This window comes from Myotis myotis, unplaced genomic scaffold (assembly GCF_014108235.1).
Source record: "Myotis myotis isolate mMyoMyo1 unplaced genomic scaffold, mMyoMyo1.p scaffold_m19_p_2, whole genome shotgun sequence".
Classification (NCBI taxonomy): Eukaryota; Metazoa; Chordata; class Mammalia; order Chiroptera; family Vespertilionidae; genus Myotis; species Myotis myotis.
This window is the reverse complement of record NW_023416324.1, coordinates 2,694,367-2,834,981: the sequence shown is the minus strand read 5'-3', so window position 1 is coordinate 2,834,981 and position 140,615 is coordinate 2,694,367. Positions and strand designations below refer to the sequence as shown.

The window sequence follows — 140,615 nt, the reverse complement described above, 5'->3', positions numbered from 1 at the left end:
ACCTCCCAGCGGCTCCCGGGGGCCGTCCCATCGCCCTCAGCCGCTCCCCCGCCCCCCCCCCCTCCCGCCTGCTCAGCACCAAGAGGTGACCTTCCCACAGGGCAAGGCAGAGCCTCGCCAGCTCCCTCCCTCGAGAGCCTTCGCCAACGCCCGCCAGCACCCGAGGAGGACAGAACCGCTCTCGGGGCGCAAGGCCTCGCTGGGCCTGGCCTCGCGGACGGAGCTGGAGGAACCAGAGGGACAGGAAAGAACCCGCCGCCCAGGTGGGGAGCGGGCCACGAAGAGGAAATGAAGGTCTGAGGTTCGCTTAGCGATAAAACGTCAGAACCTAGTGAAGAACGGGACAGAGAGGCATCAAAGACGGCGCCGGCTGTCTGTCCCGGGCAACGGGGTGGGTGGCGGTGGCCCCAGCGACGAGGGACACGAGTGACAGACGGAGGGAGGGCTGTGCTGCGAGGGGCCCCTCTGAGCTCCGGCCGCATCCTGCCTCTGCGGCTGGAGCAGGCCCAGCACACACCCTTCTGCCCCCCCCGCCCCGCCCCCCCAGCCCTGGCCCAGAGCAGGAGGCGGCCCAGGAAAAGCCTGTTCAGTGACTCGCACAGCAGCCACCTAATGCCCCGAACGCAGAAGCACGCAGCTGTCATCACGACGGGCTTCAGAAGCCACGCACTGCGGCTCCTGTCCTTCCAACGTGGGTCACACCACCTGTGGCAACTTCGCGTCATTTCCTCAGGACATGGCTCAGCTGGTTGGAGCGTCACCTGGACACCAAAAGGTTACAGGTTCGATCCCCAGTCAGCACATACAAGAGGCAACCAATCGGTGTTGCTCTCTCTAAAAATTAATAAAAACATATCCTCAGGTGAGGATTTAAAAAAAATAGCCCAACCAGCATGGCTCAGTGGTTGAAGGTCAACCTATGAACCAGGAGGTCACAATTCAATTCCCAGTCAGGGCACATGCCCAGGTTGTGGGCTCCATCCCCATTGGGAGGCGTGCAGGAGGCATCCAAACAATGATTCTCTCTCATCATTGATGTTTCTATTTTCCTCTCCCTCTCCCTTCCTCTCTGAAATCAATTAAAAATATATATATTTTAAAATCTAGAGACCTACTGAAATGACTGAACACCGTACATCAAAAACCCTCCTAGTGACACGACTGCAGCGTCAGAGGCCTCTGGTGTGAGGGGTTCTGTAGCCCAGCCTCCTGTACTGATGCCTACGCAGGCCGAGAGCATTTCCAACGCTGACCCAGAAAACCGGCTGAGCCGGGTCTCCCACAGCCGCCGGGACTGGGCAGCGGGAGGCACAGTCCTAATTGGGTCACTTAACACTCTCTTTACAAGTGAAATATAACGAACACCCCTAACTGGTTAAAGATGTTTAAACATGTTCCACGGAGCTTCTCAAAATTCAACCAGGAAGAGCCGACGGCCCGCCCTGATCCACTCCCGCCCCCTAGTGGCGTCGAGGGGGACAACAGCGCACACCCGCTCACTAGCAAGGGATGCCCGCGGAGAGCCAGTCAGCTGACCCCGACGTGGTGCTTGTCAAACCCACACCTCACTATCCATCTGGCACAGGCCTCCTTTCCTTTGCTTTCAGCAAACGCCCTAAAGCCAGAAGCCTTGTCAGAGAAAAAGCACCTGGGGAGGCCACTAACACGGCGCCCACGCACCCCCAAGTCGCGGAAAGCCTGAAACATTTCCAGTTTGACCTTCAAGGAAAAGTCGCCGACCCCTGCGCGCTAGGGATCGGGGATCACATCTAGTGTGGGAACACAATGGGGCCGATCCCCAGTACAGAGGGGGGCCCTATTACTAGACAGTGGCGGGGAGGGGCCTGCCCCAGCTCACCCTCCTCCACACGGGGCAGCCGGGCAGTGTTCCTAGCGTGTTAAACACGTTAACTCGCTGAACCATCAACAACCCTGAGGCAGGTGCCACTGTTACCCTCAGGTGACAAGAGGAGGAAACGCTCAGAGAGGTTAGACCAGGGGTGGGCAAACTTTTTGACTCGAGGGCCACAATGGGTCCTTAAACTGGACCGGAGGGCAGAACAAAAGCATGGATGGAGTGTTTGTGTGAACTAATATAAATTCAAAGTAAACAGCATTACATAAAAGGGTACGGTCTTTTTTTTTTTTTTTTTTAGTTTTATTCATTTCAAACGGGTGGATCAGGCCCGCGGGCCGTAGTTTGCCCACGGCTGGGTTAGAGCCTGCCCAGTCGCAGGGAGTGGTCGCCTGGCTGAGACCTGCTCCTCACCAGTGACCAGCATTCGGATGCTTCTAAAGTAATGGACAAGTGAGAACTGAAAAGAATCCAAGCCACACATTTTAAAAAGTGAGAAATGGAACCGCTTTGCCCCTCGGATGGGATTGCTTATTTGAATAAAAAACCTTGCACTGATCTAGTAAGTTCCCGGTGATGCCCAGCAGGAGGGCCTCGCCCAGGGGGACCCCAGGAAGTAATCCAGCTCCCCGCCTCAGAACGCTCTGACCCCAAACGCTGTTCCTACACCAGGGCTCACCCACTAGTCGCAGGCCTGCCGAGCTCGGGCCTGGCCTCTCTGAGCCCATCTCATCGGGAAAGAGATGGCGACGCCCGCCTGCTGGGCACCGGGGACGGTGAGGCTCCGAGATGATACCAGTGGCCGGGCCTTGTGAAGGCCTGAGTTTCCCATCTCGCTTCTCCTGCCCCCACCACTCTTCATGCTCTGGTGGCTTCACCAAAGCAGAAACAACAGACACGCCTTCAGGCCACGTGCTGTGTGGACATCTTCTTTCTAGTAAATCCTAACTACTCCAGGAAGCCCGATTCGGCTCTTCAACCCTCCCAAACCTCCTCATTGCCGCAAAGGAAATTAAATTCCTACAGTGCCGACAGCGTGTGGATGGCAGTTCATCGACTGTGACAAGTGTCCCACCTGGTGCAGGAAAGGAAGCTGGTGGTGAGGGAGACTGCGTGTGGGGGCAGCAAGTCCACGGGAAAGGAAGCTGGTGGTGAGGGAGACTGCGTGTGGGGGCAGCAAGTCCACGGAAACTCTACTTTCTGCTTGATTTTGCTGTGAACCTGAAAGTGCTCTCAAAAATAAGCCTATTTATTCTAAAAAACAGCAATATAATGAGAAATGCTTACTTTGCTGTAAGGGATGTTCGCTGTTGTCCTTTGTTTTAGTTCAGAATATAAGCCCAGAGCAGGCCGAGAGGGGCGACAATGTGTGGGAAGCCGCCCATTGTCTTCACTGGCCCAGAGGTGTGGACAAGGAGCCCGGAGGCTGGTGACCCCTGAGCCCTGGCAAAGGTCAGGGCTGCGCACCCACTGTTTAGTGGAGACAATGGCAGCTGAAGCAACTTCCCCACCAGAGAGTCATGTCAGTCCTTACCGATAAGATTGTCTGCCTGTTACTGGGACCTGCCTGCCTAAGGGCTATGGGTGGATCCCAAACTGAACAAAAGGATGGCGAGGCCTGAGCACCAGCGGAGTCCTTCCTCTTGGGATGGGCTCTCGCCTGGCCCCCAATTTCCAATTTATTACTTGTCTCGTCTCTTTCATTTGTGCGCGGCCCCTCTTCCAGATCCCAAACCCTGAACCACGCGGGACATGGGGAACACACACATTTACACAACAATGGATCAGCTGCACAGTCACCTTCAAATCAGCTTTTGATCCTATTTTGTTTTGTCTGTTTATTCACTGATGTTTGCTGGTTGGGGTTTTAAACTCAGCTGCCACACTAGGTGAATGCCAGGTGAACCGCATTTGGTTAGGGCTGGAAACTTCTGATTCTCTTGCAATGACCCACACAGATGTGACTTTTCTTTCTCTTTGCAAGTTCAGGGTCTCTGCGTCTGTCACATGCACGCCAGGCACAGACGGCAGAGGAGACACCACCTGTCTACGAAAGACACTCCGGGCTGCTGCTCTGAATGCACCGTGAGAGGCAGCCCCTGGCACCAAGGAAGCACCGATCAGGATGTGGTTGGCCATTCAGGGCCTGGTCGCACGGTGTTGCTGTTAATGGTACACCTTGTGCTTTAAATCTGATGGAGGTGTCTCTGCGAGCAGGTAACTCCTGGAGGACAGGCAATGCCATGCTCCTTCTGCAGCCTCCAAATAAGAAGCCACTCAAGAGAATTAAAGAAATTTTTGATAAATAACAAAAAAATATGTAAGACGATGTTAGTCTTAAAAAGCCAGCTGCAGGACAACAGACACAGTAGCTCTCATTTGAGTAAAAATATTAAACTACAAAGGATAATGAGCATTTGGAGAGAATGTTCTAGAGGCACACACGAAACTCTGAGCAGTTAGAGGAGAAACAGGCATTCACTTCACCCTCCCGTCCTGTGTGCTTTCTCACCATGAAAAGAAATTCCTCTCGTGAACATAAACGAATAAAGGTGACATGTTCAGCTGATACTACAAAAGAAACGGGTCACCCCAGGACACGGCCTGCCACCAGGCCTCGCTGACGGAGGAGGCTGACGGAGGAGGCAACGTTCGCTTTACTCTGGACCTTGGGCAAAAGGGCACTTTCTGAAACTGCTGCCCGGGTTTAAGATTCACCCTCAGGCCACTGGCAAAGTATTTGGTAAAAACACTAGTTGACCTGGCTTGTCACCGCAGGAGCCGCCCCGCCCAGGCCGCTGCCCCGTCAGCACCATCTCTCTGATGAAAACACCTGCAGGGAAAGCGAGGAGCACAGCACCCTCGACCCACAGGCAGCCGCTACAGACAGATCACACCGGTGGGAAATGATGCTAAACTGCAGCTTTTTGAGGTCTGTTTGTACCTTAAAATATAAGCATATACTTACTCCCATTCATCATTTTGTCTTTAGCCAGTGGGTGTGTTGTAACTTTGCTTCCAAAACCTATTTCATGAGCCAACAGAGCTGTAGGACCTAAAAAGATTAATAAAAAAGATTTAAGTGTATTGAAAAAAACATGTCTTAAAAATTGCAGCAGCAAAAATATTCTTCAAAAGCAGGAGGCTCTTACCTAAAATATACTTATGATTCTGAAGTTATACACTTGTTAGTACGAGAGGTAAAGTATCTTCCTATATAATAAAAGCCTAATAAGCAAATCTACTGAACGGCAGAATGACCGGTCACTATGACACACACTGACCACTAGGGGCAGATGCTCAACACAGGAGCTGCCCCCAGCCCGCAGGCCCAGGCCAGCCAAGGCAGGTCCCAGCAGGGGGCCCCCCCTGATTGCCCTGCCGGTTGCCACGCAGAGGGAGGCGACTGGCTGCAGGGCTAGCCAGCGAGTGGGCAACAGCAGGGGGCGGGCCCGCTGGCAAGAGGGCCGGTGCCACGCCCCCCCATCACCTCCTGCAGAAGGAGGTGGACCTGCAGCAGCAATGGGGCAATGGGGGGAGTGAAGAGGGGGCAGGGCCAGCTGATGAGCAGGCCAGCGCTGCCTCCCGATTGCCCGCCAGTTGGCGGGCCAGGCTGGCCAAGGCAGGTGCCAGCAGGGGCCCCCGATTGCCCACAGATAGGCCCTGATCGCTGGCCAGGCCTAGGGACCCTACCTGTGCACGAATGTTGTGCACTGGGCCTCTAGTGTTTATAATAAACCATCTACTGAGCACTTCTGGCAAGTGCACAAATTCAAAAAATGTCAAAAACCACTTCATCAAAGACTCACCTTGACACCCAAAGAACACAAAGGTAAACAGACTGTGGCCCCACCTCAAGGAACAGGCGGTGGGCATGTCAGGGGTACAAGAGTGGGGAGACCCTTGTCGTCCGAAAAAGCAAGTTCATCCTCTTGACAAATGAAAACTTTAGTTACACAGTAAAGGCAACTGGTACTCTGCGAGCTTCCGGGCCTCACTGCTGTTTTACAGAGCACTTTTATTTTTTCACTTGAATCTAAAAAAATCTGCACTCATCCATCTCTCCATCCCAACAGACCAGGTGTACTAGTAAGGTTATTAAAATGAATGGAACACCATCCGGCCCTGGAGGAGATTCCTGTGAAATGTCTGCGAGTCTGAGATATGAAGGCACTAATGCTTATTACAGCTACTTAAGAGAAGAACCACAAACAAATGTCGATTTGTGATCTATATCAGTGGTTCTCAACCTTCTGGCCCTTTAAATACAGTTCCTCATGTTGTGACCCAACCATAAAATTATTTTCGTTGCTACTTCATTACTGTAATGTTGCTACTGTTATGAATCGTCATGTAAATATCTCATATGCAGGATGGTCTTAGGCGACCCCTGTGAAAGGGTCGTTCAACTGCCAAAGGGGTCACGACCCACAGGTTGAGAACCACTGCTCTATCTCTTCCCTCTTAAAATGAAATTCATCAAAATGTGTTCACTGATATGTCAACTTCACTGATATGGACAATCCCAAGCAGATTTTGTATCAGGTTCCTCAAATAAGGACTAAAACCAAAAAGATTTTAAACCACGTTGTATGATCTTAAAAACTCTTTAAAGTTAGTTATCCTACCTTTTTTCTCTAAGACACACACACACAAAAAACTTCCTAAGCCCTCTCGTCACACCGAGAACAACATGCTTCAGGCCCAGGACATGTGGCTCAGGCCCAGGACAGTCCACACGCTCGAGTCGCAGCAGCCCGAGCCCCCGCTCTTACTGCCCTTTCCTTTTGCAACATGAATCCCAGCAGAAAGCAGTTACATAACCAACCAGCAGGCTCCTCGACCACAGCTGCTCCGAAGGAAGATCAAACAAACACGGAATTACCAAGCTTCTGCCAACGCCAGGTGTCAGCGTCAGACCCAGTCCCGACTTCACCTCTGCAATCAAAAGCCTCAAACAGCCCTGACCGGTTTGGCTCAGTGGCTAGAGCGTCGGCCTGAGGACTGAAAGGTCCCAGGTTCGATGCCGGTCAAGGGCATGTACCTTGGTTGTGGGCACATCCCCAGTTGGGAGTGTGCAGGAGGCAGCTGATCGATGCTTCTAACTCTCTATCCCTCTCCCTTCCTCTCTGTAAAAACTCAATCATATATATATATATATATATATATATATATATATATGTATATATATATATATATATTTTTTTAAAGCCTCAAATGTATTTGATGTCTCTCTCCACCTTACTTTTATCCTCAGTGTGAGACAGCTATGTATGGCAGCATGTTTTAAAAGTCTATAAAAACTGCATAATTGTCACTCATTTTTTTATTTTGATGAACTCACGAATGACCCTTTATCTTATTTTGTAATACTTTAAGAAAATAAGGAGTCATGACCCACATTATCTTAGGTTAAGCAATCCCCAGGAGAGGCCGTGCAGTGAGGGGTGATCACACAGGAATTCAGGCTGCTCCTTCCACATGATACCATTGCTGCCTAGTGATGTGTCAATACGTTTATGTGACAGCTGAGTGTAGAAATCTGCTGCTGCCTTACTCATTATGGTAAGCTCATCATTACTGCTGTCTGGGCTTCCAGATCCCATTTGGAAAATGAGCTACTACTACCCACTAACTACATACTATGCCTTCAAACTGCGGAGACCAGCTCTGAGCAGGAGGCAGGGTGGACAGACAGAATCCGCTGGGGCAGCCGAGGAAGCCTGCAGTGCCACCGTGTGGTGATTTACGGAAGAACACCCGGGCCACCCCAGTCCCTCCAGGGGACCCGGAGATTGTACCCAGACGCAGGCATGGACCACTGCTGGCTCCCTCGGGTCCAGGCTTCCTTTCCCTTCCCCCGCCCTGAGCGAATCTCTCTTATTCTCTTTTCACAATAGTCTCCCTTCCAATTTGTCTCACTCACTCAGTGTTAGGGACTAAGCTCCTGCCCCTTCTCCCCATCTGTAACTGCAACACTAAAGCACCTCATTTCTCGTCACACTTCTCGGTGTTTGCAGCGCCCAGAGGAGTGGGGCAGGACCCTGAACACAAGCCCTCGGTTAGAGCGCTGTCACTTTTTAATGTCGGTTTCAATGACTCTGAGGCCTAAGCACTCAGGCCTGCCCGAGTGGAAACAGTGAACCAGATGTGGTTGATCACCCTGCTATCCCGAGACACAGGACAACCGACATGTGGTTCACTTCCGCAGCGTCTGCAGGAACAGCCCCAGCCCAAGGTTTCCTCTCCTCCTCTGGCGAGAGCACTAAGGCCGAGGCTGGGGCACCGGGACCAAGTCCTTACACAGCTAAGCGGGCCTCCGCCTTGCTCCCCAACCGGGCGCAGCTGCGGGGCTGCCAGACGGGAGGCCTCCAGCAGGGAAGTCCCTGTGCCCAAGGGCAGGTCAAGAGGCTGGTGCTGAGCAGGAGCCAAGGACAGCGCCTGCGGGGCGGTCCCCGCCGCTCCCGGTCCGGTCTCTCACACAGCGGTTCTCAAACATTTAGGCCTTAGGAACCCGCTAGCTTTCATGTGGGTTCTCTCAATAACTGCCCCGTTAGAAATGAAAGCTGGGAAACTCTGCAACACAATCCTCGCACACACACCAAGCCCGAATAACAACGTCGACACACTCTGCTATCATCCTGCGAGAACAAGAAGGAAAAGGCAAATGATGTCCTCAGAGTATCTGCGGACCTTCCGAACCCTCTGAAGGAACGCTGGCCACCGCGGCTCTAACACAGAGTCCAAGGATCGCTAGCCTACGATTGTGAAAAGTCCACCGTAACGAAGAAAACATCACTGCACCATTTCATCCAGTCCATCCATTCGTTCACTCACTTCACTCTTGACAAGCATTGAATGAAGACCTATGACAAGGGAGGCGCCTATGACAAAATTACACGATGGAGGTCACGGCTCGATTCTCAGTCAGGCTCGATCCCCACAGGGGGTGTGCGGGAGGCAGCCAAGCAATGTTTCTCTCTCATCCATGTTTTTCTCTCTCTCTCTCTCCCTTCCTCTCCCTCTTAAAAAAATGTTATTGAAGAAAAATATTTCTAAGTTTCTAAGCTGTGGGGCATCTATGAAGCACAATGACCTTCCTCTGAACTAGGTGGCAGGGAGCTGTGCTAGATCGCACCAGCACCGAGGGCCAGGCAGGGAGTGCCGAGGCCGCGGAGCCACGGGGCAGGCGCAGGGCAGGGCTGCTGTTTGTGGCTGGCGGTTCCTGCTGACGGTGCTGGCCGAGGTCCTTCCTGGCGTGGAGACAGATCTGCCGTAACAAGCTGTTTGCTGAGTTCCAGAGGGCCTCGTCTTCCTCCGAGGTCAACCACACACAGAAAACACCACGTTTCACGGAACACAGACCAAAGCACGAGGAGGCAGAAAGGAACAACTGTACTCATCTCTGAAATGACCACCTTCACGCCACCCTAACCCGGAGCGCCGATCCAGACGCTCCCACGCTCTGTGAAGGGGACGAGGCGAGGTCCCGGCACGTGGCTCAGGGGCCAGTCCGACACGCCGGCGGAGGGAGGGCCCGCACTCACCTGCGCAGATGGCGGCGATGAGGCCCTTGCGGCCCTGCTGTTCCTTCAGGACCTCCTTCACGGCAGCAGACTGTCCGAAAGCAAACACATGAGTTCTCGTTAAGCCACGGCCAGCATGTGGCTAGGAACTTCAGCGGAATCTGATCTTAGCTTAATCCACAAGATCTTAAACCTACTAGTAACTACTTTTAAACAGTATTTCTAGATGATTAATAAAAAATTATCAAATTCATAATGCTTCTACATTCCTCCCTAAACCCAATCGAGGCACTTATTGTAAGAGAAAGGCATCCTTTTCTTAAAGATGTTGGAGTTGCCCAGCTGGCGTGGCTCAGGGGTTGAGTGTTGACCTTTGAACCAGTCATGGCTCAATCTCGATCGGGGTGCACGCCTGAGCTGCAGGCTCATCCCCAGTAGGGGGCGTGCAGGAGCAGCCGACCAGTGATTCTCTCTCATCACTGATGTTTCAGTCTCTCTCCCCCTCTCCCTTCGTCTCTGAAATCAATAAAAAATACATTTATATATATATATATATTTTAAAAACCTGTTTGAAGTGGAGATGAGGCAAACAGCTTTCCCCGGGCACAGCGACCCCTCTTCTCCCCCCCACACACCCATGTACTCCAAGGAGAAAAGAACTGGGCGTGAGGGAGTGTGGCGTTGGGTGTCCAGATGCGAAGTCAGGAACAGGCCCACGGCCCCGCTGTCTGATCCCGCCTGCTCCCCGAGCCTGGCTGCGCCTCCCCTCTCCCTGCAGGCGGACTCCTCACCTGCGCCTGGCTGCCCCTGTTCATTCAGGCTGCAGCCCCAGCCCCTGCCGCCCTCCCCCGGCTCCCCGATTGGTGAGGAGACAGCTAAGCTCTTATCCTTCTATGCCTAACCTGAATAGAACATAAATTTTTGTTTTGCTGCTTAGAGGGGAAAATGTGCTCTAACATCTGGGCTATGCTCACCAAATGTGTTCATAAACTACTGTCCACCAGCTCAGCTGACTTCTGTAGCATATGTCCTTAGAAATGGTTTTTTAACATGAAGATAGAATTGTTCCTTTCACCTGTTCCTATTCTAGTCACAGCCCCTTTCCCGAAATACTTTAGTAACAGCAAAATCAACAGAACACAGCACACGTGAAACACTTTCTTGACGCAGTTCTTACCTCACATAAATTCTGTGCGCCCAGATTACCTCCCGGCAGAACCACTACATCATAAGGTCCCTGTAACAGTTTAAAAAATAACATTTCATTTGAAATGTGCATGGACGCAACAGTCAATAACACTTTCCTATTTTAAATATGGGTCACGGCAAAAAACTGTTCACTGAAAAGTTAAATAAATTAAGGTGTATCTCTATGATGACATGTTGTAACCAGCAACACATGCAGAAAATCTGTGCATGAAAGGACATCCATGTTGCAGAACTGCAGGTGTAGCATGACCTCCCTCTTGTAAAAACTGCATGTATGTGTGTATGCACCCCCACATACATGTGTATAGTATACAGACACTCACTGACCAAGGAGATACCAACTGCTAATGGGGAGCAGTGTGGGAGGGGGGGAGGGAGAGAATGGGGGGAGGGAGACATTTTAACTTTCTGTATGTCTATACTGTAAGAGCTCTTTTTCAACAAGAATGTAGTACACAGTAATGAAGTGTAGTCAAAAGAAAAACAAATTTTAAGTAACAGGCAAAGAAAAATATTTTTAGCCTTATGAGAAATGAAACTTGGGGGAGAAATACAATGTAATATTTTAGTATCCCAAACACCAAAACACCCTAGAAATCTAATGATTTCAAATTTGCTAAAATTACAAACTGGAAATTTTTTTAACAATGCTTTCAGATGTTTAAAAAAAAGTTTTAAAAATTTAGTCATTAAGCAAATTACAAAATGACAATGTAGTCCATATTCAGAGCAACATCTGTTATTTAGAATTACTTTTAGATACTATTAACATCCCACTGTTGTTTTAAAACCAAGTAAAATTAAACACTAAAAAGAAAATATGTGAAGTATAGATTCTCTTTTACTCCTTTTAGATATTGAACTGGCCCACACATGGACACAAAAGGTAACAACTGTTCTAAAACACAACAGGCTGAAAAAAGAGAAGGAATATGTACTTCAACTCTCACTTGTAAGATGCTACTTAGAAAGTTTCAACATACGTATGTAAACTAGAGGCCCGGTGCATGAAAATTCATGCACTGGAGGGGGTGGTTCCTCAGTCAGGCCTGCCCGCTCTCACAGCCCAGGAGCCCCCAGGGGCAGGAGGCAACCCGGTGATCAGGGAAAGGCCATGCCCCATCATACCTCTGCTGCTGCCACTGCCGGCAGTGCAAGTCTTGGCTGGCCCTGGTTACCTGAGCCTTGGGCGGCCCTGGGCGGCTGGGGGGCTAAGGGGTCTCCGGCTGGCACACGGGCCGGGCAAGCCTGCAGCCAGGAAAGGGTGTGCAAAGGTATCTGCACACGTGCATGCACACTCCTGAGAGACCTCAGCTCTGACAGAGCCCAGTAGTGCGGGTCACGCCTAAGATTACGAACCACATTTCTAAAGACACTGAAAAAGTGACACAACTGAAGGGGAACTCCTCGTCCTCCCTTAAGCCAACCACTGACCAGGGATGAATTGTCCACGCAAAATGAATCACACAACTACTTCTGTTTCACTGCACAAGGAAAGGTAGAGTGGCTTTCGAATAAAGGCTCGGAAGTGAATGGGAACATGGCAGCTGATTCTCTTTTATCAAGTGACAAAGTTGTATCAGGAGGCAGGGCTGCCCGTGGAAGCCAGGACACTGCTGCCTGCAAGTGTCCCCTCCATCCACCTGCCCACCCAGCCACCTACTGGGTACAGGAAGGACCAGGAACTGCCAGCAACACGATGGAAAAAGGCAAAGTCCTCCCCCTACAGAGCAGATGGGGGGAAGATATTCAAGCAAAGTAACTTTCCTAAAACAAGTCTGTGCTAACAGCAGCCTTAGACGGACTCAAGAAACCGATCAAGAAGCCAGAGGGAGGAGGAGTTTCAAGGACGGAGAACGAACCTCTTTTCTGGCGTCTTCCAGGCTGGCATCAGGACAGATAACAACATCTCGGCTGCACTGTACCGGGTCCTTTCCAGCCAAACCCGCAACGGTGACCTTAATCTACGAGAAAGAGGTCATCGTGATAGTTAACACTGAAACGGAGTCACAACTGCATAGCTGCCCTGGGTTTTAAAATAATTGACAGGAAAATGGGCAACAAAACCACGCTGGCTTCAAGCTAATACATCGGCGAAATGCGATGAATAACGAGGTCCGTCCTGTCTGCCTGGGACGGGGCTGGTCCAGATGCGCCCAGTGCCGTCCGGTCAGCGCCCTTTCTCCCGCCGGCGTTCTGGTTCGGGAGGTAAATCCTATGGTCGTTCTATCACTAACCCACCGTGCGAGTCACTGTTGCCATGAAAACGAGGAAAGGCCGCTTAATCTTGCAAAGATTTACCAAGTTGACAATACCAAGAGCTGGGTCGGGGAAAATGGGGATTTTCCTACACGGCTGGTGGGCTGGAACTTGGAGTCATTTAACAAAATCTAGGAACACCAACGAGGGGCGGGTCCTTCCGCCCACCAAGTTCACTTTCAGGCACCCAGCCTGGGAAACCTTCCACACGTTTGCGCCAGGAGGCCTGTGGGAGAACATGGCAATATTGTGATGCCGTGAGACAACCCTCTAGAGCAGCGGTTCTCAACCTGTGGGTCGCGGCCCCTTTGGGGGTCCAACGACCCTTTCACAGGGGTCGCCTAAGACCACCGGAAAACACATGTATAATTACATATTGTTTTGGTGATTAATCACTATGCTTTAATTGTGTTCAATTTGTAACAATGAAACTGGGGGTCACCACAACATGAGGAACTGTATTAAGGGGTCTCGGCATTTGGAAGGTTGAGAACCACTGGCTTAGAATGATACCTAGCACTGAGTAAATGCTATTTACGGATTCACAATGGTCACAGACCACATACATAGGTACGTAACACAGAGAAGCAAGGTGAGAACTACAGTCTAAGGCTACGTTATCTCTGGGTTGCAAGGGGAATAGCGTTGGGGAAATTCACAGAGTGCTTTGCAATGTTCTCTCTCTTTATTAAAGCATTGGTTCTTCAAGAAATGCTCTGACGGAAACAGGGCAAACTGTTAACAAGTATTAAGTGTAGATATTGGATAAACAGGTAATTACTCTGCAGTCTGTTATGTCTGAAATATTTCACACAGTTGAATACTGTTTTATTCGGAATGACTTTTAAACGTCAAACCAGGATTTTAAAAGGGGGAGGGACTTACGCCAGCTCGCCGCATGACATCCACGGGGATGACCGTCTCCATCTCCTCTGCTCCTTTGGCCAGGATGACCAGCGCCCTTTTTGAAGCCATTTTTACGCTGTATTTTTAAAGACTTGATTTAAAGAATAAAAGGAAAGGTATTTAACAATCTTTTACCGCGATCCTGGAAGAGCCACCATTTTAAAGTTTCGGAACATTTTTAGGCGAGCCTCTCGGGGAAACAGTTCTGACAGGCGAACACAACGGAATATGAAAAGAAGCATTTTTGATTAATATTGGTTTGCCCAGGATTTCAACTGCTGTGTTTTCTGAGATGAAAACACAGTACGGTTGCTCACCCAGGTTCGTATTTCGTTTCTCTGACCATGTTTTTAAAAACCCAACTTCTAGTAACATATTGCAAATGGAGTTTTCCGAAACACAAGGGCATGGGCCTTGCATTTCACACAACGCAGAGTTTTCTCTCTTTGCAGCACGTTTCTTTTACACAGAAATGACTAAAGCCACGGCCTGGGCAAGACACTAAATCCACAGTCTTTAGCAACTGACCTATGAAATTTTCGGAGGGGATTTTTTTTCTTTAGTTCCAGTAACTGTACTAAAAATTCGGGGCGGGGGCGGGGGTGCGGGGGTTAACAGTTTAAATATTTGAACACAGGTTTTTTACGACGGCGAAGGATGGGAATCCCCTCACTACACGCAACCCGACTAGATCATTCATTGACAGCGGCTCCCCCAGGGTCTGGATAGGTTTTAGCCCCTTCTTTTGCCGGAAAGTTTGTTGTCCGTGCAAAACAGACTATTTTATAACGATTGCAACAAACACAGCATTAACTACTCCCAAACTGGGGGATGCTATGCACACAATTTTGGAAGTTTTAGCGCTGCTGCCGCGCTGGCAGCGGAAAGTCTATCTCCTTATCCTAGAGGGCCGCGCGGTGCTCAGGCGGCGAAATCCGAGGCCCGTCTGGGGGTGCTTCCTCCCGAGGCCCCGCCCCGGCGGCGCGGGACGGTCCAGCCCGGGGGGGGGGGGGGGGGGGGCAGGCGCCCTCTCGCCACCCGCAGCGCCACGGCCTGCGCAAGCGCCAAGCGCCCCAGGCCCCGACCCGCACCTCGCCTCTCCTCCCGCAGCCACGAGCCCGTCTCCCGTTCCGCAGCACTTCTGCACCGGAACCACAGGACCGGAACCGGACTAAACGGGACGCACGGGAGCACGCACGCACGCCGCCCTATGAGGGCCCTCAGCTCCGCACTGCGCAGACGCACGCCGCCGGGCCTCCTATCACTGCGCAGACGCACGCCTCTCGCATCGCGTTACGTCACATCCGGCCGGCCGATCTCACCTTAAAGAGCCACAGGAATGGGCTGCCTGTCTGCGTCCTGATAGGGTTCCAATTGGAAGCGCCATCACCGCGAGAATCCCGTGGACTCACGTGTCCTCACGAAATCCCGCCCCGAGTGGCCGGTCCGATCCACCCACAGCACCCGCAGGATGTGACCCGCTGTGTTGGTGCAGCCGGTGGGTGCATTGCCCGTTTGCAGAGCGTGGCGTCTCGCTCTAAACTCAGGTTTAACTAAAATAGAGTTGTTGCTTGTACACAGCAGGAGCTCGCTGATGCAGCATTAAAAGGCTCACAGTGGAAACAACAGCCTTCTCAGCCCTTCGTAGCCCTCGGCCCTGCTCTTCAGAGGCAAATAGTTCCCACGCTTTAAATTATTTCATCTGATAATTATCTCGGTATTTTAAGACAATGTATTAATACTGCTACTTCTCAGTTATTGGTTTTAAACATTACATGTTGGCATCTTGGCAGGTTTTATCATAGTTTTCATTTCACAGATGTAAAGGTTGAGGTCCAGAGGCGTGAAATGACTGTGTAAGGTCCTGCTGTCCTGCAGGGTTTTAGTCACATTCAGATATTCTGATGCCAAATTCCACACTCCCCACAGCAGACTACCAGCATTACTTAGTCAGCGACGCTCATGCCACTCTCTTAACTTTGTAGTGCATACCCATTTCTCACCCCACGTTTACAAAGTCAAAAAATTAAACCACTTACCAAAAACCATTGCTCTGGGACTGGCCATGGCGACACCTCCTAGTCAAGTCTCTTATTTCCAGGTAGAACAACTCCGTCCCATCCAACCACATTTTTTATTCAACAAGTGAACACTTCACACAAGTGTTTATGCGTCATGGGAAGCACAACCTAGAAGCCTCATCGGTTTCTTGCAGCACTTCAACAGTCAAGAAATATTAAGAAACTAGAGGCCTGAAGTTCAGCCTGGTCTGTGAACTCTTGAAATCTGTGACCCCTCAGGGGATGTCTGACTGCCAGGGATCAAGCCTAAACCAGCAGTCGGACATCCCTCTCACAATCCAGGACCGCTGGCTCCTAACCACTCTGCCTGCCTGCCTGCCTGATCACCCCTAACTGCTCTGCCTGCCTGCCTGATCACCCCTAACTGCTCTGCCTGCCTGATTGCCCCTAACCACTCGCCTGCCTGCCTGCTCAGTGCCCATCATAGCAACAGGTCGCTAATGTCGTTCCACCACAATGGTCGCTTAGCCTCTCGTTATATAGGATATTGTTCTGCCCTGTGGAGCTCACATTCCAAGGGCAAACAGTGCTGACAATGTCAGTGAAGGCTTTTAGGACGCATGGCCTGCAAACATGCAGCCTTCACCTATTGATCATGTTGAGTTAAAGACATCTGGAAAACAGCAGGTGCAAAAAAAAAAAAAAAAAAAGGTGAAGGCAGAAGATGAAGCTCTCATCTTCTGTGAGAACAGCCCTCCCTCTGCCCGGGGGAAAAGAAACATTTTTACCCCCAGAGACGCAGTTGAGTCTAACAGAATGTGTACAAAGGGACCTTGTAAAATAACTTACCCTCCTGTAGTCTCCCCATTTTATTGTAGTTATTTTTCCAGAATTCTCTCTCTCTGTGTAACCCAGTATATAAGCATTCAAGTTTTGCCACTTCTCTGGGTCATTTCCTCATGAAGGCTCTCAGGTCGCTGTAAAACTTGTATTGACTAAATGTGTACACTTTTCTCTTGTTATCTTTTCAGGTAAATTTGATTCTCAGGCCCAACCAGAGCCCCTAAGGAGGCAGACGTAAAGTTTTTGCGGCCCCAGCATTAGCAAGTCACCCAGGGCCTTTGGGATCCTGGTCCCTATACTAGTAATTATCCTGATCACAATAAATAACAAAGACATGGCTGCCAGGTTATTGTTTTCACGGGTCACTTACATCTTGCATCTCATCCAAGTAATACACTTATTCCCTATGAATGCATCCCTTTATTTCTTCACAGCACTTACTCCAGCATTTTCTTGTCTTTTTACTTTATGCCTGTGTGTCTAACCCTGTGGGCTCCATGGAGGGACCTTCGGGTGGTGGTCACTGCTGCATCCCCAGCGTCTGCTGCAGACCCCGGCGCATCGCAGGGGCTCAGTAAATGCTGAGTGTCCTGCTGATTTCACCCTATAAGGTGTCCCTTCCTTTCTTTGACTGTGGCTATGGATTAATTTCAACCAATTTCTTACTCCTGTTTTCATCTTATTTCCCAAATTCCTTTTGCCAGACGGCGAATGGGAAGTGTTACCTGCAGTTACCATTTTCACCCGTTTTCTATTCATTAAAGGAGTGCGGGGTTAACCCGAAGTTATTGGGCAGAAGGGGGCCATTTGGGCCATTAAATAAACGTATTTTTCAACATCGACGCAAGGCTGGGTGCAGGGCCTCTCAAGGGGTCCGGCAAAAACGGCGAATTTCCCCATCGGAGCCCGAAAGGTTAGGTCGCCGACACCGGGGAGGAGTGGGCGAGCCCTGACCTTTGAGGCGGCGCCGGGGGGAAATTCTGACGCCGAGGCCTGAGGGGGGGCGCGGGGTACAGCTTCGCCTCTGCGCCCACCGCGTGTGAAATGCCCCCCGAGCGTGGGCCACCGCGCGCCACCCCCACGGCCGCCGGAAGTGGGCGGGGCCCGCAGTGACGTAGGCCCATTCCGTCGGCCGCGCGCACGGCGCCCGGGATTGGCCCAGCCGGGCCGCAGGGGGCGGGGCGTGAGGGGGCGGGGCGGGGCGCGTTTCCAGACGCGGAGCCTTCGGCCGCGGTCTGAGGTCACGGTCACCGCCGGGCCCAGCGGCCTGCGCTCCTTTGTGGGCTGCGAGGAGTGTGTGAACCGCCCGGCCCGGCCCGTCACGCTGGGGTTTCCGTCGCACCTCGACCACCCCGCGGGCCGCCGGGGGAGGCGGTGCCTGGGAGCGAGAGGCAGGGAACCGACCTTCGCCACCGCCTCCTCCCGGGGTGGTGCTGCGATACCACGCATGCGCGAGGGGACGCGGGGCTGAACCCGTTCCGCCCGGAGCCTTGGTGTTCTGAATCGTCTCATCCAGGCTCCGCTGCATGCAGTGTATCCATCACCTCCTCGAGGATGGAGGCACGTCTTCTGTTTCTCAGCTCTCGGAGAACACTTTACTGCCAGCCTCCGCCCTTGCTGGCATCTTCTTTCTGGAAGGAAAGGTTCAGATCTGGTTAGGCTTCCAGTAATGCAGTGGTTCTCAACCTTCTGGCCCATTATTAAATACGGTTCCTCCTATTGTGACCCAACCATAAAATTATTTTCGTTGCTACTTCATAGCTGTAATGTTGCTACTGTTATGAATCGTCATGTATATATCTGATATGCAGGATAGTCTTAGGCGACCCCTGTGAAAGGGTCGTTCGACCGCCAAAGGGGTCGCGACCCACAGGTTGAGAACCGCTGCAATAATGGGTTATCAAAGCTGTAAAAACAGCTTTCCCGCCTGGCCGGTCTGGCTCAGAGGCTGAGCATCACCTGTGAACCAGGAGGTCACGGTTCCATTCCCAGGCTGTGGGCTCGATCCCCGGTGCGAGGCGTGCAGGAGGCAGCCAATCAATGCTTCTCTTTCATTGATGTTTCTATCTCTCCCTCTCCCTTCCTCTCTGAAATCAATAAAAATACATGTTTCAACACAAAACACCTTTCCTTTGTAAACTGTGAATAGTAGCGCCTGCCCAGAACTCGGCGAGGACCTGCTGAGATCTCAGAACAACCCAAAGGAATTGAAATGTTGAGTCCCTTCTCCTTCCTTCTAGTTGAGCTTTATTCTCATGCTGCTCCTGTGACCTGACGTGACGTCTTCGGATTCCCGTAATCTCAGAAACACACAGTGGCCCTGCAGCCACGCCAGCGTTTCTCTCAGCGGCCAGAGAAGCCCGTATCCCGTCCAGCAGGGCACGTTTGCACCCGGCAGCAGGGCCCTTGTCCTCTGCGCCGTTTCCCTCTTTTCTCGAGGCTCACTTACTCTGCAGATGGTGAAGCCATGCCTGCTCCCAGGCTGAGAACAAAAGATTTGGGCGACTTTCTGCGTGTCTGCGAGGTCCTGTGGAGCTGCTGACCTTGGCAGTGCGCTCCTATGTAGGGGATTCAGATCAAATCCTTCTGCACCGTGTTCAGATCTTTTCTACCTTATCTTCCTTCCATTCGTACCTCTCCCTCACCCATGTCCTCTCTTCCTTGCACATACCCTGGACTTTGCCTCCTTCATGCTTCGGCACAGCCGTTTCCTCTCCCTGGGATGCCCCCTGCTCCCAGGCCAGCTTGTCAATGTTTTATCCATTCTGAAAAACCCAGTCCCAGTGCCAGTCCCTCCAGGAAACTTTTTCTATAGATTCTATTAAGGGCAGCTCTCTGTCCTCAATAGAACCGATAAGACCGTACGCCCATATCTTAGTTCTATCTGTGTAAACTTCTTCATTCCTCTCTAGGCTGTGAAGGCTGTTGGGATGGTGCCTTACCTATATAGTAGAGGCCCGGTGCACGGAATTCATGCAAGAGTAGGCCTTCCTTCCCTCCGGCCGCCGGCAGGCACCCGGGATCCGGGCTTCCCTCGCAGCCCCAGCTTTGCCCGGAAGGTCGTCTGGAAGGACGTCTGGTCTAATTAGCATATTATGCTTTTATTATTATAGATACCTCACAAGACAAGAAAACTCAGCATTTACTGAGCACCTGTCAGATGCCGGGCCCTGCTTAGAAGGCCCCGTCTCATGGAGCTTATGTTCTTGCGGGGAGGAGGCAAACAGTTGGCAGTGAAAACGGTACCAGGTTTTAGGCTGGTGGCGTCAGACCGGACCTGGGTTCAGCAACCCCAGTACTTGAGTTCCAGCTAAGAGAGAACTCAGAGCCAAGATTCAAGCTCTAGGAGAAAGGTTATTGAGAAGGTCACAGAGGTAGAGGTGAGCTGTAGGAGAAATGGGCTCAGGAAACAAGTGACAGAGGAAAGCAGGGCCCTTGGAGACAGAGAGACAGGAAACCTGCTTGGGGGGGAGGGGTGGGTGAAGGGCAGGTGTGCTCCTAAGGAGCTGAGGGTATTGATCTGAGGCTCAGGGAGGACCCCAATAGGCTGCTCCTGGCTTTCCCGCTGTGTCCTTTCGGGGTCCTTTCACTGCTGATCGGTGGGTGCCAGGGGGTCATTACTCAGTGCAGCTGGGCCTGAGGCAGCCTTGGCATTGCTTGTCTGGTTTTGCTGCTTGTCTGGGCCTGGAGCTGAAACACAATTTGAGGCATCGCTGTCCTGGGGCCGAATGCTGAAGGGCTATCCTCCGGCCCCTCATGTGTTCCCCTCTACGGGGTCTCACCCTCAGGACCAGCAGCTCGAGGAAAGGGGAGGCCAGGGAGGGTCTGAGCCACGTGACCAGTGATACGAAAGGTCACGGGTCTGAGCTGCATGGCCAGCGACAGGCTACGGGAGGAAAGCTCGCCCCGGGCGTGTGGCCCTTGTGTTCCCAGTCTCGCCCGTTGCTAGGCACCCGGGGCTTTCCGCCCTGGTGACCTTCTGCCCATCCTCCTCGCTCGGCTCATGTCTGTCTAACTTCTCACCACAGAACAGTAAACCAGCACTAAAACCTGTTGTGCCGGTGGAAACACACTCGCTGAAGGAGAGGAAAGGACGGAAAGGGGATGGGGAGTGAGGAAGGGCAGTTCTCGCAGGGCGTGTGGTCCAGGAAGGCTTTCTCTGGGGAGGACACCGGAGGAAGATGAGGGAACAGGTCATATGGAAAGTGGGGGGAAGAGCATGTTAGCGAGGGGGCAGCAAAGGGAAGGCCTGAAGCAGGAGCGCCTGTGGTGCCTTAAAGAACAGCAATCAAGGGCCCAGACGGGGTGGCTCAGTGACTGAGCATTGACCTCTTAACCAGGAGGTCACGGTTCAATTCCTGGGCAGGGCACATGCCCAGGTTGCGGGCTTGATCCCCAGCTGGGGGTGTGCAGGAGGCAGCCGATCAATAATTCTCTCTCATCATGGATATTTGTATCTCTCTCTCCCTCCCTCCCTTCCTCTCTCTATAAAATCAATAAGATATATATTTTTTTAAAAAAGAACAGCAAGCAAGGGAGTCAGCCTGGAGGTGGTGGCAGGACTCAGAGCAGAAGTAGCCGGGTCAGATCACGTACACTGGCATTAGATCTCAGTAAATGTGTGTTAAATTGAATTTGTTAACTTGATGAGGGCTGGAGAATGAAGATAGCAACCATGAAACTTGGAAATTAAATAGACCCAGGAGGCATATATAAAACATTCAGAACCACACACAGATGCATTGGAAGTCTGTTGAGTGTGGCAACATTTAACTGAAAAAAATCTTATTGAAAACCGGTGGTTCACGTGGCGGTTTCCCATCGGCATGTAAACCCAGAAGAGGAGGCAGATTTCGTGGAGGAAGAGGTGGGTTGACACAGGAGTGGAATGATCTGGTAGGTAATGCTGATGACTATGGAAAAGTTCACAAGGAAACAAAATGCATGTCCTGATGTGGTCTTGCCTCTTTGGGGGGAGTGGGGGGAGAATTGCACTTGACTATTAGCTGACAGGAGCAGAGTTTATGAAACAATTGGAGAGATTCGTATATTTATAATTTCCTTCCGGAAGGCTACGGTGGCTGCTGGGGGCAGGCAGGGCCTGGCTGTCAGCGCAGCCGCCAGATGAGGTGACGGCTTCATTCGAGAGGTACTGCTCTGCTCAGTGTCACTTGTGGCCCGAAGAACGTGTTCCCCTCCGTGGACGTGGCCACTCTCTCTCCAGCAGGATTAAGACTGCAGCCCTGGCCGGTGTGGCTCAGTAGATGGGAGCATCCTCCCACGCACATAGGTGGCGGGCTTGATTCCCCGTCAGGGAGCACACCCAGGTTGTGGGTTCGATCCTTGATTGGGGGGAGTGTGGGAGACAATGATCAATGTTTCTCTCTCCCTCTCTTCCTCTCTCTCCCTTTCTCTCTAAAATCAATAATATACAATTTAAAAATACAGAACACTGGTTTACTTCCATGCCCTGATTTTTTAACGTTTTTTGTTCCGTGAGTCTGGCTCCCTCCGAAAGCGGCTTCTAAGGACTATTGATTCTGCTCTTCATGAAGACTCTTGGAGTTGATTAACTATCAGTTTCTGCGCAATCATTCACGTCGGTGAGATCGAATGTGGTTTCCGAGGCAGCACTCAAACCACGGAGCTGGCAGCCTCAGTGGTGCTGAGTCAACACATCTTTTGATTCATTCACAGGAACGAGCCAGCATACGCGTAGCTCCTGAGTCACTCAGAACTCCTGGCCCGGGGGTGGGGGGGGGCGGGCGTGGAGAGGACAAGACTGGGTCGCATCCCTGGCTTCTCCTTTCCTGAAACGTGGAGGGTGCGTGTGGGTGCCCTCTGAGGCTGGCCTGTCTGGGCTCAGGCCCCCTCTGGCCCGGGCTGCCCGGGGATCCTGGACAACTACCTGGCTTCCTCCACGGCCGTGGAAACAGGGCTCAGCAGCGGGTCCCGTGAGGTGAGCGGGGCTCCTGGAGATGAAGCCAGAACACGGCCCGGGAGCAGCTCAGTGACTCCAACTCTCTCAGTCTCTGTTTCTTTAACGTGAGAAGAGTCACAGTCGCTCTTTTTAAAATTATTATTATTTTAATTCTCATCTGAGGATATTTTTCCATTGATTTTTAGAGAGAGTGGGAAGGAGAGAGAGGGAAACATCGATGTGAGAAAGACACATCAACTGGCTGCCTTCGCACACGCCCTGACCAGGGCCGGGGACCGAGCCCACAACCAAGGCGCATGCCCTTGACCGGAACCGGACCCGGGATCCTTCAGTCCGCGGGCTGGTGCTCTTTCCACTGAGCCACACCAGCTAGGGTGTAACAGTAGTTCTTTATTTCTTGGGTGAATCCTCACCTGAGGATATTTTCCCATTGACTTTTAGGGAGAGGGAAAGACAGTGACAAACATGGATGTGAGAGAAACAAAGCAATTGGTTGCCTCCGGCACGAGCCCCAACCAGGCCCCGGGACAGGGAGCAGTCTGCAGCCAAGGTACTACATGCCCTTGACCGGAATCAAACCCCAGACCCTTCAGTCCGCAGGCCAATGCTCTAACCACTGAGCAACAGGCCAGGGCAACAAGAGTTCTTAAACGCAGAACTGATGAGGCTAAATAAAATCATTCCCGCACTGCAGTCCATCTGCAATGCAGGGCGCAACCCACGCATCAGCTGTTAATGTTAGAAAACACTTATTAGGAGTCATAGACTATTACACAAATCATATATTTTAAAAGAGAAGTGAAATGTATTATTTTGGCCTTTATTTTCCTTGTTAAAATGGAGAATGACACATCATTTGTGTTCTGTGGACAGTACTGACTTAAAAGATTAAAAAATAGAACTGTATACTCAACGTGTACAGAATTTACATGTAGGTAATGTAAAATGTAAGTGTAACTCTGTACAATTTTTAAATTAAATTATTTTTCATGTTTGTTTTAAAAAAGTCACTTTTCTTTGAAATGTTTCAAAAGTACCTATTAAAATTAAAAAATGACCAATGATCAAAATAAAATATCTAAACTTGTTTAAATATATCTGAGGCTTTGCATGTTCAAAGATTTCATGAAATTTTATTAAATAATTCTATAATAGAAACTGCAATTCTGGGTTTATTCTAGTAAAGAACCCGTAGGACAGTTCTTATGCTGCTTACCATGCGTACGGGGTGGGCAAGGTGGGTTGACAGGCGTGACACGAATAGACGCCACAACAACGAATAATGCCACGGGATACACTGCTCCGCCCACCCCGCGTGCAGGTGTTGGAGTGGGACCTGGCTGCAGTAGGGGCTTCCGGAATCACAGACAGGGACGTAGGATGCAGAAAACGGACACCGGGGCTTTTGGAAATGACACTTTCCATCATCTTCTTACACAACAATGGGTGATGCAAGGAGCTATCGCCTCCTGGGTGTCCGAGGACCGGACAGCTGCTGCGCCTCTGCCTCTGCCAGCCCCAGGGCTGCTGTGACCCTCCCCCTGCCCCAGGGCCACTGTGACCCTCCCCTGCCCCAGGGCCGCTGTGACCCCCTTCCCCCTGCCCCAGGGCCGCTGTGACCCCCTTCCCCCTGCCCCAGGGCCGCTGTGACTCCCTTCCCCCCTGCCCCAAGGCCGCTGTGACCCTCCTCCTGCCCCAGGGCCGCTGTGACCCTCCTCCTGCCCCAGGGCCGCTGTGACCCTCCTCCTGCCCCAGGGCCCCTGTGACCCTCCCCTGCCCCAGGGCCGCTGTGACCCTCCCCCTGCACTCAGAGGCTCTGTGCTCAGGGGCTCAGCACTGAGATGCAGTCACCTGGTCTCCAAGACCCAGAACAAGAACTGCGGCTGTTTCCGCGGCGACAGTGCTGTCCCCGAGGGCGGTGGAGCCCGTGGCAGGTCCGTGTCCCCACGCCAGCATGAGCGCCAGGTCCCAGCCCCAGAGGCGCCCTCGTCACTGTGTGTGTGCCTGTGACCGGGGACCCCGCCGGGGAGAACAGTTTCGGGCGCAGTGGACTGAGCTGGACACCCACAGGCCGGGCACACGGCCGGGGCCTCCGGGCACCTCTGCCGGGCGGCACAGCGGCAGGTGCATCCGAAGTTCTACGTGTGAGTCATGAACGGTCAGGGGTGGCACCTGGGGAAGCGTGAACATGGAGGAAAGGGAGCAAATGTCATAGCTGCTCGCACCCCTGGCCTTACAGATGTGCTTCCTTCTCCCCCTGCTCTCCGCGCCCCCCCCGCCCCTCTCATTCCACTCATTTTCTTTCTTCTGATCCCTTTCGAATCTCCTCCTTCCAATCCTGCGACTGGCACCTCTCCAGCTACCCCTGCCCGGACGGGGCGGGTGCCTGGGGTCGGGGTGGGGACATTTTCCTTTGGGAAATGCCAGGTAGAAGCAGTGACACGTCCATCGGTGACACGGCCCCAGGCTGGGCCTGGGACCACAGAGCCCATCGCAGACGAGGCTCATGCCGAAGGGCTGTGTGTCTTTCCGTTTCTAAAGATCGTCTTATCTTGGTTAGAGCTGAACCTTCACGCTCTTCAGCCTCAAAGCACACCCGCTTGAGATATTCAACATTAGACCCGTCGTCAATAAAAACAAAACGAAATCTATTCCGTGGCGAAGGACTGAGGAGGTGATGAAACCTGTTATCGCTAAGCTTGCGAAATTGCTGATGTTTGCCGGGGTCATCGCTGGTGCGGTCCGGGAGCTGCACGGACAAGGTGACGTTTCTGCTGCATTTGACAGATTAGAACCCTCCCGTGAATAAAGCAAAGCGATGCATGTTCTAAAGCAAACGAAACGCGTACGAAGAGGACCCTGTGGCTGGTCAGAGAGCAGGTGCACCTGCCTTCGCCCCTGTGACGATTCATCCAACAAGAACCCAGCATGGAGATTGTGTAAACACCGGGCCACGCTGGCGGCCTTCGCAGCGGCACCCTGAGCGGAGACGGTGGCTGTGGGCCGGCACACGCGGTGACTGTGGGCCGGCACACGCGGGGACTGTGGGCCGGCACACGCGGGGACTGTAGGCCGGCACACGCGGGGACTGTGGGCCGGCACACGCGGGGACTGTGGGCCGGCACACGCGGGGACTGTGGGCCGGCACACGCGGGGACTGTGGGCCGGCACACGCGGGGACTGTGGGCCGGCACACGCGGGGACTGTGGGCCGGCACACGCGGGGACTGTGGGCCGGCACACGCGGGGACTGGGGGCCGGCACACGCGGGGACTGTGGGCCGGCACACGCGGGGACTGTGGGCCGGCACACGCGGGGACTGTGGGCCGGCACACGCGGGGACTGTGGGCCGGCACACGGGGTGACTGTGGGCCGGCACACGCGGTGACTGTGGGACGGCACACGCGGTGGCTGGGGGACGGCACACGCGGTGGCTGTAGGCTGGCACACGCCGACTTGGGGACCTTGCAGCTCAGCGAAGGCTTGTAGGTCACTGTCTCACCTCAAAAAAGGAGCTGGTGACTGTGCTGGGAAACGCTGACGTCATTTCCAGGGGCGGTGACACCTCAGCCCACAGAGCAGCCAGAATTCGGTTGGTGCGTAGCACTCAGCTCAGTGAGGAGGCAGCCCAGTTAAATGTCACCCTGGGCGTCCCCCGCAGTGCGCCCCATGCAAATGGGGAGGCATTGCTGGGAGCGTGGCTGGCAGCATGAGACCAGCGGGGTGCCCTGTGGGTGCAGGACTGGGGAACACACTCTGGAGAAGGCCCGGCATTGCTCCCTCCTCTTGCTCCTGGCTCAGGGCGGTTGTACCGATTCCGTGTGAGCGGCAGGAAAGGGACATTTCAGACTCAAGCTCAGTAGCGATGACCGTTTCCCGGAGAGCGAGGGGCCAGGCATGGCGCTCAGCACTTCGTGTTCACTGTTGCACCCACTCCTCGCTCAGGGAGGAGGGAGTGTTGCTGCCTCTGGAAGGTATGGTTCCAAAAACTGAGATAGGGAGGTTGAGAAATCTGTGCACGGTCACGTGACCATCAGGGGTCACGAGCCTCGATTCCATGTCAGCTGACAGCTGAGCGTGGGCCCTTACCCACTCGTGGAGACGGGAGGTAAAGTCAGGGAAAGACAGCAAGTCAAACCCACAGAGACAGCACTTTCCATCTGCTAGGATGGTTTAATCAATTTCTTTTTTCTTTAAATATATTTTTATTGATCCAAGAGGGGAAGGGAGAGGGAGAGAGAGAGAGAAACATCAGTGATGAGAGAGAATCACGGATCGGCTGCCACCTGCACACCCCACACTGGGGATCGAGCCTGGGGCCTGTGCCCTGACTGGGAATCGAACCGTGACCTCCTGCTTCATAGGTCGACGCTCAACCACTGAGCCACGCCGGCCGGGTAATAAATGTCTTTGAATTAAAATAAATAACAAGCGATAGCAAGGATATGAAGACTTTAAACCAGGGGTCCTCAAACTACGGCCCGCAGGCCACATGCAAATACAAATATTGTATTTGTTCCCGTTTTGTTTTTTTACTTCAAAATAAGCTATGTGCAGTGTGCACAGGAATTTGTTCATAGTTCTTTTTTAAACTATAGTCCCGCCCTCCAACGGTCTGAGGGACAGTGAACTGGCCCCCTGTTTAAAAAGTTTGAGGACCCCTGCTTTAAAATGGGGCAGCTACTGTGGGAAAGAGTCTGGCAATTTCTCCGAAAGCGCAGCAGGAGTCCCCTGCCGCAGCACCTCCGCGCCCAGACGCGCGCTCAGGAGAGCTGGGGCTCACCGGCCGGGCTCGGCGCACAGGGAACTGGCCCGTGGACCAAGGGTCCTGGGTTTGGTTCCGGTCAAGGGCAGGGGCTTGGTGACAGGAGATGTTTCTCTCTGTCTCTCCCTCCCTCCCACCCCCCCTAAACATCAATGGGAAAATATCCTCGGGGGAGGATTCACAACAACAACACGTTTTTGTTTTTGTTTTTAAAAAAGAGAGAGCTGGAAACACATGTCCATACGGACACCTGCTCACAGACGCTCCCAGCAACATCGTTAACCGGAGCCAAGCAGTGGCAACGGCTCCAACGTCCCCCAGCCGCTGAGAGACGGAACCCGATACCAGAACCGCAGACCGCGTGACGGCCTTTATGTGAAATGGCCAGAACAGGACCATGTCTAGCGATGGACAGGAGAGGAGTGGCTACCGGGACGAGGGGGAGGGGCCCTGGGAGGGGAGGGGCCCTGGGAAGTGACCGCTGATGGGCACAGGGTTCCTTTTGGACCAAGAACATGTTCTGGAATTCCGTGCTGGGGGTGGCCGCACCGCCCGGTGGATATACTGAAACCCATCGAAACGGGCACTTTAAAGTTTGTTAGGTGAACTGTATCTTAGTTTTCCAAAAAGGCAACTTCAGGTCAGGCTCAGGAGGTTCCTGAGTACGGAGACAGCAGGAGCCGCTGGAAGTTTCTAAGAAGGACAGTGCCTGATGGGGGGCATGGACACATACAGTGCTCAGCACACAGCAAATGCCTAGTAAATGTTAGCGCCTATCCTCTCCCTTCATCCCCCAGTCAACACCAAGCCTGCTTGTCTCCCTGGGCATGGGGTACAGGGTGGGGGTTGGGGGGGGAAGCGGCTTTCTGTTTAGATCCCAAGGGAAAGCCCATCTGTTTCCGTCAAAACCCCTCTTGCTGTTAGTTCAGGTTGTCTTCCTGAGATAGGAGACAGGATGCTGGACAGTTCATCTTAGCGTCTCTAAGGCAACCTCCTCCCCTCCCCTCCTGCCCTCCTCCCCTTTCTCTTCCTGACCTCTTTTCCTCCTCTTCCTCCTCCTCCCCCTTCCCCTCCTCTTCTCCCTTCATAGATCTCACTTTGCCCCATAACGTAGCCTGGCATTTCAGTTCTATGGCTCCTCCTGTCTCCTTTCCCTCTGCCTCTCCCTCCTTCTTCCCATCGCCCCCCCCCCCCCCCCCAGCAAGGAGCACAGTGAAAGGGAGTCCGGTGGTCCTGGGTTCTAATCCGGGCTCTCCCTCCTGCTGATTGTCTGGCAGAGCCTCCATGCCCTCATTTGCGTAATGTTGTCCCAATAAATAGGGAGTCCTGTTGACTCCCAGGGTCCTTGTGAAGACAGCACTCACTCACGCGCTTACCGGGCCTGGATGCACTGTAGCTACCGCAGCGACTAGCCCAGTGGTTCTCAACCTTCCTAGTGCCGCGACCCTTTCATACAGTTCCCCAGGTTGTGGCGACCCCCAACCATAACATTATTTTCGTTGCTACTTCATAACTGTAATGTTGCTACTGTGATAAATCGTCACGTAAATATCTGATATGCAGGATGTATTTTCATTGGTACAAATTGAACATTATTAAAGCATCCTGATCAATCACAAAAACAATATGTGATTATGTATGTGTTTTCCGATGGTCTTAGGCGACCCCTGTGAAAGGGTCGTTGGACCCCAAAGGGGTCGCGACCCACAGGTTGAGAACCGCTGGACGAGAGCGAGGGGGCAGCGCGTTGCACAAGGGCTGGTCCTTATTCTGAGGCCGGTTTCGTCCCTCTCATTTCGAAGAATTACAGAAAGTGACAAAATCTCTTCACCAAAGTCACCTTGCAAATACCTCCAGCAGAGAGCTGCTTCCAAGAAGTGCTCGAAATGCCTTCGTTTGAGGGGTTTGGGGTCAGCTCATACCCAGCCTGCTCCCCGCAGAGCTGGGCGGGGATTTCCCGAGAGGCCCCGCCCCGGCTGAGTCACTCCAGCGCCTGGTGTGTGTCTAACTCTAACCTGTCAGCCTCCCTCCTCCTCACAACTCGCTGCTCCCAAGACCGAGTCCCGGAAAGTTCCTCACCTGCCGGCGGGCGAGCTCAAGGTTGGTCCGAGCGGGGCAGACAGGGGGGGCTCTGGCGGAGGGCGGGGGGGAGGACAGAGGCTCCGTTTACTTGGTACCATTCCTAGACTGTCCCCCCTTCTAACGGCTCACATCCTCTCTGCATAGCTCATAAAACAAAGGTCAAATACAAATCTCTAAGGAGATGTCCTCTGGACTCCCTATTCTGTTCCGATATGAGCTTCAAATCTCAAAACGAGCAGCTGCGTCTACTAAGAAGATGCGCGCAGCAGAGCAAAGATAGTCCGCCGTCTGGTGACACCTGTAAGATGCTGGGTGGGTGCGACCCACTTACGGGGGGATCGCTCTGTGCGTTGTACGAATGCCCACCCACTGTGTCGCACGCCTGAAACTAACAGAACATTGAATGTCAAGTGCAACGGAGAAATTTAAAAGTTTTCATGCGATGGGGCGTTGAGCAGGGAGGTATGGCAACTTTTCAGCAACTGGTGGTTGAAATGTCCACATGCTGTTCATACAAACGGTGATAACGGAAAATCTTCTCGTCCAGTGGAACGGTTAGATGTCCCGGCAGATTCTCAGAGTCCAGGGGCAGCAGGCGACTGGCATTGCTGAAATCTGGGTGCTAAGTAGCCAAGAAAGTCCCCAAAAGTTCCTGCTGTGATGACTTCTGTGTTTTGGGGGAACTGGCCGGGCAGTGCCCCCCAGGCCGAGGCAGGCGTGCACAGAGCTATGCGTGTAGTCACCTGGTCCCCGCAGAGACGCTCCTGTGAACGTCCTCCCTTTCCTGTCCTGATTTCCCTGGAAACTCCGTGTTCCGGCGGGACTGGATGGCGGTGGCGGGAACGCTCGCGCCGGACAGGAGAACTCTCCCCATCCCTGCGCCCGCCCCCTTTCGCAGGGCGCACTCGGAAAGGGCGACTTGGATGCCCAGGCTCCGGGAGTCTGCTTTACTCATCATCTCCGTGCAAGACCCAGACCTCATCATGGGACGCGGGCGCTACAGGCTCCTGGCGGCGGTGCTGCTGGTCGTGAGTGTGGAGCGGGTGCGACCAGGGCAGGGCTCCTGCAGGGACTGCCCAGCAGGTGAGGACCCAGGGACCCCTGTGCTTGTGGTGCTGAAACAGGGCGCGGGTGGTCGCAGGGTCAGGGCCCAGGAGCGCTGCCTGAATGGCCTGTTACACGGTCACCGACAAGTACTTCTCGGAGGCGGCATCTTAGCCGTGTGCACAAAGCCATGCCACCTGCCCCGCCGCATCCTCCAGGGGTAACGAGAGAACCTGGTTCATAGAGTGGCTGGGAGGACCCAGGAGGGTTACAAGAGGGCAGGCACCCGTCCAGCCTCAGGGAATGGCAGCTGTGGGGAGGCCCTGGGCTCCACCTGGGGCACAGCAGGGAGCAAGGAGGAGAGGGGTAGAGGGTGTGTGTGTGTGTGTGTCTGTGTGTGTCTGTGTGTGTGTCTGTGTCTGTGTGTGTCTGTGTGTGTGTCTGTGTGTCTGTGTGTGTGTCTCTGTGTGTGTGTCTGTGTCTGTGTGTGTCTCTCTCTGTGCGTGTCTGTGTGTGTCTCTGTGTGTGTCTGTGTGTGTGTCTCTGTGTGTGTCTGTGTCTCTGTGTGTGTCTCTGTGTGTGTCTGTGTGTGTCTATGTGTGTCTGTGTGTGTCTCTGTGTGTGTGTGTGTCTGTGTGTGTCTCTCTGTGTGTGTGTCTGTCTCTGTGTGTGTCTGTGTGTGTGTCTCTGTGTGTGTCTGTGTCTGTGTGTGTCTCTCTGTGTGTGTGTCTGTGTGTGTCTGTGTGTGTGTCTGTGTGTCTCTGTGTGTGTGTCTGTGTGTCTCTGTGTGTGTCTGTGTCTGTGTGTGTCTCTGTGTGTGTGTCTGTGTGTGTCTGTGTGTGTCTGTGTCTGTGTGTGTCTATGTGTGTCTGTGTGTGTCTGTGTGTGTGTCTGTGTGTGTGTCTGTGTGTGTGTCTGTGTGTGGGGGGAGCGCAGAGTGGGGGAAGGCAGGCACAGGTATCAATGAAGGACACTGATCTCCCCCTGAATCCTATCATACTGATCTCCTGGATCAATCCAGAGAAATCATTCTGTTTTATTCAATAGACAAAGGGAACTATTTTCTTTCTGTTGACTTATTTGTTGCAATACCTACACTTTGTTATTCTTATTTCTGTGATTATGTTGAGGGCAATCTTGCAAATTTATACTTAAAAATGTTTTTTTTAATCCTCACTCGAGGATATGTTTTTATTGATTTTAGAGAGAATGGAAGTGGGGGGAGAGGAAACATCTGTGGAACCCGCAACCTTTCGGGGTATGAGCTGATACTCCAGCCAACTGAGCCACTGGGCCAGGGCCCACATGCAGACTTTTTAAAAAATATATATTTTTATTGATTTCAGAGAGGAAGGGAGAGGGAGAGAGAAATAAAAACAACAAAGATGAGAGAGAATCATTGATTGGCTGCCTCCCCCCCTACTGGGGATCGAGCCCACAACCCTGGCATGTGCCCTTGACTGGAATCGAACCCGGGACCCTTCAGTCCACAGGCCGATGCTCTATCCACTGAGCCACACCAGCTAGGGCCCCCCACATGTATACTTTTAAGAAGCCCATCAGCAAAATAAAGCCTATCACTGTGGCACCTGGAAAACGAATTAGTGTTTCGGATTCTAGTTTTCTGGTGAACATCACAATGCGTCCGGCGACGGTAACCATTGTCAAACACAGACAGCTGTGCTCTGCCCGCTCAGGTACCTTCTGTGGGAAAACCAAGACTCCGACTTGCATCCCCTGTCCCTCCAATAGCTTCTCCCGCAGCCCTGGACAGGAGGCCTGCAACCTGTGCCGGCGCTGCGAAGGTAGGACCTCGGGGGCGGCTTCACTCGGAGACGGGCGGGGGGCACCGCCCCCCAGATGTATTCCCTAGGGGGCTGGCCTCCCAAAGGTCAGGGGTCCGAGGGGCGGGGTCCCCTGTCCATAGGCAGGCCCAGGAAAATAATTCACTGCCACAGCAATGACGTGTGGACTGAGCTTTTTAAATGTCAGAGGAAACATGCATTTGACCAGAGAGAAAATTTTCATCAGCAAAATGTAAAAATGTCTTCTATTGGGATTCAAAGGTGCACTTTATCCTTTAAGATCATTGGGAACATTTTAAAAAGATTATATATATATATTAGTGTATATATATATATATATATATATATATATGTATATATATATATATAATTTCAGAGAGGAAAGGAGAGAGAAAGAGAGAGAAACATCAATGATGAAAGAAAATCGTTGATCGGCTGCCTCCTGCACGCTTCCCATCGGGGACCGAGCCCCAAACTCGGGCATGTGCTCTTGACCGGAATCAAACCCGGGACCCTTCAGTCTGCAGGCTGATGCTCTATCCACTGAGCCACACCTGCCAGGGCATTTGGGAACATTTTAAGTAGAGTGAGCCTGGGTCTTATTGCAGAACGTAAATGTGCTTCCTGGTCTTGGGCGTCCAGTGTGATGTAACACGGGGGGCCTTGCAGGTGTTTTCAGGACGAAGAAGGGGTGCTCCCCCACCAGCGACGCCGAATGCGAGTGCATCCCGGGGTTCCACTGCCGAGGGGCCGGGTGCGCCATGTGTGAGCAGGACTGCGGGCGAGGTCAAGAAGTAACGGACGACGGTGGGTGTGCTGATCAGCCATCTAGTGCAAGTGTGTCGTCAAACTTGGGTCTTGGTCTTTTCTTGTGTGTGTGTGTGTCCTTTAAAAATGTACTTAGCACAGATTCACTGTGGCGATTTCGCAAGCGAATAGCATACAGGATGATGTCTCTCAATAAGGGAGGGGAGGAGGGGCTGGGTGAACAAGGTGGAGGGATTAAGCAAAACAAAACAAACCTCCTACTCAGACAACGGTATGGTGATGACCGGAGGGACAGGGGGCGGGGAGGGAGAATTCATGCACTAGTGGGTCCCTCGGCCTGGCCTGCAGGATCGGGCCAAAACCGGCCAAAACCGGCTCTCCGACATCCCCCAAGGGGTCCCAGATTGCGAGAGGGCGCAGGCCAGGCCGAAGGACCCCAGTGGTGCACCATCGGGGCTGGGGAGGGACGTGGGAGTTTGGCCAGCCCGGGAGGGACCGTGGGAGGGCTCCAGGGTGTGTCCGGCCTGTCTCGCTCAGTCCTGATCGGCTGGACCCCAGCAGCAAGCTTACCTACCGGTCGGAGCATCTGCCCCCTGGTGGTCAGTGCACGTCAGAGCGACTGGTTGACCGGTCGACTGTCTGCCCCCTGGTGGTCAGTGCACGTTATAGCAAGCAGTTGAATGGCCTTAGATTATCATTAGTATATTACACTTTGATTGGTTGAACGGCCGACTGACTGACCGGACACTTAGCACATTAGGCTTTTATTATATAGGATTATACAGTTGAAACCTATACAATTTTATTAACCAAGCTCACTCCAATAAATTCAATTAAATTGAAAAAAAAAAATCCCACACTCTTAATAAGCCAAAATAAAGATAACATACAGCAGGCTCAGGCTGGATCTTTGGATTGTAAAATCAAGTGTACATTTGTAGACCCTTAAAGCTACAAGCAGTGAACCACTGTGTCAAATATAGGATATTTACCAACTATTTGAAAGCCCATTTGTTATTCACCAGGACCGGGAGCTTCATACGTTGATTCATCTCAGGGTTTGGTCTCAAGAATCCTTGAACAATCTGTTTAGATTGACTTATGGAGTATGGCCATTGCAGGGAAAGTTATGAAACGATGGAGATCCTTCCTTTCTGATTTTTGCTTTTTATAATTTCTATGCCAGGCTGCAAAGACTGTGACCCCGGGACATTTAACGATCAGAAGCTCGGCACCTGCCGGCCCTGGACCGAGTACGTATAACTTCCCTTTGCTCACGCAGTGAGGAGCCTGGGCTAATTTTCTTAAAGACAAAGAATGTTATCATGGAAGCTTTAAAAAAGGAAGTTTTTATTTACTTTAGAGAGAGAGGGAGGGAGCCAGAGATAGAAACATCCATGAGAAAGAAACATCAACATCAATCGGCTGCCTCCCGCACGCCCCCTGCTGGGGATGGAGCCCGTAACCGGGAATGTGCCCTGACTGGGAATCGAACCCTGACCTCCTGGCTCCCAGGCTGACACTCCACCACTGAGCCACGCCGGCCAGACTCACTGAGCTTTTTGAAATCGACCGAGTGTAGGCACGGAACACCGTCCCACCAGGCAGGGCGGGGATGGCACGGGGAGGAGCGCCCGGCTCTGCAAAGCGGGCGTTTTCCCGGGAAATGAAGCCAGGCCTCCAGGTCAGAGCTGCCCGCCAGCCCCTGCCGGCCCCGTCCCTTCTGGGTCCTTCCCGTCTCTCGCTGCCTCGTACCCTCCCTCGCAAATCGGCACGTCTTCCCGTGGGCAGTGCCCAGCACGGAGCGTGATGTGCACGCGTGAGTGCTCCCCTCCAACACCTGGCACGGCCCTGGTCTGTCGCCCTCGCGTCCATGTGACTGGATGGTGGCCCTTCCCATGGCCCTGGCCAGTGTGGCTCAGTTGGTTGGGCAGCGTCGTATGTGCGGAAAGGCCACAGGTTCGATTCCCGGTCCGGGCACAGGCCTGGGTTGTGGGCTCAATGTCCCGTAGGAGGCAGCCATGGATGTTTCACTCTCACATTTATGTCTCTCTCTCTCTCTCTTCCTCTCTCTCTCTCTCTGATCAATACAAACATATTTTTAAAAATCCCCATGAACCCAGACTCACACATCTTTGCGAGAGGCTGCTTGATGGGGAGGGGAGGGCGGCGTGTCTCACTGGCACGATCTGGACCTGAGTACTGATCGGGACTCTCTCCATTGGCCTCAGCTGCGCCCGGGCCGGGAAGGCCGTGCTGGTGAACGGGACGAAGGAGAGAGACGTGGTGTGCGGGCCCCGCTCGGCCGACCCCTCCCCAGCCGCGCCCTCCGCCTCCGCGCCCTCCCCCGCGCCCACCCCTGCGCCCGCGCCGGAGCCAGGTATGTAGCTGGTCTGTCACCCTCGCGTCCATGTGACTGGATGGTGGCCCTTCCCACGGGGATCCGACCCTCCGCGGGTCCTAGCTCTGCCCACAACGGGCGCCAGCACACTCCCCTCAGCTGCCTCAGTCTGAGACACACACGGGTAAGCAGAGAGAGAGAGAGAGAGAGAGAGAGAGAGAGAGAGAGAGAGAGAGAGAGAGAGAAACATCAGTGATGAGAGAGAATCATGGATCGGCTGCCTCCTGCAGGCCCCACACTGGGGATCGAGCCCACAACCTGGGCCTGTGCCCAGGCCGGGAATTGAACCCTGACCTCCTGGTTCATAGGTCGACGCTCAACCCCTGAGCCCACCGACCGGGCAAGTTGTTTAAAAAGAAATTTTTTTTTTCGTAACGCGCGGGAAGTTTACCAAGTTAGCTGGCTGGATGCCGAGGACCCGCTTCCCACGATGAGGGGTTTGCCGCCGTGAACATAAACGTGAGTAAACTCAGAGATGACACGCGCCTGCTCTCTCCTCGGCCCTGCCCGCAGGTCCCCGGCCCCCCATCAGCCTCTTCCTCCTGGCGCTGGCGTCGGCCGCGGCCCTGGCCCTGCTGCTCCTGCTGGCGCTGCGGTTCTCGGCGGCGGAGCAGGGCCGGCGGAAACTCCTGGCCGTCCTCAAGCAGCGTAAGCGAACCCCCGTGGGTCAGATCGGAGCCCGAGGGAGGCTTTTCCCGGGAGGAAGGGAGGAGGGGACCAAGTTCTAGAAGCGGGTTAGAACAGCCCGTGGCGAACAGCGCGGGCAGTGTGGCCCCCGAGGGGACAGCGGGCAACACCCGGAGGCAGTCTGGGCTTCACCTCCTGGGGGTAGGGGTGGGGGGATGTGCTGGCATCTAGTGGGTGGTCAGTGAGGGCACAGGCGGGCCCCACAGCTCAGAGCTCCCCGGGCCCAGATGCCCACAGCGCGGAGGGGAGGAGTGGGCAGGGGCAGAACGTCATCCCAGGGCCCTGGCGGAGCGACAGGGGAAGCTTGTGCAGTCCCGGGTGACTGTGAGCGCGTGTGTGTGCACAGCTGTGACACAGGGCACCTGCCAGGAGGAATCAGAAAGTAACCTTTGCCCCCTCAGCCCTGCCCCTCGGGCTGGCAATGACCTTAACCTGAGGCAGCCCTGCCAGGTCAGGAGGCACAGAGCCCCTGGAGGGTCCGAGCGCGTTGAATGACAAGGACTCTGACGTCAGCAGTACGGATGACGTGAGAAACTTTCCTGCACTGAACTAAGGGAGTATTTCTATACGGAACTTGGCAAGAGTCAGCACTCACTGAATGGAACCTCTTAGTATTTACTAAAAAAAAGGGATAGCGTGGCCGGTGTGGCTCAGTGGATTGAGCATCGCCCCATGCACCACGAGGTCTCTGATTCGGTTCCTGGTCAGCGCACACGCCCAGGTTGCAGGCTCAGTCCCCAGTAGGGGGCGTGCAGGAGGCAGCCAATCGATGTTTCTCATTCGTGTTTCTCTCTCCCTCTCCCTTCCTCTCTCTCTCAAATCAATTAGAAAATATTCATAATTTTTTTTAAAGCTTAGAGATGGGGCCTGGAGTTTGTCTTCAGAGAGGACAGAGCCAGAGATGCAGGCTAGGGGGGCAGGAGGGATTCGGCGGAGCGGGCAGTGGCCCGAGCGGACGGCGGGCGCTGTAGCCCAGAATGTTCCAGGTTTGGGAAGGACGGTGTCAGCAAAGTCTTCTCTAAAGATGCACGACACCAATTTGTCTAAAGGGCATTTGGAAAACAATACAGAACTGTTTTTACATCGTGCAATAGAGCACACGGGGGAAATACAGCTTAACGGATTGTTGTAGCGTGAACGCCCGCGTCACCCCGCCGGCGGGGAAGCAGGGTCACTACCCCCCCCCCCCCCCAGGCCCTGCCTGTCCTTGCCGACGAAGCCCTCCCTCCCCCCAGTGCCAGCCTCGGCTGCAAGTCACGGCAGTCGCTTCCTTGCTCGTCTTTATAGCTTTGCTCGGAGCAGCAGTTCTGTCGGGCCGTCTGTGAACTTGTCACCCGAGGAAAGTGGCCGGGGTCCGCTCCGTATTCCCGTATCTATTCCGTACCCGCCTTCTTCCAGGCAGCGTTGCATCGTTGCGGTCCATCCAGGCTGCATGTACCTGCGATGGCTTCTATTGCCGGGTGCTCTTCTATTGAGTGGCTACCTCACCGTCCGTCTGATCCCTTCAGACACGGATGGGCACCCGGGTCATTTCCAGTTTGGGGCTATTTCAGACAATCGGGTTCCAACGTTTCTGTCTATTACGGGTTTCTGTGTTGCTGTTGTTTTCATCTAGAGCAGCGGTTCTCAGCCTGTGGGTCGCGACCCCTTTGGCGGTCGAACGACCCTTTCACAGGGGTCGCCGAAGACCATCCTGCATATCAGATATTTACATGACGATTCATCACAGTAGCAACATGACAGTGATGAAGTAGCAACGAAAATAATGTTATGGCTGGGTCACCACATGAGGAGCTGTATTTAAAGGGCCGGAAGGCTGAGAACCGCTGGCATAGGGAGATCATTGCTGGCTCCTTGTGCTTTCCAGACGGCAGGGGCCGGTCACACGCGCCCAGCAGCGACGACAGCGCCTGCTGCCCCATCCTGGCTAACCTTGGCGTTCTTTTCCTCTCTCTGGTAGGCGGGTAGATTTCACTGTGGTTTTAATTTGCATTTCCCTGATTTCTAGTGAGATGGGACTTTTTTCATGTGATGTTGGCCATTGGGATTTCCTCCTCTGCGAAGAGCCCCACCAAGTCCTTTGAGCACCTTTCTGTCGGGGGGGGGGAGGGGCGTCCTTGTCTCATGACCGTGCGGAGGCCTCCGTGGGCCGCGCGTGGGCTGCCGGCACCCGCCCCCCCACCCCGCGGTCTGCTCCGGCTTCTCTTTCTGAGGTCCGCACCTTTGATTTCAAACTCTCAGCTCTCACCGAAACCTCTCACAGAAAGAACGAATCTTTCCATCCTGGCCCACCCAGCAACACAGTCCTGTATTCAATGGTTTTCAAAAGTGCTTATGAGTAATGAGTGAGTTGCAATGGAACCGTATTCCATTTTTTGAAAGCTTTCGGTTATTTTTAGAAATGTTCTATTTTGAAACAACTGCAGGTTCACAGGAAGTTGTGAGCAGGAAAGTCATGGGTCGCGTTCGATGTAACCACAGCACGAGGTCAGGCCGGGCAAGGGGCCGTGGTGCCTTGTGTGTGGATACTTTTGTGTTTTAAATCCTCACCTCTGTGTTTTTATTGGTTCTCATCTATGTTTTTATTGATTTTTTAGAGAGAGAGAAAGGGGGGGGGAACATTAACATGAGAGAGAAACATCAATCGGCTGGCTCCCCTACGTGTCCCGGCCACAGAGGGGACCCGCAGCCTAGTTAGGTGCCCCGACCGGGAATGGAACCCACGGCCTGTTGGTGGACAGGATGATGCTCCAACCAAGCGAGCCACCCCGCCTGGCTGCGTGTATGTACTTGGGTGTCATTTGATCACTTGTGTAGACTGGTATAGCCACCAGTGCAATCGAAACACAGAACTAGCCCAGCCGGCGTGACTCAGTGGCTGAGGGTTGACCTCTGATCCATAGTGCGGGGCATGCAGGAGGCAGCCAATCCATGATTCTCTCTCATCATTGATGTTTCTCTCTCTCTCTCCCTCTCCCTTCCTCTCTGAAATCAATAAGCATATATTTTTTTAAAAACATAAAAAACCACAGAACTATTCCCTGAGCACAAAGATCTCCCTCTGCTCGGCCTTCACAGCCACCCCACCCCCTCGCCCCTACCCTCTAACCCCGGCAACCTCGAACCCGTGTTCTATCTTTACAATTTGTCTCTTCGAGAATGTTATGCACAGGGAATCACACAACATAGAAATGGGTCGGGAATATACAGCCTTTTGCGATGGGCTTTTTTCACTCAACTTAACGCCCCTGAGATCCAGCCGCGTGTGTTCCCGTCACTCCCTTTGATGGCTGCCTGGTGCCCCGCGGCCTGCGTGGACCAGTCTGCTTCACCACTCGCCCCGGAGAGGCGCCCTGGCCGTCCCAGCTTTTGGCTATTGCATGGAAAGCTGCTTTGAAGTGCTGTACGGGTTTTGCGTGGACACACGTTTTCACTCTCTGAGACAGACGCCCGGGGGTGCAATCGCTGGTCGTACAGTAAGTGGACGTTTAGTTTCATAGAAACCAGCAAGCTGTTTCCCAGGGAGCGGAGCCGCGGGACCCCCAGCAGCGAGGACGCCCGTTTCTCTGTCCCTGGCCGACTCCTGCCCGGCAGGGTTTCTCCTGTCAGCTCTCCGATCGGTGGTACTGACCGCTCCCTGCAGTCTGTTATTTATTTTTTACCACCTCTTCTCTCTCTCTCTCTCTTTTTTTAATATATATATTTTTTAATTTCAGAGAGGAAGGGAGAGGGAGAGAGAGAAAGAAACATAAATGATGAGCGAGAATCATTGATCGTCTGCCTCCTCCAGGCCCCACACTGGGGATGGAGCCCGCCACCCGGGCATGCGCCCTTGACCGGGCATCAAACCCGGGACCCTTCAGTTTGCAGGCCGACGCCCTGTCCACTGAGCCAAACAGCCAGGGCCCTGTGGTCTTCCCTGGCCTTTCCCTGCGGCTGGAGCATCTTCCCACGCCCATCTTCGGTGACGTGTTCCTTCGTGGGGTTTGCCGTCTCCAATGGACGTGTTTGCTTGTCCGACTATAGACAGTGGAGAGTTCCTCATCCCCCGATCCGAGGCCCCTGTCACTTACGTGTCTGCAGCCGCTCTGCCTCCCCCAGGGGCTTTTGCGGAGAGAGTCTGTTAATGTGATGAAGTCCACGTCTCTCTTCCATCGTGGAATCGGTCTAGGAACGCGGCACCCAGATGCTTACCGTTAACTGCAGGGCTCACCTTCCGTTACGCGCTGTACAGGCGTGAGAGGCTTAGACCAGATGCGCGTGTCTTTGCTGCTTTGGCCCGTGGGTGTCCCGCGGCCCCCGCACTGGGTGAAAACACTATCGATCCCCGTTGACTTGTTCTGTGCTGCGTCCGAAGCCGTCGGCGGGGCCTGGGCGGGGCTGTCCCAGCGCCTCCCTCCTGTTCCCTGGTCCCCAGGCTTACTCTCCGCCAACACTGCCGTCTTGGCGGCCAGAGCTACACGATGTCTACGCTTGGGTAGGGGTTAGCGTGGTTCTTCCCGCGTTATTCTTCTTTTTCAAAATCGTCTTAGCGATTCCAGTTCCTCTGCGTTTCCATGTACAGTTTTTGGATCACCGTAGGTGCTCCCACAGAAGTCAGCTGGGCCCTGAGAGGAGCTGTGCTAAACCTGTGCGCCCATGTGGGGAGAATTTACAACGTGAAGCATTTCGATCCATGAACACAGTCTGTCTTGCAATTATTCTGTTTCCTTCGATCCGTTTCATCGCCATTTTGTAGTTTTCAGCATGCAGTCCTGCACATGTTTTGCTGCATTTAGGTCTTTGAGTTTTTTTAAACTGCAAATGGCATTGGTGCTGAAGGCTGGTCTCCGCCTGCTCGTTGCTGGCACATAGGAGCGTAGTTGATGTTTGTAGACTGATTTTGTAGCCTGTGATTTTGTGGAACCCGTATATTAGCTGTGGGCGCATTTTGTAGATTTCTTGAGATTTTCTGTGCGGACCATAATGTCATCTGCAAACAGGGAAGCTTTATTTTTTCTTTCTCTATCTGTATGCTTTCTATTTCCTTTTCTTGGCTGGCGAGAACTTCCAGTACCAGGTGGGATAAAATTGGTGAGTGAACATCTTTGCCTTACTTCTAATTTTAGGGGAAAAACATTCAGGTTTCACCAGTAAGTATGATGTGAGTTGTAGACTTTTATTTTTCTTAAATACTCATCTGAGGGTATATTTTTATTATTATTATTATTTCGAAGGGAGAGTGGGGAAGAGAGGGAGAGAGAAAAACATCGATGTGAGAGAGAAAGGCTGATTGGTTGCCTCCTGTATGTGTGCCGACTGGGGATCTAGCCGGAAGCTGGGCATCTGCCCTGACCAGGAATCGAACCTGAAACCTTCTGGGGCACAGGGCGATGCTCCAACCAACCAAGCCGCTTGGCCAGGGCCAGTGGATCCTCTCTATGAAGTCGAGGACGTTTCTCCTCTATTTCTAGTTTTCTAGAATTTTTTTTAAGAATCATGAATAAATGTTGACTCTTGTCACATTTTCTTTGTATCACCTGAGACAATCACTTGACTTTCTTCTTTATCCTGTGAAGGTGATGGATCACAAAGATTCATTTCTGCATATTGAACCAGCCTTGCATCCTTGGAATAAACTCCACTTGCTCATCGTATAGAATTCTTTTTCTTTTTCTTTTTTAAAATATATTTTATTGATTTTTTTACAGAGAGGAAGGGAGAGGGATAGAGAGTTAGAAACATTGATGAGAGAGAAACATCAACCAGCTGCCTCCTGCACACACCCCCACTGGGGATGTGCCCGCAGCCAAGGTACATGCCCTTGACCGGAATCGAACCTGGGACCCTTCAGTCCACAGGCCGATGCTCTATCCACTGAGCCAAACCCATCAGGGCTAGAATTCTTTTTCTAAGTTGCTGAATTATACTTGCTAATATTTTGCTAGGAATTTTTGTAGCTATATTCCTGAGGGATAGAATGTGTAGTTTTCTTTTCTAGTATTGTCATTCATATATATATATAAGATTATTGATTTCAGGAAGAAAAGGCAAGGGAGAGAGAGATAGAAACATCAATGATGAGAGAGAATCATTGATCGGCTGCCTCCTGCACATCTCCTACTGGGGATCGAGCTTTCAACCTGGGCATGTGCCCTGACTGGGAATCGAACCGTGACCTCCTGGTTCATAGGTCGATGCTCAGCCCCTGAGCCACGCTGGCCGGGCTCTAGTATTGTCTTTGTCTGGTCTGGGTATCAGAGCAACACTGGTTTCATCATGACACCCCATTGCTATTGGTGAATGTCTTGCCAGGTTTTCATAAATTCTTGGAGACAGTGCAGCTGTTGGGTTTCGGCTATTTTTTGAGGCAACAGCGTGTAACACTGGGTGGGGGAGGGCCTTTGCTCTGTCGGGCTGTAGAAATATCTGTGAAGGAGTAAAGTTTGCTCACCAGTAACACAATTGCTTGACCCGCGTGTGTGGGAGAAAACCTGGACGTTGGCGCATCAATCAGCTGCTCCCTGACTAACAGGTGGAAGTAGGGGGCGCGTCCTAACACCCGGGTGCCACAGCACCTCATTCGGAAGAACTTGTCCTATGTGCCATTTCAGAAAGCCGCCCTGAGACCACAGTAATATTTGGGACACCACAGGTTTTATGCATTAGGGGCGCATGCTCAAGGGCACGTTAGCCATTGTGTAGAGCATACAGTCCTTCGGGACCAATAAAAATATTTGGTAAAATGAAAACAAAACCAAACTCACCCTCAATCATCGTGAGGAAAGCGCATACCGGCCGTCACCACCTCTCGTTGACGGGCGGGTTCGAATCCAAGTGGAGAACGTCTGCCACTGGAGAAGTCTGGCCCCGGGGATGAGTTCTAGGAAATGAATGTTGAATGATTCCGACAGACAACCAACGATCCGTGTCTTTGCACTTCCCTCCCAGCGTTCCTGAAACCGGTGCGAACCGCCCAAGAGGAGGACGGCTGCAGCTGCGGGTTCCCCGAGGAAGAAGAGGGAGAGGAGGGCGCGCTGTGAAGGGGACCCCGAAAGCTGCTGGGACGCGTTTGAGAAGAAGCGAAGGAGAAACAGGAGTGGCCCCACCAGCGTAGCTTTCGCTATTGAAATACACGGTCCTAGATAATACCCAGGGTTCCCCCAACAAGTTCCTTTAAAATGTACCCCCTTCCACCTAGCAAGGCACCAGGCGGGTGGCAGGGGCATCTTCCAGACGGTACCGGACAGGATAGGGTTAGGCTTTTTCTGGTTTTTTAATCCTCACTCAAGGATATGTTCCCACTGATCTTCAGAGAGGGGAAGAGAGAGGGAAAGAGAGAGAGACATCGATGTGAGAGAAACACACCGATGGGCTGCCTCCTGCACGCACCCCGGCCAGGGCTGGGGCTGGGGAGGAGCCTGCGGCCGAGATACATACTCTTGAGTGGAACCGAACCCAGGACCCTCTGGTCCACAGGCCACTGCTCTATCCACTGAGCCAAATAGGCTAGGGCAGTGGTCGGCAAACGGTGGCTCGGCAAACCGCGGCTCGCGAGCCACATGCAGCTCTTTGACCCCTTGCGTATGGCTCTTCCACAAAATACCGACTCCTGCGCATGGGCCACGAAGTTTCAGTCGCACTGTACGTGCGCGCCCGCACGTGGTATTTTGTGGAAGAGCCACACTCAAGGGGCCAAAGAGCCGCATGTGGCTCGAGAGCCGCGGTTTGCCGGCCACGGGGCTAGAGCTTTTTTATTTTTTTTTTTAAATTCAATCATGTAGACAAATGGTCCAGCTAATATCGTTCAGGTGTGTGTGTGCGTGTGCGTGTGTGTGTGTGTAATATGACACATGATAGTAAGCCATAGATGCAGGAAATATCCCGACCAAGGTTTCCGTCGGTCCAGTCACCCAGCAGTGGCTCCTCCAGGGCTGGGGGAAGGAAGACAGAGCCCGGGTTGGGGACGAGGCTTGGGAAGATTTACAGTGTCCCCACGGGTCTGTGCCCCTCCACCCTCACCTTTCTGCTTTGTCCTACCTCCTCTGGGCCAGGGCTGACACTTTATTTTATTCTTACAAACGTTAAAGGTAATGTTTTATGCACAGAAACTAACAAATGAAACATAGTCACTGGATGAAGCCCCAGGAGCCCAAGCAGAGAGCTGGGGCAGGGGTGGCCTCGCTCCCCTGAGCCGAATCTGAGACACAGGCCTTTATATGGCTCAGGAGCTACAAAGAGTTTTCACGTGGTTTTTAATATCAAAAGAAGAATAAAATCTCATGACAGGTAAAGTTATGAGACTCAAATTTCCGAGTCTGTAACTGAAGTTTTTAAAAACATATATTTTATTGATTTCAGAGAGGAAGGGAGAGAGAGATAGAACATCAGTGATAACAGAGAATCATTGATGGGCTGCCTCCTGCACGCCCACTACTGGGGATCGAGCCCACACCCGGGCCTGTGCCCTGACTGGGAATCGAACTGTGACCTCCTGGTTCATAGGTCAACGCTCAACCACTGAGCCACACCGGCTGGGCTGTAATTGAAGTTTTATTGGAACACACAACCACACTCATTGTCTACTTACTGTCCAAGGCACCTCTGCACGGCAATAGCCGAGGTGGACAGTTGTGACAAGGGACTCGATGGCCCACAAAGCAAAAAACAAAACAAAAAACATTTAGGGTCTGACCCTGTATAAGGTCAAAGTCAAGGTCAGAGCACCCGACTGTGCGCTGCTTCTCTGCCTGGCCTTCTGCCTACTTCCCGGCCCACCCCGAGCAACCTCTCTCAGGAATGTTGGTTCTAGCAGCCTTACTTTTTAAAAACAAAAATCATTTATTATATCATTGTCCACTCTAAATCGTTTGATTTCGTTTTGTTTGTTTTTGAGGTTTCTGGAAATGGTTCTGTGCTGTGTGGAGACTTTGGGAACTTGCCTTAATGATTCGAAAGTATATTTATAAGACTCATTCATGTTGTGGTGTGTAGCTGGAAGACAGTCATGCTGACTGCTTGTGTACTTTTGCAAATAAACTGTAATTTATCAATCGATTTTCTGCCAAAGGACGTGTGGGCTGTTTCTGGGTTTCTGCGTCTATGAACGGCGTTGCTATGAATGCTCTTTTGTGTGTTTTGTGTGTAGGAGGGTCTCTAGGGAAACCCCCTTTGAGCAAAATTTCTGGATTTAGGGCATATGAACTTGAACTTTATGAACTAGTGCCCATGCCAGGAGGGATACGCTAACTTACGCAGAAATAAGAAATAATCCCCCCCCCAACTTATGGATTACACAAGACGACAGGTGCCTTCCCCGCTGGCCTTCCACGCCCGGTGCGGGCTCGGCTCTCGGCTCTCGGCTCTCGGGTCCATGCTATTTCCCGCTGGGACTGGGGGAGGAGAGCTGCTTCTACTGGGAACGTGGGTGCTCTCCTGGCCAAGGGATACGCTTCGCTCATGCAGTTGGCTAGATTCTAACTTTCAGAGACAGTCACACAGCCCAGCTGGGCATCCGGGGCGGAGGCATCACCGTGGCCGGGGAGGGGCAGGGAGCATATCTGAGCGACGAAAGGGCGGCCGTGGTGACAGCGGCTTTTCAAAGCAGCTGCTCCAATTTCTGCTCTTGTCAGCAGCACGTATGTGTCCGCCGGATCCCCATCCTCGCTGCCCTCTGGCATCATCAGGCTTAATTTCCCGATCCTGGCGGGAGGAGGAAGGCGCCTCCCAAGGTCTTATTTGCATCACCCTGATCCCTAATGAGTCCTTTTATGCCGTCTGTGCTTCCTCTTGGTGAAATGCTTGCTTCTGTTTTTTGCTCATTTTTAAAACTTGCTTATTTGTCTCTTTCTTATTGATTCTGACAAGTTCTTTATATAGTCTAAGATCAGGGGTCGGCAAACTCATTCGTCAACAGAGCCAAATATCAACAGTGCAACGATTGAAATTTCTTTAGAGAGCCAAATTTTTTAAACTTAAACTATATAGGTAGGTACACTGTTATTAACTTAATTAGGGTCCTCCTAAGGCTTAGGAAGAGCCACACTCAAGGGGCCAAAGAGCCACATGTGGCTCGCGAGCCGCAGTTTGCCGACCACGGGTCTAAATCATAACCCAGGGGTCCTCAAACTACGGCCCGCGGGCCACATGCAAATACAAATATTGTATTTGTTCCCGTTTTGTTTTTTTACTTCAAAATAAGATATGTGCAGTGTGCATAGGAATTTGTTCATAGTTTTTTTTAAACTATAGTCCGGCCCTCCAACGGTCTGACGGACAGTGAACTGGCCCCCTGTTTAAAAAGCTTGAGGACCCCTGTCCTAACCATTGGCCACTTATATGTCTAACCAATATCTGCTTTGTTTGTGATTTGTTTCTTCTCTTTTAAATTGTATCTTTCTGGTAATAAGAGGGAAAGTTCTTAATTTGGTTAAATTTACAACTCATGCTTCACAGACAAAAAAAGCCAAAGGGAGTTTCTCACCACCCAGCCAGCAATGCAGAAAGGCTAAAGCAGTGGTTCTCAACCTGTGGGTCGCGACCCCTTTGGCAGTCAAACGACCCTTTCACAGGGGTCGCCTAAGACCATCCTGCACATCAGATATTTACATGACGATTCATAACAGTAGCAACATGACAGTTATGAAGTAGCAACGAAAATAATTTGATGGTTGGGTCACAACATGAGGAACTGCATTGAAAGGGCCAGAAGGTTGAGAACCGCTGGGCTAAAGGGACTATTGTAAAAAGAATAAATAAAAAGGGAAGAAGGAACACAGGCACAAAAAATAGGAATGGCTACAAACAAGTACCTATCAATAACCTTGAACTGAATGCTCCAATCAAAAGACATCGAGTGGCTGAATGGATAAGAAAACATGACCCATATATATGCTGTCTGCAGGGGACCCACCTCAGAACGAGGGACACACATAGACTGAGAGTGAAGGGATGGAAAAACATCTTTCAGGCAAATGGAAATGAAAAAAAAGCTGGGGTAGCAATACTTATATCAGACAAAATAGACAAAGTGAAGGCCATAACAAGAGATAAGGAAGGCCACTTCATAATACTAAAGGGAGCAATACAACAAGAAGATATAACTCTGGTAAACATATATGCACCCAATACAGGGACACCCAAATACATAAAAAAACTCCTGGAAGAAATCAAGGGAGAGATCAACAACAATACAATCATAGTAGGGGACTTTAATAACCCACTGACATCACCGGGTAAATCCTCTGGACAAAAATCAGCAAAGAAACAGCAATCCTAAATGACTCACTAGATCAGATGGACTTAATTGACATCTTCAAAACATTTCACCCCAAAGCTACGGAATATACATTTTTCTCAAGTGCACATGGGACATTTTCAAAGATAGATTGCATATTGGGTCACAAGCAAAGTCTCTCCAAATTCAAGAAGATTAAAATCATATCAAGCATCTTCTCAGACCACAATGGCATAATATTAGAAATCAACTACAATATAAACAATCCAAAAAATTCAAACACTTGGAGGCTGAATAGCATGTTATTAAACAATGATTGGATTACCAAAGAGATCAAAAAAGAAATTTTAAAAATCCTGAAAACAAATGATAAAGAAAACACAACAATCCAAAATCTATGGGACACAGTGAAAGCAGTCCTGAGAGGGAAGTTCATAGCTCTATAGGCCTACCTCACAAAACAAGAAAAAATGGTAATAAATATCTAACCCTGCAACTTAGAGAATTAGAAAGAGAGCAACAAGAAAAGCCTGAAGTAAGCAGAAGGAAGGAAATAATAAAGATCAGAGCGGAAATACATGACACAGAGACCAAACAAACAAACAAACAAACAGAAAACCCCAAAAGTTCAATGAAACCAAGAGCTGGTTCTTTGAAAGGATAAACAAGATTGATGAACCTCTAGCCAGGTTTACCAAGAAATAAAGAGAGAGGACCCAAATAAACAAAATCGGAAATGAATGAAGTGAAGTAACAACTGACCCCACAGACATATAAAGGATTGTAAAAAAAAAAAAAAAAATACTACGAACAACTCTATTTCAACAAACTGGACAACCTCAACGAAATGGACACATTCCTAGAAAAATACAAGCTTCCAAAACTCAATCAGGAAGAATAAAAAACTTGAATAGGCCTATAACTACTAATGAAATAGAAGCAGTAATCAAAAAGCTTCCAGCAAACATAAGCCCTGGACCAGACAGTTTCACAGGGGAGTTTTACCAAACATTCAAAGATCTAAAACCTATCCTTCTTAGACTATCCAAAAAATTCAAGAGGAAGGCACACTACCAAGCTCTTTCTATGAAGCCAGGATTACCCTAATCCCAAAACCAGATAAAGACACTACAAAGAAAGAGAATTACAGGCCAATATCCTGACGAACATAGATGCTAAAATCCTCAACAAAATTCTAGCCAATCAGATCCAGCATTACATTAGAAAGATCATACACCATGACCAAGTGGGATTTATTCCAGGGATGCAAGGATGGTACAACATCAACAAATCAATTAACATGATACATCACATAAACAAATTGAGACACACAAATAACAATCATATCAATTGATGCAGAAAAAGTATTTGACAAAATCCAACACCCTTTCCTGATAAAAACTCTCGCAGTGGTTCTCAACCTATGGGTCATGAACAATGAAAATACATCCTGCATATCAGATATTTACATTACGATTCATAACAGTAGCAGCATTACAGTTATGAAGTAGCAACGAAAATAATTTTACGGTTGGGGGCCACCGCAACAGGAGGAACTGTGTTAAAGGGTCGCGGCATTAGGAAGGTTGAGAACCACTGGAGTAGAGGGATCATACCACAACATAATAAAAGCCTTATATGACAAACCTACAGCCAACATCATACTCAATGGGCAAAAACTAAAACCATTTCCCCTAAGAACAGGAACAAGACAGGAATGCCCACTTGCACCACTTCTGTTCAACATAGTACTGGAAGTGCTAGCCATAGTGATCAGACAAGAAGAAGAAATAAAAGGCATCCAAATTGGAAAAGAAGAAGTAAAATTGTTATTATTCACAGATGACATGATATTGTACATAGAAAACCCTAAAAACCTGATTAAAAAAATTCTAGAATTAATAAATGAATTCAGCAATGTAGCAGGATACAAAATTAACACCCAAAAATTTATGGCTTTTTTATACCACAATAATGAAGTCACAGAAAGAGAAACTAAAAAAAACCAATCCCATTTACCATTGCAACAAAAATATATTAAGAGATCTAGGAATAAATTTAACAAGGAGGTAAAGGACCTGTACTCAGAAGATTACAGGACACTGAAAAAATAGATAGAGGAAGACATGAACAAATGGAAGAATATACCATGTTCATGGATGGATTGGTAGAATCAACATCATTAAAATGTCCATACTACCCAAAGCTATCTATAGATTCAATGCAATCCCCATTAAAATACCAATGGCATATTTCAAAGACCTAGAACAAGGTCTCCAAAAATGTATCTAGAATAAAAAAAGACCGCAAATAGCTGCAGCAATCTTGAGAAAGAAGAACAAAGTTGGAGGGATCACAATATCAGATATTAAGCTATCTTACAAAGCCACTGTTCTCAAAACTGCCTGGTACTGGCACAAGAACAGACATATAGACCAATGGAACAAAACAGAGAATCCAGAAATCGACCCAAGCAATTATGCTCAACTAGAGGCCCAGTGCATGAACTTGTGCACCAGTGGGGTCCCTAGGCCTGGCCTGCGGGATCATGCGAAACTGGCTCTCCAACATCCCCCGAGGGGTCCTGGAGTGTGAGAGGGAGAGACACAGGAGGTTGACCAGCCAGAGAGAGACTGCGTGAGTGCTCCAGGGTATGTCCAGCCCATCTCGCTCAGTCCCAATCTGCCGTACCCCAGAAGCAAGCTAACCTACTAGAGTGTCTGCCCCCTGGTGGTCAGTGCATGTCATAGTGAGCGGTTGAGTGGCCTTAGCATATCATTAGCATATTACGCTTTGATTGGTTGAATGGCCTACCAGACACTTAGCATATTAGGCTTTTATTATATAGGATTAGTATTTGACAAAGGAGGCAAAAGCATACAATGGAGTCAAGACAGTCTTTTCAATATATGGTGTTGGGAAAATTGGACAGACACATGCAAAAAAATGAAACTAGACCACCAATTTACACCAGACACAAAAATAAACTCAAAATGGATAAAGGACTTAAACATAAGATGGGAAACCATAAAAATCTTAGAAGAGGTGATAGGCAGCAAAAGAGCAGACATTTGTCATAGCAATATCTTTACCAATACAGCTCCTAGGGCAATGGAAACTGAGGAGAAAAACAAATGGGACTTCATCGAAATAAAAAGCTTCTGCACAGCACAAGAAACCATCCACAAAACAACAAGAAAGCCCACTGCATGGGAGAACATATTTGCCAATGTTATCTCCGATGAGGGTTTAATCTCCAACATTTATAGGGAACTCATACAACTTAACAAAAGGAACATAAACAATCCAATCAAAAAATGGGCAACGGACCTAAACAGATATTTTTCTTTCTTTTTTAAAAATATATTTTATTGATTTTTTACAGAGAGGAAGGGAGAGGGATAGAGAGTTAGAAACATCGATGAGAGAGAAACATCAATGAGCTGCCTCCTGCACGCCCCCTACTGGGGATGTGCCAGAAACCAAGGTACATGCCCTTGACCGGAATCGAACCTGGGACTTTTCAGTCCCCAGGCCGACACTCTATCCACTGAGCCAAACCAGCCAGGGCACTAGATATTTTTCAAAAGAGGACATACAGAAGAGACATATGACAAGAGACATATGAAAACATACTCAAAGTCACTAATCATCTGAGAGATGCAAATCAAAATGACAATAGGTACCATCTCACACTTGTCAGAATGGCTATCATCAACAAATCAACAAACGACAAGTGCTGGAGAGGATGCGGAGAAAAAGGAACCCTCTTGCACTGCTGGTGGGAATGCAGACTGGTGCAGCCACTGTGGAAAACAGTATGGCATTTCCTCAAAAAATTAAAAATGGAACTCCCATTTGACCCAGTAATCCCACTTCTGGGAATATATCCCAAGAAAACAGAAACACCAATCAGAAAGGATATATGCACCCCTATGTTCATAGCAGCACAATTTATAATAGCTAAGATTTAGAAACAGCCTAAATGCCCATCAGCAGATGAATGGATTAAAAAACAGTGGTACATCTACACAATGGAATACTATGCTGCTGTAAAAAAGAAGGAATTCTTACCATTTGCAAAAGCATGGATGGAACTGGAGAGCATTATGCTAAGCGAAATAAGCCAGTCAGAGAAAGATAAATATCACATGATTACACTCATTTGTGGAATAGAATGAACAACATAAACTGATGAACAAAAATACAACCAGAGATATAGAAGCATCGAACAGACTGTCCAACCTATGAAGGAAGGTGTAGGGTGAAGGGGTAAGAGATAAACCAAAGGACTTGTATGTATGCATATGAGCATAACCCATGGACACAGACAGTAGGGGTGTGGTGAGGGCATGTGCTGGGGGGTGGGGGTGGCTGGGGAGAGGTCAATTGGGGAAAAAGGAGACTCATGTAATACTTTAAACAATAAGGAATAAAAAAAATTTACAACTCATTTCTTATATGGTTACTAGAGGTCCAGTGCATGAATTTGTGCACAGTGGGTCTCCCCCCCCTTCCCCATCCCCTGGCCTGGCCAGCGATCGAGGCCAATCGGGGCCAGCTGGCCGTGGGGGAGGGACTGCGGGAGGTTGGCCAGCCGAGGGTGGTTGGCTGTGGGATGCACTGACCACCAGGGGCAGCTCTTGCATTGAGCATCTGCCCCCTGGTGGTCAGTGCGTGTCATAGCGACCGGCTGGTTGTCCAGTTGTCCGGTCATCACAGTCGCTTAGGCTTTCATATATATAGAAAACTTTTTTGTTCTCTGTTTAAAGAAACCCTTTCCTGCCCCAATATCGTAAAGATATTTCTTCACATTTTATTCCAGAAGTGTTAAGTTTGTCTTTTGCATTTAAGTCTGATCTATCAGGGATGTTACTTGTGGATGCTGGAGGTAAGGATCCGGTTTTGAGCTTTGTATATGGATGGCCATCGTCCAGTCCCGTTTAGTCATTTATCCAATGGCCCATCGCCTCCCCATGGGTCTGTCATACTGCCTGTCAATCATCCAGTTTCCACATGCCCAAGGTTTGGTTTCTGTTCCATTGGTCCATTGGCACCGTCTTTGCTATGGCAGCTTTAGGATCGCTCTTGACACCTGGGAGGGCATCTTTTTTCCCTTTTTATTGAATTTATTGGGGGAGACACTGGTTAACAAAATTACACAGGTTTCAGGTACACAATTCCATAGCACATCACCTGTACACAGTTCCGTGTGTTCACACCCCAACACAGGTCTCCTTCCCTCAACATTTGTCTCCTTAGAGCAGTGGTTCTCAACCTTGGCTGCACATTAGAAGCACCTGGGAATCTTTTTAAAATCCTCATTTCTGGGCCTCATCCTCCGGAACTTCTGTTTCTTTGTTACTAATGTTGTGGCCCCACCCCATAACAAAGAAACAGAATTTCCGGAGGATGAGGCCCAGAAATCAGGATTCTAAAAAGATCCCCAGGTGATTCTAATGTGCAGCCAAGGTTGAGAACCACTGCTCTAGACCTTCCATCATCTTTGATTTGGATGTAAACTTCAGCAACATTCCAAGAAAATCACTGCCTGGAAGAAATTCAACGAAAAAATAGCTGTCCCTCCCCCTTCGTTAAAGAATGTGTTTTCTTCTGCTTTGGCGTATGACAGAATTGTATGTGTTCAGAAAACACTTGTTTTCATTGAAATTAAAATACCTTCATTTGGATTTTAATCTTGTGCACCTGAACACGGTCTTGCTAGAATGCCATGCTTGGTGGTACAATCCTTTTATTTTATATTTATTTACTTATTTATTTAGTTCATGGGCTTATTTTGTTCATTAGATCCCACACATGAGTGAGATCATGTGGCACTTGTCTTTCTCTGATTGGCTTATATCGCTTAGCACAATGCTCTCCAGGTCCCCCCATGTTGTCCCCAAGGGCGAGAGACCCTCCTTTTTCATGGCTGCATACTATTCCATGGGTGGGACAACCCTTTTAAAACAGGAGGCAGAGCAGAGCTATGGGGGTTACAGAGCCACGTCAGAAACAGGGCTGTGTGTACCTCCCCCACCCTTTTTTTTACTTTCCCTTCCAAACCACGAGACGTTATAAATCCTAATGCAGCTTCCCCTCTGCCCTGGGGCCCCTGGCATCCATTCTCTGCTGTCCTCGACCCCCCCACATACAAAGGCAACTCCCTGGACTCACTCGTCCCAGATCAGAAACACGGAACACGGAGCCTGTTCTGCTTCTCTGCCGGAGGCTTTTCTGTCACACAGACGGTGTGATGGCTGATCACAGCACCTTCAGGTGTAAGGCGTGAAGGTCCCACATGAACAGCACAGGGCTTAGGAGTATGAGTCACCTTTCCCCCAAATGGCAGTGCACAACGGAAGAAACGCAGGACGGAATGACGTGACCCTCTCTGGGGGTCCATTGAGGAAAGCCGTTCCCTAAGCTGAATAGAGATGAAGGTAAACTTCTGCGATCAGAATAAAGGAACGCACCAGGGACGTCCGCATTGGAAACTGTCCTAATCGCTCAAACACCAGCTCGGTCGCTGCGGAGTGGGTTTTGGCTTTCTGGGTGGAAGAGATCGCCCTGACGGAAACTTCTGCCACGAGGCCCCGGCCACCAGGGTGGGCGTCTCCCTCCCCTGCAGGCGGGTCTTTCCGCCCGTGGGTGGGGCGCAGCCTGGACCACAGCGCGGGTGACTTCCGTGTGGTCTGTGTGTGGTGGCGCTCGCTGAGCGATCCTTATCTCTGTTTTTAAAAAGGACTCTATGCTAAAACACGAACCTATCGTTTTCACACCAAAAATCGAAGAGAAAGAAAGCTAATTATAACATGACTGCCAGGCCTCCGTCGTGTTTCAGGCTCCAGGCCCCGAAAAGCAGCCAAACCGGACCGGCGTCGCCATGGCTGCCCCAGGACCAGCTGGATCGGATAAACTTCTCATCAAAGCCCCTGATGCAACCTCGCGCCATTCGTTCTGCGTGAGCGGGGACAGTCAGCGCCCGGGGAGGCAAGGTGTAGGGTCCGGGATTCCTCCTGCTCCCAACAACTGATTCATGAGTCACATAAAAACAAGTCCTGTTTTGATATCAATATTGATTCCCACCCGGCCGGCGTGGCTCAGTGGTTGAGCGCCCACCTATGAACCAGGAGGCCCCAGGTTCGATTTCCGGTCGGGGCACATGCCCGGGTTGTGGTCCGATCCCCAGTGCAGAGCGTGTAGGAGGCAGCCGATCCGTGATCCTCTCTCCTCATTGATGTATCTCTCCCTCTCTCCCTCTCCCTTCCTCTCTGGAATCAATAAAAAATATTTTTTTAAAAATATTGATTCCCATAGCTATTTCTCTCTTTTTTTTTAAAAAAAAAAAATATTTTTATTGACTTCAGAGAGGAAGGGAGAGATAGAAACATAGATGAGAGAGACTCATCGATCGGCTGCCTCCTGCACGCCCCCTACTGGGAATTGAGTCCACAAGCCAGGGGCAGGTGCCCTTGACGGGAATCGAACCTGAGACCCTTAAACCCGGCTGGGCCCAGCAGCTGTTTTTCTAATTGATTGTCCCTGAAGCCTTTCAGCCAGGTCTGGTTACAGACTCAGCGAAGGGGCTGACCCCTTCACTGAGCTGGGCCTGGGCACCGGACACCAGGCGAGGACCCAGGCGAAGAGCCCGCCGGCCACCAGGGCGCGGGGCCTGGGAATGACAAGTACAAGGAACGCCCCTCTGGGACAGGTGACCGAACTGCGCGTGCGCTTGGGAGCTGGGCGGGGCATTGGGGGGCCTCCTGGGGAGCAGGAGATGGACCTCAGGCTGTTTCCCACAATGAGCCACCCGCCCCGGCGAATGGGAGGGCGGTGGGGGTGGAATGGGGACGGGGGTGGGGGTGGGGTAGGACACTGTGGGGACACGGGCACCAGGCATCAGGGTGTATAAGCCGCTAAGAAGCTCGATGGACCTGGTGACTGGGAGCCAGGGCAGGGTTTGGCTGGCTCTGCACGTGAGAAGGCCTCTGACCACAGTGAGGAAATGGGTTAAAGAGAGGGGCTCCTCCAGGTCAGGGACTGATGGGGGGGGGGGGTGCAGTGTGAGGAGGACGGGCCAGGGCAGAAGCTCACAGGCAGAAAGCCCCGGTGCCCAGCAACAAGGGCCAAAACTCGGAAGACAAGGACCAGCCCCCAAGGTGAGCTTCCCTCCCCTAGCGTGTCGGGGTCCCGGGGTCCCGCGGCTCAGACCCCCCCTGGCCTTCCCTGCCCCACACGCTGCTAGTCATGAGGGCGACACACCTTGGAGGGAACAAGGGGCCGAGGACAGCCCTTCAGCATTTGGCCCCCCGGACAGGGCGCTTACCTGCTTCCAACACGTCGAGGCCTCAGTTGTGTTTCAGCTCCGGCCCGAAAGCAGCCGAACCAGCCCAGCGTCCATGGCGCCCAGGACCAGCTGCCGTGGGTAAGACCTGCCCGGCGCCGACCAATCAGCGGAGCCCCGGACCGAAGGCCACACCGGGAGAGCCAGGCGTAGCCTCCTGCCCCCTCCCTGAGCCCCCAGCCCAGCCCGGGCTCAGCTCTCAGGAGCACCCCCCCCCCCCCCCCCCCCCCGCCAGGCGCGTTTCCTGTCTCTCCTCAGCTCCAAGGGCCCTGCTTTCATCTCTGTCACTGGCTTCCTGAGCCCGTTTCTCCCACAGCTCACGTCCACCTCTGTGACCTTCTCAATGACCTTTCTCATAAGTTGAATCTCGGCTCTGAATTCTCAGCCTGAACTCAAGTACCGAGGTTGCTGAGTCCAGGTCAGGTCTGACTCCACCGGCCTGACACCTGGCACCTCTGCCGCCAGCCGTTCCTGGCAGGGGCATCTGCGGGCCCTGGTACCGTCTGCAGGGCCACGACCCTGGCGGAGGAGGGAGTCAGTCCAGCCAGCGTGCGACGCCCCGGCGGAGGGGCCACATGGCGGGAGATGATGGATGGGGAGGGGGCAGAAGTGGCCTCTCAGAGGCCCGGGGCAGGGCCTCCGGGGTCCGGCCGATGGGAGTCCGGATCATCCAAGGCCACCAGGAGGCTGGCGAGGTGACAGAATGGACACTGGGTTCAGCAACCGGGAGGCACCTTTCAGGGGGGTGTCCCCGCGGAAGCCAGCCGGCAGGAGCCTGGGGGCACCTGGGAAGTTGGGGGCGTGTGTTCCCAAGCCTTTTCCAGGTCAGATGGAGGAAGGAAGGAGGTGGGTGGGAACTGGGCCACGTGGGACTCGGGGTCGGCAGATAAAATACAGACACCAGTTAAATGCAAACGTCCCCCACACAATGAAAACTTCCTCCGCATAAATCAGTCCCGTGCAATATTTGGGTCATGATTTTTACTCAAAATTATCTGTTTGTGGTTTTTGTTTTTTTAAAATAGATTTTTATTGATTTCAGAGAGGAAGGGAGAGGGAGATAGAAACATCAATGATGAGAGAGAATCACTGATCAGCTGCCTCCTGCATGACCCCCTCCCCCCCCTCCCCGGGATTGAGCCCACAACCCCAAGCATGTGCCCTTGACTGGAATTGAACCCAGGACTCTTCAGTCTGAGGGCCGACACTCTATCCACTGAGCCACACCAGCCAGGGCTATTTGGGGTTTTTTTTTTGGTTTTTTATTTGCTAAATTTGGCAAACCTAGCTAAGGGGCGGTTTATGGTTCTCTTCTCATTGGCTGGACTTGAGCAAGGCGAGATGCAGGCTTTACAGAGGGTGTAGAATGGGGAGCCTGAGGGGGCAGAAAGGAAGGCTCTCTGGGGTCCTCTGGGCTGGGAGGTGGAGGGGAGGCTGGAGGGTGGGACGTAAAGAACTCATTTGGTGGGAGGCTTGGGGAGCTCCTCCAGGTGACCCCTTTCCCCCGAGGAATCTGCACGGGCTGAGGTCCAGCCGGGGCTCAGAGGGGGGCGGGGACTGTCCCCACAGTGGGGTTTTCCAGGAGGGAGTGGCTGAAGGTCAGCGGGACAAGGAAGTGAGTGAAGAACAGGATTCCACGTTCAGGTTTGACACATTAACTGTATTTTAAAAAGAAATCCTAACCCAAGGCTATTTCGTTATTATTTTTAGAGAGAGTGAAAGGAAGGGGGAGAGAGAGAGAAAAACATCAATGAGGAAGAGACAAATCCACAGTTGCCTCCTGCATGTGCCCCAACCCGGGCCAGGGATCGAACCTGCAACCGAGGCACCTGCCCTTGACCGAGAATCACACCTGAGACCCTTGAGTCCGAGGCTGACGCTCTAACCACTGAGACACCGGCCGGGGCTAAGTATGAACTTAGGATAAAGGCACCTTTCACACTGTTCGATCTTCCCGAAGAGGGCTGCCAACCCCCCTGGAACGCAGCGTGCAGACAGGAGCCCACCGCCTGCAGCCTCCCGGGCCAATGGAGTCGGCTGGAAGCTGTCAGCTGAATGTGCCCCCCACCCGCCCCCTCCTTGGGACAGAGGAGGCTCAGAGCCTTCACACCAGAAACCATCCTGATGACGACGCAGCCGGGCGGCACAGACTGGTGCACCTGTGTCCTGGGGAGGATTCCCCGTAACCAGGGCCTGACGCTCCATGTATAACTGCTCATTGTCTATTGTCTGCCAACCGCTGAGAGCAGGGCTGTCTGATTCTCTGCTGTAACCGGGCAAGCACCAGTACGCCCCCCTCTGCCCCCCGCCGCCCCCGCAATGAGTGAGTGAATGCATGGAGGGTCAAGAATGCACCCCGAGGGGTCAGGGGGTGCCGGAGCCGTCACATCTGTACAGACAGAAGGAAGAATGGGGGCTTCCCGGGGCGGGGAGCGGGTGGTGGGGACTCGGTGTCTAATGGGGACAGTTTCAGTTTTGCAAGATGAAGAGCACGGGAGAGGGATGGTGGTAACTGCACAACCGTGTGAACGTCTTAACGCCCCCCACGGCACACTCACCACGGTGCCGATGGCACGTGTCTGTCAGGCATAACTTGCCACAATAATGCTTTAAAGCGTTCAGGGCAGACGGACGTGCCGTTTACTGCTGACACTCAATATCAACGGGACAACAGGTGCGGGCGCGTTCACTCTGTACGTCTTAGATTTCAGGAGGAGCTTTTCAGCCAGCCCGTGCACACCCTCCACCACCAGAGGGCAGCAGATGCCCCTCGGCCCAGACACCCGGCTGGGATCCAGGGAGAAAGCGCTGGGTGGGAAAGGAGCCCAGAGACCCAAGCCCCTCCTCTCCCTGGGTGGGAAGGGAAGACGTCTGAGACCACGGAGCCACTCTCCCCAAGGCTGACATGGCCCCCGATGGGGGAGAATGAAATCGGAGGCACCTCATCAGGGACACGCTTCCCCAGTAAGTCAGGAGCCTAATGACTAGGTGTAACTCACCAGAAGAAAGAGAATGCGGCCCTGGCCGGTTTGGCTCAGTGGATAGAGCGTCGGTCTGCGGACTGAAGGGTCCCAGGTTCGATTCCGGTCAAGGGCATGTACCTTGGTTGCGGGCACATCCCCAGTAGGGGATGTGCAGGAGGCAGCTGATTGATGTTTCTAACTCTCTATCCCTCTCCCTTCCTCTCTGTAAAACATCAATAGAATATATTTTTTAAAAAAGAGAATGCGTGCCCACAGATAGGAAATAAGAATAGGGCAGCCCTGGCCAGTGTTTCTCAGTGGTTAGAGCACCGGCCTGCACACCGTAGGGTCACAGGTTCGATTCCTGGTCAAGGGCACGTACCTGGGTTGCAGGTCCAATCCTGCCTTCCCCCCTCCCCTCATTGGGGTGGGTGTGGGAGGCCACCGACCCATGTGATATGTCTGTCACATTGATGCTTCTCCCCCCCCCCCCCCACCCCCTGGACCTGTCCCACTCACTTTAGAATCAATGGAAACAATATCCTCACTCCTTCAGCGAGGATTAAAAAAATAATAACAGGGCGACAGCAACACTAACAACAAAGGCCATTTGGGGGAACACACGGCCTAATGTTAATGGAACCGTTTCCGGGGCTTGAGCAGAAAGGCAACATGTCGGGGCTCGTGCTGGCGGCCCCTGGCCCCAGGGAATGGCCCTGCCCTGTCCGAAGTGGCGAGCTGTCGCCTCCACCAGTCCTCACCCCAAGGGACCGTTTCCAGGCACAGCCATCGTCTGGACACAGTTTGGGGTGTCAGTTATGCCCGGGCCCCACAGTTCCCACGTGAGCTGAAGAGGCGGGAGGCCAGCACTCTAACCTCCTCCGTCTGAGATGTCCTGCCTCGGATGGCGTGGCCGGAGGGTTTTCGGCAGCCAGGTCCTCGCGCGGGTCCTGCCGACGATGGAACCTGGGAGCAGAGACTGCAAGTGGAGGGGATGGACAGGAGGGGTTTTCGGGAAACGCCTCTCCCTCTGACCTTGATATTGAACGAAACCTGGCTGGAGGGAGAGCCTGACTCACCGATGACGCACCTTGGGTGTGGGGTGGGGCGGGGGCGGGGGGGGGGGCAGGGGCGGGAGGCAGAGCCAGCCCAGGGACCGGGCCAGGACGCCGGCTGCTGAGTGCGCCCAGGGCAGCGCCCTCGACGGGAAAACGAATGGTCTGGCTGGAAGCACAGTGAGCGGGCGAGCAGAGGACTCCAGGCAGAGGAGGACCACACACGAGGTGTAAGCGCTGAAGTGAAACCTTCAACGTGACCCGCAGGGACGGGCCGGCCCAGGATGGGGGCTGGCTCGGTCTCTTCACTTGATGGAGAGAGTGTTTAACATTTTAATTCCGTTAATGTGCCTGTTCTTCATGCAGCACTGTCATTTATAGGAAGAAATATGCGCGCATCTGCCCCGCGTCCTGACAGCTCCTGAAGCCGCGCCGTTTCCTAGGTGATGAGGGCACCAGGAGCAGCTTTTGTTCTAATACTTGGTCTGGGGCTCCACGTCCTGACACGGAACCCCGGCAGCCCTGTCACTTCCTGGGTGACAGGAGCGTCTTGTTTTCAAAGGAGGTGGCTCTGGGTGGGGGCTGGCCGCTGGGAAGACCAGCCAGGCCGAGAACGTTGGCATTTTCAGCCCCAGGAGAGGGGAGGGGCTGGAAGGGGGTGTGACTTGAACCTGAGGAGCCTCTGCAAGGTCCCGACAGTGCAGGGTCCGGGACCTTCCAGGTTGGGGAGCACGCCCACCTGCCAGGTGATGCACCCCAACTCCATGGGTTGGAGCTCTGAGGGGGACCCTCCCACACCTCGCCCCGTGCCCCTGCAGCTGGCTGTTCCCCGGTCCTTCATCACGTCCTTCAGTAAACTGGGACCTGAGTCAGCGTTGCCCTGAGTTCTGGCAAACGAAACCCCTGCGGAGGGGGCTGTGGGACCCCAGGTCTAGAGCCAGCCCGGCCGATGCACGGGGACCCGCTGGGCTCAGGGAGGAATGGGGAGACCCGGGTGGCCCGGCCACAGGGGGTTCTGGGTGGGTTTTGTGGGGAGACATTGACAACAAAGAGGTAACACAGGCCCTGGCTGGTGTGGCTCAATGGATAGAGCATGGCCTGCGGACCGAAGGGTCCCGGGTTCGATACCGGTCAAGGGCATGTACCTCGGTTGCAGGCTCCTCCCCGGCCTGGGCCCTGGTCAGGCACGTGCAGGAGGCAACCCATCTATGTGTCTCCTCACATCGATGTTTCTGTCTGTCTCTCCCTCTCTTTTCCACTCTCCCTAAAAATCAATGGAAAATATCCTCGGATGAGGATTAAGAACAAAAAAGGAGAGGTAACACAGATTAAACTATTTAAACAGAAACAATGCTCTATTTTTCGAAAGCGGAGGAGAGAGTCCACTTTTAAAAGTGGACTCGGGTGAAGTCAGTTCCGACCTAGAAACAGCTCACAGGGAACAGACGAGGACCCGGCGTCCAGGCTTCGTGACTGTGCGGGGGGGGGGGGGGGGGGGGGGGAGGACGCAACGCCCCCAGGAAGCGGGCTGAGGCTCTGCGTGGAGGAGGCCACCTGACCTCCCAGCACATGTGCTCGAGGACGGGGAACGGAGACACGGCCCCCATCGGACCACCCGCAGGCCCGGCCGGGCTCCTCTCAGCACCGACGTGCTGGGCTCTCACTCCCTCCAGCATCTCACGCAGCTCGGTCACAATCAATACTCCCCCCCCACCCCACCCCCCCCGCGCCCCCCATCCCGCGCCTCCTCCGAGCCAGAGGCATGACTAACCTGCCGCTGAAGCCGGCCGTCGGGGACACTGAGTCACCCCTGGTGCCTCCGGTGCAATCGGATGAATCAAGGCAGCAGGTCGGGCGGACATTACTCAGTCGCTCGCGGGGCCTGACGCATCCCCTGCGATGACGTCAGATCTGAGACTCCCTTTGGCAGCTCATCCTTCGCTGCGAAGTGGCTTCCAAGTCACAGGAAACGGCTGGAAAGTGACGCCTGAGGGACGTGCAGCCGTGTGCGCACCAGTGCCGCCGAGTGAGGCCGTTCCAAGCGGACGCGGGACTCGTTCCCAGCACCTGACAAAGACCCAGGCCCACCGACCGCGCTCTCATCCCTGGGAACGCAGCCATCTCCCCGTGTGGTCACCCGGTTCAGGGAGGGTGCTGGGCACACAGTCCCGCAGCGCAGGGACCCGAGCACCCAGGGACCTCCGGTCTATAGCCAACCCGTCCAGAGCACCGGGACCCCTTGGGTTTAGGGAAGGAGTGGAAAGACCCAGGTGGCCTGGCCACACGCACCCCAATGGGGGAGGAGGGAGGGCAGGATTGGACCTGCAACCCAGGTACGTGCCCTTGACCAGGAATTGAACCTGTGACCCTACAGTGTGCAGGCCAATGCTCTAACCACTGAGCAACGCTGGCCAGGGCTGCCCTATCCTTATTTCCTATGTGTGGGCACGCATTCTCTTCCTCCTGGTGAGTTATACCTAGTCATTAGGCTCCTAACTTATTGGGGAGGCGTGTCCCTAAAGGGATCGGCCCCCCCGCCCCGCCCCCTCCAGTGATGTGGGGTCGTGGAGGGATGTCAGTGCCGCAAACAAACAGCCCAGCAGCCCGGCCCCCGTGGCGGCCGCACTGAGCAGCCAGGGACCTGGGGAGGCAGCCCTGGCGGCACTGGCAGGGCTTTTCCAGAAGGAAGAGATCGTTCCTTAAACCACGACCCTGGCAGCAGGCACCAGGGGCACCTTGGCGTCCACACCTGGTTGCCGCCACCGAGAAGGAATGTGAACAGAGTCGGGGCTGCATGTTCTTCCCGCTCAGAACCGGCCCGGAGCTGGGGGCACCCGCCCCGCGGGCACGCTGGCCGCTGGCTTCGGTCGGGGGGGCACGGGGCTTCGTAGCAGCCGGCCGGGCTGGACCCCAGCACTGGGCTCTGCCACCTCGGTCGCCGTGAGGCTGCACGTGCAGAAGGCGGGCCTGGCCGTGCACACAGCCAAGGAAGCCATCGAGCCCGGCTGGCGGGGCTCAGAGGTTGAGCGTCGACCTCTGAGCCAGGAGGTCACGGCTTGATTCCCGGTCAGGGCCCCTGCCTGGGTTGTGGGCTCAGTCCCCAGTGTGGGGCGTGCAGGAGGCAGCCGATCAATGATTCTCTCTCATCACTGATGTTTCTATCTCTTTCCCTCTCCCTTCCTCTCTGAAATCAATAAATATATATTTTATAAAAAATAAGAAAAGAAAGCCATTGGTGATGTCACCTCCTTAACCATCTCTCCTGACCCTGGACCCTCCCTGCTGGCTTCCCGGCCTACTCCCTTCTCATGAGAGAGTGCTGTGTTCATCGCCTCCACCCCCTCCTCTCCCTTCTTTCTGGCACCCACTCCCATCAGGCTCCAGGCGGCACCCACACTGTGCTTGTCGATGCTGCTAGGACCTGCGTTGCCACCTACACCCCCTGGTCCTTCCTCTTCTGCCACCTTCACCACGAGGGGCCCTGCTTCTAGGAACTCTCTTCCCTGGCCTCTCCCTGGCTTCCTCTCTTGCTCCTGCCAACTGAAGGAAAACCATGCAGGTTTCAGAGATTCTGCACTCACACAGCTACACGCACACATGCACACACACACACACACACACACAGAGTCACAGATACACACACAGCCCCACACACACACAGCCCCACACACACACAGCCACACACACACAGACACAAATACACACACAGCCACACATACACACACATACACACAGACACACACAGTCATACACACAGACACACACACAGACACACATGTGCACACATTGGCATTCAGACCGGCATTTTAAGAAAAAATTCCTTTACCTTAACACAACTATTTTGCATTTGTAACATTATATACCAGTTCTTGTCCAAATAGTCACATTTTTGGCAAGTGTCAATTAGCTTATATTCTAGTTCTTTAATGTTATCCTATTTTTAAGTTTTGAAAACCCTCAGCTACCATTCTCACGATCCCCCAAATTACAGAAACTGCATACTGTACGACGTTACACACTGAGGTGGGGCATTCAGGCAAAAACCGGGTGCCTGTGGGCTGAACCATGGCTGTGGGTGTGTCTTGTGTGAAATACACAGAACTTGTAGCTGTTGTTTTCCATGTGGAATTTGCGTGGCCCTCACGATGCAGGTCCTAACACTCCAGCTGGGTGACCGGCTGCCTTGAGAGCTGTCCACGGTGCTGGTCCCCACCGCTCCCCGCTGCCCTTCCCCAGGCCTGCCCCCGTCCACCTCGGCCCCTCTTGGTGCCCGTGTGCCGGTGAGTGAGCCCCTGTCCTGCCCCCCAGACGAGGCTGCAGAGGCTCAGGGGATTCGGTGCTCCTCCTCTTTCCCTCGGGGCGCTGCTGGGAGCAGGCTGACTGGGTGTAAGTGTCTTTGGGCTCTTGCTGTGTCATATTCCAGGGATGTCTGTGGGCCACCGGCCTCTCTTGCAAAGAGCTGCCCTTGCAGGGGCGTCAGCAAACGCCTAGCGGAGCCTGGCCACAGAGACCCTGTCCTGGGAGTTTGCAAATTTCATTTGAAGCTGAAGTGAGGTGCCTGAGTTGGTTGCTTAAACTGAACAAAGATAAATTTTGGCAGTGGGGTGTATATTTGGCCAAGCAGATTGATTTCAGAGAGACAGGGAGAGGGAGAGATAGAAACATCAATGATGAGAATCATGGATCAGCTGCCTCCTGCATGCCCCACACTGGGGATCGAGCCCACAACCCGGGCCCGTGCCCTGACCAGGAATTGAACCGTGACCTCCTGGTTCATAGGTCAATGCTCAACCACTGAGCCACATTGGCCGGGCAGTAAACCAGTTCTTGCCAAGAGAAAAAAAGAATGAGATATATATGGACAGAGAGATGGTAAGGCAAGAAACTATGGAGGGAGAGAAGGACAAGGAGAGGGAGAGGGAGAGGGATGGTATCTGTGTTTATCGGAAGCTCCTTTGCATGGCTGGGCAGGATCCCATGGAGAGATCTAGCAATTCATCCACCACGGCTGGTGGATGTTGGGGTTGCTGCCAGTTTTTCACAATTATGAATAAAGCTGTTATGCACGTGTGTGCGTGCATGTGCATGTATGTGCGCGTTTGCGCTCATGTGTATGCATGTGCGCGTGTGTGCATATGTGTGTGCATGTGTGTGTGTGTGTGTGCGCGTGTTGGCCATGTCTGCATGTCACTCGGGCGCGTACCTGAGAGAGGGCCCTCTGCCGCGCAGGTCAGGGTGCGTCCTCGATAAGAAAGTGCCCAGAGGGGCTGTGCTGTGGGGCGTCCCCCGCGCCCAGCGCCCAGGCGCCACCACTCGGTGCTGCCAGCTGGCGGCCGCCTCACCGAGGTCTTGGTTGCGTTTCTCTGATGACACGTCGGGCGCTGTTCCCTGTCCTCACCGGCTCCTGTAGACCTTCTCTGCGAGGCAGCTAGTCAAGCCTTTGTTCATTCTTTCCCTTGGGCCCTGGGCTTGGGTGGTGGGTGTTTTTAATGCCCAGGAGACGGCCTTTCTGTCGGGCCTGTGTTTCATGAGTATTTCTCACAGCAGTGGTTGGTCTTTTCATTTTCTTAACAGCATCTTGCAAAGAGCACGTTTCTAATTTTGATGAAGTTCAATTTACCCGGTTTTTTGTTTGTTTGTTTTTAACATGGCTGGTGTCCTAAGAAATATTTGCCTACCCGAAGGTTGTGTGCTCATGTTTTTCCCTAGTAATTCTATAGTTTTAACTTTTATGTTCAGGTCAATATAGGGTTTTGAGGAAAAAAACGGATATGATCTGACTTATGTGCTAAGAGCTTGTGCGTGCGGTGCAGAGTGGAGGCTGGTGGGGCAGAAGGCAGCCTGGAGGGCATCCTGGAGGCGGCGAATGCCCCAATCTGGGCTTGCACCAGGCCGGGGGTTGGTGCACAGCAGGGAAGTTCTGGAAATACCGACCAGCAAGGTTTCAGGCTTGTTCTTCACTCCTCCCTGCATGACACCCAACTCTAAGGAAAGGCACTGCCTTCTCTGAGACCCACGTGCGGGCAGTGTTACCCGAGGCTGCCTGTCTGTGCAAAACCTGCCTGGGCCTGGATGGGTGCTGTGTGTTTGAACGGGTCTTCACTGTCGTCAATAACCGGGTTTAAGTTTTAACCCACACGCTGTCCTTCTGCGGGCACGGCCGTCCCAAACACAGCCTGGCAGCCCATGGACTCGCGCATGAAGGATTAAGAGAAGGAAAACGACGCACCTCGTGACATTCGGCCCCAGGTGTGCTGGGACTCATCGATCCCATCTCGCCTTGGCCACTCAGCTCTGCCCGACCCGGTAGCTCATGATTGATGGCCCTGGATCGCTCCGTCTGCCAGATCCATACACTCAACTGCTCTTTATAGAATCTCCACGCTGTACACCAGGAACAAGACAATAGATTTATTGCCTATGAGTTGTTGCCTTGAAAAATTACATCAATGCCAAGTGATTGCCTTTCAGCCTCCACAGCCAATCAATTTATTTGCTTTTTTTGGGAGGGGATGGGATGAGGTCACAGGATAATATATATATCGTCGCTGATCACAGAATGAGAAGGAGCGAAGTTCTGGAGAGCGGCAGCCGGAAGCGAGAGCCCTGTCTGGGATCAGCCATGTACCGGCTGGCCTGCTGCCTGCTTTTCCTCGCATGCCTGCAGCCTCTCCTCTCCCTCCCCGCCCCGGGCGCCAGGGCAGGGCCCCTGCAGCTCTCAGGTAAGAGGATTTGCTTCCCGTGCGCGCGCGCGTCCTGAAAGGGCCTTCAGCAGGGTCCTCAGTGCAGTGCTAGAGAGGAGAATGGGCGCGCCTGCTCAGCGGGCGTCTCGTGAAGCCCAGTGCCGGCTATGGAGCGGACACGCGGGGGTCCTGACAGCACGTTTCAGATCCAGTTATGGGAACAGGTGGTTTTTCTCTCCAAAGTGCAAGACTAGAATGAAGGATGGGAGCACGGCTCATGTCGTGTCACGTCCATGATTCACTTTTGGTCTGGGTCAGCTTTTCAATGTTACAAGTTGCACTCAATGGAAAACATTATTCTTGTTTTAATTTTAAGTGAACTGTTTGAATGTAGAGTTTGGTTGTTCCCACTGGAGATTTGAAATATTTAAATTTTAATCCTTTCGTATTTTAAGTTGAGAAGTAACCGTCTGACATGTCATATGGAACAAAAAGTGTATAAAAATGTAAAGAGCCACCGGCTGGAGCCAGGAGACCACGGCCCCCCGCGCACCCCCGCCTCTCCCTGTGGGTGGGCGCTGCATGCAGTTCAGGTCTGAGTTCAATTCGAAAAAACGCATGAGTGAAGCAGACGCGTACTGTGCTCTCACCTCTTCCGGTTAAGAAACAAAAACGAGGACTGATGCTTAGGGAGCAGGTTCCACAAACATTTTCACTGGGTTTTATCTTGTCTTTTTTTTTTTTTTTAAATATATTTTATTGATTTTTTACAGAGAGAGGAAGGGAGAGAGATAGAGAGTTAGAAAGATCGATGAGAGAGAAACATCGATCAGCTGCCTCCTGCACACCTCCTACTGGGGATGTGCCCGCAACCCAGGCACATGCCCTTGACCAGAATCGAACCTGGGACCTTCCAGTCCGCAGACCGACGCTCTATCCACTGAGCCAAACCGGTTTCGGCTATCTTGTCTTTAATTTTGGGTTCTTTTAAACGATTTTTCTTTAAATGAAGAAAAAAAGAGTTCTTCTTAGCCACTGATTTTATAACTTCTAGTCTCTCAAGTTTCTCCCAATTTTCTGATAATTGCCAAGCACCGCTTGGAGCGGCTGGCTCATCTTCAAAAATGTGCATATTATTATTATGACTTTAAAAACTTAGATGAAATAAAAAAGTATTTAAAAAAAATAAAAAAACTTCAATGAAATGAGGATGCCATCTCACTCAAATTCCAAACAGGTGGCACCTTACGTTAGAGTTTTTGCCTGAATATTTTTTCTCATTTGTTTCTCCATAAATGATCCTTTATGACATCAGCACGTATATGTGGCCGACTTCACAGGTTCTCATTCACATTCTCAGAAGTGCTGGGACTTGCTCAGGTGCCTTTATCATGTTGGCTCACTGTCTTTCGATGAAGGCTGCAGCTGGGGACGTGCAAGCCTTGTGTTACATGCATCACATGACGCCGAGTCTCCAATCTCAACATGGTGCCCCCTGGCCGAGAGCTACCCCGGGCCAAGCCTCACACCCACAGGCACTACCCACATGCCTTCCCTGTGCTTCCTGCTCTTCCCGTCCATATCTACTTTCTATCCAACTGACAGAGGCCTGAGGTTGGCCGCACTTCACATGGGAAACATTACTGTCAAGCTCTTTAAAGAGGATTTGAAAGCTGACTCTTGTCTAATAATGGCCTTGACCTCTTAAAGGCCTGAAAGGGGGGCCATGGCATCTCTGCCAATAGGAAGCACATAACCCTGCTTGCAGAAAGCCGGTCCTTCCCTCTCCCCCCCCATTTTCCCGCCAAGTCCCCACGAGCCAGAGGCAGCAGCAGATGCCGGGCAGGAGGAAGAGCCACTTCCAGTGGAAACACATTTAACCGATCCGGGCGCAGCTCTACCCCGACTCACGGCAGTCGACGGCGTGGCTGGTCGCAGGCGGTCGAGTCGGAAGTAGATCCTCTCCTCTTGGCTGGCTGTCCCGCTGGCTTGCAAACTGGGCTGCAGCACCCCTGTTAATGAAAACACCACGATCGATCGGCTTAGCTGTGGTAGCTTCTCTAGTATGATCTCCCTGTGCTTGGTCCCCCGCCCCCAAGACGATGGGGAACAGAGGGAACGGATGAAAGGAACGGGCTGAAGGAGGAACCACGTTGCTAATACGCATCGTTACTCTGTGCAGCAGCTGATGGAGGCGGGTCAGCTCGGGACGAACTGGACAGAGCGTCCCTGTCCCTTCTGCGCGGGCTGCTGGGGACGCCAGGGGCAGAGACAGCTGATGGGCTCGGGAAAGCAGGTAAGGGTTCTGGTGGCGACAGCTCCTCTGATTTTATGGCTCTGAGTTCACTCTCTAGTCGCATCTCCCATGAGGCAGAGCCCTCCTCTGGGACATAAAGATGCTCTTCATGAAATAAGTAAACCAGTCACCCGCCTGGCCCTCCCTGGCACGGAGCCCCCCTGCAGCCTCTTCTCTCTCCTCCCAACTCTTGGCACGCACCGGCTCTCCTTGGCACCGGGGCATCTTCTTCTGCGCAGACTTTTGTTTTGGGGGGAGGGAGGGTATATGCAGTTTCTAGTAAGTGCAGTTTCAGGTGCTGGCTTCCCATTCGCTAAAATCTTAAGCAGATGACAGTCTTTCTGCACCCGGTCCTTCATCAGTAGACAGGCATGATAGAAACACCGCCTCATGGGGTTATGGTGAGGAGACCGTGAGGAAATGCAAGCAAAACGGCCAGCACAGCCACACACACATAACAGTCACGGCCAACGCTGCTGCAGGCGCGCCTCTGAGACGCTGCGGGTGGGTCCAGAGCCCGCAGTGCAGCGGCGACCGCCACGAAGCAGGTCACGCAGCACAGTGAAACGTTTGGCTTCCCGGTGCCTGTGACTGTCTACACGAAACTGCGTTCTATTACGTGTGCCATAGCACTACGGCCAAACAACAACGCTGTGCGCGCCTTAACTAACAATACCGTCACGGAGCCTCCAGCAGGGAGGCGCCTTCCCGTCCGGTAGTTTCACAGGAGATGCAGCAACGCGGTCACCCCTCCCACCTCCACGCCTGGTGCTGCTTCTGGCAGTTCCTTCCTCCATGAAGTCTGAGCCCCTCGAAGCCGCCCGTGAGGGCCGGAGCCAACTTCTTCCAAACCCCTGTGGATGCTGCTACTCTGCCCTCTTCCCATGAGTCACGCGTGTTCTTGGTGGCGTCTAGAGTGGGGAGTCCCTCCCAGGTTTCAGTGGACTGTGCCCAGGTCCCCCAGAGGAACCGCCATCCCTGGCAGCTACGGCCTCACAAAATGCAGCTCCTAAATGAGACTTGACAGCCCAGGGGCTCCTTGGCCCACGGGCTGCAGACGGCTGCTGTGTCGGCATGAAAGCACACGACCGCATGGTCCGTCTCCGTCCGAGTGCTTGGGTGGACGGGGCGCTGTCAGTGAGCAGTCACAGTTTGAAAGGAACCTTTCATTTTCTGGGCAGGAAGTCTCCACAGTGGCCTTAAACTATGCAGCAAACCGCGTTACAAACAGCGGTGCTGTCACCCAGGCTTTCTTGGCCATTCGCAGAGCACAGGCAAGTAGACTGAGCCTGTTCCTAAGGCCCTAGGCTTCCCAGGTGGCGAATGAGCATTGTCTTCAACCTAAAGCCGCCAGCAGCATTAGCCCCTAACAGGAGAGCCGGCCTGTCCTCGGAGCCGTGGAAGTCCTGGGTGGCGTCTGCTCCCATACAGGCAGCTCCCTGCACTCTGATGTGATGACGGCTGCTCTCCTTAAACCGCATGACCAGCCTCGGCCAGCTTCCTCCTCCTCCTGCAGCTCCCTCCCCTGACAGCCGTCCTAGGGCTGGAGAGATGGGACGTGGCTTAGGGAATGCTGTGGCTGCTGTGGCTGCCGTGGGCGTCTGCCCCGACCTCTGAGGCTTTCCCCACACCAGCAGCAAGGCTTTTCCATGTCTTATCACTCGTGTGTTCGCTGGGGTAGCGCTTTTAGTCCCTTTGCGCTCTGGCCAGTGTGGCTCAGTGGTAGAGCAGCAGCCTGCGCCCTGAAGAGCTGTGGGGTTGATTCCCGGTCAAGGGCACGCACCTGGGTTGCAGGTTCGACCCTGTCTCACATCTCATATCCCTGTTTCTCTCTCTCTCTCTCGCTCTCTCCCTCCCTCCCACACTCTCTGAAAATCAATGGAAAAAATACCCTTAGGGGAGGATTCACAAAAAAACAAAACAAAACAAGAAATACTTCCCCTTTGCATTCACTACTTGGCTAAATGGCTCCAGCAGCCTGGTGTTTGGCCTCTCTCAGTTTCCACACGCCTTCCTCACTAAGCGTAGCTTTTGGTCTAAAGGGAGCGATGCGTTATACCTCCGTTCACTTGAACACCCGAGGCCACTGTAGGGCTATCCATTGGCCTCATTGCACTACTGTTGTGTCTCGGGGAACAAGGAGGCCTGAGGAGAAGGGGAGAGACAGGGGGACGGCTGGTTGGCGGAGCAGCCACAACACATACATCTGAGTCACCATCTTGTATGTGTTGGTCTGTGGCACCCCTAAGGATGACAATGGTAACACCAGAGATCACTGGCCATCGATCACCAGTGACAAACAGCAATGATGAGAAACCCTGAAACACCGGGAGAATGACCAAAGTGTGGCCGAGACTGAAGTCCGCAAATGCTGTTGGAAAAAGGAACTTGACGGAGGGACTCGTTCAGCGCAGGGCGCCAGGCCTTCCCGGTGCAACCAAGGCAGGCCTGTGAGGCGTGTGACGCACAGTACAACACAAGGTCCTGCCCTTCCTCCAGGACCGCACTTCTCCAGGCACTGCCACATGCCCAGAACATTCCAGAAGGAATGGAGACTTCTCATAGGCATTGCTTAATAGGAAGGAGTTGGTTATAAAATGTTTTTGATAAACGACTGACCTGCTAAGTGTTGAGGACAATGCAGCGCCCCGTGAATTCTGCAGGAGAGGGAACAGGGTGTGGGCTGCCCTGCCCTCGGCGAACACCGCCGCGGGGGGACAAGGACGGCCAGAAACGAGACATGCGTCAGTAATAGTCCAGCCTGTGTTTTACTAAGACCAGCGTGAAGTGGGAGCAACAGATCTGATGATGAACCGTTTCGCAATATTGTTTTCTAGATGCCGGCACCAACGTGCGTAACCCAAGAGGAAACACGAGAAAGGTGAGTGACTGAGTGAGGCCTACAAATGTGAGAGATGCTGACACCGGACCTCACCCCAGCACCACGGAGTCCCAGTCTGCAGCTCACCAGGGTCCCGGGGGGCGGGGGGTCTGCTTCAGACGGAGGAGCTTCGAGAAGCACTGAGCGTAACTTCCGAGAGGAAGGACACACGCAGACACTGAGGGGGAGGGTGCGCGCGGGGGGGGGGGGGGAGGGGCTGGGGGCCGCAGGAGACTGTGACGGGGACGATGGACGGCACCGAAAGTTAGAAATGAGGACCGTGAATGGAGGCCTTGAGTGCTGAAAGAGAAACCCGAACCTGATCGTCACCCACCCCAACTCTAAATCCGCGTTTCCAGTCCTGAGCCCGTCCGCAGCCGCGCACCGTCCCAGCCCCGCTCCTGCCCCGCTCCTGCCCTGGCGCACCTCTGCCCGTGGGCACATGGAAGCGCAGGAATCCCCGAGCAGCTCAGTTCACTTCACCAGGCCTTTCCCAGACACTCTGACCAGAGGCAGCTTCTCCCGCTAACATCCTTGCACGAACTTACTCAGGGACACGCGGTCCCAGGGACGGCACGCCACCTGAGCCCCACGGGGGAGACCACCTGGGGTCCCACCTGAGCCCCAGCTGGGTCCCTCCTGGGGTAACCCTGAAGGGGAAGGGGTGGCTTCTACCTGTGACTAATTAGAAGTCATCATTCAGATGTTTATATTCTCAACAGAAGAATTCTGGTTAAAGACTCTAATATCATACGGGTGATTTGCTTGTGAAAATTTAGAATACCCCCCAAACCAAGGGTCCAAGAAGTTAGTTTCAAGCCAAATAAGATCTGCTTTACACAGAAGATACGCATATCCGGAACTTGTTATGAAGAAGTTATTTTTTAAAAAGTATCTTATTGATTTCAGAGAGGAAGGGAGAGGGAGAGAGAGAAACATCAATGATGAGAGAGAATCATTGATCGGCTGCCTCCTGCATGCCTCCTACTGGGGATGGAGCCTGCAACCTGGGCATGTGCCCTTGCCCGGAACTGAACCCGGGACCTTTTAGTGCGCAGGCCGACGCTCTATCCACTGAACCAAACTGGCCAGGGCACGGACAGATTGTTTAAATAGAAATAGGTGGTCGAGGGTGCAGGGAGACTCTCGGCAACCCTAGGGCTGCACACACTGGACGGGCCACTGGTTAGAGCCCACATGCTGGGCTCCAACTGCAGTTAAGTCCCCGAGAACATGAGGAAAGGCCTTATGTCTGGACCCCAGTTCCTTTTAACTCATCGATGATCCATCTGTTTTTGTGTGTTGGGTCTTGGTTTCAGGCTTTCTCTGGACAAGACCCTGATATTTTGCTGAATCGACTTTTGGCCCGAGTCAGGGAGCAGCATGAGAAGCGTGGGCACCCCTCTGAGTGCTTCTGGAAATACTGCGTCTGAAGTGAGGACCACCTACTTGTCAACTCAAAACCAACCGTCTTAGAAAATGAACAGCAGACACGCTTCATCTGAAAAGAGCCCAGAAGAAATGCTAGGCAAACTCTGCCCTGTTCATTGTCATTCGGAAAATAAATCCTCTATGTTTTGCAAATAGCATCAGTGGTTATTTAATTATAAACATACTAGAGGCCCGGTGCATGAGATTCGTGCACTGGAGGGGGGTGTCCCTCAGCCTGGCCTGTGCCTTCTCGCAGTCCAGGACCCCTTGCTCCTTATGGCCCACCTGCAGCAGAGGCGGGAGAGGCTCCTGCCAGCCACGAGCCTGGCTTCCGGCTGAGCAGCCCTCCCTCTGTGGGAGTGCACTGACCACCAGGGGGCTGCTCCTGCATTGAGTGTCTGCCCCCTGGTGGTCAGTGCATGTCATAGCAACTGGTTGTTCTGACCTGTTAGGTCTATTTGCATATTATGCTTTTATTACATAGGATTCTAAAATCTCTAGCTCTTTTTTCAATTGATTTTTTAAGAAAATTATCTGAAAATGTAAAAATAAAGCTAATAAATGAACATAAGCAAATGCTAAGAAAAAGTCCTAAAAGGAAAATTTAGCTAAAATAGTTAAACTGCAAATCATTTAAACAAATGACATCATTTTAGCTATGACCTCCTCTCAGCTCTCAAAAATGATGACGTGAGTTATTACTTACAAAACCCACATCTCCACTTGGAAAGCCCCCGGGAGTGAGGGAGGCCACAGGGCTGGGACCATCTGAGTCCCCTGAGGCTGGCGGGGGGGGGGCCCCGTGCTCTGCCCTGTCCCTTAGCTGACCATGTGCTGAACATGGGAAACCTGCATCTGCTGACGCTGAGCCGGGTTTGATCTCAGTTCCCGTGGCCCAGAAACCACAATCCCATTCTTACCAAGTGGGAAGGTGGGTGGGACGTAAGGCTGTGGAGGGGAAGGAACAGCCTGGCGTGTGGGACCCTACGTTCTATGACTACACCTACGCAAACGCGGCCAGGCGGCGGAGCACAGGGAGCCCTAGAGGTGCCTCCAGCAGGAACGGACCGCCTCGGCGTCCCCCGAGCCCTGCACGCACCCCACCACCACCTGGGAGGGGCAGAGCGGCCCACTGATCTCAGCAAACACCAGTCTCGCACAGGGCACAGGCCAACCTCCCGTCCCCACTGCAGACAGACCGACGGGAAAGACGCCTCAGGGCCGGCGAGCGGCTGCGTCACCGAGAACACACTCACGCTCGGGCCGCGGGGGAACACGGGTGTCTCGCGCTGGGGCAGCACCAATACGAACTCACTAACAGAACTCTGAGCCACAAGACGATTCATATTTATGATCCCGGAGAGAAGGCGAGTTCCACTGCACACGGCTCTACACCCCTCCCTGGTGTGGGGACGGGAGGCTGCTATCCGGGCAGATGGGCTTTGCAGTCGGGTTCCGCGGTCCGAGCCTGTCCCCACGCACGTGGGCACCTAGCGGGAGCCCTCCCCAGGTGGCACCCCGCCCACCTCAGCCCCTTCTCTGGGAAACCGTGTTTTCTGCGTGTCCTGCTGCTTGTTACGGAAGGTGCAGACGGCTGAACGGTGCACCAGTGGCAAGTCCTGCTGGTTTCAGGCTCGGTTCCGATTTTAATTGTGAGATGTTGCTGCCACCAGTGACCCAGACTTGGTGAAGATGGGTTCACTGGAGGGTCCTGAGGAGTCACTTGGTTATTGACTTTATAAACTTGGCACTGACATTGGTATCAACCACGTGGGCACAGGTTCAGGACCTGCCGACGCCTCCGTGTAAGGACTGGGAAACGCCGATCGTCCACACGCGCTCACCCCCACAGCTCACACCCCCACAGCTCACACCCCCACAGCTCACACCCTCACAGCCCACACTCACAACTCACACCCCACAGCTCACACCCCCACAGCTCACACCCCACAGCTCACACCCTCACAGCCCACACTCACAACTCACACCCCACAGCTCACACCCTCACAGCCCACACTCACAACTCACACCCCCACAGCTCACACCCTCACAGCCCACACTCACAACTCACACCCCCACAGCTCACACCCTCACAGCCCACACTCACAACTCACACCCCCACAGCTCACACCCCCACAGCTCACACCGTCACAGCTCACACCCCCACAGCTCACACCCCCACAGCTCACACCCCCACAGCTCACACCCCCACAGCTCACACCGTCACAGCTCACACCCCCACAGCTCACACCCCCACAGCTCACACCCTCACAGCTCACACCCCCACAGCTCACACCCCCACAGCTCACACCGTCACAGCTCACACCCCCACAGCTCACACCCCCACAGCTCACACCCCCACAGCTCACACCCTCACAGCCCACACTCACAACTCACACCCCCACAGCTCACACCCCCACAGCTCACACCCCCACAGCTCACACCCTCACAGCCCACACTCACAACTCACACCCCCACAGCTCACACCCCCACAGCTCACACCCTCACAGCCCACACTCACAACTCACACCCCCACAGCTCACACCCCCACAGCTCACACCCTCACAGCCCACACTCACAGCTCACACCCCCACAGCTCACACCCCCACAGCTCACATACTCACAGCTCACACCCTCACAGCCCACACTCACAACTCACACCCCCACAGCTCACACCCTCACAGCCCACACTCACAGCTCACACCCCCACAGCTCACACCCCCACAGCTCACATACTCACAGCTCACACCCTCACAGCCCACACTCACAACTCACACCCCCACAGCTCACACCCTCACAGCCCACACTCACAACTCACACCCCCACAGCTCACACCCTCACAGCCCACACTCACAACTCACACCCCCACAGCTCACACCCTCACAGCCCACACTCACAACTCACACCCCCACAGCTCACACCCCCACAGCTCACACCCTCACAGCCCACACTCACAGCTCACACCCCCACAGCTCACACCCTCACAGCCCACACTCACAACTCACACCCCCACAGCTCACACACTCACAGCTCACACCCCCACAGCTCACATACTCACAGCTCACACCCTCACAGCCCACACTCACAACTCACACCCCCACAGCTCACACCCCTCACAGCCCACACTCACAACTCACACCCCCACAGCTCACACACTCACAGCTCACACCCCCACAGCTCACATACTCACAGCTCACACCCTCACAGCCCACACTCACAACTCACACCCCCACAGCTCACACCCTCACAGCCCACACCCACAACTCACACCCCCACAGCTCACACACTCACAGCTCACACCCCCACAGCTCAGTCACAGCTCACATACTCACAGCTCACACCCCCACAGCTCAGTCACAGCTCACACACTCACAGCCCACACCCCCCCAGCTCTCACTCACAGCTCACACCCCCACAGCTCACACCCTCACAGCTCTCACACCCACAACACGAATCCTGCTGAGAAACCAGCTCGCCTGGGCCACGTCCCCCCGACACACCAGACTCAGGGTGAAGGCCTGTCGCACTTCCCAAGCTTTACATGTAGTTTATTTACTGTTTCCACTTAAAAAAGATCCCCCATTAAAACACTGACAACTAGTAAAAACGAGCGGACTCACACAGCTAATTATAAATTCAGCCAAAAGGAAAGTTCATTCGGATTAAGCTGACCTTGTGAATCATAACGAAACGTCACTTAGTTGCAAAACGGTCCCATTCATACAGCACTTTTGTTTTCCTAAGCCCTGACCTCTCACCCAGGAAGTACAGCCTCTCGGGGAACATGTATGTAAACATCGGAGCCTGTGACACACGTTTCATTAGCACTTTCTCGAGGCATCAGTACAGCAGCTCTAAGCCCGCAGGACCAGGGGCGCTGGCGGCCGTGGGGAGCGGTCAGCCTCCCTCCTCGCCGCCCAGCGCCCGCAGCCCGGCCTCCACGGGCACCGGCTGACCCACAGGCCGAAACCGAGAGTCCAGACGCTGAGGAATCCGCCCACAGCGAGCACCAGTTTCAGATCAAGCCCCGGGGGCGTGCACTCAGAAGGCAGGGAAGGCAGCGGGTGCAGGTACAACCACGTCGGGAACACGTGGGAAGGGCTCGCGCTGTGGGACGCAGGTTTAAAACACGTCCGCGCACAGCAGCGCTGCCCGGACAGCTGCGTGTCCGCTCTGATCGGAGGCACAGTGATTCTACGGGTGCACAACAGCCAGGGTGACTCATCAAAAAAAAAAAGTGGCATTTTTCACCAAGAGCAAACATAAAAAACCACATAACTTGCCCAGCGCAACACAGGCTTCAGAAATCATTTCACAATCCAGATGAGGGGACATCAGGTTCTCGTTCATAAAACAGGCGTATCTGCAGGGAGCCGCTTAATATTAAAAAATGCCACGGAATGTCATCGGAAGCATCTGGAAAAGGTTCTGACCCCGTAAAAGACAGAATCTCCTTCCAGGAAACGACTCTGCACAGAGGCTACGCCCCGGGGACGGAGAGTCAGGGGATCCAGAATGAGGCCCAGCAGGGTCGAGTCTCCTAATGTCACCAGGACGCATTTTACAAAAACTGTAAAACTCGGAGGAGGAGCAAGTGTTTTCCTAAAACAAAATAAAACACACACACAGACACACACACACAAACACACACACACAGACACACACACAGACACACACACAGACACACAAAAACACACAGGCACACACACAGACACACACACAGACACACAAAAACACACAGACACACACACAGAGACACACACACAAACACAGACACACACACACAGAGACACACACACACACACAAACACACAGACACACACTCACACACACACACACAAACACACACACACAGACACAGCCACCAGGAGGAAAAGTAAGCGCGTCCGCGCAGAGGACAGGCTCCCGTGACCCACGTCTCCTCCTTCCTCTTTCTGACCTGCGTGGAGGGAGCTGCGTGCCTTCCCCGCAGGAGCAGGAGCAGGAGCAGGAGCAGGAGCAGGAGCAGGAGCAGGAGCAGGAGCAGGAGCAGGAGCAGGAGCAGGAGCAGGAGCAGGAGCAGGAGCAGGAGCAGGAGCAGGAGCAGGAGCAGGAGCAGGAGCAGGAGCAGGAGCAGGAGCAGGAGCAGGAGCAGGAGCAGGAGCAGGAGCAGGAGCAGGAGCAGGAGCAGGAGCAGGAGCAGGAGCAGGAGCAGGAGCAGGAGCAGGAGCAGGAGCAGGAGCAGGAGCAGGAGCAGGAGCAGGAGCAGGAGCAGGAGCAGGAGCAGGAGCAGGAGCAGGAGCAGGAGCAGGAGCAGGAGCAGGAGCAGGAGCAGGAGCAGGAGCAGGAGCAGGAGCAGGAGCAGGAGCAGGAGCAGGAGCAGGAGCAGGAGCAGGAGCAGGAGCAGGAGCAGGAGCAGGAGCAGGAGCAGGAGCAGGAGCAGGAGCAGGAGCAGGAGCAGGAGCAGGAGCAGGAGCAGGAGCAGGAGCAGAGCAGGAGCAGAGCAGGAGCAGGCAGGAGCAGGAGCAGGAGCAGGAGCAGGAGCTGGCTGACCCGGGACACAGCTGCTCGGAGCAGACCCAGCTCGGCTGCAGGGAGCACGGGTCCCGCGGGGGCTGCGCCCGCCCAACACCGAGCCCCCCCCCCCCCCCGACCTCTCTCACTGTGCAGCCCCTCCCCACTGACCCCCGTTTAGGGGCAAAAAAGAGGCAGTGCCCCCAGACCTCTGGCAGGGCCGGACTTTTGGTGTAAATTAGCTGGAAAGAAAGCGTTAACTGGTAGTTTTGGTTTAAAAGCATTTAAACACAGACGCATATAAAACCAATATTAATTTCTACAAACCTTTTTACAATCACTGATGTATGATTTACAATCATACGATGATTTACAATCACTGATTATGACTGTATGATTTACAACCATAAAAACAAAGACATTAAAAAGGAAATACCACTGATTGAGTCAGAAGCTTTCACACGCGGAAGCGAACTTCAACGGCCCCGGAATGAGCCGGCTGCAGCGGGTCGCTTCTGCAGATGAGACTCAGGTTCCGTGGCAGGTGGAGCCCGAGGGGGAGCCTCTGTGCGGATGGTCCAGATGCCCTCGGAGCTCGGCACCCCGGGGCCGGCGGGCAGCGCGTGCCATCGGCAAACAGGAGGGCCGGGTGCTGTGAGCTCACGGGCGTCTGGTGCTGGTCATGGGGCAGCGTCACCTGTGCTGACTGGACAGTTTAGGGACCTCGGGAGGCGCAGGGCCATGGGCGGGACTTGCCTCGTCTTCGGACGGGAATGACGGACGTAGCAGCAGAGCCAAGGCCATGAGGCTGAGGTCTGGTTGGGCTCTGCCGTCTACGCTCACTATCCCTCCCTCTGCTGCACACACAGCTTTGCGAAGCCCTCCAGTCCTCCGGACACAGCTGAGCCAGAAAAAGCCGGCTGTGTTTTCATACGCCGGGAACAGGGAGAAGGAAAAGATTCTATATACCAAGTCTGTTTCGGAGAAGCGATTCCGTCGAGAGGCCGAGGAGGAGAAACCTTAGCGTTCAAGGACAACGCCGCGGTCATTTACAGTCAGGGGCTCCGAGATGTCCCGGGAGGCTGTGCTCGGCACCTCACAGCCACTCAGCTGCCGTCCGGGGTCCTGGCTGCAGGCTCCTCCCGTGCCACCGCCCGCGGCTCTGTCCCTGCAGGAGGCACAGGCCTCCAAGGAGGAACAAGGCAGGCGGGTTATTTGACGGGACACCAGCTGGCGTCTCAGGCAGTGAAATGCGGGCCAGGCACCGCGTCCAGTTCCCACACCCACTCACGTCCAGGACATCCACACGCTCGCTCCTTCTTAGAAGGTAAACAACAGCAACTTTAAACGCTTCTGTTCACCTGCTTGGGGCTCATTCCTCACAGGCCCTTTACTCACGGAGCAGGAAGATGGGATTAAAGGAAACAGGGCCTGGCAGTGACCAGCCGCCCTGGTCTTGGGGAGATGGCACATGGCCCTCCGACAGGCAGGCTCGCACCCTCTCCTTAGAAAGAGGGAACTCCAGGACTTGCTCAGCCCATAAGCCTCAGTGCACACTTTCTGGGCACCTCCCTTCACCCTCTTGTTCTAAGTTCTGACCTCACACATCACCTCCCACAGCCGTCACACCATCACTACAGAGCCAGCCCCTCGGCCACCGGCAAACGGGGCGTCCATCCTGTGGGGACGCATCAAAGCAAAGACCACCTGGGTCCCCGGGGGCTCCCGCTACGCACGGACACCCCTCTGGTGTGGATCTCACTTCTTGAGTCTCAACTCCCTTCAGAGATGCACGCCCGTCTGAACGCGATCGGACACCTCGCTCCCCGTCCACCTCAGCTCAGAGCAGCGCTCTGCCCCCTCGCCCCGGAACCGGCTGACGGGCGGGAGGCCGCCGCCTGCGTCAGGAACCCCGCGCTCCCAGCCCCCAGCCGGCCACGCCTACCGGCTGTTCAGCGGCCGGACGTCGCACCACACAGAAGTCGCCGGGAGGGTCCTGCCACCCACACTCCGCGCCCAGCACCCTCCCGCCCAGGACCCGGCCGGACGCTGTGCTCACGTGCGTGTCCGCTCCCGGAGGGAGGCCCCGGCTCTGCGCCCCGGCCAGCTCCGCCCGCTGCCCCGCGGAGAACTGTGGCTGCCGCCGCCTCATGCGCTCCAGCTTCGCCAGGTCTTCCCTCAGGACCACGTCTTGCACCCTGAGAACAGACGGCAGCAACCTCACTGGCCCTGAGGGCCCGGGTGCTTGTCACGCCCCCGGAGAACGGGCTTTTCCTGTTGTGAGATGCGCTTTCCATCGCCTGTGAGTGACGATGCACACGCTAAACATACGACACACGCTAAACATACTATGCACACGCTAAACATACGGTGCACGTGCTACACATACGATGCACGTGCTAAACACACGGCATTGCTCCTCTGTCCCGTGGGCAGCCAGACCTCCTCTTCTCGGGGACATCTGTGCAGAGTCTGAGGAGGCGCCAGAGAGACGCCCTCAGCCCCCCACTGTGAGTGCAGAGACAGCCCCTCTGAACAGAACAGCCCTGCTCACGCCGCCTGGAGCACTGCCTCCCCTGCCCTCTTGCCTTCCCCCCTCCCCCCGCCCCCCTCCCCCCCCCCCCCCCGTCCTCCTGCCCTGATGGAGCACCTTTGTTTAGTCTGGACCAGCCGTGCGTGCCCCACCACCGTGACCACTGTGTCACGTAATCGTTCATCATTGGACTTCAAATGAACGAATTTAAAAACGCAGCTCCCCGAGGGTCTGTGTATAAACAGCTCACAGCCACTCGGCACTGGCCCCATGGAAGAGCCGATTAGGAGCCGATGGAGTGGGTCTGCCAGGCGCCGCTTACCTCTCGGGCAGCTGGTACGTCATGAGGACGCACTCGGGCGTCTGTGCTATCATCCTCCACACGGGCTCCTCCGCTGCGTGGGGAACGGCGTCCCCCGCCCGCACTTCCCGAGGCTGCCGCCCGTCGGGGGCGACTTCAGAGGCGCCGTCGCTACCAGAGAGGCACATGCTGCTGCCACTGCTCCCTGCCAAGAGCCAGCACGGAACAGATCAGCACACGCCTGCCAGCTCCTTGATTCCGCCACCGCCCCTCACCACCAGCCCTGCCCCCCGGGTCACCAGCCAGGCTGGCCAGGGCACACTCAGAGGACGCCGCTCGACCCTGCGGAGCACATGCCCTCACAGGGCGCCTGGGACACTGGTCAGGATGGGCCAAGCTGGACCCTCAGCAAGTGCCAGGACATTTAAAAGCATAAAGAATGTGTTCTGTCTGCAATTCAGCTCGCACCCAGCGAAATACCTAGAAAACTCCCAATACTAGGTAATCAAATAATTTCTAGTAACTATGGTCAAAGAAAACACAGGGGAAGTGAGAAACTGCTTTACACTGAATGAAAATAAAAACACGCACATCAAACCTGAGGGATGAGTAAGGCGCTGCGTGGAGGAAAACAGAAAGCACTAAATGTTCCTATTAGGGGGAACAGGTGACTAATTAGCGGTCTAAGCTCCCACCTTAAGAAATTAGAAAAAGGGCAAATAAGCGCCGAAAGCACACAGAAGGGAGTAACAAAGCTCAGGGCGGAAATCGGTAAAACACAAAGCCAACAACGGGAACAATTAAACCTGTTTCCTGGAGAAGGCAATACAACTGGTAAACAGAGTCAGAACAGTAAGAGCACAATGGATTCTACAGACACTCAGCGAGTAAGAGAATGCTGTCAACAAGTTTATGGCAAAAAATTCAACAACTTAGATGAAATGGACAAAACCTGGAAATACACAAATTCCCGAAGATCCTCAAGGAGGAACAGAAGACCGAGTCGACCGCAATCTATGAAAGAAATCAGATGTGCTGTTAACAGCCTCTCACAGAGAAAACCGCAGGCCCGATGGCGTCTGCGTGCGATTCTACCGAACATGCAAGGACGACACATCAACTCAAAACGAGCTCCTCCAGGAAACGAAGAGGGAAACGTCCCCAAGTCATGTTTTAAGGCCATCCTTCCTCTAATACCAAAACCCGACAAGGAAAGAAACCAATAAATCAATATTTCTCATAATAGGTGCAATACTCCTTAACAAACTATTAGGGTATAGAATCCAGCAATATGTTAAAAAGATAAAACAGCATGATCAAGTACAAGGTTAACTTAAGATTTGAAAATTAATATAATTCACTATATTAATAAAATAAGAAAAAAAACCATATGAGTATCTCAACAGGGGGAGGAAAACACCTCAGCGAATTACCAGGGGAAAGGCACGTCCTCCCTCTTACCGACAGGGAACATTTAAGGGAACCACACCTGGCATCACACTTAATGGTGCAACTCTGTGAGCAAGGCAGGCACGCTTGTCTCAGTGCTCTGCTCACACTGCTCTGGGGTCTTGGCCAGTCCAATAGGCACCAGATCATAAGGAAGAAGTGAAGCTATATTCGCAGACAGCAAGACTGTCCACGTGGAAAAGTCCTACAGGATCTGCGAAAGAGCTGCAAAAACTAATACATGAGTTTAGGAAGACTGCAGAATATAAAATTCAAAATCTGATTGAATTTCTATATGCTAACAGCAAACTATTGGAAATTGGAATTTTATTTTAATTTTTTTAAATGTATTTTTATTGAGTTCAGAGAGGAAGGGAGAGGGAGAGAAACATCAATGATGAGAGGGAATTATTGATCAGCTGCCTCCTGTATGCCCCCCACTGGGGATGGAGCCCACAACTCGGGCATGTGCCCTGACCAGGAATCGAACCAGTGACCTCCTGGTTCATAGGTCAACACTCAATCACTGAGCCACGCTGGCTGGGCTTGGGATTGGATTTTTAAAATGTCATTCACTACAGCATCAAATATATGAAACCCTTAGGGGTAGTTTAAGCAAAACATGTATGTGTAAGATCTGTGCATGGAAAATAATAAAAATTGCTGAGAAACATTAAAGACCTACATAAAAAAGAAAGGCATCATGTTCATGGGTCAGAAGACTCAATACTGTCAGGGTGACAATCCTCCCAGAACCAGCCTATCGATCCGACACAGTATTCGTCAAAATCCAGCAGGGTTTTGTTTTTTGTTTGTAGAAACTAAGAACCTGATTCTATAATTTATGTGGACAAAGAAAGGACCTACTGCCGGAAGCCGGTCCATCCTTGCTGCTTGACACAGTCGCTGCAGGAAAGAAACATCTGCACAGCATATGTTTCAAGGGACCTGGCATATATAGCATACTGTTCTTAATATGTTTGCTCCCCTTAGCGCTGTGTGTTTTAACCAAGGTCACCTCTCCAAGAAAGGTTGTTTCCCCAGGTAGGAATTTTTCCCTGAAGTCAGGGAGGGGATGCCTCTCCTAGAAAGGTTGTTTTCCCAGGTAGGAATTTTTCCCTGAAGTCAGGGAGGGGATGAAACTCCTTAACTAAGTGCCAGGCGGGTAGTTAATCACTACAAACAATCATGCTTAAGCTACATAATCTTTACTCCCTGGAATGGAGATAAGAAACGCCCTAACCTTTGTAATAGAAATTGACAGGATTAAAATCAACTGGTATAAATACGGATGTAACAAGACAATAAACAGCAGAACTTCGCTGGAGATCCTGGCTAGAGATCCTGGCTAGGCTGCTGATCAACTGAACACTGTCTCCGTGTCCTTCCTTCTTCGCCGACTCCATCCACACCTTTGGGGACCCCTGGACCTGCTGGGGTTGGACCCCGGCATCTGGCGCCCGAACAGTGTTCCCTTAGGTAAGTCCCCCCGTACTTGGGACGGATAGGACTGCACCGTAGGGTGCTGCAGACCCCCCCCCCCCATAGAGAATAAGTAGGGTAAGCGGGTAGTTAGTACAGAACTTAGATTGACAAGATGGGTCATACTGAGTCTAAAGAAAAAAGACTCTGTATTAATCTTTTAACGCATATGCTTACTAGCAGAATTGGAGTTGAGGTTTTTCCCAGTGAGACAGAAAGTTTTATAGAAGAAGTATGTCAATGGCTTCCAGAGGATGGAACTGTTAATTTAAAAACTTGGGTTGAAGTAGGAAAGCAATTAAAGAAACACCATGAATCTGACAAGGTCCTGCCATGTTTCTTTTCCCTCTGGGATTCAATCTGTGACACCTTGGCACCAGAGGCAAAAACGGTTGAACTTTCTCAAAATTTAAATAGTCCCTCGGCTCCACCCAGAGAGGACACATCATCATTGTCTTCAGCTCAATCTAAAAGCAATTTAGCTATGCCTACTGATCGGGAGGAGAATAAATATCATAAACATGACCATTGTTCCTTTCCAGTCAGTAGAGAGGAGAATGGCCCTCCCATTCAAAACAGGCTCCCCAAATTAGAAAGGAAGCCTAAACCAGGTCCTGTGGCTCCTATGAGCTCCATGTCTAAATTTCAAAGGGCGATAAGAGAAGCTGAAGCTAATGGAGATCTTGAATTCTCACTCTGCTTCCCAGTTACATATGAGAATGAGTCTGGTGGGAATAGAAACCCCACCTTGGAGCCTATACCTTACAAAGTACTTAAAGAATTAAAATTGGCCTGCTCTGAATATGGACCTCTAGCTCCTTACACACAAACCTTGGTAGAAACCCTAGCCAGTAAATGGATGACTCCTTATGATTGGTCACAGGTTTGTAAATCCTGTCTCTCAGGAGGCGATTACTTATTATGGAAAACTGAATATGAAGATCTTGCTAAGAAAGCTGTAGCCACTAGCGAAAAAACCAGAAAAGGAATAACCCTAGACATGATATTAGGAGAAGGTGATTTTAACACGGCTGAGGAGCAAATGAATATGCCCACAGAGGCACTTACCAAAGTAACCAGTTGTGCAGTAAATGCCTGGAAATCCCTACCTTATACAGCAGGAAAAACCACCACCCTTACAGAGGTTAAACAGAAGGTCGAGGAACCATATCAGGATTTCCTTTCTCGCCTCATGCAGGCAGTCAAGAGAGTAATCAATAACAAAGAGGCAGCCGATATCCTAATCAAACAACTGGCTTTTGAAAATGCTAATAATACCTGTCAGGCTTTATTAAGGCCGATTCGCAGAACAGGAACTATAAATGATTTTATAAAACAGTGTGCTGATGTAAGTCCAGCATTTATACAGGGTGTAGCTATAGCTGCAGCTCTCAAAGGGGAGACATACCCTCAATATGTACAGGGTATAGGACAAGCCAGCAATACTACAGGTAATAAAAGAAATATGAACTGCTACTCTTGTGGCTTATCTGGGCACTTTAGCAGAGAATGCCCAAATAAAAATAATAATAATACTCAGGCCAGATGGCAAGCTCCTCGACAGCCTGGAAATACATTAGGGAATAATATTAATCCTCCAAAAACCGTCTGTCCCCGATGTCAGAAAGGATTCCATTGGGCAAAGGAATGTAGATCAAAATACCATAAAAATGGTCGGCCTTTAAACTCTACAAATAGCTCCCAAGGAGGTTATATCCCATCACCTCAATCGGGAAACTTGAGAAGGGGCCAGCCCCAGGCCCCTGCAATAATAGGGGCATCAACCTTCAACCCCTTTGCAAATTTCGATCAGTCAGTGACCTCTTCAGGGCAACCCCAGGCAGTGCAGGATTGGACCTCCACTCAACCACCCATGCAGTACTAACCCCAGACTCGCCAGTAGCAGCCATTCCTACAGGAGTGTCTGGGCCACTGCCTGAGGGAACTGTAGGTTTAATATTAGGACGGAGCTCCACCTCGTTACAGGGGATCTTAGTCATCCCAGGAGTTGTTGATGCAGACTACACAGGAGAAATACAGATTTTACTTTCCCCACCCACCACAACTATACAGATTCAGCCCAACCAGAGAATTGCCCAATTAATCCTGTTACCAATACATAAAATAGGGACAGCTGTTACCCAGGAAGCTAGAGGGGCCAGAGGCTTTGGATCTAGTGATGCAGCATTTTGGATACAAGAAATCCATGCTACTAGACCTACAAAAATTTTACAAATTCAGGGAAAACCAATTGAAGGTCTATTGGATACAGGAGCAGATGTTTCCTGCATAGCAGGGAAGGATTGGCCCTCTTCATGGCCCACGCACACCACCTCCACTTCCCTAGTAGGACTAGGCAAGGCATCTAATGTAAAAAAGAGTTCTCAGATTCTAACTTGGGCTGATGAAGATCAACATTCAGGAACATTCTGTCCCTATGTAATTACAACTATCCCCTTTACATTATGGGGAAGAGATATCTTATCTCAAATGGGAGTTCTATTATATAGCCCCAGCGGTGTTTGATTTACTCCTGTTACAAAATATTACAAGAAAATGAGTTTAAATATTCCTCTCCTCATCATGTTCTACAACATGCTCAATTTGTAATTAATATACTAAATGTAGATTCTGAGGGGAATTCCCCGATGTACAGGCATTGGAACCCTGATCTAACTAAACCTAAAGCCCTCGTCAAATGGAGAGACTTGCTTACAGGATCCTGGAAGGGACCTGATGTACTTTTAACCCAGGGGAGAGGATATGCTTGTATATTTCCACAGGATGCAGACTCACCTGTGTGGATTCCAGACCGTCTAGTCCGACCTTATGTCTCACCGCCCGCCATCTCTGCCTCATCATAGCACACCTGACCAGTGCCCGTCTGCAGCAGATGTGCAGCCCTGAGCTGGAACAATCTGTCCATTGGGAGGATCATATGTGCCTCCGTTTTGTCTTTCCACATGTCCCAGCTTTGCCCCACATCTCCTTTCCTTTTTCCTTTTTTTAAAATCTAACTACTTGTTTGCTGGTTCTTTGGCCGTTCTCCTTCTTTCCTGAACACAGCCTTTTCTAGAATCTCCCTACCCTACTGTTCCAGGAAGGGCATCTCCCTTTTATGCCGTGACTAGGGGTGTTTGGTATATGCCTCATACATGGAGTTGCCTTGTGCCAAGAGCCTGATATCCTGGGCCGAGAAAGCCCTGTTTCAGGACTCTCCTTTGTCCTGTATTGGTGCCTCTTACCCTTGTGTCAAGAGGGACCCTCTTCTTACAATCCAATTGCCCATAGCTGTTGCCTGAGCTCTCTGTTCATGCTGAGGTTGAAGCCGCATGGTGGCTGGTACCATGGATCTGTCTCTGGCCCAATGGCGTAAGCTGGGCCCTCTCTAGAGAAGAAACCTGAGTTCCCTATGATCAATGCCAGAGCCCCGCCAGCAGGCGAGGGAATCCAAAGGCAATTGCTGGGCATGGAGGCCAGAGGGACATAGGCTATCAAGGAGACAAAACTGAACCTCACATCACCCTACTTGGCCCAGAGATGGCTGGTAGTCAACGACGGGTAAGACTCCACAGGGTGGGGCAACCTAAGACAGGCACAGTCGGGGGCCAGTAGGAGAAAACTTGGGGTGCAACAAAGGTGGGGCACAGACCCCCCTCCCCAATGGTGCAGGGGCTTGAACACTCGGCCCTTCTGAGGAAGGTCTCCTGTCCCCATGGCTGCTTCCTGCTTCCCATGCCCAGCTCAGATCGGGACCCAGGTAAAGACAGAGACTGGCTGACAGCAGCTGCCCTCTCACTGCAACAGGACTTGTTTCCCATTTCTACCTTGGACCACAGGGAAAGGGGCAGCTGAAGGAAAGGGCTGTGTCAGGATGCTGCATTCTTCCCTTTCTTCTCCCTCTTTTTTCTAAACACTTCCATGCCTTGTAGTTCTTTTGCTTTCTCTTCTTTTTCTACTACCCTCCATTTTCCATATCAGCTGGATCCAGAGGGCACAGCTTACTCCTCCTCGGACATCGACACCACCATCAAGCACGGCCCTGATGGACCCTTTGATGCAGCCCTTCAACTTGCTGACGCTTCGGGAAGCCTGTCGCCAGTGACGCCGCCCGCTAGCCAGACCAACAAAGACAATCAAACCAACAACTTGAGGACAGCTGTAATCCCTTGACTGAAGAGGCTGGCAACCTTCTACAGGAATGGGGCTCCTTGTGCACTCCATCCACTATGTTTATAGTTATGCTCACTGTCATTGCTTGCCAGTCTCCTTCCGAGTTTTAAACGGCCCAATCTGAGAGGTGGCCACTGATTTGCATGCGCTATCATTTAAAAAATAAAAAAGGGGGAATTTGCCGGAAGCCGGTCCATCCTTGCTGCTTGACACAGTCGCTGCAGGAAAGAAACATCTGCACAGCATATGTTTCAAGGGACCTGGCATATATAGCATACTGTTCTTAATATGTTTGCTCCCCTTAGCGCTGTGTGTTTTAACCAAGGTCACCTCTCCAAGAAAGGTTGTTTCCCCAGGTAGGAATTTTTCCCTGAAGTCAGGGAGGGGATGCCTCTCCTAGAAAGGTTGTTTTCCCAGGTAGGAATTTTTCCCTGAAGTCAGGGAGGGGATGAAACTCCTTAACTAAGTGCCAGGCGGGTAGTTAATCACTACAAACAATCATGCTTAAGCTACATAATCTTTACTCCCTGGAATGGAGATAAGAAACGCCCTAACCTTTGTAATAGAAATTGACAGGATTAAAATCAACTGGTATAAATACGGATGTAACAAGACAATAAACAGCAGAACTTCGCTGGAGATCCTGGCTAGAGATCCTGGCTAGGCTGCTGATCAACTGAACACTGTCTCCGTGTCCTTCCTTCTTCGCCGACTCCATCCACACCTTTGGGGACCCCTGGACCTGCTGGGGTTGGACCCCGGCAACCTACAATACCCAGAATTATTTTGAAAAGCAGAATGAAGTTGGAGGACTTAACCCACCAGAGTTGCAGGCTTACTTGAAAGCTGCCTCAAAAGCACGTGGGATCACCCCACAGCTGGCTGTGAAGGTAAACGGAGCCGGTCCAGAAACAGACCCAAACACATACAGCCTGTCTATTTCCAACAACGGTGCCCTGGCAAGTCAGGGGGGAAGGGTCAGTCTTTCCATCAGATGGGGCAGCAACAATTGGATAACCCATGTGCAAGGAAAGTGTATTGACCCTAACCTCACACCACACATAAAAATTAGCTGAAAATGGATCACAAACTTAACTATAAAAGCTAAACCTACAAAACTTCCAAGATAGAGACTATCTTAGTGACTCAATTAAAAAAAAAATCAATGAAAAAATATCGTTAAGTGAGGATTAATAAAATAAAACCTGATCAACTGAAATTTATTAAAATTAAAAAAATCTTTTGCTCTTCAAAATAAAGCTAAAAATAAAAGATAATAAAATGAAAAGGTAAGCCACACACAGGGAGAAATCTTTGCAAAACAAATATTTGATAGAGGACTTGTATCCAGACTATAAACAGAATTCTTACTACTCAATAGGAAAGTAACACTGCCCCTCCCCCCAAAAATGGGCAAGAGACTTGAGCACATATGATGGCAAAAAGCACATTAAAAGATACTCAACACCATTAACCAACGGGCAAACGCAAACTAAAACCACAATGAGGTATCCCTGCAAAGCCATCGGAATGGCTGAGCTTATGATGGACAAGGCCTAGTGTTGGCCAAGGTGTTGCGAACTGGAGCTCTCACGGGCTGGGACAGGCGTGCAGAGCGGGGCACCACTGGGGAGAACAGCTGGGCAGTTTCCTGTGGTCGCCGCACACACGACCTCGCCAGCAATTCCCTTTCTAGGCACCTACTCAAGAGGGAACAGGGAACAGGTCCATGAAGGACTCAGACTAACATGCTCACCTCAGCATTCACATCCCAAACCGGAAACCCCACCACCAGCCACGGTGAGTGGACATCCACACGGTGTCCTGCTCCTCAGCAACGAAAAGGACAAACTACTGATGGGGCCACGGGAGCTCGCAGCGCGTGCTCGGGAAGGACGCCGACAGAGTGCGTGCGGCGACTCCATCCGCGCGGCCTCGTGGGAGGACAGCACTCAGGGGCCGAGCAGCTGGGCCGGGCAGGGCTGACCCGAGGCCGCGGGACTCTCCCGGGGCCGGAGCTGCTCTGGGGGGATGGGGTGGTGAGGGTCTGAGCGTACGTTCCTCAGAATTCTCGCGTGGCACCCTGATTTGGTGCCTTCTGTTGTATGTGAGTAAATGTACCCCATAAAGCTTTCACAAAGAAAACAGGAAACGCCCTTCCACACCAGGGCGGAACCCAAACAGCCCGTCCTCAGACGGGGACCTCCTGGCGGCTGAGCCCGAGGGCCGTGTCCCCTGGACCGCTACCTGATGCCGCAGAGCCGGGTCCAGGTGGGGACTCCCTGGGCAGGGGCCCCGGGGACAGGTCCCTGGCAGAGAAATGGTTGTTCTCCCCGCTGTGGCCTGGAGCACACTGCTGGGAGTAAGAACACAAGAAAACACATTAGCATCTCAAGCATCATAAGACAAAATACCTGGGAGATCTTTACCGTCACCTGTTAAACAGAATAAAGTGCCAGGGGTAACTGAGACGGGGAACAGGTCAGCCTGGCCCTGAGAACGGGGGCCAAGTCCCTGTGCATGTAATTGTCAGGTACCACTGATCTGTGAGCACCGATGACAGCCACAGAACGTGCTGGTGGGTGCTTTAAGGCTTCTTGTCATTCAGAAAAGATGTGCTGAACTTCTGTGTGTTCTAGGCAGTGTCCCAAACCCTAGGAACAGAAGGTGGACGAAGCAAAGGCCCAGCCATCTTGATCTCCTGGGGGAGGACTCCGTAGTGTGACTGCATTTAATCCTCAGAGTAAGCCAGGAAGTATTAATCCTTCCATTTTTCAAAGAAGCAGCAAAGGCAAAGGCAGGCTAAATAACGTGCCTCCATGAGCCCAGCTAACGGGACGGGCTGGGACGCGGGCCTGTCTTGTCCGGCGGCCCAGGCTTCACTCGCCGGCCCCGCCTGGCCTTGGCGTCCGGCAGGCGCACTGGGGTCAGGCTTCCACACCGGGCTCCCTGGCTGACCCGGGCGGACTGTCCTGACCTGATGCTAGGCAGGGCGCTTCGCCTGGGAGGGAAGCGCGAGAGAACTGTTAGCTCACGCTCGTCCTGGCTCCTGCCCACAGGCTACCTGGTCACCGGAGAACCCCTTTCAGGGCAAGGATGACAAGCAAAGGAAACGGACTCAAAGCCCTCATTTCTGAAACTGACCAGCACACGTGAGACTACGAACTGCCTGCTGCACTGACGGTGCCGACAGCCTCTGACCTGCCCCTTACACAGCTGCCATCGCGTAACTGCGCTCGAAAAGTGACATTACTGGAGTCACGCCTTGTCAGGACGGCTTACTCCTGTCTTACCCGACCACCCCTCAGCTGTAGGTAAAACGCACTTTAGACACAATGAACATATTGAGTTTAGTGCTCGGATGTCAAGTTTTAAAGGAGGAAAAACTTAGTTGCTATAGAACATCTGAAAGCACTTTGGGAAACCACACAAGTCTAAGCAGCCAGGACGCAGCAGCTTCTCATTCCGCTTCACACAAAGTGCATGTTTCTGGAGCCCAGCGCTCAGCCTCCGCCATCACCACTCAGCCACCTATGCTGCGCCCAGCGAGACCCTCTGCCCGACCCTCTCCAGTCGTGTGCGGAAGCCTCCGGGCCCACACCCTCACCTGCTCTGCAGACTCGCAGGACGGGGGCCTGTCCTCCTGCAGCAAGGCCAACTGCAGCGGCGAGCTGCCCCTGGAGCTGGGCGGGCGCCCTGCGCTCTGCGTCTCCCAGCTCTGCCCAGAGCCCCTCTGGGTGGTGACTGGAGGTGGTGGTTCCATACTGGGAGCTGCTGTTGGTACTGAGGGTGGCGTTTCAGAAGGGCCTGCTGCACCCAAATACAGGTATGGAGAGAACGACGGTGCCCACAGAGGGCACACAGAGGGGCCAGGCAGCACAACAGTTAGGAAAGTCTCCGTATAAGGTGAAGGCACATCTGGGAAAGGCGGGCAGTGCCCCCCCGGGGCCACAGTGGGCAAGGGCAACGCTGGCACGAGGTAAGGGAGGGCCTGGCTGGGAGCCACCACCGCCGCTGGGAACGCCAGGCCGGGGGCATGGAGAGGGGAGGCAGGGGGCAGGCTCCAGGGCTGAGCGTCCTGGACGTCCCTTCTGAAGTGGGGACAGCAGGCGTCCCCCGCACACCGGCTGCCCAGTGGCTCCGGCAGCTTCTTCCGCTTGTGCTTCCCCTTCTTGCCCCCAGGAGGCCTGGCCTGCCCGGGAGAGGAGGCTCCTGAGGACAGAGGGTGCCGTGAGGAAACCACCGGGAGGGAAGGCTGCCGCGCAGGTCCCGCAGGGAGAGGCAATGCCGCCTCCGTCACGCAGCCGGGAGCGCTGCTACAGGACAAACTCCTTTCAGCTCCTCGCTCGGCCCTCGCCCGTTCCCCACCCCCATCTGCCAGCACGGACACACGGCTGTACACGGAGGGCTCGTGGGCCGATGGAGTGTATTCGAAGGACCTGAACTACCTTGACCATCTGAACACGTGGCCTGTCCTCTGCCTTCGTGCTGCAGGTAGGAGCTGTAGGGGGAGGACAGCATCTTCTCCCGGAACCTGTCCACGTAGTCCTGCTCCTCCCTCTGCGTGTGTGCCGACAGCACGGCCTTGGTGAGCCCCACGTGCTGAGACTCCTCTGCGGTCAACGGGGCTGGCAGGGTGCCGGGCGCCCAGGGCTCGCAGGCGGGGGCGGCGTCCTCGGCGGGAGTCGGTTCTGCTGAGGTGGCAGAAGAGAGGTTAATGGTCATTGCTACCAACTATTTGCATTTATTTTCACCAACTCAATGACCTTTTGATAAATTTTACAAACACTGTTACAATAGCTGGAATATAAAAAATTTCATCAACTAGCACGTACTTTTATTTTTTCTGCCTGTCTTTACACTGTGTGCCTGTATAGATGCTTTACAGCATTGTAATACTCAATGTGTAGACATATATTAACTAGAGGCCCGGTGCACAAAATTTGTGCACTGGTGTGTGTGTGTGTGTGTGTGTGTGTGTGTGTGTGTGTCCCCTCAGCCCGGCCTGCGCCCTTCTGCAGTCTGGGGCTCTCACAGTACAGAACCCCTCGCTCCTTACCGCCTGCCTTCAGTGGAGGTGGGAGAGGCTCCCACCACTGCCGCTGCCCTCGCCAGCCATGGGCCTGGCTTCTGGCTGAGTGGCGCTCCCCCTGTGGGAGCGCACTGACCACCAGGGGGCAGCTCCTGCACTGCGCACCGGCCCCTTGGTGGTCAGTGTGCATCATAGTGACTGGTCGTTCCGCCGGTCATTCCACCGTTTGGTCAATTTGCATATTAGGGTTTTATTATATAGGATTAAAATCTTGCTTTTATTGTAAATATCTATCTCCCTGAACTCTTTAAAATGTTTCTTTTTTATCTTTTAGTTTTTAATCTGTAATGTATTCACATGGTTAAAAATGAACAGGCGATCTTTGGCTCATTAGCAATGCCACCTAATCCCACAGCAGTTCCGTCTCCGGTCTTTCCCACCAACCACAGTTTGCCTGCCAGGACTGCGCTCTCTATCTCTGGGGGGTGTGAGCTCCGAGGAGCTAAATCTCTGCGACGGGCAAAGGACAGGGAGTGTACACGGTCAGCTCAGCACGTGCTGACTGACTCGCCACGGAACTAGCACGGTCAGCTCAGCACGTGCTAACTCACCACGGAACTAGCAAAGATAAGTTAGAGCTCATCCGAAAACCTGATTTAACACGTCACTATTTCTTCACCCACCAAATTGCTATGAGTAATGAAAAAGTCAAAGAATAGGAGGCCATAAAAAGGAATAAGAAGAAGACATCATTCAAGTAATTTACCAAGTCATATACTGTTAAAGAAGGAGCGTGGTCAGACCCACACGGAACTTCCTGTGTATACGTATGATCTCTCTAGGCCAACGACAGCCCAAGTTTGAAACCTTCTTTCCAGGTCAGCAACGTGGCCCAAGCTGCATTAGTGACTCTGGTTGAGGGACGTAAGAAATTCAGTCCAAAATGTATGTACACAGATAACCAGTGTGACACTTCCCAAAGCTGAGAAGTTACTACTAAGTAAACGGTACAAATGACTGTCTCACAGTAGCATGTCCGTGTGGCGTGTATCTGAGGTCAAAGGTGATGTGGTACCTGGCTCTGGGGGCGGGGCGTGGACTATGGTGCTGCTGTAGCTGCACTGGCTGATGCCGGAGCCCAGGCTCGGCGCCGCCCTGGCCTCGGTCCGCGCAGCTCCGCCCTCGGCACCGGTGGACCGTCCGTGAGCGGGCACTTCTGGTGAAGGGACTGATGGGATCCGAGACGCAGCTGGGGATGTGAGAGAGGCTGACGGTGAAAAGAAAAACTCCCGACAGGAAGCGTATGTTAGAGACCAAATGGCTTACAGACGCTGATAACATAACCACCACCCCCGGGCCGTAAAGAGGACCGGGGAACTCGGATCATGTGTGATTACGATGGAATACTGGAAGTTGGAAAATTAAAGAGAAACAGAGGGCGGGGTGGCTTTGCCGTAACTTCTTATCCGAGTACGAAGGGCGTCCCCGCTACCTCGCAAGGCGTGGGCACCGTCTGCCTCGCGGGCCTGCCGGTCGTCTTCTGAGGACGAAGTGGTGTTTGTGCAGGAGAGACACTTCCTCTTCAGAGCTGGGGCGCGGCAGCTCCTCAGGTATCTGCAAGGACACAGGAGGGACAGGCTGAGGGCGGGACTCCCCCCACCCTAACGGCTCTCCCTCTGCTTTTCTCGCACCACTTCTGTCTGGGAAACATGTACTTCCTTTTATGTATTCGTGTATGGAGTACATCTGACAGGTAACACTGCGTGTATCTAAGGCAGTGATGGTGAACCTTTTGAGCTCGGCGTGTCAGCATTTTGAAAAACCCTAACTTAACTCTGGTGCCGTGTCACTACAGAAATTTTTTGATATTTGCAACCATAGTAAAACAAAGACTTATATTTTTGATATTTATTTTATATATTTAAATGCCATTTAACAAAGAAAAACCAACCAAAAATGAGTTCACGTGTCACCTCTGACACATGTGTCATAGGTTCGCCATCGCTGATCTAAGGTGTCCAGTGTGTACTCTGACCTGTTTACAAAATGTCCCATTATCGCCCAACTATTGATCACCTTCCACAAGAGAGAGCCATGTTACTGTGTGTTCACCATACTGTTCGTCACATCTCCACGGCTTATTTACACTCATGAGAAGTCTGTGCCCTTAAACACCCTCCACGTCGGCCCACCACGCTGCTGCAGGCGGGAGGACATTTCCTTCCTCTCGGCTGAATAACATCCGACTGTGCACAGACCACACTTTAAATCCACCGGCTGACGGGCATTCGGTTGTTTCCGTATCCTGGCTATCGTGACAATGCTGCGATAAACATGGGAGTGCAGCTATCTGGCCAGAACCCTGCTTCATTTCCTTTGGGAACATAGCCGGAAGTTGAACGGCTGGACTGTATGACAGATTTTTAATTTTTGACGAGCTTCCGTACTGCTTCCCACGGAGGTTGATCTACGTTTCCACCAGCAACGTGGAAGCTTCCTTTCCACATCCTACTTCCCGTCTTCTCGATGGTGCCCACGCTAACAGGTGAGAGGCGCCACCTCGTTATTGTGGCTGTGCTTTGCTTTCCCACGATGGTTAGTGATGTCGAGCATCATCTCACGTGCGTGTTGGCCATTCGTGTCTCCTCCATGGAGAAATGCCTATTTAGTTCTCCTGCCCATTTTTAGCTCAGACTGCTTTTTGTTGTTGCTGAGTTCTTTATACTTTCTTGACATTAACGTCTTAGTGACTCCGGGTTTGCAGCACGTTCTCCCGTTCCATAGGCCATCTTTTCGTCTTGTCTCTTCGATGAGCCTGTGCAGAAGCTCTGGGGTTGGATGAATTCCACTTGTTAATATTTGCTGTTGTCCATATTTGCTTTTGGTGTCATATATATATAAAAAAATCACTGCCAAGCATAGTATCAATGAGCTCCTTCCCCGTCTTCCCCCAGGAGTGTAATGGTACCAGGTCCTATGTTTAAGTGCTGGCCCGTTCTGAGTTAATTTTTCTGTGTTAGACAGGGTCCCCTTTCACTGTTCTGCACGCGTTTCTCCAATTTGCCCAGCAGTTTGTTAGAGGAACTTTCCTTGTTCTGTCGGGCACTCTCGGCTCCCTTGTCAGATGTTAACTGAACATACACACCAGGATTTAACTTTGGGCTCTCCGTTCTGTCCCATTGGTCCATGTGTCTATTCGTGTGCCTGTGTCACACTGTTTTTATGACTGTAACTGTAGTATAGTTTGAAATCTGGAAGTGTGATATCTCTGCATGTCTTTTTCCCCGTCAGAATTGCTTTGGCTATAAGGGGTCTTTTGTGACTCCACAAGAATTTTAGATTGTTAATTTCTGGAAAGAATGCCTTTGATGGGGATGGCACTGACTCTATAGACAGCTTTGGGTAGTCTGGCCGGTTAACAATATTAATTTTTCCTACCCATGAACATGGGATGTCTTTCCATTTGCTATGTCTCTAATTTCTTTCAGCAAAGTCTTGTAGTTCTCCTTGTACAGATCTCTCACTTCCGTGGTTAAATTTATTCCTAAGCATTTTATTGTTTGGATGATATCATTTCTTTTTCAGGTGCTTTGTCTTTAGTAAAAAAGAAAGCAATTGATTTTCACATGTTGATTTTGAATCCATCACTTTACTGAAACTGTAATTCCAACAGCTTCCTGACTCTGGGATTTCCTACATACAAGTTCATATCATAGCTAATAGCACCAATTTTACCTTTTCTTTTCCAAATTGGATGCCTTTTATTTTGTTGTCTTGCCTAATTGCTCTAGATAGGACTTCCAGTATTATATTAATTGTTGTTACTGAACTTAGAGAAACCACTTTCAATTTTTCTCCAGTGAGTATGTTAGCTGTGAGTTACTGTATATGGCCTTCACTATGTTATGTTCCTTCTATACCCAATCTGTTAAGGGTTTTTATTATAAAAGGATGTTGTATTTTTCAAATGCTTTTTCTGCATTCCAGGGATAAATTCCACTTGGTCATAGGATATAATCTTTTTAACATATAATTAGCTAATGTTTGTTGAGAATTTTTGCATCTACATTCATCAAGGATATTGGTCTACAGTTTTCTTTCCCTGTGGTACCCTTCCCTCTTTTGGTAGCTGACTGCCCCTTCCTGGATCACCCATCCTCTTAGGCTGGCTTTCTGCGTGGTACCCGATGGCGCTCAGAGGGTTTATGCACTTTTAAAAAATCCGAGTTCTCGCTTTCCTTCAACCTTCATCACTTCCAGATTCCCATCTCGCACCTCATTAGCCATCTCTTCCATCTGACCTGCTACATTTCCAACGCCTGCTTTATCTCATTCATTGAATTCTCCAGTTCCAGGGTTAGTGTGGTTATTTTTTGGAATTTTAATCTCTTTGGTGAAGTCTTCCTCTATCTTTAGCTTCACTCCTGAGAGCATGGCACTGCCCTCTGATCTCTCTGCAGCTTGCTGAATTTCTTCCCAACAGCTGCTCTGAATCCCCGACCAGCTGGATGCCTTTCGGGTGGAGCTGGCTGCTGGGAAATGGCTATTTCCTTTCTGTGATCCTGTACTGCGTGCTTTTCATGGTGTTTGATGGAAAGTGCATCCCCACTGCATCTGAAGCAGCAAACACCGTTCTCATTGAGACAAGGCCTGGTTGATTCTAACAGTTCAACAGGTTGGCAATTAGACGCTTCCTTTCATTGTCCACAAGGTGGGGATACGGCCATGTTTTTGGTTTGTCTGACCTGAGCTAAGGTTGAGAGTACATGCATTTTAACAAAGCTGCCAAAAGAGGAAACACAAGGGTGGGAGTAGCCGAACCGGTTTGGCTCAGTGGATAGAGCGTCGGCCTGCGGATTCAAGGGTCCCGGGTTCGATTCCGGTCAAGGGCATGTACCTTGGTTGCAGGCACGTCCCCACTGTGGGGCGTGCAGGAGGCAGCTGATCGATCTCTCTCATCGATGTTTCTGACTTTCTATCCCTCTCCCTTCTTCTCTGTAAAAAATCAATAAAATATATTTGAATACAAGGGTGGGAGTAGAGCGGGGAGAATTGTGTACTTGGCACTTGGGGCTTTAGTGTGCCCTGGCCCGACAGAGAGATGCTCAAGTTGGGTTGGGGTCCCCAGAGGTCCGTGGCAGAACTCTTGCCGGAATCCTGGGCCCTTTCCTTCAGTTCTCTCTCCTGCCTACTCCCCATGGCTTTCCCTGCACCCCCACCCCCCCACCCCGTCACTGTGGTCTCTCCTCAGAGAGCAGAGATCCCTTCAACTGCAGACCCAGGGCTGGGCTGACCCCCCTCCCCACCTTCACCCTCCACCTCCTCTGCCACAAAGGTCCTGCCTGCCCATGGCGCTGCCCTCTCGCAGCCACTCCCATGGTCCACGCCACCCACTCTCAGGTGCACAGGTGGGTGGATCTCTCGGTGTCCGGTCTGCTGTGCGCGGCACTTTTCACGGTGATGGATGTCCAGTTAGTTGGAAATTGAAGGAGAGAGAAAAAGCAACTCATGCTCCCAAGCTGCTGACTTGCACTTCCTTTTGATGGGGTCCTCCCTGGCCATCGGCTGGAGTCACTGGTGTTCCCTCTCTTTTCCCACGGTCTTGAATTGATCTTCACATCTTACATCCTCTCCATTCAACAAGCAGAGGCCTTGTCTTCTCAACCATTCCTTCCAAACCAGGAATGCGTCTTCTGTCTGCACCCCGGAATACTGAGCATGTCATGGATGGTATGTGAGGGGCAGTCCATGGTATCTACTGATTTACAGTGAAAAACCAAGACACCGCTATTAAAAATGATACCAGGGCTCCACAGGGGCCATGTATGCCTTTGGAAAAACATGTTCTCAAAACGCGGGCTTCCTACCTGATGACACTGTCGATGCAGTTGATTTGCTGGTAGGAGGGGCTATGCTGGTCTTTCCTCAAACCCTGACAAGACTCAGTGCGCACGCTCTCATTCTTCCAGGGCTGTACGGAAGAAAAGGCCTTCTGCTCACCTAAAAGAGAATGAAAGCATGTACAATGACAAGTGCATTATTTTTAAGAACATATATTCAGCAAGATTAAATCACAGTAATTTAGAATAAATATATTCAATAGAATACCATGCAGCCATTAACAATGAGCACAGATCTAAATGCACTGACACGGAAAGGTGTCCACACCTGACCTAATGCAGCCCCCAGCTTTCTCTGATCCTTTTTGGCACAGTCTCTCTCTCCTGGCCTTTTGTTCTTAACCGGGTTTTGTTTTAAAGGATGGATTCTTACAGGTGACATACATCTGCATCTTCCTTTTTCATCTGCTTTGATCGTTCCCATCTCCTAACCGGTAAACTGCGTTCACGGTCAGCGTGACTACTGACACAGCTGGACTCATACAAACCATGCCAGCTGTTTTCCACTTGCTCCAGCTGTTTTATCACCGTCTCTTTTTACCTCCTTTTTATGCCTCATGTTGGGGTGTTTTAAATTCTATTTTATCTCCTCTGCTGACATTATTTCCACTTCTTTAAAAACTTTTTGTAATAACTGTTCTAAAGTCTACAATATGTCATTCAGGATTCAGTTTCTACCTCCAAATGACACTACCTCAGGTGCACTTTAAGGACGTTACGATGGCACAGCCCAGGGCCTGCAGTTTTCACATGAACCATGAATGCAGAACGCGGTTTTTGTTTCTCAAAGTTGCCTTTTAGAACGATTAAAAATAAGTGAAAAGTAGAACTGACTTTGCCTTCGTTTATTCCATTTCCAGCGCTTTTCATTACTTTGTATGGACTTGAGTCTTAAGCCTGTATTGTATTTCTTTTACCTTTAGAAATCCCGTTAGCATTCCTTACAGAGTAAAGCTGCTGGCAATAAGCTCCCAGTTTTTATGTGAGGAAATCTTTGTATCTCCCTCACTTCTGAAAGACAGCTCCCAGCAGGTGTAAAACTAACACCGGCAGTTTTTCCTTTGAAGACTCTATTGTCTTCTAGGCTGCACGGTTCCTGAAGAAGTGTCGGCTGTCATCCTGACCTTTGCTTCTCTGGACATAACCTGTGCTTTCCTCCGGCTGCCTTGGAGCCGGCCTTTTTCCTTTCAGCAGTCTGACTAGCTATGCTCCCGTGAGCGGTGCTTTCTTTGTGGCGGGTGTCTTTCTTTTTCTGTTTTTGGTGTTTCCACTACTCAGTGTTCTCTGGATTTCGTGGGAAACCTTGGCCAGTATTTCTTCAAGTATTTCTTGTGAGATTCTAATTATTCATCTGGTAGAACACTTGATACCGTCCCTCATTCTTAAGATGCTCTAGTCTGTATTTTTATTTCTCACTGCGTTTCGGTTTGTGCAGTTTCTATTTTTCTATCTTCAAATTTACGGCTTCTTTTCTCCATCGAGTGCCCGCCGCAGGCATCTATTCTTCTCTGTCTAGCACTCCTAGCTCTGCCATGTGGTCGTGTATGCTCCATCTCCATGCTGTGATTGCCCAGGGAGGCCTGCATGTTGCCTACTTTGTCCATTAAAGCCTTTAATGTGTCATTCACAGTTACGTTAAATTCCCCGTCTGGGTGTCCCAGCACCTGTGTCATCTCTGACTCTTCATCTGACGACTGCTCTGTCTCCTGGGAGTTTTTGCTTTTCCATTTGCTTTCTCATCTGTTGAAACATCTTCCTTTTTTGATGGAAAAGGACAGTAGAGACTGGGCGAGCCCTCCTGCTAGCCCTGTGTTTGAGTTAATCTTGTTAAGGTTTAGGCCCGGGTGCAGGTGGGCTGTTGCCATGGTTTTGCTCGATGTGCTAGGTTTCCAATTGCTCTGAAGACGCGGTGCTTCAGGGGGCTGTTTGCTGGACGGCTTTTTCCAGCGCTTGCTCCACTGTCAGCTTTTGGTCTTCCCTTGCATCGCGCCTCAGAGAACGTCTGTCTCTTGCCAGTTACTTGCTTCGGTTCCCAGCGCGCCAGCACCCAGTGCGTGCGTCCCTTCTCCCTGCAGGTGTGGTCTCCCCTCAGAATCGGGCCTGCTGGCCGCCCTGGATCCTCAGCACCGACAGTTTCAAGAAAGACCAGGAGCCTGACGGGTGCTGCTCAGTGGCTGAGCGTCGACCATGAACCAAGAGGCAGCCAGTTTGATTCCTGGCCAGGGGTTATATCCGGGTTGTGGGCTCCGTCGCTGGAGGGGGTTGCAGCAGGCAGCCAACCGGTGATGTTTCTCTCTCACCGATGTTTCCACCTTCCTATCCCTCTCACTTCCTCTCTCTCTAAAAATCAATAAAAACATCTCAAAAAAGAAAAGGAAGACCATGAGCTTGCGATCCGTCTGGCTTCCTTCCTCTGCGTTTGGAATGATGCTCACCCCAGCTCTCCCTGCGCGGAACCAAAGCGCGCGCTCTCTCTGAGTCACTTCCGTTTACAGATTGTGTTTCCACGCGGGCTTCGCGTCCGCCCAAAGAGGGACGTTCAGTGTTCCCTAATTCCCCAGTTACTGCGCCGGCACTGGCTTCGGTCCATGGAGCTGATGAAGGGCTTTCTCTCCTTGTTGCTCCCTGCCCCTCCACAGTAAGTTCTAAAGTGTCCCTTCTTACTGTTCTTTAAAGGGTAGCCTGCCCTTGTAAGAAAGGTAAACCCAAAAACCTAACGCCCGCCGTGCCTGTTGGCTCAGCACCCTGTACATGAAGCTGCACACAATGACCATTCAGTGTTTCACTGGTGTGAGTCACCACTCACTTTCTACTGTTCAAGATGTAGCATTTTATTCTCGCGTTGCACACTGATTTCTCTTGAGTAAGGAGCACTAGATTTTTTTCACTAGGTTCTTTAAGCTTGTAGGTTTTAAATGTTAATAAAATCAAGATGCCCAGCCAGTGTGGCTCAATGGTTGAACATCAAGCTATGAACCAGGTCACTCATGCTTGGGTTCCATGCTTGAGCCACAGTAGGGGGCGTGCAGGAGGCAACCAATCAATGATTCTCTCTCGTCACTGATGTTTCTATCTCTCTCTCCCTCTCCCTTCCTCTCTGAAATCAATTAAAAAAAAAAAATATATATATATATGAGTTCTCCCAAGTCATACCAAATGGCAATGGATTTTCCTTCCCATCCTATGTGTCTGAGTCAAGTGCAGCATAAATATAAGGAGCAGGGAAATTTCAGTGTCTAAAATAGCAACCCAGGTACACGGTGAGGTCCAGCTTAGCCTTTATCCAGTGATAAAGGACGGCAGACTGAGGTCTGCTGAAATATTCAGCCTCCCAACACCAGTCCTGATGTGTTACCAGGCGACGGGCGAGAAGAAGCTGAGCAAAGCGAAGCAGGAAGGGAGAACGGTCTCCCCTCGGAGAAACACAGACGTCAGGACACCGAACTGTGGCACCAACACGAGGCCTAGGCCAGGGCAGCCCACGTGGCACTGACTGGACCAGATGACAAAGAAAACAGTCACAAAATGTAGATTTAAAATCTACGCAAAGACTTTTCTCTGCCAAGACATGGGATAGTGATCCGCATCAAGAAAGATGTTTAAGACGAACTCTCCTGTAGAGAGGAAACCTGATGGTTTCAAGGGGCAGGAAAAGCTGTTCCTTGTACTTGTGCCCTGCCGTCCACAGAAGACAGAGAAAGCTCCACCCTGGTGAAGAACACAGGGAAGGATGGACTTGCTAGCCCCGCGGGCACCCTCTGGCTCCAGGGGAGATCACTGCAGGCGCAGGAGTCTGATGTGTGCTGTGCAGATCATGCCCAGGCCAAAATACAGCAGCCATTATCACTGCCCTTGGAGACAATGCCACCTCTGCTCTAAAACAGCCGCATCTGACAATGACAGAGACCATGGATCACACTGAGGTGCCCCAGGTCTGTAACGACTCCCCAAATTATATTAATGTTCAGGGAGAGAGATAAAGGGAAAGTTAGCTAATTAAAAGGTCAATATAATTTGATGTCTACATTATTGGACTTTCCTGTGCCTTATATGCAAATCGGTTAAATTTTCAAAATAATGCCATTATCACAACTAACTTAAAAGCTGATTCTTTTGGAGCACTGCTTACCTATATTTGAGGAAAGTATACGTGTGTCAGAAAAATGCCAAGTTTTTCATTCAACTCAGGTCTTGAGCATTGTCCACACGTTTGAAGTGACACAAAGGGATTAGAATTTCTGAAACGTGTTCTAAACTGACTCCTGGTTTGCGGAGAGCTCACGGGCGGAATCTGTGAGTGTGCTGGTGTTGCCAGAAACATCGCCTCTTTAGGAGCCGTAGCTGTAACTACCTTCCCATCCCCCTCAGCTTCCGGGCCAGTACTTGCTGCTGCCGCTATCACCACGATCACGACGAGACAAGTGATGATGGAAAGCGCAGCACACACCCATGTCCACGCGGAGGCCAGACGTGGGGGAGGCTGGGGCCCCGTTGACTCACCACTGGGCCGTCCTGCGTGCGTCCCCACCGCTGGCTTGTTGGGTGGTTTGGCCATGGACTCGATGAACAGCTGCTGCCCCAGGGTTTTAATTTTGTTTATACCGGCATAGACCTGCTGCAAAGTCAACTTGGGGAAAAGAGCGAAATATGTCTCACATATTATCACATGAGCATTACAAGATGCACGAGCAGAATACATGAAACTTCTGGTCCCCCGAACACGTGGTGAGGAAAAGCACAGCAACGGCCTTGATTCCGTTTCCCACCCGGTTCACCTGACAACACACATCTGTGCACAATCTGCTGGTCTGCAGAAAGCACACTATTAACGCAACCACCACTTCCCAAGGGGAGGTTTTCTTTTTAGGTTCCCACGCCAGGGTGGGTGGGAATGGCTCCCAGCAGGCAGGGCTGTAGCCAGCACTGCGAGTACTGCAGGTGCCAGGGTGGAGGACGGGGTGCCAGCCACTCACCGGCTCCTTCTGGGCGTCCTCCGCCCCTGGCCCGCTGGACTCGCCGGAGGAGGCCACGCTGACGTGCTGCTCCTGGGACCCGCTGCTCCCCAGGCTGCCGTAGCCACTGGAGGCGCTCCCGTGGACTGGCTGCGAGGACACAGGTCTGATTTGGGGGTTACTATCTTGCGGTTGGGGCGGGGGGGACGCAGCATGACCCACTCAGAGCTTACCTAAACTCATCAGAAAATAAGACTGACATCTCCGACACCCTAGAGTAGGCTTGAAGGTTGATGCTTTTAGCCCTATGTCTCACATGAAAGACAGTCCCCTCATTTCAGTAATTTTCAAGGGCAAAGTCTAGTTTCTAATCTAAGAGGGTATTTCTGGAACGAAAAATATTGTTTTAAAGCCACAGCATAATTTTCCTAAACATGAAAATCACTTGTTCTTTATGCTGCGCTTAGAGCAGACAGAACAAATGAAATACACACCCCAGTCCCCACGGACCTGACAGGTGCTTTACGGACCCCAGCGTCTCTGAAGACCTGCCAGGCCAGCAGCACATCACAAGCTTATGACGGAATCTCTAACGGAAACCATTTCGGGTATTTGTTTTCAACAAGCAATTTTTCCTACTTTTGCCTCGTAACAACCAGATACTGAGACCGGCCAGGCTCGCCCCACCTTTAAAATGGGAACTATCCCCAAAACCCCGAACCCGAGGCTGAGCACCGGGGGAGCCTGGGGCACAGGAAGAATTCTCTCGCTCAGAAATGACTTCTGTCTCACCGCTCACTGGGACTCAGTTTCGTTGTCTTAAAATGGGTTTTTACAGAGTATTCTGTGCATTTAACAGAAAAATGAAAAGAAGATTAATAAAGTTTCCTTTAAAAACAAAAAAGAGGAAGACAGAAATTTCTGGAATGCAGAGGGTAAGGATCTTTCTCCGCAGCTTATTTTTGTGAAGTGACTTTACTAGACAGAATGTTAAAATAAAACACAATTATGGGAATTCTCTGTCCATTTTTAAAATCTCCCCCATTTTACCTGTAACAGAAGTTTGTGAATCTGTTCCTGTAATTCCGTTATGTCTTTGTCGTTATTGCCCATCTTGCTTATTCTGGCAGCAAAGACATCCTCGTTCAGCGGGCTCCTACAAAATAGCACATGAAAGACTGGGTCGGGCGATTTAAAATTCATTTACAGCCCGGCCGGCATGGCTCCGTGGTTGAGCATCGACCTATGAAACAGGTGGTCATGGTTCGATCCCCACTGTGGGGGGTGCAGGAGGCAGCCAATCAGTGATTCTCTCTCACCATTGATGTTTCTATCACTCTCTCCCTCTCCTTTCCACTCTGAAATCAATAAAAATATATTTTAAAAACATTAAAAAAATAAAATTCATTTACAATGAAGTCTAAAGTAATCTTAAATATTCAAATACTAAATCTACGCTTTTACAAAGCAACTCTTTGATCCCAAATATAGAAAATCTGCAGCTGAAATTCTATTCAGGTGGGTAGAGAAAGCACCGAGAGATGAACGAGACGGTCAGGCTGCTTGCGTCCCTCGCTGCAGTCTCTCTCGGCTGCGGTCGCTGTTGGTGTAAACCTCGATCATGGCACGGAACCGCCTCAGCTACTGGACCATATTCACAACTGCGGGCCTCACAACGGAACGTCACCTGCGTAACCTACTGCAGGAACCTTAAGACCCTGAGGCTGCCCAACACTGGCTGTTGAAGGTGCCTCCTGACTGAAGCTCTGCAGCCAAGATGACTGCGACACCTCCTGTGGTGAAGTGTGGCCGTCACACCCTTCGCGTCATCTGTGCTCACGTCCTAGAACATGTTAAATCTTCCACCCGAATACAGCGAGGGGCAGGCAAGCCCAGGGGCAGGAAGGAGGACTGCCTGGCACGTCGCCAGGGCCTTCTGAGCGACAGGCACTGTGCTGCTCCCCCCACAGCAGGAGCAAGCCTTCTCCACCCCATGACGCGCCCGGCACTGTGACAAGTGCGCTACCCAGTCCTCCTCCGCCCGAGGTGGCCGCTGCGCCAGGTCCCCCGGCTGCACGAGCACGTGAGAAAGGTGCCTGCGTCCCAGCATGAGGGTGAGGCCTCATTTCTACGCGTAAAAAGACATCAAAGGGCACCGATGGCCCAGCCCAGGAACCTGCAGGTCAACTGTAAACGGGCCAAAAAGTCATGGGACCGGGGGCATCTTAGGCTCCAATACCGGGCCAGGCCGCTCTGGATCTACTTCACCGATTCCGGCAAATGCGCAGGTAACGGTGATCAAACAGGCCTGAGTCAGCCCTGCTGGCAGGAAAGTCAGTACCACAGAGTTTAATTTTTAAAAATAACGATTTAATAAAATAGACACAAGGAAGTGGGATTTGACAGAAGCTGATAGAATAAGTTTTATTTGCTCACTAAGCAGCACTTTAAAATTCTAAAAAGGCAAAAAAAAAAATAAAAAATCTTACCCATAATCCCACTACCCCACACACAACCAAAAAGTCTATTTTATTTCCTTCTAATCTTGTCACATCTCATGGTTAGTGTGTGTGTTTTAGATGTAATTTTAATCATATGGTATAAATAACTTTATATGCTTTTTACATCTAATCTGTCAACTTCCCATGTTCTATAATCTCTGTAAAAATTTTTCTTGACCAATATAACATGTCCAGGAGACATTCCAATTTAGTTAACGACGGACATTTGAGCTACTCTAAGTCGGCCATTATGACTGTGTTGCAAAACCCATCTTTTCTTTATAGCTTTTCTGTGTTTCGCCACCTTTCCCTGGAGCGTCCCCAGAAGGGAAGCATCAGGCCAGGAGGGAAATCACTCGTGGAAACTCCTTGCTGAAAGCACTAGGAGTCCGTCCGTCCGTCCATCCGTCCGCGTGCTGCCTGATCAAGGGGGGGAAGTGGAGGCAGGAATGACACCTGGTAAGAGAGTTTCTAGAAAACGAGGAACCTGGTGGACTCACGTCCGCACTTTGTGCCGGCCCATGATGAAGGACACCTTGCGGCTCCACGGGTCCACGAAGCCGGACCAGCTGGAATCCAGGGTGACGTAGTCGCCGTTGTGTGTGCAGAAGCGCACGGGGCGGTGCTCAAAGGGGGCGTGGCCCGCGGACCGCAGCACTGCACGGAGGGGACGGGAGAGGAACTTACACACACGTGACGACAAACTCACTGTCAGGCAGTTACGGATCAATGTTCAGAACGTCCAAGTAGGAAAAAAAGGAGTGTGAGCGGTTTCCACACCTTGCTCACCAGATTACGGTAAAGATCAGGCTCTAGTAAGAAATGAAAAACAATTCCATCAACGATGAAGGAAAGAACCTCCTCCCCAGGCAGCAGCCCTCACCTTCCTGGTGGACGGCGACCATCAGAGAGCGGTCTTCCGGGTGCAGGTGCGCGAGGATGGACGTGCCGACCAGGTCCTGCGGCAGGTACCCCAGCAAAGGCACGGCCCTGGGCAGACACACAGACCATTGGTGAGATGCAGTTATACTTTAAAAACACTCCTTTCCTTCATTTTAAACTCGAGTCAACAGGTACATACAGACTATGGGGAACAGTCACATAACCTGAGAAAGGCTGCCATCTGCATCGAAAACACGCAGGGCACCTGCTCACACAGACTGGCTCGCCGCAGGCCAACGGGGCGGAATGTTGGGAGCGAGACCGGGGATCTGTGTATTTACAAGTTCCTCAGAGGTCCTCGAGGGCCTCCATTCGCCGCCACTTAAGTTTACAAAGATGGCATCCTCACAGAAACACGCTCAGGATGTTGAAGGAAGGAAGCGCGCTACGCATCTGTACAGTATGATGACAATCACACAAAACGACGCCCTGACAAACGTCATCCAATGATGCAGGCCCAAGGCTCTCGGAAACGGCTCACGCCCAAGGGGCGACACGGCACTCAGGGCGACTGGGAAAGACCCGACTCTACACACACGTTCTCTGTGCACAAGTTCACAAACACTGTCTAAGCAATAACATGCCAGCTGTTTTCAAAATATCCTGGTTAAATTATCCTGCTTTCGACAGATTATATTATACCAAGTGTCTCACCAATTACTACTTACCTCAGGGTAACTGTAAGGAAATAAACCCATTTTTAGATGTTAAGATTTTTAAAAATCAACATTCACGTATCATAACCATGCCAAGTTTTTGACACTTTAGCTTCACACCTCCATGTGGTATGAGGCTTGCTATCCAGGTTTTGAGATTTCATGAATAAGAAAAAAGTTTAAAATAAACGGGGGGAAAATGGAAGGCACTAATCAGGGGGTAACAATGTTTTATCATTTTTTCAAATAAAGATCTTAAAAAACAACAATAAGCAACTACTATTCATTATCACTGTTCTTTCAATAAAAAGGATTATTTTAACACTTAAAGAAGTAGGAAGGACCTAAGTTCAAAATAAATAACAATTATTTAAATAAATTTAGTTTCATACGCACAAAAAAATCTGTTCTTTTCTCTCCCCAACCCCCTTTAAAAAGGAAGTCATGAGCTGGCGGGAAGCAGCTGTGCTGTGGAAATGGCGCTGCAAGAGGCGCGGGGCGGGGCCACCCTGTGATTACATCCCACACGCGCTCTGGCACGCTGGCCCCAGCCGCACCGTCCTCCAGTGTAAACGGAACAGTAACAACTGACTCACCTACAGCAGCTGGGGATCAAACATAACTTTAAATGTGAGAAGTGTCGCAGGCAAGGTATTTACGTTAAACATTTAGACCAAGCATGTCCGCGAGTTTGACGTGCTTGATTTAGACAAAAAATAATTTCAATCTAACAAAAATCAAACAGATAATGGGTAGGTATCACGTATGCAATGTAGGAGCATGTGAGCATACGTAAACCTTTCCGTATTTGTACTTATTCCCAGAAACAAATCTCTCTTAGGCTTAAAGAAGTACTTACCGGTCATCTATTTCAAGAAAAACACAGCCTGGAGTGTGTGTTGTGGTGAAAACTCTTTTATCCACCGGGATCCGAGGAGCTGGGAACAAACATCTAGTTAATCAACCACTTCACGGGAACCGGTGAAATCTCACGTACGGCCAGGCCAGCCGTGGGCAAACTACGGCCCGCGGGCCGGATCCCCGTTTGAAATGAATAAAACTAAAAAAAAAAAAAAACGACCGTACCCTTTTATGTAATGATGTTTACTTTGAATTTATATTAGTTCACACAAACACTCCATCCACGCTTTTGTTCCGGCCTCCGGTCCAGTTTAAGAACCCATTGTGGCCCTCGAGTCAAAAAGTTTGCCCACCCCTGGCCTGGCCTCAGAGCAGCCAGAGCGACATCAGATGGTAATGATTTTCATTATTACTTACATCTTTTTCTCTTTTTTAAAAATAATTTTTAATTGATTTTAGAGGGAGAGAGGGAGGGGAGAGGGAGAGGGAGAGGGAGAGAGACATCGATGTGGGAGAGAAACACTGATCAGGTGCCTCCCACATGCACCCTGACTGTGGAACAAACCCAAACCCTGGGCATGTGCTCCGACTGGGAATCGAACCTGCCACCTTTCGGTGCGCGGGGCAATGCTCCAACCAGCTGAGCCACACCAGCCAGGGCATCATCTACTTTTAATCAGGTCAAATGCCATGCCCACCAGTTAACTTTGGACAGAGGAAGTCTGTGTGCACGGACCAGCTTGCTCATTGCAGATCGTCTACTGGTCAAGCTGGAGCACCTTAGGGTGCAGGAGCAAGCAGCTCAGCACACAGGCCTGGACAGCCCACAGGACGGGAGCGTTGTACATCTGTGTGATAAAGCTGGTCCGGTCAGGTCAGCCACGGCTGCTTTGCAAACGTAGTGGCCAACACATTAGGAAACCATGTGAGCATAATGCTAATTCTGCATTTCTTACGCATGATTTCATTTGCAAAAAAACAGGAGGTGAATGCAGGAAACATCTAACTGAATGGAGTCACTTGGGACTGCACACACCTCACACCCCCACCGCTTCCTCCACGCACTAGTGTCACGGGACGCCTGTCAATCTGACGTCAGAACTTCAGACACCCTCCTCCACCCTCACAATCACCGTGATGGCCCCGCCCACCAGCAGACCGGGGCTTTCCACGGTGGCTATACTTCACATACTTTGTATTTTGTAACTGCCCATCGGTACTTCTTAATCCCTTCACCTTTCCACCCAGTTTCCTCAACTCCCTCCCATCTGTAACCCTGTATTTGTCCTCTGTATCTGTGAGTCTGTATCTGTGATTTGTTGTCCATACGGTCCTTCAGATTTCGCCTATCAGTAAAACCACATGGTATCTGTCTTTATCTCACAGCATAGTACCCTCTATGTCCATCCATCTTGTGCAAATGATAAAATTTCATTCCTTCTCATGGCTGAGTAATATTCCATTACTGAGGCCTGGTGCATGAAATCTGTGCACAGATAGGGCCCCTAGGCCTGGCTGGCAATCAGGGCCAATTGGGGCCTTCCTTCCCTGGCTGCTGGCTGGGACCTTCCTTCATTCCGCACCGCCCCCTGGTGGTCAGTGCACATCATAGCGAGCAACTGAACTCCTGAGGGGGTAATTTGCATATTAGGCTTTTATGTATATAGAAGATATATATACATCTTCTTTATACAATCATTCGTTCATGGGCACTTAGGGTGCTTCCATATGTTAGCTATTATAAACAATACTGCAATGAACACGGGGATGTATATTATCTTTTCAAATTAATGTTTTGAATTTCTTCAGATATACACCCAGAAGGGGAGTTGCTGAGTTATATGGCAGTTCTATTTTCAATTTTTCGAGGAAGCTCCATACTGTTTTCCATAGTGGCTGCACCAATTTCATGTCTTAATCATTGTTATCATTTTCATAGGCTTCTGTCTTATTTTTAACGTGTGGCTAATTCTTCGAGCATTGTGCCCCCAACTTCATTTCCCCAGAAGCCCTGTGGCTCTCATTCTCTGTGAGTTTTCGGCACAGGACAGTCCAGCAGGTCTGACTGCAGTGGGAGCTGCTTCTGACTCACACAGAACATAAGCATGTAGCTCTGCCATCGGGACACATAAGCCCCACTGAAGCGCTTACATTTACACACAGGAGAAACCAGGGGTTTCAAACACTTTAAAAGCATAAAGCCATTCTTGTGACCGCACTGTGCAACCACGTCCATGCTCCTATTTCACGCAAGACAGCGCACAGGGCCGCCGACTGGCAGCAGCAGAGGCGGCGAGGGCCGGCCGCGGCAAGTCCCTGCTGGGCCCTCGCCGTGCGGTCCGTGGAGGGGGCACCGCACAGACGTCCAGGTCAGTAAACCGGCCGCAGTGCGCAGAGTGCAGGCCACGCCGAAGGCCGGCGCGCTGCCTGTCCCCGCGGCAGCGAACGGGCATCCCCAGGACCCCGCCGATAGCAGCCCCACCCCCCACTCACCTTCGTAGCCAGAGTGCATCTTCTCGGCCAGCGCGAGGCAGCAGGGCTCCGGCTCCGGCTCCGGCTCCGGCTCCGACTGCGGCCGCACGTGAATCAAATAGGGAATCACCCGGAACGGGGCGTAAGGCTGCCCTCGGCCGCCGCCTCCGCTGCACGAGAAGGAACAGCTCAGCCAGTGAAACGGCTGGGAAACGCTTCCCTGTCATTTCTGAGACACACAGCCCCATCTAAAACACGTAAATGTATTTATTTTCCGAAGAAGAAAAACGTTTAGAATGTCAGCACCCAAGGGCAAGTCCAGCCACTCGCTCTGCACGCGCAGGCTTGGTGGAGCTGTCGGAGCCCGCGAGTGCGGGATCGGCACCGGGCACTCCACGCCTCTCCCCCCGGCCTCCCCACCGAAACTCCCGCCGGACTCCCTGCGTCCGCTGGGGGCGAGGGCTCTCCGTGCCGGCCACGCGCGGACGGCCCAACAGCCGTCTCCAGCCGGGTTCCTCCCCCAGCGCCAGCCAGACTCAGGTGCCAGTGCCTCGTAGCCACCACATTTTATTGTGAAAGTTAACAGTAACTGATGTAACAGTAACGTGTTGGTAAACTTAGAGGAAAAATTCAGTAAAATTTCTATGAGAAATGAAGGATTACAATGTTGGTCTATTTTCCTCTAGTTTAGTATCTCTGGACCTTATAAATCCTTGTAAATATATCTATCTTGCTTTCTTTCAAATTATTCAAAATGTCAAAAATTAATTTTAAATGTGATGAAACAACAAAAAACAAACAAACAAAAGAGCCCAAACAGTGGTCATTTGAAAGTGTACTGGCCCCACCGGCGTGGCTCAGTGGTTGAGCATCGAACTATGAACCAGGAGGTCATGGTTCAATTCCCGGTCAGGGCACAGGCTCAATCCCCAGTGTGGGCGTGCAGGAGGCAGGTGATCAATGACTCTCTCTCATCATTGATGTTTCTCTCTCTCCCTCTCCCTTCCTCTCTGAATAAAATAATAAAAAAAAAGTGTCCTGAACCACCAGGGGTTCTTACGCCCCCAGGGTAGCCGTGACCTTCCCCTCTCCTCCTGCTGCATCATCATCTGCTCTTCTCAGCGGGGGGTTTCTTCCCCTCAATCAAAAGACAAACTCCTGTGGCAAGAACCAAGTCTTGGCTTTGGTTTCCACTACAGGCCTGGCGAACACAAAAGGACCAACGTAAGAGCCAAGTCCAACCGGATGAGCCGCGTGGCCCCGCAGCCCTCACTCACCGGATCCTGCAGAAAAAGGACTTCACGGGAGCCAGTTCGTACCGCGATGCTGCGGAGACAAAGACAGACCGTCACGCACCCGCAGGGCGACCGCAGAGCAGCCGTCCTCATGGCACCAACAAGACACTGTCTTTAAGACGGAGACGCTGGTGAAGACGGGCCTCCCCTGCCATCCGAGGTGCAGGCGCGTCCGGGGTTCCCAACAGGAGCCCCGGGGGAGGCCATGGGGGTCCGGCTCAGTCCTCCCTTCCTCCTCCCACTGGCCCCTCTGTATTCCCATCGCTGCCGAACTCATCCCTTCCCCGCCAGTGCGATAACCCTCTACATCAGTGTGTGTGGGAACCCGCGTCCCCTGCGATCGCCTGGACACAGATGATACACAATCCTCCTTCCCCGCTCGCCTTCCTTGGACACATTCCCCAAAGTTGTGTTCCTGGGTTCAGGGACGTGATCGCTTAAGGACTCGTGTGTTGGCAAACGAACGGCCGGATGGGACCCCCTGGCAGCGTCGCTGACCACATCGTTCACCATCGCGGCCGTGGTGCGCATCGACTGCGCTGATTTCTGCAGGGACTTCATCGCTCTGTGACGTGGTCCCTCAGAAATGTTTACCAGGAACTGTGCTAACTCCGGGCAGCGGAGGGGCTGGCCTCTCCCAGGGGTTTGCTGGCTGTCTCCTCTGGTCGGAACTCCCTGAATATGGCTTCTGGGCATGTGTTCACTGGAGGGAAAGTCCGGAGTTTAGGAACAAGGAGAAGGTTCGTGCACCGAAGGAGCACAGGCAACGGAAATTCTAAGAACCAAGTCCTGACGGAGGCCCAGGTCTTCTCACTTCCCGGGAAAGGGGCACAGGAGGCGCCGGACACGGGCTTCGGTGACCAGGACAATGCCCGTGAGTACGACGACTCCCGTGTCCAAGCCCAGGCCCGCGGTCAGACTGCCAGCCTGCAGGCAACTGAGTCAGAGCCCAGAGTCCCGACGGCAGAAGACAGTTCTCACAGGGCGTCTGGGGGACCCCGTGAGAGACCCCGGCCATCAGCCGAGTTCGCGACGTGAGGTTATGCTGCCGTCTCGGCGCAGACACTGCTGAGGCGCAGACGCGCTCACGGAGGGTGATGGTGGGCAAAGATCAAACACCCTCCAAGTCCCGAGATGATTTCACAGGCGGGAGCCACCGCCTGGTGCCACTGTCGCACGCTCTTGTTTGTTCACGGCTCCCCGGTGAGTGACAGCCCGGCAGTGGGCGGGGCCGTGGGCAAGAGCAGGGCTCTGGGCTCGTGGCCACGGTGACCTCGGGGAGTCACCTGCTCTGCGCCTGTGACTGTGGTGGCTGAGCCAGGGGCCGGCTCCTGGCTGCAGGGGCACAGGCCGCTCCCAGCCGCCGCCTGTGCACAGCGGGGCCCGAGGCCGGCCGCTCCAGGGAGGCAGCCTCCTCCATGCGCGCCTGCGGCCGGGCCCTCCCTGTGGCTGCCTGGCCACGCCAGCTGCTCTGAGCTGTGGGGGCCAGGACGGCTCCTCCCAGCCTCCTCCCACAGGCGCAGCCCTGCACTGGGTGGGCCCCTCCCGTCAGTCTGCACAGCTAACCCCATCCTGACATTTGCCTCCCGGCTGACCCCAGAGGACAGCTGCCTCACCTGCCAGCGGGGGACGCTGTGGGTGCCCAGGCCTCCCAAGGTTCTTGTGAAGATTAAATCCCCTAAACCAGGAGGAAGAGCCCCGGCACACACACAGGCCCCGTCCGCAGAACGGCAACTACGACCCTGATGCTGTGCAATGCACGAAGCCCCCAGCTTCCCCGCCCACTCGCGGGGACCCTACGGCGGCCCTGGCCCGGGCTGGTCAGAAGCCACTGCACACCGAGAAGCCGAGCGGCCTCCAGGTTCACCAGGGACAGAACTCAGTGCCACACGCACACCAGGTCCCGGCGTGAGATTCTCACACAGAGAAGACACTGAGCTCCATGCAGGCGACTCCCCGCCCCGCTTCTCCGTGACCGCAGCCCCTGCCGCAGCCCCCTCCCTGGAGTCTCTGACACAGGGCCGCCCAGGTGGGGGCACAGACGGCCCTCGGTGGTGGGTGCCACTTCTCCTTTCTGGGTGCATTTAAAGAAACCGTGGTCGGCTCCTCGGCACGACAAGGGGAAGTGAACCGGCTCTACCGCAGGCCGAACACTGAGAGCAGCGGCGGGGCGGCTTCCCACGGCTCGTCATGTCCCATGAGCTCAGAGGGAGGGACAGGTGCGAGGAGCGCGGGCACAGCCCACGAGCTGGGGACTCGACAGCTGCGCTCAGAAGGCAGAGCTCAAGGTCTGCGGGCAGAAGTGCAAGGCAGGGAGCACCCTAGGCCAGTGATGGCGAACCTATGACACGCGTGTCAGAGGTGACACGTGAACTTTTTTTTGTCTTTTTCTTTGTTAAACGGCATTTAAATATGTAAAATAAATATCAAAAATATAAATCTTTGTTTTACTATGGTTGCAAATATCAAGAAATTTCTCTATGTGACACGGCACCAGAGTGAAGTTAGGGTTTTTCAAAATGCTGGCACGCCGAGCTCAGAAGGTTCGCCGTCACTGCCCCAGGCGGAGGTCCTCTCAGTGGAGGAAGTGAAGGGTTAGTGACAAGACAATTTCAGGCCACATTCTGCTCTTACAAGGAGAGGACACCCACAGCAGCAAGCGGTCAGCAAGGAGGAAAAGGTTGGAGAGAGAAGAGGAGACTCCACAGGCGAAGAGGAAGGTGCACACGGGCAACGCGCGCGAGCGAGCAGCAGACACTGTCCGGCTGCTCTGCTCCCGCCTCGACTGCAGCACCCGGGCCGGGGCCCGGCCCACGGGGATCGTGGGTAAATGTTCACGGGAGGAATAAGTGACTAATAAACGCAGAGAAACACTATAAACAATGAAAGGCCGAACGCATGCGTTCAGGACAGAAGAGGAAGGAAATCAGTGCTGCCGCGTGACGGCAACAGGAGAGGGAGCCAGGAGGAAGCCGGACGACAGGTGGGCGTTCCACAGCTCACACCGTCTGTGCGTTAAAGACGGGCCAAGGCCTGGGCCTGGAAAGAGAAGCCGGCGAGACTGCACTGGGCCCAGCACCGGGTTAAAAACCAGGAAGACGCGAGCTCCACTCGCAGGAGAGGCTCGGAGACGCTTCACAGCAGCGAGCGTGCCCACACCACGGCCGCGCGCGAGAGCGGGGTAGCGGCCAGTTCTGTTCATGTGCTTTTCTACAAGAAGTGAAATCACAGAGAAGGACCATCTGTAGCGAGCTCTGTAGGAGACCCTTCACAAAGCGCGACGTGGAAGGGAGACGAAAAGCAGCAGTGACGCGTCACTCAGAGACCACACAGACCGATGTCACAGTCAATGGCAAACAGGCCTCCCAGGTCAGAAGAAAAAGGAATGAGATTCCTGAACTTGCACGGACAAGAAAAGCGGGAGAAGAAAGCTAAGCCTCAGGAGCCTACTCCAAAGCAGAGCTCACACACAATGAGGCCAATATAAGAGGAAGAACATTTCATTCCATTCACTTCCCAGAAGCAGAGCCTTTATAGCAACTAACCTGCTACGCAGGCTGTGGCGATCAAGCTGTGTTATGATTTATACTCTATGAAATCAACTGGACTACGTGAAAGCAAATTTACTGCATCTCTATGTTTTTAGAAGCATTTAAAGTGTTATTGTCATCACACGCTGCTTTTTAAAATAAGGAAGAAAGAAAAGCCGTTCCGCCTGCCTGTTCTGAATGACGCGTGGGTTTCTGCGCCGCCTCTGGGGCAGGAGCGCGACCTCTAGGAGGCGGGGAGACATGTACAGACGGCCGTTACCTCTTTGGGTCCAGCTGCTCCAGACGGGAAGCTGAGCCTGGGCCGTGTGTGTGTAGAACGTCCTCACATCTTGAGGGGCAAGCAGCTCCGCGAAGTGAGAGGACGCCAAGGACTCTCTCCGACAGTTCAGGACGGAAGGCGCCTGCTCGGAGATGTGCACCACCCTCCCAGACACCAATGAGAACACGGCCACGAAGGTGTCCTGTGGAAAGCATGGAAAACAAATGCAAATATTGAGATACTTACTAGCCAGGCCCCCCAAAAGGTAATTCTCTTAGATTTCTACCGTGATCAATAGCTCAGGACACACACGTCCTGCAGATGCAACAGAGCTCTCGACATGTACTTTTAACTGTCACCGCAAAGCCTTCTGAAGGTTTGATTTCTGGGCCAAGAAACACGGCAGCTCCCTCTACAGGACGAAGCACCCCTCCACTGCGTCTACGCCGGCTTCGATCCCTCCTCCTGTGCACACGGTGCCGACACCTGGAGGCTGTCTCCTCTTCACCAAAGCACAGCCCAGGCTTCAGACCAAGCTCAAGAGTCACCTCCAGGGTGTGGTCTTTCACCAGCCTCCTCACCTAAGAGCTGCTTCTCGAATGTGTGACAACAGACATGCACAGGACCTAGCTTAACCACCGCTGCCGCCGCCGCTGCTAGCCTGGCCTACGTCCTCCTCCCTCGCTTGACCTGAAAGATCTGCAAGGGGAAATGTGTCCTTACACTTCCTTTTCTTAAATCTCAGTAGCACCTACTACGTGCTATGAGCACACCAGTCAGTAATGGAAGCACTGCGGCGACATCAGGGATAGCTCAGGTCCCGATATTAGAAAACCGTTTCGTTGCAATTGTGTTGAGATCTAAGCATAAAGGTAAGTAGCCTCCAGCATATCAACAAAACACGAGGTGACGTTATTCTGTCGACAGAGATGCAAAAGGGATATACTACATGTCTCTCCCAACATTTTTAAAGAAACGACAGCATCATCTTGACTCACCTGTGAAATCCAGTTGTTACAACTTGAAGGAGTAGGTATTGGAACTAAGAATGATATAAATAGAAATTAACAATCCGGAGATTAGAAAACGACGCGGGGCACCGCTCTGCGGTGTTATCTTTGTCTTGGAGAGAACTCAGGGATGCTAAGGAGACGGGGCGCCTCAGGACCGAGGCGAAGCCAAGTGCGCCTGCGCTGCTTCCTGCCCGCGGACCTGCTCCCCGCGAGGGACCTGCTCCCCGGCGAGGGCCGGGGCCGCGACACGGGGCCTTTCGGGCAGTTTTCTCCTCCTGTTTACCTCCAGCTGTGGTTACTGCGACTCTTGGTTATTGTTTTTTAAAATCTGTGTCTAGATCAGGCTTAGGGAAATCCCCCAGGAGGAGATGGCAAAATGCGCGGATTCTTACTGTGTTCTTGGAAGTGTGCTCTGCAGCCATGGAGGCCAGCTCCCCAAGACTGTACGTGGTCACATCTGCTTGAGGCGCTCCATGGGGACTGCGAGTCTGGAAAAACTCACTGCTTGCTGAGAAACAGGAAAATAAACAGGGAGTCCAGTGAAAACAGCAGCTCCAGGAAACCACGTTTCTGACGAGCAAAGCTGGCGCTTCTCAAGAGGACACCTCCGTGTTTTCCTCGAAACCAGGTCACTTTCTTCTTTCACCTGAAATACCTATCGCTGTGCAAACTTAAGATCTTGAGTTTTAGGAATCTTGCATGTTCTAGTTCGCAAGGAACAGAACACTGAAGGTCCTAAAGGGGGGACTGAGCCCCAACATTCCAAATGCACACGCAGGGCGTTGCCACGACAGAAGCGTTACTCCGGCCCTCGGAGCCACGCGTCACATACGTAGCCCTGAGGTTGGGCTCGAGATCGTGTACTTTACGAAATCCCGTGAGAAGAAGAGTCAGAGATCGAAAGGAAAAAGTGTTTATAACTGCGCCTTCGTAATTTGGTAAACTCCTGGTACTGCCAGGAGTGGGTTTTAAAAGTATGTGTGAGGCAGGGAAAGTGTGAAACCGGTACTTAGCCAAATGTATTTTCCCCCAAATGTATTTTTCCCCTTAATTTTTGAAGGCGACGCTCCTTCAAAATGTGCTTGTGCTAAACTCGACTCTCCTGGGAGAGACACGCACCCCGCTATTGCACAAATCGGGGTCTCCCAGAATGAAAGACTAAGACCCTCATGGACTCGCTCATCCTCCCTAAAACACCATGAGAATCTCAGAACGCTTCTGTGACGGCAACCACACTGACAGCTCCTCGGGCCTGGCTGCGGTCCCTGGGCAAGGGCGTCCCTGGGACCGCGCTCCGGCTCGTTTACCTTGTACGCTGTGCACACAGCCGAGGGCATAGCTGAGGGCATCCAGGGTGCTCGGTTCACGGTGTCTCCCCGACGGGAAGTATTTCTTCATTTCTCGGACAACCATGATCAGTTCTTCAGAAACTCTGTCCCGGTCTTGCTGTTCGCTGTAAGATCAAAACAAACTCACGCTTCCCATTTCAGCAACAGCCAAACTTTTACTGAACAGCCTGTTACGTGCCAAGCAACTTTCTAAGCGCTTAGCGTGGAGCAAGTCTGAGTCCACAGGTTTATCTGTCTTACAGGTGGGGCAATGCCAGCCACGGAACCTGGGAACACGGCCACACATGGCCCACTCCCCTTCCCACCCCAGCCTCCACTCAGCCAAACTCCTGAACCCCTCCTCATCTACTTCTCCGGTCATTTACTTGCTTCCCAGAGCATTTCATTCCAGGTTCCCCGAGTTCCCGTCCTAAACTTGCTCCTAGCTTTGCTTACAAACAAAACAAAAAGACCTACACACCCTCCAGTCCCTTTTACAACAGGCGGGCGAGGAAAAACAAACCAGCCAGGTTGTAAGTATCACCTGTGGCGGCTCTCCAGGTATTTGCTGGGAAGCTGGTATTTCTGGCTCCGCCTTTCATCAGAGTCTTTCCCCGGGGCCGCGGGGCGGGGGCGGGGGCGGCTGGCCCGGGGTCCTGCAAGGTCATCAGGGGGTTGGGTGCCGCTGGCCCCGCGTCCTGCAAGGTCATCCGGTTCAGCCCCCCCGGAGTCAGGAGACTGACTGCTGGACATTCTTAGGTCTTCGCGGCAGTCTCAGCCTGTTGCCTGCTTCTTTCCTAGTTTGTAACCAGCGACAGAAATTTACTGCTCACTCTGGTCCTTGCGCCCTTGCTAGAGGGAAAACATCGGCCAACACGAATGGGCGATTACTGATCTCGGGTCATCGGGAGGCGGTTCTCTCCAGTGTTTCCACACAATCCTGGGTGTCTCCGCTCACGGGAGGTCCAGCCTGGGGGTGGGGTGGGGTGGGGGGAGAGAAAAGTGACCCATGTTAAGCGAAACGGGCCACTGGACGCGGGAGACCGGCTATGGCTCGCCGGCTGGGAGCCCTGGAGGGGACCCTCGGCCCCGGCGGCCGCAAAGCCTGACGCGGGTTCACCACTTGCCCGCCGCAGCCCTGCAGAGCCGGCGCGCGCCAGAAAGGGGACCCGGTGAGGCGCGGGCGGGCAGCTTCACGTACAAAGTTTCGGGGACCCCAAGTTCGCGGGCGGTGCTGCCGGACCGCGGTCCCAGCCTGGACGGCAGGCTCGGGACAACCTGCGGCCGGACCCCAGCACTCACCCGCCGCCGTCTGCGTGGCCGCGCGCGGGCCCCAATGCCGTGCTGGCCCAGCCCCGCGGGGCCGCGGAGTCCCGAGGCCAGCCGCGTGCAGCGGGTCCCAGGCGCCGCGCCCCCCGCACGCCACGTGATGAGGCCCCGCCCCCTGACCGCGCGATTGGCCGCCGCGGCGGGCTCTGCGGGCTCCCATTGGTCCAGGGGCGGGGCCCGGACGGCGGCGCCCAGGTTACGTAACCCGAGGGGAGTGGGCGGGGGCGAAGGCCCCCAGAGCGCCTTTCGTCACGCGGTTGGGCGGAAGGCTGGCCAATCCCGACAGGCTGGCGGGGAAGCAGGGGGCGGGGCCCTGGAGGAAGACGGTGCATGTAAAGGGCGCGCCTCCCGGAAAGGGGGGCGTGGAGACGCCCGTTTAAAGTACCGGAGGCTGAGGGTGCAGCCGCTCATCCGAGATGGAGGGCACCGTGCAGACCTGCACGCCAGGGCCTGTCCATCAGAAATCTTCAGTGTTTGTCGGGTGAACGAAAGGAATTGCATAGGAAGGGAAGTGTGCCCGTGGTTCATGCCGTGTGTTGGATAAACCATCTTATTTTTCCAAATGATGGCAGATCGCACTCGCCTCTGAAGCTCTTTCGTCAGACTGCATTCATTCAAGTATTTATTGAATGCATATCTGGGTAGGGATGAGTGTGGCCCCTGGGCGGGGAGAGCGTTGTGGCCACTCAGGGAGTCCACATGTTATTGAAATAAAACATATGAACAACTCCATAAAGTTCAGGAGGTGGCAGGTGCTGTGCAGAACATGAAACAAGCTTGCAGCGGTTCTCAACCTGTGGGTCGCGACCCCTTTGGCGGTCGAACGACCCTTTCACAGGGGTTGCCTAAGACCATCCTGAATATCAGATATTTACATTACAATTCATAAGAGTAGCAAAATTAGTTATGAAGTAGCAACAAAAATAATTTTATGGTTGGGGGTCACAACATGAGGAACTGTTTTAAAGGGCCAAGAAGGTTGAGAACCACTGGATAAGGTGTAACTAGGACAGGCCTGGGGGTGAAGGCAGCAAGAGGCACATTAGCAGGGGATCCGGGAGGCCTCCGAGAAGGTGAAATTGAAACCTGGGTGTGTGAAGGGGGTGGGGAAGGCCCTGCCATAGAGCAGGTTTGCTGGTGAGAAACCGAAAGGCAGGATACTTTGCCTGGAGAACAGGGAGGGGGAGGATGGTGCCAGTTGGGGTCAGAAGTGAGGAAGGGCCAGACTACAGTGGGCCTTATCATTAGGGAAACTTGGATTTCTTTCTAATGGTAGTGGAAAGGGGCAGGCTTTAAGCAAGACAGTGATTGTATCAGACTGCTGCACAGGAAATAGTTCAAAGTTGGGAGGCCTTGATTCCAAGAAGATACATTTGGGGGCACAGAGCCCTGTGGATGGAATGAGAAGAGAGCAGCAAGGTGACTCCTGAGTCTGGTTTAAGCAGAGCCATTTGTGATGGGACATAAACTTAGAGAGAAGACTGAGAGTTACGTTTTCACGTTGTGTTTGAGAAGTAGAGTTGTCAGGTAGCCATTGGATTTCTCAGCCATTCTCTGGGTGGACATCGACTAGAGGCCCGGTGCACAAATTTGTGCACAGGCAGGGTCCAGCCAGCCCACTCCAATTGGGGCTGCAGTGGCGAGGGGCACAGGAGGTCAGCGGGCTGGCCCCGCCCCCCGATCGGGGTGGGGTGGGGCCGATGGGGGGCCAGGCTGGCTGGCGGGGAGGGGCCGCAGGCAGCTGGGGGGCCAATCGGGGCCGCAGTGCTTTTCAAAGCAGGCGGTCGTCCCGGGGTTCCGGTCACTTGGCCTTTATATATACAGATAGAAGAGGAGTGGGAGGCAGGGGAAATACTTAATGCTGTTAGGTTCATATTGAGTTGGGAGGCCTATGTCTAACTGGCCAGGCATCAGTAGGTTCATGACAGAAACATGGGAATAGATGACGGAGCGTGAGTGGAATGAAAGACAAGTTGGCTGAGCACCCTGTCCCAAGGAACCCTGACATTTAAGGGAGGGCAGAGAAAGAGGAGCCTATACATGGTAGATTTCCTTCAAAATCTTGAAAATGGCACCGAAGTTCTACAGATTTCATGATAAGAAGGACCTGAAGAAGAGGCACAATTCTTTTCCAGGACAATAGTAGGTCGGACAAGAAAAGGAGTGCTCATCTGTCCAAGGCAGTGGGGAAAGTCCACCCCTTCTCTCCCAATAGGATGCCATGGAAATGGACATTTTACTGAAAACCTAAGTCTACTTCCACCGCATGATATGGCTCCCCAGGGGCTGCTGAGTAAGAGACCATGTTCAAGGGGAAAGAGAAGCAGAATCAGAACAGGAACTACGTGTCTGAAGTGTCCCTCACCTCCCAAACGATACCCCCCCGTCCCAGGCAGGCAGCGGCCTGCTGTCCCACACGCAGGCAGTCTCACAGCACCTTGAAAGACCACATACTTAAGAATTCAGAAGCCAAATGCTGACGATTCGGTGTCCATGAGAAAGCCAGTCCCTCCCCCGTCTCCTAGACTGAAAAGCACTCTGCACAAGAGGGTAGTTTGCTCTGTTCACTGGCGGAGGGGGAACGCTGGGTAACAGGAAGTTGGGGAACTCAGGGAGGGACCGGCGTGTAGGGGATGATAGGGAGGCAGGGGCACGGCAAGGACGCCATTTTTAGGACTTGGCCAGGCACAGCTCCTCCTCTATAAGCAACACAGGACCAGAATGATGTTGATAAACACTTTATTGAAGTCATTACAGTGGGCAGTTCCCAGCTACATGCAGGCATGAGCGAGGCATCCTGGGTTAATGCAGGAGCCGGTGGGTTACATGGGGCTGAGCACAGGCCAAGGAGAGAGCACCAGTTTCCACGTCAGACGCGGCCAGAGACCCTGAGCCGAGGGGGCGGACGTTCCTACACTGACGGCTGCTTCCTCCTCACAGCCGGCGGGTTCTCACTCATGTCAGCGCCGTAGGGGACAGATGCCAAAGGAACGGACCCGTGTCCTGGCGGACTCGGCTGCCTGCTCTGCAAGCCCGGGCTAGCGTGTGAGCGCCCCAGGACGCAGGCGGAGTGTAAACCTCTGCTTCTCCCTCGGGGCCTCCTTGCCTGTCTTCATTCCTACCTGACTGCCCGCCCTGAGCCGCACAGCCTGATGCTGACAGTCTCCACAGAATTCTCTCAGGGGACAAAGCAGCATCTGTGCAGACAGTCTACGTCTATGACAGCGAAGACAGACAGTGTCTCGGTCAGCTCTCTCTGTGAGAAGTCAGCCACCCTGACCAACGCTAACCGGCAGCTAATGTCGGAGACAGATTCAGGAAGGGGAATATGAACAAACATGGAAACAAACTCCAAAAAGCTATAGGCTGTGAGGCCTGGGCCAACTCATGACCAGTTCACAGAGGGTCTTCCTTGAAGGCTACATACAACGCTGTTGCTCACATCATTCTCAGAGACACACGGAGCCCACGGCTGTATTCTGCCATCTGTCTCTAGGTGCGAGAGGGTCGGGGTCTAGCTGGAACCTTCTTTAACCCCAGGAAACGCGCTGACTAGGAAGGGGAGTTGTAACACCTGCAGGGTTTTAAGGCAAGAAAGGCCTGAGGATGTAGAAGCTTCACAAGCAATATTACAACTTGAATTCTGAAGGCACCTGGCATTCCATTGGTCACTTTCTGGATTTATGTCAGGAGCAGACTCAAGGGCATTTTACTGGATTTAACTTTTTGGCAAAATAGGAACTTTGGTCATAGCCATAGTTCTATCAAAATGTTTTTAAGAGGTTATTTCTGATTAAAATATTTAAAAAATATGATACAAAACAGTAACAAGAACGTAAACATCTTCGTATCTAATGTAAGAACAACAATTCTTTACCAGCATCTTATTTTAAACACAGTGAGAACATCAGTAGTGCTTTTAAACAGCAGAGGTTCTCGCACAAGGAACCAGAAAAGGAGCAAATAAGGCACAACCTGCCGTGGTCACAGATTTGAGGGACAGTAGTGTTCTCTCTGGAAGGCACAGACGGGAGAGCTGATTACCCAAAGGTTTAAATGTGGTTCTGAAGACAAGGTCACGTGACGAGGACAGCTAACTTGGAAGAAAGTTCCCTAACTGGAACTAAGGGCGATCGCTAGACAGCGCGACTGCGAGGTTACGCACTCTGGGGCTCCGGAAGTCTCCCATCAGCCCTGTGAAGTGGTGAAGGCACTGTGCAAACTGCGGGCTGGGCTGACCACACTTCCGGTTTGGAGTGCATGTTAAAAAAGGGCACATTTCCTAAAAATCAAACTTTACATTAACTAGCAGAGAATAATCATTTTACACATTACAGTTTGTAAGCTTGATAAGATAGCAGGCTCTAAGTCAAAGTCTTGAAGAGGTTTCCGGAACCGCAGGCTGGAGGCTGACTGGTTCTTCATGAGGACACACTCCACACTAACGGGCAGGGAGGGGAGAGCAAGGAGACGCGTTAGCTCCGGCCCCCGTGTGAGCGGAGCGGGCGCCGGGCCGGCTCTCCCCGCGGCTCAGCCACACGTGGTGGCGGCCGGGCCAGACCGGACTGTCCAGAGGCAGGCCCGCGGGTGTGTTTGCACGGGGCTACAATGGCCACGGGCTGTTCCCCAACTGTAGGGAGTCTCATTAGCGGTAACAGTAACGATGGGAGGGTGTATTTATTTATTTATGTAACTATTATCATCATATGCCAGGTAACACCCTCAGACTTTTTGTATATGAACCAGTTTTGGCCTCATAACCAACATGTGAGGGAGGCACTCTTATTATCCCCATTTACAAACGAGGAGACTCAAGTTCAGAGACACTAAAATACTTGCCACAGCCACGCAGGTGGATGGCGGTGGAGCTAGGATGGCCCGTGCTGTGAACTGCTAGACTACACTGCTTCTCACAGAAGGCGGTCTCAGATGGAAATATATCCAGAGAGAACACGGGTAGGCCAGTGGGAACGCATACATTTTCTCGAGTTTCAAGGCATTCATGTTTACATACAATACCTCAGACTTCCATCATACAACTCTCGTGTTTAAGACATTTACTGAAGAGAACGAGAATCTGTGGACTAAACTGCCACGGACGTGAAGTCAGCAGCTCCGCTGAGCTGAGACAGAACTCACCGATGATGATGATGATGATGATGACCACCACGGTGATGCCTATGGCCCACATCTGCAACGAAAGGTCCAGGTCACATTCCCCGAAGACTACCTGACTGCAGAGCGCCCTGCCACCCTAGCCACGGAAAGGCGGTCAGGCCACGGGTCTGAGAGAGTGCCGCTGTGAACGCCTGAACGTGCTGCTCTCGGTTCGGTCAGGTTACCTACCCGCTCTTCCTCAGCCCCCCAATGGCCTGCGGCCCCTCCGCAGCACGGGTTTGTGCGTGAGTTTCCCACATCGGGAGGGGCTCCCGGGCACATGGTGTATGGGAGGTGTCACTTCCAAGCCAGGGGAGGGCAGGACACAGGGATCTGGTGGCCGCGCGTGTCTCTGACAGTCACGTAAGACCTGCAGGCGCCCTGTCCTGGGTAGCGCTGCTCTCGGCTCCTCTGCGAGCGCACTGCAGCCTCAGGGAAGCTCTTTCCACTCACCCCGCCGCCTCTCCCGGCAGCCTGTGTGCAGGGCTCCGCCGGGGGCGGGGCTGGGAAGGCTAATGTCTGTGATGGATTTTGGACACTCCTACATGCTGCTTCTTTATTTTTTAACTTTATTTTTATTGTCTACATGCTTCCCAAGCTCAGCCACAGAACGTGGCAGTCTCCTAGTTGTGGGGATAGAAAAGGGTGTACAGTCAGTGTCAACCCAAATTCCCATGGGGAGTCAAACTCACCGCCAAGATTCGTGCACCCCAGTATTTGTGGGCTCTGTCCACCCCGAGAATGCAGAGGGGACTGAACGTAAAGACGAACTGAAGAGGATTACCTTGCAGTTCTTCCACCAATATTTTCTCTTCAACTTGGCAGCACTTGTTTCAAACTGGGAAGCTCCTGCCTGCAGTGCGTCCGCGCGGTCGTCTAACTCGGAGAGCTTCTGATCTCTTTCCAGCACCTTGTCCACGTTCACTCTCATGATGTCCACCACCTGAAGGAACATGACCCCACCACGGAAGAACAAAGGTCAGCCCTTTGTTATTTTGAGCCTAACTTTCATTAAAAAGGGGGCCAGGCCTCACCATTCCATGAAATAAACACTTAGTAAACTAGAACTAGAAGGGAACTTCCTTAACAAGATAAAGGGTATTTATGGGAAAAAAACCCGCAACTACCATCCGTGCTCAATGGGCAAAAGCAAAAAGCTGCCCTGGCCGGTGGCTCAGTTGACTGGAGTGTCGTCCTGTCCCTGACACTAAAGGGGTGCTGGTTCTATCCTGTTCGGGGCATGTATGGGAGGCAACCAATCGATGTCTCTCTCTCTCTCCTCCTCCCTCTCTCCCTTCTTCTCACTCTCAAGTCAATAAACGTATCTTCAGGTAAGGATAAAACGAATGAACCAAACCCAGAAAGCTTTCCCCCTGAGAGCAGGGAACAAGAGAAGGATGCCCACACTCTCTCCTGCTGTTCACCATGGACTGGAAGTTCTGGCCAGAGCAACTGGGCAAGAAAAAGAAACAAAAGGCGTCCAAATTAAAAAGAAGAAATAAAATGAGCCGTATTTACAGATGATCCCATATGTAGAAAATCTCAAAGAATCCCCAATAGGGTTAATAAACTAATGCCGTAAAGTTCCAGGGTACAATATCAGCATCTATAAGTCAGTGTTTCCATATACTAACATTTGAAAGGAAATTAATAAAAACAATTCTGTACACAATAGCATCCAAAGAATAAAATACTCATGGATAAACTGAGCCAAGGAGCCAAAACTTGGACACTGAAAACTACGAAACACTGGAAAAAAATGAAGACCTCATTAAATGCGAAGACATCCCGTGTTCACAGAGTGGAAGACTTAGTATTGTTACGATGACAGTATTTGCCAAGATGATGCACTTATGTGCAGAGTCATCACAATCTCTGTCAAAATGTCAGTGGTCGTGGCCCTGGCTGGTAGCTCAGTCGGTTAGGTCATGATCCAGATACGCCAAGGCTGCGGGTTTGATCCCCGGTCAAGGTACGTACAGGAAACAACCAATGGATGCATGGATAGATAGAATGACAGGTTGATGTACCTCTCTCTCCCTCTACCTCCCTTCACTTTTCTCTCTAAAGTCAATAAATTTAATAAAAAGGCAATGGACTGATATAGACATTTCTACAAAGCATACATACAAATGGTCAACAAACACACGAAAAGTTCAACACCACTGGTCATTAAGGAAATGCAAATCAAAGCCACAAAGAGATACTACTTTACACTCACTAGGATGTCTATAACAACAGAAACAGGAAAACAAGTGCTGGTGAGGGGTGGAGAAATAGGAATCCTTGGATATTGCTCGTGTGCATGTAAAATGGTGCCGCTGCTGTGGAAAAGTTTGCTGGTTCCTCAAAGCTAAACACAGAACTACCATATGACCCAGCAACTCCATTCCTAGATACATACCCAAGAGAAAGAACAACATATGCACACACAGAAACGTGTATGCAAATGTTTACAGCAGCAGAACTGGTAAAGCCAAAAGGTGAACAACTGAAAAATCCATCAACGGATGAATGGATAAACAAGGTATACGCATGCAATGGGATATTACTCAGCCATAAAAAGGAACAAGGTGCTGACATTTGTTACAATTTGGATGAGCATCAAAAATATTGTACCAAGTGAAAGAAACCAAACACAAAAGGCCACCTAGTGTGTGATTCCTTTTGTGTGATAGATCCAGAATGAGAGCATTCATAGCAGCAGAAGCCAGTTAGAATGGGAGAGAACAGCAGAAAGAGGGGCGTGAGTAACTACTAAATGTGTACAAGGTGTTCTGTGGTGATGACAAAAAAAAAATTGTGAAACCAGACAGAAGTAATGGTTGCACAACACTGTGACTATGACAAAGAACCACTGAGCTGTACGCTTTCAAATGGTTAATTATGTTGTGTGAATTTCACCTGGACTAAAGAAACAAACACCTCTCCTGAAATTCCTTTGGTTAAGAAAAGGGACCCAATTTGATTTTGTAAGTAAACAAAAGTTTCATGCAAGATGGAATGAGAATGGGTTTCTTAGCATGAAAATACAAAATTTTCAGAAGTTCATAAAGCCATCATATAAAAATATTACCATATGCTTTAGCAATCCAAAGTTTTACTTTTATATTTTTCTTACATTTATTGGGGTGAACTGGTTAATAAGATCATGTAAGTTTCCAGTGTACATTTCAAGGATACATGATCTGTATGCTGCATGCATGCCCACCACATCTTCCATCACCATGTACTAGTGTGTGGCCCCTGGTTTAACAGAAGTTGAATGCTGCTTTCTAAGGGCAGCTACATGCAGAAAGGCCAAGATATCCTTGTTGGACAATGATTGCTTTTAGGGACAGGGAAATAGTAGTTTGAATTTGCCAATCTTCTGTTGTGGGTCTGCAAACATAGGGCAGAACAAAGATGCTGTGAGCACCCTCTAACTCAAGAATTCCACAAACGCAGATTTGTGGGGCTAGAGCACTGTGCCAGCATCTGCCTTCTGCATGTCAATGGCACCAACTGGAGTTGATGCTAGAGGCCTGCTCAGGCCGAGTAATACAAAGTCAGGCTACTGGAACAGCATTTTGATGAAAATCTGATCAGAAGGGTTGGTCTTGGCTTGAACAACCTATAGATCTAATTCTGAATATTCGATTACCCTATTTTATAAAGTAGTTCTCTTTTTTCCAAATTTTTTTTTTATTATTGTGGAAAATATACATTATAAGGCAGTTCTGGGAGGAATGCCCTCAGGGAGGGGCATTTGTTTCAGGAAAACAAGCAGGAAGCAGGAGAATCTGACTTCTGCTTAGATCACGGCTCCCAGAATAGCAGGGGCGAAACTGTGTTACTTTTATGATATGGTCAGAATTGACTTTACGTTCACCCTTCTGTGCCACTCTTCCTAAATAATTATTTCCAGAGTGTTCCCATGTTGACTGAAAATTCATCTTTTCAGCTTTTCAGAGCAGTACCTCATCCACTTGGTTCTGTGTCTGCTGAAGTTTGCGGTTACTGCCGGAGGCAGCGCTTGGACCTGCAGGCGCACCCGTAGACCTGAAACACGCAAAGACACGGGCGTCAGTCGAGGAGCATTCCAAATACATTTCTGTACGTACGAAGTCCTTCCAGTAACTTCGGAACTACAGCAGAAAACGAATAACGAACAACGGTTCTAATGACATTTCTCCTAACTCCTCTGGAATTTCCAACATTCATCCACACGTGACAGGTGACCAGGGTCTAAGGCAGTAATGGTGAACCTATGACACGTGTGTCAGAGGTGACACGCGAACTCATTTTTTTGGTTGATTTTTCTTTGTTAAATGGCATTTAAATATATAAAATAAATATCAAAAATATAAGTCTTAGTTTTACTATGGTTGCAAATATCAAAATATTTCTCTATGTCCTTGTTAAAAAGTATTCTGGGTCATTTCCAATTTCTGAGCCACCAGGATCCGAGTCTTTCTGCTGTTTGTCAAGTTTTGTTTTTCTGCATCTAGTATAACATTTACATACCAGGAACAAAAGTAACAATAACAAACCAGTAACATTGATTAGGCACAGCAAATGCCTATTATGAGATAAGGAAAAGTCTAAGGGGATCGGATCTCCGACGTAACCCGAGGACCTACTGTGTATCAAAATGGATCCTAAAGGCTCACAGGCCCCTGTGTCTCAGAGGTCTTCCCTGTTTCTAAGACAGCGCCTCGCAGGTGCCTTGCATACAGCAGCCACCGACTCACGGAGCCAGCAGGCAGTGCTCTACCGCGTGTCAAAGGCCAGGGAGGCAGCAGGTCCCACTCGGCCTCCGCGAGGTTAGTGTCTGGGAGGCCAGTACTGGTTGCATTTTCCCATTCAGTCCTCATAACTCGTTGAGGGGGTACTACTATTATCCCCATTTTACAGACGGGTAAGGCGAGGCCTGGGCAGTCAGCACCGCGGGCTGGTGTGCTGAGACCAGGTGCTGTGTAATCCCACGGACCCGGACCTTCACCACTGGGGTCTCCGGGCCCAGCGGCCCCGGCAGCCACCCTGCAGAGTGGGGTCCCTAGTTCCTGGAAGGAGCCCGGGAAAGAACGCTTCCCTTCGCTGCTCTCGGTGGGCCATGAGCAGGCTGGAGAGGGAGCAGGGTTCGTGGCTCCAGTGTCTGCACGCTGCCCCGGGACGCCCGAGTGCACTCTGACCGTGGGCGCCTGGAGACAGGACAGGCCCTTCCCTGGCAACTTCCGGAGCCCAGCCCTGCAGCAGCCCGGCAGAGACCAGCGCCCCTTCGGGGACCCGGGCAGTGTGGGGCGGGTTGGGGGGGTTAGACGCGGGCGCGGCGAAGGGGCGGGGACGGAGGCGGGGCGGGCACTCCTAATCTGGAAAGCCCCCGGCCCCGCCCTGGTCCCTTCCGGGTCCCCCCGACAGCCGCTGGGCGGTCGGCGGCGCCGCGGGGTCGTTCCGCCCGTCTGCAGCCCGCACTCCCGGGGCCGCGCCCCACCCCGGCCTCGGAAGCCTCGCACAGGCTCGCACGGCCTCGGCCCGCGTCCGAAAGGCCGCCACCGGGAACCGGGCCAGGCGGGGCTCCCAGTCGCGGGCCGCCGCCCCCCGGGACCCGCAGCCGTCCCGCTCGCACGGCGTCACTCACATTTTGGCGGCGGTGGCGGCGGGCGAGTGTCGACGGAGCGGCGGAACGGGACCGGAGGCCAGGACCTGGGCGGAGCGGTGGCGGCGCAGGGGCCGATGACGTCACAGGGCGGGGCCGGATGGGCGGACGAGGCGCGCAGGCCGCGGTGGGCGTGTCGGAGGGGCGGGGCCGGTGGGAGGGCGGGGCGCGCAGGCCGCGGTGGGCGTGTCGGAGGGGCGGGGCCGGTGGGAGGGCGGGGCGCGCAGGCCGCGGTGGGCGTGTCGGGGCGGAGCGCTGGGGGCGGGGCCACAAGGGGGCGCTGGGGGCCGGTATCTGCCAGCCGAGCGCGGGTGGGTTAGCGCCCGCTCCTGTCCCAGGCGCCCGCCGCCCGCCGCCCGTGCGGACCTGGGGGACGTGGTGCATTACCCACAGGAGAGGGACTGCAGGTAAACCAGGTGGGCCGCCTCTCGGGCGGTGGCTACGTTGGAGACATCTGTGTGTTCCTGTTCCCCACATTAACCTAGCAGACCCCACATTTTCCCAAGAAACCTGTTAAAATGGGGTATGCAGTCCATTTGGGGCATTTATCAGACATTGATTCGTTTGGGTTCGCTGTCTTCGTATTCGTGACGGGAATAAGTATTTGTCATTGCTCATAAGGGACTGCAGTTTCTACACTGCATATTCCTGGGTCCCTAGCACAGAGTAGGTCTCCAACTTTTGATCCTATGGAGGCGGAGGCACATAGCTGAACGCAGAGGGTTACTTGGCAGCGTTTTCACGTTGTAACAAAGTATCCCTACCAACATAGGCAACTCCTGCCCTAAAAACAAACAAAACACTAATAGGTCATGTGGCAAGTTAGATGAGACCCGGAAAATAAACACTAACCTGTCTTTTCCAACTGTAAATGGAACAATTTGAAAAGTGAAATGTTAGTATATATTAGAATAGACAAGAGAGCGTCACAGAGGAGGTGGGATTTGAGACTTTCCCACCAAAGGATGAACAAAGGCCACGAACAAAGAAAACAGTGGAAATGGCCCAGACCAACCAGAGGGAGCAGGTTGGGGCACAGGTGAACATAAGATGGAATGAAGGCTGGACAGACATGTCGTTTAAATGCAGTGGCTGCAGAAACCATCGAGGCCCCAGGCACAGCGTGCAATCTGTCTGGCAGTGGCGTTGAGTCGGATGAGATGGGGAGAGACCACCAGGGAGGTGAGGCTCTGCCAGAGGAGTCAGCTGGACAGTGCCTTTTAACAGACTTCAGAGGATTTTGACGGAAAAGGTGAATTTATTTATGGATCTTTATATTTTTGTTGATTTCAGAGAGGAAGGGAGAGGGAGAGATGGAAACATCAATGATGGGACTCATTGGTCGGCTGCTTCCTGCACGCCCCACACTGGAGATGGAGCCTGCAACCTGGGCACGTGCCCTGACCGGGATTCGAACCGTGGCCTCCTGGTTGATAGGTCGGGCCTGAAAAGGTAAATGTAGCCTGGTGTCTTTACCATTCAAATAACTGCACTGGGGCAAATGATACATTGAGTGGTGCCTGAGAACATAGTTGAAAGTGTTCTGGAAACCGTGGATCTACTATGAAATTTTTCCCATCGTGGACATATTTGAAACCATGTAACATTCAATGTCAAAACGTCACATCTGGGTCTAAGGAAGTACTTGAAATTATTTCACATGGTTTGAAACATGCCCATCCAACTTGGATTGCAGTATTAGGTAAAGTTAAAGCAACACACACACACACATAATATGGGGAAATTTTTTTCATTTTTAATTTACAGCAGAAAGAATATAAAGCATTCAGAAAACATTTTCCATATTTTTAAGGGCAATTCAAAACATTTTGCATGGTTTCCAGCAGCTGAGTTCTTCAACAGATCCATTGATTCAATGATGCTTTACATGCACAATTACAAAAATAAAACTTACAAAAAAGAAGACATCTAGACTAGTTTTACATGCAAGTCTCAGGGACCCCCCATTGGGCGCCAACTACTGTGTGGAACTGCCATAAGCGACCGTGCAGCCAGAAAGGGGTTCGAGTTAGTGTCTTTATTTCGTTCACACAGTACAGCTGATTTCAGATGGGTAACAAGAATAGCAATGAAATCTTCAGGAGACAGAATAAGATTAGCTATTAACTTTTATAATGAAATCTACTCCTGGCACTTGGGAATTCAGATTATCCAAGAAAGCTGCGCGTATCTATCATCTTATATTCAAAATTAAGATTCATAACCGAGGAAAAGCGGTCAGAAGTGCTTCGTGTCGGTGGGAGCGTACTGGTACCTCCCCTAGGATTCACAGTTGTACTGCTACTTCCTGTCCCCTCCGCGAGAACCCTCCCAATTCTACATCAGTCTTTCTCTTCCCGAATTGTCTAACTCACTCAGCGAATAATGTAGCATGTGGAACATGAACAAAATAAGTGTGAGGGTTAAAGCAAACCCACTGAGGTCATTACTCTTGTCAAAAGATCAGTTATTTGTACCAGAATAAATGGAATAAACATCTAAATTCGGCATTAAGACAGGATATTCTGAGAGAGCTGGCTTTCACGTTCTATTCCCACTTAGGAATGCAATTGTGTGTGTGTGTGTGTGTGTGTGTGTGTGTAAATGACTGTGTCCTCCTGTAGGTTAAACTGTAAAATAAAAGGGATCGTGGGTGGGGTGTGGGGGGGACTGCAACAGCTGTAACATAACCCACACATTTAAAATAACAAAATTGAGTCAGCTCAGTTTACAAATGTACAGATGGCTACTAGTTGTGGGGCTGTCACTGTGGTCGAAGCTGATCACAAGCAGTAAGACGTATACTGTACAGTAATTTGAGGTTGGCAGTGAAAGGAATTAAAAAACAAGTACAATTATAGAAAAGGCACCAAGAGCACTGACCCCAGTGTTTACCTCGATCCTGTTGTGTCTACCTTCCTTCTGAAAAGACACCAGTTTAAAAGCTTATTTGTGAATATTTTTAGGCTTCACAATGAGCCTTGAGTTTGAACTTACAGTTGGCAGCCAGAACCAAGAAGAAAACACACACACACACACTATGATTTCAGCTTTACACCAACTGGTCCTGAAACGTAACCTGGGAATTTTTAAACTGGCATCGGCAGATGCGAACTGGATTCTCCTCGATTGGACGTTAGTAGTTGAATGTTTAAAAGCATCAGATTTCTTTGGCTCCTCGTTCTGTGAAAATAGTTATGTGCCGTGACATCCCTACAAGACCAGTCTGCATCTCTTAAAGTTTTAGTTATTTCTTTTGTGTGCAGTTTTTTAAATGACATGTTCTGATTTCCAGCAGGAGATATGAAAACGTGAGACATTTTTCTACCTTTCGCACTATTTCTTTTGTCAGGGTTTGGTCGTCCTAAGTATTCTTCGTTGGAGCGAGTGGATGGTATTAAGCTGTTTTACGGATTCATCTTATGATTATCTGTTTAGCAAAAGGAACTTAATTTTCTTAAGCAATATTAGCATTCACATTACTTGGCACCATTGGCAAATTTTTTTTTTTAAATAAAATAAAATAAACTCCTGGTAGCCAAAATTAAATGTAAACATATCCTTTTTTTAAGTAATGTTACTCTGCCTTTTCTCCTAAGTCTAAATACAGTAGCTCTTTTTTTATTTTTATTTTATTTGCAGTTTAGTCATGCTTTAGCAAAATGTTCTTCTAAAGAACATTTAAAATAAAGTACTCTTATAGTGAAATAAAGTTTTTTTTTGTTTCATTTTACAGACCATAGCCACTAATGCTTTGCTTGTGTTCATTTCTTTTTTCTTGATTTCATGCACATATCTCTTTGTTTTAATATATACAATATATACAAACAATACATCCACATTTTTCTTGCTCATTCAGACAAAACTATACAAATAATTTTATCTTGCCATGTTATTGACCTTTGTGAATAAAATATTTAGCAATTAATATAATCCCTTTCAAATATTTCTCACTTTCCATCTCTACCTTCTATATATACACAGAAACTGCTCTGTTTGGATGAGATATAGCCAAAAATATGGAATTTACTGGCCAGAACGCAGCACCACGCTGATCTTTTAGGTGGCAAATGTCCAGGCAAGGTTTATGATTCCTCAGAATGACTACACTTCCCAGGGTTACTGGAGAAAGCTACATGCTCTACCGATTCTCTTAAGTAACCCCCATTGCACATGAAAGTAAGGCAAAAAATTAAAGTGCTGAACATGAGAAAAGGGACACGATGAGTCCTCGCAGGTTCCTGGGGGGGGGTGGGACAAGAAAATAAATCTTCACTCTGGAAGCGGTTTCTCCTCAGTTCCCATGCATTACCCGTTTGCCACGCCCGCCCCTCTGCAAATTTCCACAAGACATTAAAAACCTGCAGATTTTTTAAAAAGTTGCATTAAGTGTGCTGTCGAGGTTAAAACAAGAACAAACGGAACAGTGAAGGAAATGAGAACGCACGGACGCAATAAAGATTGGGGTGATCTAAGCCCTCCGCTGACAACGAATCCCGAAGATTCAGCCTCTTGGAAGCCACTGGCAGGTGCGGGAGCAGCGTTCTCGTGTTGCCAGCGCATCCCCACCACTTCTTCCCTATATTTTTGGTATAAATATTTGTACAGTTCCACGCGATGTTTGAGTACAGCCCTATGTGAGCAGGAAAGCGGCCGCTTCCCCAGGGGGAGCCTCTTTCCCTTCCTCGCGGCATCTGGTTTTCCCGCGACCCAACAGAAGGTTGAGTTCCATGATGTCTCGCTGATCAAATTAAAAGTTGTCCATGAAAGTGCAAATGCAATGAACAAAACATTCCTGTTAAAATCCTGCAGCTGATCTCTCCAAAACTGCAGAGGGATTGTGTGTGTGTGTGTGCGTGTGTGTGTGCGCGCGCGCTTGTGTGTTGTTGCATGTCTCTGCTAAAAACAGAAATGAAAACAGTCTGAAAAGCAATGTCACATTGCTAAGGGATGCTGCTGTATGTCTTCAAGTTCCTTGGCCTTTTTCAATTCTTTCACTCTGCAAGAGAAACAAAACAGAACACCAGGTGGTAACTATAGGGTGAAACTGACCAAACCCAGGAAAGGGCATTCCCATTCCCTCTCAAGTAAAAAAAAAGAAAAAAAAGAAGAAGAAGAAAAAGACCATTTGAGGATTGATGCCAAAAGAACCCGTTTAACTGCTGGGGGACATACTCCAGAGGAAGGGGGGCCCTTCCTGAACCCCCGCTCTGCCGCCACCTGCTCCCAACACAAAGCAGAACCGAAACCCACTTCACGAATTGAGCGCAACAGTCACGTGTGCGTCTCAGACGATGTTAACTGTTCAAACAGCTTTCTTCTCGGCCGGTGGACACCGTGAGCGCCCTGTAATTCCTGTAATTCCAGGTGACGCAAGTGAGGGGGCCTGCACACGCCTCTATGCGGGTGCGGCCTGGCCTAGGAAACCAGCTGCCTTTGCTCACAGACTCAAGGTTGTCAGAGGTCGCGGCCCTGAGCTCACATCTGCACAGCTCGGGCTCACCCCAGGGGCGTCTGGTGTTCCCAGAGGAGAGGTTCCGGGGGGCAGCCATAGGGGGCAATGCACGTAAGGGACGTGGTTCCAGGTGTCCCACATGGTGCGCTAACCACATGCAAATGCAACCGTTACAGAGTCCTGGGAAGTCGCTATCAGCAAATGATTGGTTACTGACCACCTCCGGTCTGTTTTCATGTAAACACTCGCCGCGGTGTTTTAGGGGGGCCCCGATGCAGACGAGGTACCAGGGCAGAGGCCGCGAGCGCCGAGAAGAGCTCTCCTCACTGACCAATCAAGACCCCCGCCGTCAGGGCGGAAGGACCCCATGCCAGGGACTCCGGGGTCTAGCCTCCCAGGCCGGTGCCCGCCGCGGCGTCACGGGCAGCTCGCAGCCCTGCGTGCCCCTTGGTAACGTCTGCTTCCCAAACCCGGGAGAGGTGACGGAGGCCAGCAGAGGGGCGGTTTCCCAGGGCGCGGGGCTGTACTTGCACAGCCTGGCCTGTCTGCCTCGTGCCTTTTGGACCCGGACCTCTCACACGGAGGTCAGTAATCCCACAGTTTCAGGTCTCCGAGCGTCATGCCTCTCCTGGGACCTGCAGTTATATCAGCACATTTACATTTCACTGCAAAGCAGATGCTAGTTTACTTTCTGGATAAACTCGAGCGGGCAGAAAACGCTCTGGAAACCCCGTGGGGAGGAGGCATTCGAAACCCCGCGGCGAATTATCCAGGCGTCTGTTACAGAGGTGGCGCGTCTGCTGGGACAGCCGTTCAAGACGACGGTTCTATTTACCGCCCCCGCGCAGAACCGCTTCTCAGGGAAGCTGCTCCCATTGCACCGCCATTAACACGAAAGAGCAGGACAGCAGTGGGCACCTTGCCCCTCTGATCAGCTGCGGCATCCAGCGAGCCCAGCTCGATCACACCGTGGATCTTCAAGGCGGTTAAATCCCTTTCTTAACAGGCACGTTTAGAAATCGTTGCTGTGCTCACCACGGCACCCAGGCATTACTTAGCTTTCAGTTTTGTAAGGAAATACACCGTGGGTTAGGAAGTGCTCGGGTAACCCGGGTACGGCCACGCAGAGGGGTGCATCACTCTAGGTCCCTGATTTTGGACATGCAGACTTGATCAGTCGGTGGCGTTTTAAAAATTGAAACATGCTATGGTCTGGGTTCAATTTTTAAACATGCAACGTCTATACTAGCAGCTCTTTGGCTGGAGAAATGCAAGGCATGCAGCGATGCCACGTGTACTTCCGGGCATGCAATTGTCTGCGCCTGCGCAGACCTCAGGTGCTGAGTTAGGGCAAGATGTGCATGCTGCTTGGAGTGCTACATTGTATCTCCGCTTTCCCGCGGGACTCATTCACAAATATGCACATGACTCCAGCGCCGAGGAGACCTCTAGAGGGAGAATCCTTAGCTCCAAACCTGACAGCATAAACCAGACAGCCGTTCCATTTTCTAGAGGGACACAGGGATGCTTTAAAAATACCCAGTTCCTCATCGAGATGAGATGAAAGGGGAGTGAAGTATAACCTGAAACGTTTTACAGTTTCACAGGAAAGAATCTGTCGTCAGCTGGTCACGACGGGTCTAGCCTGAAGTTTTCTTTCGTTAAAATGGCCATGTTTGTGTTTGCAGTTTCTTTCTGAAATAAAAAGCCAGCTAAGTTTTCATAAGGTTTTTAGGCTGCCATGTAAATACTCTGCTATGAAACGAGTGACTGCCTTGCACACCGCTAAGGGCAGAGATGGCTACGGCGGTTGACAAGGGAAATGAGACACGGAGGTCGTCTGACAGTTTCAGATCCATCTAACTCCCGAGCTAATGTGGAGAATCCATTCTCAGCTTCGTGCTGAGGTGCGCAGACACTGGCATTGTGACATCGAAATGTCTCAGGTAGCCGGGCTGTGGTGGCTCAATGGATTAAGCATCGTCCCATGGCCCAAGAGGTCCTGGGTTCGACTCCCAGTCGGGGCACACGCCTGGGTTGCAGGTTTGATCCCCAGTGGGGGGTGTGTAGGAGGCAGCCGATCAATGAGTCTCTCTCATCATTCATGTTTCTATCTCTCTCTCCCTCTCCCTTCTTCTCTGAAATCAATAAAAAAAATGACTCAGGTATGTTTTTAAAAACAGGAAGTCATTGAGGGAGGACTTGCGGGAAAAGGGAAGAGAACACTTATGTTCCAATAGCTGCACAGGTGACTTAAAACTTGTTACCTTCTCTAGTCCTCATGACACCACCTTCTCCTGTTTGTAAACGGACAGCATGGGATTGATGGACGTGAGCAGCTGCCCCGTCAGCCGATGCTCCAGTTAACAGACGGCAGTGCAGGGGTTCGAGGCCACTGCTGCCTCCAGGATCTCAGGAGAACAAAGGAGTGTTTCTCAGGTTCTGACTTTATTGGTTTTCCCAAAAACACTTGACAGAAGACGCATCTGGAAAACGTCCCTGGGCTGAGATAAGTGTGTTGCTGAAAACCGATGAGAACAATCGCATTTTCCCATTCTCGGATGTCGTCCTCTGTATGACCCCGTGGTGAGTTTATTCCAACGTTTAGAGAGAAAAAGTACCTCCCCATCAAATGCACGTGTCGATTTCTCAACACAGATTCGAGACGTGAAAAGAGTGGGCCTAAGAATCAGGGGAATGGAAAGATTTTTACCTTCGTTCTCCAAGCTGCGATGTGTAGACCCCGCTAAGGCTCTCACAGTCTGCCCTACGGGAACCCGGATGGAGTTCCATGGGACCGGAGGGCAGTGTCGGGGTAAGAGAGGTGTCTGTTTTGTTTTCAATCAATTATCAATCCAATAAAGTATGTGTGAATGTCGCACTGTCTCCAAAGACACAGAAAACAGTGAGTTCTCTTACTGGAGTGGTTTAGAACAACACCCGATACTGTCACTTTTTGTTAACGAATTCTAGGGAATAGAGGTTTCAAATCAGAGTGTTTCCGATAGTTACAGGAACTTGTTGTTAGTTCGTCTTAGCCACGTTACAAATAATCCCTAAAACGCACAGGTCAACTAAAACCCTACCGACCACAGTAAGGACACACAACAGCCGTCCCACAGTCACCATCTCGGGGAGAGTCTACTTGCTTACTCGTATTTCCGAGCTAGAATGAGTGGGGAGCTCAGGGAAAGAAGTTTTGCCGTTTTTCAGAAAACCCATTGGGCTGCAAAACGAAGGAATCGACGAGGCCCAAGAAGGAGGACCCAGAGCAGGTGTCTGTGCTCCAACAGGTCCCTTTCCCAGAAGAGGCAAGTGAGATGACCTTGAGGCTGAAACGCCCCCCCACGGTGACACATCCCCATCCAGTGCCTCGGCCCCCCGGAAACCGGCTCCCATCGGATGCGACCAGGGAAGTGGGAGCGCCCACTGCTGGCCTGGGCCCGCTCCCTCTCGGCTGAACGGCCCCCTGCCAGGCGTTGCTGGAGGGCGGCCTCGCAGAGAAGCACGTGTAACAGCGCAGAGTAGCAGCAGAGCGCGGGGAGGACCTGCCCGGGGCACCTCGCGGGGCGTCGGCTCTCGGTTAGTTGCCTAGGTAATGGCAGCATCTGCCAAGTCAAGTGTTTGGAAACCCAGTCGTCAAATATAGAGAAAAATGTGTGGCCTAAAAACGTGTGTCCGTGCAGGGGCGGCTCGGAGGCTGGAGGCTGAGAATCAACCCAGGAACCAGGAGGTCAGGGTCTGATTCCCGGCCACGGCACCTGCTGGGGTTGCGGGCTCCATCCCCAGTGGGAGGCGTGCAGGAGGCAGCCGATCCATGGTTCTCTCTCATCACTGATGTTTCTGTCTCTCTACTCTCTC

At 52.0% G+C, this 140,615-nt stretch overlaps 6 protein-coding genes across 27 annotated transcripts in view; 2 read left to right on the top strand and 4 right to left on the bottom strand.

The window, feature by feature from the left end:
• The window catches only part of PARK7 (Parkinsonism associated deglycase), a 16,232-nt gene extending 1,232 nt beyond the window's left edge, over window positions 1–15,000 (bottom strand). The window contains exons 1-6 of the mRNA XM_036351048.1: window positions 14,847–15,000; window positions 13,735–13,846; window positions 12,453–12,554; window positions 10,559–10,618; window positions 9,403–9,472; window positions 4,824–4,910 (exon numbers count right to left, since the gene is read on the bottom strand). Coding sequence (XP_036206941.1) covers window positions 4,824–4,910; window positions 9,403–9,472; window positions 10,559–10,618; window positions 12,453–12,554; window positions 13,735–13,824 — 409 coding nt within the window. The 5' untranslated portion in view covers window positions 13,825–13,846; window positions 14,847–15,000. The remainder of the gene's footprint in view (window positions 1–4,823; window positions 4,911–9,402; window positions 9,473–10,558; window positions 10,619–12,452; window positions 12,555–13,734; window positions 13,847–14,846) is intronic.
• Window positions 15,001–30,099: 15,099 nt separating this feature from the next.
• TNFRSF9 (TNF receptor superfamily member 9) lies at window positions 30,100–43,619 on the top strand. Its single transcript, XM_036353018.1, has 7 exons — window positions 30,100–30,489; window positions 32,148–32,255; window positions 32,925–33,062; window positions 34,210–34,276; window positions 35,255–35,403; window positions 35,938–36,072; window positions 43,042–43,619. The coding sequence occupies exons 1-7, from the start codon at window positions 30,234–30,236 to the stop codon at window positions 43,131–43,133; spliced, it is 945 nt and encodes a 314-aa protein (XP_036208911.1). The 5' UTR covers window positions 30,100–30,233; the 3' UTR covers window positions 43,134–43,619.
• Window positions 43,620–66,208: 22,589 nt separating this feature from the next.
• On the top strand, window positions 66,209–73,135 carry UTS2 (urotensin 2). Its single transcript, XM_036349497.1, has 4 exons — window positions 66,209–66,413; window positions 68,557–68,670; window positions 71,508–71,551; window positions 72,871–73,135. Exons 1-4 carry the CDS (start codon window positions 66,209–66,211, stop codon window positions 72,982–72,984), a joined length of 477 nt encoding a protein of 158 aa, XP_036205390.1. The 3' UTR covers window positions 72,985–73,135.
• Window positions 68,269–120,590, bottom strand: PER3 (period circadian regulator 3). Of its 10 annotated transcripts, XR_004974042.1 has the most exons (23): window positions 120,478–120,590; window positions 119,720–120,145; window positions 119,155–119,300; window positions 118,240–118,355; window positions 116,835–117,036; window positions 113,007–113,055; window positions 111,751–111,899; window positions 109,256–109,334; window positions 107,682–107,788; window positions 107,299–107,455; window positions 105,348–105,453; window positions 104,319–104,447; window positions 103,846–103,972; window positions 99,313–99,445; window positions 94,938–95,059; window positions 94,521–94,694; window positions 92,862–93,107; window positions 92,021–92,625; window positions 90,661–90,769; window positions 81,331–81,514; window positions 80,535–80,673; window positions 78,912–79,660; window positions 68,269–68,386 (listed from the first exon to the last, which is right to left on the bottom strand). XR_004974042.1 is itself a non-coding variant. In XM_036349487.1 (22 exons), the coding sequence occupies exons 2-22, from the start codon at window positions 119,926–119,928 to the stop codon at window positions 79,496–79,498; spliced, it is 3,453 nt and encodes a 1,150-aa protein (XP_036205380.1). In that variant the 5' UTR covers window positions 119,929–120,145; window positions 120,478–120,590; the 3' UTR covers window positions 78,737–79,495. The 10 variants fall into 10 exon arrangements, 9 of the variants coding, with proteins under 9 accessions (XP_036205380.1, XP_036205385.1, XP_036205384.1 ...); XM_036349487.1 differs by lacking the exon at window positions 68,269–68,386 and having other exon boundaries at window positions 78,737–79,660; XM_036349492.1 differs by lacking the exon at window positions 68,269–68,386 and having other exon boundaries at window positions 78,737–79,643.
• Window positions 120,591–124,810: 4,220 nt separating this feature from the next.
• Window positions 124,811–131,393, bottom strand: VAMP3 (vesicle associated membrane protein 3). 2 transcript variants are annotated; one of them, XM_036350272.1, is made up of 5 exons: window positions 131,282–131,393; window positions 129,621–129,702; window positions 126,446–126,604; window positions 125,644–125,695; window positions 124,811–124,945 (listed from the first exon to the last, which is right to left on the bottom strand). In XM_036350272.1, coding segments are annotated over exons 1-5 (315 nt in total). In that variant the 5' UTR covers window positions 131,284–131,393; the 3' UTR covers window positions 124,811–124,925. The 2 variants fall into 2 exon arrangements, with proteins under 2 accessions (XP_036206165.1, XP_036206164.1); XM_036350271.1 differs by lacking the exon at window positions 131,282–131,393 and having other exon boundaries at window positions 129,621–129,767.
• A 1,622-nt stretch (window positions 131,394–133,015) lies between these two features.
• Window positions 133,016–140,615, bottom strand: part of CAMTA1 (calmodulin binding transcription activator 1) — a 697,635-nt gene continuing 690,035 nt past the window's right edge. For 6 of the 12 annotated variants that reach the window (XM_036347990.1, XM_036347993.1, XM_036347992.1 and 3 more), the window contains one exon: window positions 133,016–136,298. In XM_036347990.1, the coding sequence (XP_036203883.1) occupies window positions 136,266–136,298 (33 nt within the window). In that variant the 3' untranslated portion in view covers window positions 133,016–136,265. The remainder of the gene's footprint in view (window positions 136,299–140,615) is intronic. The other 6 variants (XM_036347994.1, XM_036347989.1, XM_036347998.1 and 3 more) reach the window with 1 other exon arrangement.

Bases quoted from the DNA above. Each gene is read 5' to 3' on its own strand.
- TNFRSF9 (XM_036353018.1), top strand. From the start codon at position 30,234: ATGGCGGTGGCGGGAACGCTCGCGCCGGACAGGAGAACTCTCCCCATC. The intron at 30,490-32,147 runs GTGAGGACCCAG...CTGCCCGCTCAG, and splicing joins CTGCAGGGACTGCCCAGCAG to GTACCTTCTGTGGGAAAACC. The intron at 34,277-35,254 runs GTACGTATAACT...CATTGGCCTCAG, and splicing joins ACCTGCCGGCCCTGGACCGA to CTGCGCCCGGGCCGGGAAGG.
- UTS2 (XM_036349497.1), top strand. From the start codon at position 66,209: ATGAGGTCACAGGATAATATATATATCGTCGCTGATCACAGAATGAGA. The intron at 68,671-71,507 runs GTAAGGGTTCTG...ATTGTTTTCTAG, and splicing joins TGATGGGCTCGGGAAAGCAG to ATGCCGGCACCAACGTGCGT. The intron at 71,552-72,870 runs GTGAGTGACTGA...TCTTGGTTTCAG, and splicing joins CAAGAGGAAACACGAGAAAG to GCTTTCTCTGGACAAGACCC.
- PER3 (XM_036349487.1), bottom strand. From the start codon at position 119,928: ATGTCCAGCAGTCAGTCTCCTGACTCCGGGGGGGCTGAACCGGATGAC. The intron at 113,056-116,834 runs GTAACGGCCGTC...TTGTCTCCGCAG, and splicing joins GAGCAGCTGGACCCAAAGAG to CATCGCGGTACGAACTGGCT. The intron at 109,335-111,750 runs GTGAGTGGGGGG...GTTTGTTCCCAG, and splicing joins GATGCACTCTGGCTACGAAG to CTCCTCGGATCCCGGTGGAT.
- VAMP3 (XM_036350271.1), bottom strand. From the start codon at position 129,752: ATGTATTTGGAATGCTCCTCGACTGACGCCCGTGTCTTTGCGTGTTTC. The intron at 126,605-129,620 runs GTACTGCTCTGA...ATGTTCCTTCAG, and splicing joins CACAGAACCAAGTGGATGAG to GTGGTGGACATCATGAGAGT. The intron at 124,946-125,643 runs GTGAGTTCTGTC...CCTGCCCGTTAG, and splicing joins CATCATCATCATCATCATCG to TGTGGAGTGTGTCCTCATGA.